Here is a 141,604-nt window from a genome sequence, read left to right as displayed (position 1 = left end):
ATTTTGGCCTTGTTTATTTTAGATGTTCTTTCAGGAATGTTCAAGGTACAAAGGATTTTGACATACTTCCTAGACAAATAATTTATTTCAGTGGAAAGCAAAGATAATTTGTCAAAAAGTAGAACATCATTTATCCAAACTAGTTTAGGCCCTGTTTGGAACTGCTTATACAGCAGCTTCTCGGTGGAAAAAAGCTGTTGAGCAGCCAAACACGAAGTTTCTCCGCAGCTTGCTGAGGAAGTGCTTCTCGAAAAACAACTGCGGGACGACATCTCCAGTAAGCAGGGGCCAAGCTGCTTCTCAAGGCTTATCCCTGCGCCCGCACTGTCCTCCCCGCCCACGCTTCCCTCTCCGGCCGCACGGAGCTGCGGATGGGCCTGCACGGCTGCACCTCCCTTCCCTACCTGTGCCTTACTCCCCGCCGACGGCTGTGCCTCCCTCCTCACCGAACACCGGCGCCTTCCTCCGCGCCACCCTCCGCCGCCGACGCCGGCGACCCCCTCCGCCTCGAGCTAGGCGCTGCGGCTGAGATTCCTCCGCCCGACCTCCCTCCGCCTCAACATCGGGCCACCATCAGCTGCCCCCTTCCCCAAGATCCCTTCGCCGGATGATGCAGGCTGGCCCTCAAGCTCCGGCTGGCCCAACCTTCAGCTCACGATGGCTGTCCTCCGCTCGGCACCACCCCCAAGCTCCTCCGCCCGCGTCAGCCGTCCTCCACCCGACCCCGGCGCCCTCCGCTCGCCCCTGCAGGTACCGTCCCCCTGACCGCCGGCGCTGCCTCGAGCTCCTCCGCCGGCGCCGACACCCCGAGCACCTGATATCCAGTTGCCCTCAGGTCCAAGATGCGTCCATAGGTGGAGGCTGACAAGCGGGGCCCACACGTCAGTGCCCATGGAAAAGCCCAAAAAAGCTATACTGCCAAACACTTAGCTTTTTCCTTCCGAAGCTTTTTCAAAAAGTAACTTATGTGGCCAGCTGAGGAAAAACTGACTTAAAAATAAGTTTAAGCTGTGCCAAATAGGGTCTTAGTTATCCTACCTTAACTGTTAGTTTCTATGCTTCTTGATTGTGCGAGACCAATTGTGTCATGACTCATGAGGAACATTTTTAAATCCCATAAGCTCCATCAACCTATCCTATTGTTTAAGTGTCTTATATTCATTCATTTGTTTCTTTTTCTTGGCAGGAAAAAGACATGCAGAAGCTCCAGGATGCTAAGATTCGGCAAGATATGCTTGATCGTGAAGCTTCCATTTTACGTGCAAAAACTCAAGTGGCTTTAGCTGAGGGAATCTCATGGGGTATGACAGAGGATGCAATCGAAGAATCTGCGGAGGTTAGTTGTTTGTTTCTAGAGGCTAGTGATGTTTTGTAGTCTTGGATAGAAGCTTTTGATGGAGCTATTCTCAAGTCCTGGCCACATCATATCATATTTTGCAGCATTTTCCTAATTGGTCTTCATATATTGCTTTGTGTTTTTACTGATCATGTTCTTGTATCTTAGGATGATGCGGATGAAATCACTTGGCAAACCTACAAAGGTCAGCTTACTGATAGACAGGAGAAAACACGTAGCAAGATAGTAAAACGAATGGAAAAGGTAAGCACTTGTTGTACAGAAATGCCATATTCTGATATTCCTTTAAATCATTGCACATTCTCATTTAGCCTAATACTAGGATGAAACATCTGATTTGATTTCATGTGAAATTGCCATTAGTTGTTAGGATTCATATGCAACTGTGTCCAGTTCAACTACTCTTTCAAGTGCCTTGTTGATATGTGATGACTGATGACCAGATCTTGGGAATATTATTGCCTTATTTCCAATTTTTTGTTTTGGTTTCCAATTAAACAAATGGGACTATTGGAGCAGCAATTTCCTTTTCAACTGCTTGTAGAGTATATTAATACTTAATATCAGTTCTATCATCAGTGGAGCTAAGCTTGCATTCTGTAATGTTAGGCTCTTCAAAAGTGCGAAAATTAATTCTGAACTTATTACATGGATCCAGATGACATATATTCGGGTGTAGGCCCTATAGTTGACATATGGGGATGTGGTGTTGGAATACATGTAATTTACAATTGGCACCAATTATTGTTTCACTAGTTAGTTTGTTCCTCCTCCTTGTTGGTACAATAACCATGCCTGCTTATGGGGCGTGAGTAAATGAAATCCTCCACATAGAGTGCAATCAACCAATCTACAAGATCTTAAATGAAGCCCTATCTTTAATATACCAGAGTGATGCAACTTGAAAGAAACAAACCAGTAGACACAGTAAGCAACTAGTAGCGCTAGCAAGTGATGCTGCATGAACAGTGCCGACGCTGTAGTGCCATTGCGCTTCATGCCAGCTGTACACCCCCTTGCCATAAGGTAATCAAAGGCTTCAGGAATTAATGATTAAGAATTTCAGATGTTAGGAACTAAACTGGAAGCTAATTGTGGTTTTGTCAGTACCATGCTAGCTAGTTGGACTACAAATTTGGATTCACCTGCCACTTTATTTTTGTACAAGACTACAGTAAGAATAACGTTGAGATAGTGGTGGTTGTCCATTGTTGTATTGGGAAATGCTTAGTTTATGTATGAACAACTGTTAAGTCCTAATAAGCGACATGTTCCCCAAAACTAGTGTCTAATTTTTTTTAAAAAATAAAGTATAATAAATAAAAACATGTTTATGTTTCCTCTGTGGTATGTCTTCTATAGTGAGGTTCCAGTTATAGATACGATTGTATCTCTGCTCATTATGAAGCTTTACCCTTTTTCTTTCGTCTTAATATAAAGATACACAGCTCTCCTGCGTGTATGAGAAAAATCATGAAGCTTTTACCTGCTATTTTGTTTCAGATTGCCAACATGAAGAAAGAGATCGATGCAATAAGGGTTAAGGACATTTCTCAAGGTGGGCTAACCCAAGGTCAGCAAACACAAATAGCACGAAATGAACAACGGATATCTCAGGTTAGTGGTGGACATATGCATTACATTTATTAATACGCTATCACCATCCATTTCTCATCTGGTGAGCAGGACTAAACCTATTCTTCTTCAGATTATGGAGGAGCTGGATAATCTAGAAGAAACTTTAAATGACAGCATACGGGAAAGTGTTGGTGCTCGTTCTGGAAAGGCAAATCGTGGTAGCCATAAAGCAAGTCTGGAGGAAGAAGATGACATCCTTAGGTATGTTGAGATCTGAAATGTGTTTACTATTGTTCAGTATGCTTAAAGGTAGATCATTATATGGTTGATCTCATGTGCTGACTAATAAATTGTTAAATAATTCAGCGATGATGATGAATTTTTCGATCGGACAAAGAAGAAATCTAGTCAGAAATCCAATGAGCAACAGTCAGTTGAGACTGCTGATAGTCTTCTTGAGAAAAAAGATTCCATCACCAGTGATATTGAAAATAAAAGAAAGTTACTTGAAGAAGAGAAGCATAAGCTGGCTCAGGGCAGTACTGCAGATCTCGGGGATGACCTTGATGCTTACATGAGTGGCTTGTCATCTCAATTGGGTATGCTAGTATGCTCCAGTTACTTCAATTAATCATTCATTAGCCTTAGCATTTCAAAATATTTTATTTTTCATTAAAAACATGACATTTGAATCATTGAAAAGTACTGTATAGTAATTTTCTATGCTAAGAAAAACATTGAAAGAGGTAAACATATGGATGCTACTAACAAGTTATGAGCATATGGATGCTACATGAGCATAGGTTTGGCCTTTTTACATTGATGAACTAACAAGTTATGCATTTACTTATGCACAATTATTCCAGCATTTTTCCAGTTCAGATGCATTTCACTGTCTTAGAATCTTCTGACTGGTTTGAGATATTCTGCAGTGCATGATAAGATTGCCCAAATTCAGAAGGAACTATCTGATCTTCAGGCTGAGCTGGACAGAGTAGTTTACCTACTAAAAATAGCTGATCCTATGGGGGAAGCAGCTCGCAAGAGGGATCTAAAGCCTCGAGAAGCAGGACCCCCAGCATCTAATGATAATCCAATACCAGAAGCCAAGAAACAAAATAAAGTTGTGAAGGCTACTTCAGCTGTGGAGAAGCCAAAGGATTCTTCTAATGAGACATCAACGAATAAGCCTGCTAAAGTAGAGACTGATACCTCCAAAAACCAAGAAAACGGGAGCAAACCTGCATTTTCCTTACCAAAACCTCAGTGGCTTGGTGATAAGAGGATTATAGAACCTGAAGAAAACTTCATAAATGAAGAAAAGGCGGATGCAGAGGAACCTGACAATTTTGTGGACTACAAAGATCGGAAAGCAATTCTTTCTAATTCATGCAGTGGAAAGGAGCTTGAAGAGGCTGCTCCTGGGCTTATTTTACGGAAGAGAAAGTCCACTGACCAGTCAGCTTCCAGCGAGGCAAATTCATCTTCAGTTGAAAGTGAAGCATCAGTTGCTGATGCTGTGGCCCTTCTGCTTAAGCATAAACGGGGTCTACAAACTTCAGAAGAAATGGAGAATGAGGATGAACCACATGCTAGCAGGAAAGAAGGGAAGAAGTCAAAACAAAAACGGGTATTGGGTCCAGTGAGACCAGATTTCCTCGAATCAGGACCAGATTCTGAAACATGGGTGCCACCTGAAGGTACGGAAATTGAATTAATGTGCTATCACTCAATAGCATATGCGCTGATTTGTTCCTTACTAATAATATTACTGTATCTTATGTAGGTCAAACTGGTGATGGGCGCACTGCATTGAATGACCGTTTGGGTTATTGAAGCACCTCCATCAACTACACACGCCCTGTGGAGAAGAGGTCCCGTGCCTACAGTATTGCAAGCCTGTTTGGTGCCGTATTATGTGAAGGCAGTGCAATAGAAGCTGAGATTGCTCATTCTGTTGATTATGAGCTTAGAAAGGAAATTAGGTTTTGTTGAGCTTCTAGTGGAATTGTAAGTTGCTGATCCTCTCAATTTTTGCAGAGAAGATACATTATCTCTAGGTTGCAGAGATTCAATGTATATCAGCATAGAATGTAGATTATGTATGTTATGATGACTTCTTGTATTTACTGTTATTTCATACTGGCACGCCATAGTTCAACGGAAGTCAGCCTAAACCGTGAAAACGGGGTTGGCATGTCGCATATGGGGCTGAGAGTTATCTTGTCGCACATTCCAAACATCTCTTGTTTCTCTTCTGCTTGCACATCATAAGAAAAGTTGCTCTAGTTTGGGAAATGATTCCAAGAGAAGTGAACAGAAAAAAAAATTCACAACATAATGTTACAAAAAAAAAAAGAGTTCGGATGGCACCAAGAGTATGGGACAAGGTTACTTTTTAGCCACATATGCGAAGTCGATCACCCAATCTTTTCGGGCTCAAAACCTGGTGTTTATTGTGACTTCAGTTGAGGTTGACTGGTTGCGGGGTTTGATAATCAAGCAAATTTGAGATTTCAGATCCCAGGGTCTCCAGTCCAGACAACCATGGTGAAATTGCCATCTGCATCTATACCATCATATGTTTGGACCGTGGATGAAACAATTAAATTGCACTATTAAGTTGTGATTATATACCTCAAGCGATTTACAGTGATGGCACGAATACGTACGATACGCTGTTTTTCAAAAAAAAAAAGTCTACGATACGCTAGGATGTCATGTCAATCCTGGAGATGTAACATTTATTTCTGCAGTCATCGCCTCCTTTTTCTAGGGCCGTCATCACTAATTTAACCACTGTTCGAACAAAGCATGGCAAAATGACCACTCCAGAGAATCATTCGCAAGCGATTTGCTATCCACCACCAGCCGACAGGTTAAATTAGTAAAAAAGAAAGGCCAATCACAGTGAAAAGAAATATTAAAACAAACAAAAACAGTGCAAGGACAAGTAATTTTTCAGCTGCGAATTGACGAATGGGTGTTTTGTTTGAGTCGCAATGCAGTTCAAGTAAACCCACACCACCCAGCACTACAAATGGGTGTGTTTTCTGAATCAAGAGAGTTATCTTCAGTACAAAATTGCAAGCATAGCTGGTAGCCTGGGACTTGCAAGCATGTATAAATTCAGCCTATTTCCTTCCATCATAGCAAGTCCTTCAAATTGAATAAGAAAAACATTTATTTTCTAAAAAAAGAAAAGAAAAGAAAATCGCATCATTCACCTGAAAAGAACCAGGGATGCTGCAAACAAAAAACGAGGTGACGATCTCTGTGAAGCACATTTGAACTGCAAGTTGCTGAAAACCTATGGGTGTATAATCTGGTTGGTTGTGTACGTGCCTTCTATACAACTGATGACGACTAAGGTAAAAAAAATGAAATGAAAAGATATGACCTGAATTTGGCTAGTTATGTATCACCCCAGCCCCCAGGGCCCAGGCCAGTGTGGAGAAATCCAGCATTAGTTATCGAATGTAAGGAAGCTTGTGAAGTTGCAGTTCATGTTCATGTTGATCGGCTTAATTGTCATAAAGAGCCTTGTGCCGACCATGCTGAAGGCCGAACCAATTTATGCCATGAACAGGGGCATCTCATGCTTTATGCTGACTGTCTCTGAATTTGCTGCACGGATACAACTCTGACCAACTATCAATCACACATTTCGGATTTTGCAATGAGTTTAGGCTCCATTAATGCCATTCAAGGGGTTCCTTTTTTTTAGCTTTCCCCTTTGGCCGACCAATCTGTCTGACACTTTTACCACTCAGAAGCTTCAGTGCATGCTCAAGCGTGATCTCCTTCGGGTCCATATTCTGTTATCAAACATTTTCAAGATATTATCAGTCTTGCAAGGAAAGTCTCCAAATTCACCAACCACGATAAAAAATAAATGCACATGAACCAATAAAAAGGTATCGAACTTTGAATATAAACATCTTTTATATTGCTCCAACACAAGGAATCGGACAATTATAGCTGATATGTTAATACATATATTAATGTTAGTTTGGTTTCTGAAATGAAAAAACTAAAATGTTATGATGGTAGCATTAGCATGTACCTTTGGAACTGCAGCAAGAGATCTCCTATGCTTGATGTTGTATCCAACTTTAGAATGTGTTATAAGTACAGGATGATCATCATCAGGATGTTTTCCCTGTAGGAAAATACAATATCATGGGACCCAACTCAACAAATAGCACCAACAGCTACAGTTCAGAGAAATGCATACCAGAATTTTGGGATATTGCAACAGCTCAATTGCATCTTCTAGAGTGACAGTGTCTATATCTTTGACCTGAAACAAGAGTTCAATAATAATTGTTTTGAGTTCCTGAAAAGGATGGAAAATTGTTGATTATGGGCTTCCTTTTCATTTAGAAAAAAATAAGGTAATAATTACCTCAGAAAGGGAAGCCCTTTTTGGATAGAGTCCCTTTTTATCCTCTCCAATCTGGACATAGTGACCATACGGACCTTGTTTCAAAAACACCTGTAGATTGAGCAATAAAGTTGTTACACACTTAATACACATTACAGATTTGCAAATAACAAACCTGAATGTCATAAATTGAGAATACCTTTTCATCGGAATCAGGCATGACACCTAGTAACCTGGGTTCAAAAGACTTAGGACTTTCCTCTGTGGGTTCAGTATCATCTTCTTGCTGTGACAATGAACGAGCTATGTACCTACAGTAATTAGACCAGTGCCAATGATCATCAACAATCAAGAAATAAACCTGGAACTCAAAAAATACATAGAAAGTGACAATGAGGAATATATGTATTCAATTTATAGAAAGGAAGAACAGGGTCATACTTGCATTTCGGATGTCGATCACAGCCTATAAAGTAGCCTTCACCATACCTACTTACTTTAAATCTCAGGGTTCCCTCAGAACAGCTGCAGGCATTGGAAACACACACACAAAAAGGATGTTGATAATTACAAACGTGAATGCATCACATAGTACAATGACATTGAAGGTTAGCCATAACAGAAACCTGAATGAATATTGCAAATATCTCGATTTCCAGTATTCAATATGTACGATCTATGGAAGATACCTTAAAAGTACATGTGACATGCATTACCTAGGGCAAATTCTACTATCCTTGTCATCATCAGGAAAGAGGATAGGACCAAATTTTTCTTCGAACATTCTCTCTACCTGCAATAATGTCAAATTTGGTTTTGAAAGTTTAGTGCTTGCAGGTACATCAATAGTATTAAATGTTCATGTTGAGCTCAGCAATTCCATGCTCCAAAGAAGCTAAAGCAACCTAATGCTACGCTAGACCATTGTGAAACTATCTGGCCTCAGCCAGTTGACCATGTTCCCTTTTGCCCCCAAGAAGTGTTCAGTCCTCTCCCAAAAATATTTTGGAGCTCCCTCTGCACATATGTAGGGTTCAACCAGAACTGTGTTGTGTTGGGTGATACAAGTGGACAGTTTTATATATCCACTTAACCAATATGCTTCAGCAGAGACACAGAGAAATATTATAGCTTGCCATTTCTCATGTCTTTTCCTTCAAAGCAAATGCAGACGCAACCAGTTTCAGGCAATACAGGACTAGGGATAAAATCCTACCAAAGCAAAAACCCTAATCTATGAACCACTACTTCATAATTGAGAAATGAACCTGAGATAGTTGACTTCAGTTGACGTGTCATTAAAAAGATTGATTTGATTGTCACCCAAAACCAAAACTAAGAGAACTTGCATCATCAAAGCACCAGCATACTCAGAAATTAAAATAAATCTTACCTTTCTGCCATCCAGTTTACTAGCATCTGCACAATATTTACTGAATCGTTCCCAGTAATCTTTCAGAAGACCCTTCCATTCAGTTGAACCACCAGATACATTGTCTAGCTATTAATGTCAAAGAAAAGGAACTTCAATACGATTTAATAACCGATTAATTTTGCATATTACTGAAAGGTGTTTTGTAAAGAATAAATTAAACGCTATTGGTAGCAATATAAAGTTCATTTTCTGATTGCAATAGTTTTGCAGATACCAGAGCTACTAGAAAAATCTTCAGAAATATATAATCATGAGGTAGTTTCTGATTGCCTTGCTTTAGTCCCATGCTTTTTATGGCTTCAGCTCATTACAGAAGTAGTGTGATTAAGAAATCATCAACTATACTGTTTTTTCCCAGGCATATCACACTGCAGTGTGAGCGCATTATGAGGGAAAAACAGGCCCAAATTTCCGTGTACTAGATATGTTTATACTGTGAACTTGTGACGAGCATTGTTTTCCTCATTACACTCACTAAAGTTTGTAGTTACCGTATTTTAATTCACATAGGGAAGCACAGAAAATAACAATGTGTACTGAAAATTTGACAGTCTAGGGCTAGGGCTAGTTTCAAGTTGCTGACGTGTCCTAAACAGTGCTGTGGATTCTCTGCAACCCTCAGCTCTCTGAATATGCCCCTCTCAACTGCCGCTCACACTTTAAATTGTATTGGGTTGCCACACCAAACTACTACAATATTTATTTATCTTCTATTATCACTCTGAGAAACCTGGTACTTGTAATCAAAGTAATTAGACTTATGGTAACAGTCCTCTTCATCTTGGAAAATTAGATTAATTTGCAAAATAACGTTTTCCTGATGTAACTTTTAATTTGGTTCCATTCTAGATTTATAATCGAATTATGACATATGAGGCATATAGAAGCAATGCTATCTTAGTATAGTCTTCATCATCTAACTGATATCTAAGTGCTCCTGGCATCCCAGGGTTGCCGGCCAGAGCAGCATGAGTTCATGACTTATGTCTTGAGTCATTTCCACAGTTATAATAACAATGTTGCTAATGTCTTGAATACAAGAATAATCATGAGCACAGTTAGAACCGTTCCAGTGCCCATTAGGATGTGCTGATTTCCTGAATTCTCATATTGGTTTAGTTAATATTTAATAGCAGTAGCCACCAACCAGCCAGCTTAAGCAGGTTTCTAGAACTATGGTATAAATCATATAAACTATAAAATGAGAAATGTTTACTACCTCTGTCTCCATGTTAGCTGTAAAGCTGTAATCAGCAACCTCGGAGAAATGGTGCAAAAGGAATGCTGAAACCTGAAAAATGAGATGACATTGAACACCAAAATTAGAAGGGAAAAAAAAAAGCAAACTCAGATAAATTGAAACAGGGCTGAGACAACGAGGCCTATAAATAACTGGCCTTGATATGGGAAACATGTAATTAAGCTGGGAAAGGGAAAGGGGGAGTGCCCCGTGCTAAAACTTGCGGAGTCTAGGGAAGGAATTTCTAAGCAACGGTAAACGCCACAAAACGCACAAGAATGTAATGGCAAGATGTAATCAGGCATTTTGCTAGCAAAACCATACAATGTACACTCAGAGATCATTAGAGATAAAGGTGAACTTAGATGTTTTGGTGAAAACTTGCATTGTTTACAAATAATAATAAGAGACAAATGAAATAGTCAAACAAAGACACATTGTACAAAAGGGTATACAAAATGATATACATAGGCAGAATAGATTATCTAATACAACATGATGCATTTAGCTGGAAGTATTGTTCGAGGAAAAAAAAAGCTAGAAGTATCGTCTGTCTTAGACTAGATGTACAAAAATTTGAGATGCTAACAGAGCTAAAGATATTTTGATCATATAGGATCATTCCAAAGGCAAATCAGGAAAAAAAAAACAAACCATTCGACCACGGAATTCAGGGTGCAGAACTCGACTTTTTATTGTCACGTATTTCCGGTCCTGAACAAAACAAGTATAGAAAATACCATTATCCTTGTGGAACAAGTCAGCACTAATGACAACGAACGAAGATAAGATTTAGTGCATAGTAATTTTCTAAAAATTTGCAATTGTTTTTTACCCATATGTTGTTGCTATCCAAACTCAAAGGCATAAGAGCGCTAGTTCTGAATGTGATCTTTTGGCATTGCTAAAAAGAAGTAATCGTGCTGCACTACACAAGTAGATATCCGTTTGGGGGAAAAAAATAAGTGTGCCTTTTTTATTGCTTTGTCCTGTCATGGTATTAGCACCAAATGCCAGGGAAATGCCCTATAATCAGAACTTTAAACTTATAATATAAACTTCAGCTTTAAGAAACTGTTAGTGATCAGGGATATAGAAAAGGAAGAGCATAAGGGAATGCGAAGGAGGATAGTATTAGCAGAGGGAATATGGATCTGTCCCTTGAAAAGGGCTCTACTACCAGATCGCCAGTCCATATACTCTGGTCCACGATGATTGGAACCAAAAGACTATGCTTATCCTAGCTCAACATCAACCTTAACCAACTTACATACCAACTTGAGACCCATGTTCATAGGCACTAGGCAATAGCACCACCCTCCCACCCCGCTATGTCCTGTCCCAGCCTAGTGCCTAGCGCCTAGCACCTTTTAGAACAATGCTTGATACAGCATGCCCTAAAAAAGAACTCAAACAACCTAGAAGGAACTAGGTGGCATTGTAAATAAGAAATAGGCACCCAAATTTGAGTTGAAGACAACCCGGACATGGGTGGTGGGAGTGTACACCCACAAACCCACCAACTGAGCTAGGCTCAGTACTCTACAGTCTACACCCAGACCCATATGCAGACCAACATCATTCAATTTCAACTGCAAACCCAAATGTCAAGTGTGACATGCACCCATGACAGGACACTATGAGACAGTATGGTGTGTGCTACATTTTGTGGTGTGTGCATGTAGTCTTTCCTAGAGCACACCTATAGGTGCGAAAGCAATCATGCAGCCATTGTTGTATCAGCTCAGGACATGTCTCGGTGCAATAAGTTCAAGACATCAGGGGTAATTTTTTTAAGTTAGGGAAGTAAGGTATATGATTCTATTAGTTGCGCCTTCGCTGGAAGAGATGTGCGCAGATCCTCTGCTGTGTCCAGGAAGGAACAGCACTGTGCGCAAGAAGGCAATATAGCCCTTCACTAGCCCCTTGAAATAGACCAGTAACTCATGCCTCAATGTATATTCACGCCTATATTCCCACAAAATCCAAGACAATAATAGTGCACCACTCTGACGGCAACTACATGAGCCACCCAGCACAAACTTGGCGTCGGATACATATTAGCGATTAAATATCCAGCACAAAAATCAACAGAATATGTGTAAATTAAGAAAGGTTATCAGATATACTTTAGGCATACCTAAATAGCCTTCCAATACCATGGTAAAAATAGTAGGGAAGTAGAATGTTATATCACCTGTAACACTTTCATTATAGATGCATAAGTAGATGGCCTTCCAATTCCAAGTTCTTCTAGCTTTTTAATCTGGAGATAACAGGCATAATATGAAAATCTTGTAGTAGTAGAAGCCAGTAGAAAGAACATTATTTTATTGCAGAAATGGACAATCCTCAGAGCAAAGAAGTGAAAAATAAAACATAATAGATTATTGCTTACCAATGCACCCTCAGAATAACGTGATGGTGGCTTAGTAAAGTGTTGCCCAAGATGCACATTAACTGGAGACACCAAGTCCTTAACCTGGAAGAAAGAGATGCGTTAATAAGATACTGCAATAGTTGAATGATTGCCAATAGCTCAGTAGCTTGAGAAGTAAAAGGAAGGGAATCGTCAAGCGATAATTCAGCAGCTGCTAACCTTTAATTTGGACAAGGCCTCAAAATTAGCCTCATGCACAGCATCTCCCTCGGAGTTGTCGCTGGATGGACTTGCCTCACTGTCCTAAAAGTAGAGAAGTTTCTTGTTATTGAGTTTTAAATTCGTAGACTGAAAAGTTGGCACATTTCTTCATAAAGTGCAATTGACAACCATGCTTCTGTTCAAGCCAAGTCCTACTCCTAACCATCAGCACCAAAAGGAGCTCAGTCCAGAACATAAAAAGCCAAAGACACTGATAAATCAGAACAAACTCATGCATTTCAGTACACAAAACTTACATGGCTACAAAATAACACAAATTATGTACTATGCAACAATTCGTGAATTCGATATAAAAATGTATTTTTGTGCACATCTGAGGCCATGAAGTGACCTAAAATTTGTCTTTCCATGTCCTAACCCACATTAAGAAATAATGAATTGATACTGATTGAGTGCAAATAGATTACATCTAGATAAGTGAGTTCGTCAAGCAAAGCATCAACCCAATAGCTAAGTAGAAAAATAAACGGTCATCTGGTGATACGTTTGCAATAGTGCATATCATACATAACAAATTCATGATATGAATGCCAACGACTAAAAGTTGCTTTCGAGGACATGTGTGCTTATCTTTTTTTACTTTGTAAAAGCTAAACACATTAGAGAAAACCAGCTCAAACTAGCAGAAAACCTTTCAAAACAAGGCTGGTTCATACCATTAACAGTGCATTTGGCAGCTGAGGGGAAGGGGCATGGGAATTAGTGGCGAGAGTTGTTTTGGAGGGAATTCCCTGAGAGTTTGATTTTTAGTCCTATTCCCTTGTTTGGCTTTTGGAGAGAATTAAGAGTGGGAGTTTAAGAGAGACTTCATATCCTTTCTTTGGTAGAAGTACATGATTAACAGTGTAGCTTAAGACAAATACCCACCCAATTACCACCCCTCCCCCAGGGAAGTGATTGATGGGAGTTTACCCCCTAAACTCATATTTCCCATCCCACTAAAACTCCCATGCCCACGAAACAAACAAGAGATTTTTAACCTCTAACATCTAAACTCCCATTCCCTCCCACTAATTACCTCCAACCTGTAAGCACACACTATTCCCTTTTATGGGCAGAAACATGTATTTTCCTTTGAGTATTGAAATCAGGTTTTAAACCACTAAAAGGAAACCATTTTCTGAAAGAAAGAACAAAATCTTGAGACACCATCCAAAGTGCCAGTAGAAATGAACCACCCTCTGGTATATAGTTCTCCAACAATGAAAACTTTGATTCATAGTGAAAAGGGGTCCTTTAAAAAATAGAGGTACTACTGTTTCAAATAACGACACAGAGAATCACTTAACCTCATTTTCTAACCCTTATAACAAAAGAAAAAACAGAAAGAATAAAAAAAGGGGATGGGCTAGTCCAATATCCAATGTCATATTGGCCTAGGCATACTGATCCATATCTATATATCCCGTCAGAATCAGATATATATTTTCCATATTATATAAATGTCTGGGCAAAAATAGCAGCAGATCAGACAGATAGTATGTTATTTTTCTCAAACATGCAAGTGAGCTGTGTATCATTATATTAAGAAGGAAAAAGGGTGTAGAAACCATACAACACTACATACTCTCACCATATAATAAGCTTGCACATACTTGCCTTTTGATACATACAAAAACCGACCTCGACCAGAACTTTAGCTATCATTTGGCATGGGGGCAAGGAGGTGAGATACACCTCGAGTCCCGGCCAAACCCCAGAAGTGCAATTCATCTTAAAGAGTAGCAACACTCCATTTAGGTTAGGCAGATAGTATCTGATCCGGTTATACTTGTACCCCGAAGTAAATAGCAAGCGATGTATATGATAAACGCTATACCAGAAAAGTAATTGGCCCCTGAACCATCAAACTTTATCATTGATACATTCCATAGATCAAAAATGTCATCAGGCAACTCGTAGGCTGAAAGAAGTAGCATAAGCTACGGTTGTAAGGCCACCTTAAGAGCCAACCAATGCATTTTCTTAAGAAATTCAAGTACAGCAAAGGAAGGACTGCAACGGTAACTGCACCATAGAGGATTTCTAAAATCCATAGAAGATGCAGAAAGCGAAATCCATAGAAGATGCGGAAAGCAAGTGTACAATAATTATACTTTTAGAACTTACCCCATAGACGGCTTGGTATCCCTTGAAGTCCAGTCTTGATGCAGACGAATGAAAACTCATGTCTCCTTCAGGAGTTCCAATATCCACTTGAATCTACAAGCATGTAGTTTGATGGAACGCTTTAAAAATTAAAATTTACACATACCACAGTACAAAGTTCCATGCTAGAGAATGAGGATGTCACATTTGTTATGAATGCAAAGGAAAAGCGGCAGCGCAGCAGTTATTTTTTTAACCCTTGCGTGCTGCTGGTACCCGGAAACCTGCCCGCGTGCTGAAGAACAGAGCACACAGAGAGGGTGCAAAGAACCAGAAAATACAAAGCAGCACGAGGGTTTTTTTTTTACAGATGCCTTATCTCTTCACGTGAGGACCAGGCAACGGAGGCAACCACGAGCAGAACAGCACGAGCGAGTCCTCCTTCACGTGAGGACCAGGCAACGGAGGCAACCACGAGCGGAACACACGAGCGAGTCCTCCATGGTTCCGCACAGCACGCCCGCCGAGTAGCAGATTGAGTTGATGGGCTGGCGGCTGAATCAGCGAACGAATCGACGGGCTGGCGGACGAATCGGCACGGGGTGGCAGTCCAGCGGAAGTCGATTGGTCGGCGGCAGTTGATGAAACCGGCAAAATCGAACCGATTGAGAGGCTGCAAGATGAGGCAACGCGGAATTGACGATGTGCTCAAAAACAAAGAGCAAAGCCAATTCAATGGGATGATTGTAGAAGGCACGTAAATGCTACGTGCTGAAAAGAAAATCGCCTAGAGCAGATTCTAAGAAAATCTAAACACTAGTTTGGCTCTGTACCATGTTATGAATAGCACTTGTATTCAATATGGGGGCTCTAGGCCCAAATATATGCATGTGCAGGTATTAGGAAATATGCACAAAACCCCTTATACAATGGGGAAAATACAAGAATACATATACATCTTACTACACCATATGTGTTTAAGCAAATGTTTTTATTGAAGACAACAGCTGAAATGAAGTTTCTCAGCTGTGCTCGTACTGGTAGATGGCAACAATTGTAATCAGGGTCTTAGTTACACAAAACATATAAACTATGCAAAGAAACATGGCTAAATTAAGTTTCACAAACCAACCAGTTAGCTGAAATCTCATGGTGAAATCTCCAGCATGTTGCCTCAATTAGTGTTAGACAATCCGTGTACGTGGTGTATGCATGTGTGTATTGGGATGGGCCCAGGCGTCTAGCGCCGGCCACCCCTGGTTGGTTAGAGGGATATGAGATCTTGATTGGTGTTGTTTCAATAAATCTCAAGATCTCCTCACCCCTATATATATGTACACCTATTCCTCTATCAATCCAATCTACTATTACAAGCATCTTCATTGCTTTCATGGTATCACGAGTCCGGGTTCTTCCTGATTCACCTTCCGCACCCTAATGAGCTGCCTCCGGCGCCGCACCTAGCGCGCAGCCACCAAGCGCCGCTCCCTCCTTCTGCCGCGTTTGCCGCGTCCACGCCATCCGCGCGTTGCCGCTCCAGCCCCATGTGCCCGTTCTTCGGCGCCACACCCATGGCTGGCACCAAGCCCGGCGCCTCCGTCCCCACCCCTGGCGCCACCTTCAACCTCAACGACGCTGCTCCCCTTGATCCCGCCGCCGCCAAGCGCGCCGAGGAGGAGCGCGCCAGCCAGGAGTGACTCGCCCAGGAGGCTCGCGACGCCGCGATTGCTCGAGCCGAGGCTTCCGAGTGCGAGACAGAGGCTGCTAACAAGGAGCGTGACACGGCCATCGCTCGCGCCGCCACTACCCGGGATCTCACCGCCCGCGAACGCGCCGAGGCGAATCCACCCCCACCCATGCCCGAGGGGAATCCCGACGATGACGGCAATGACATTGACTCCGTTGCCTCGGACATCCCCGTCCGCGAGGCTCTCCTCCAACACGAAGCTGCTGCGATCATCAACCTCCACGCTCAGGTCGTGGCGGTGCAGAACATCCGCGCGCTCGTTCCCCTCGTCCTCGACGTCACGTCAACATTTTTCCCCAACTAGCGCGAGTCCTTCCTCATGACAATCGGGAAGTACTCCCTTCAAGGACACGTTCTCTCCGACGTGGTCACGCCCGAGTCTCCGGATTGGGTTCGCATGGACTGTGTCGTGCGCTCGTGGCTCATGGGCACGCTCTCCAGTGAGCTCGCCGACACCATCATGGAACGCGACGCCATCGCTCGCATGACTTGGCTCGCCCTTGAGTTCCAGTTTCTCAGCAATCGAGAGACGCGGGCTCTCTTCCTCGACGCCGAGTTCTGCAACTTCTCCTAGGGGGAGCTCTCTATCACCGACTACTGCCGCCGCTTCAAGGCCATGGCTGACTCCCTTCGTGACCTTGGTGAGCACATCACGGACCGAACCATTGTCCTGAACGTGATTCGGGGCCTCAATGAGCGCTACAAGGATGTTGGCCGACACCTCTGGCGCAGTTGTCCCTTCCCCATTTTCCTTCAAGCGCGCAACGACCTGCTTTTGGAGGAGCTCACCATGGCCAAGACGGCGTCTGCAGGTGCCTTCATCGCCTCTTCCGGAACCGGTGGCTCCGCCTCTAGCTCTTCCTCGTCCGCGCAGCCACCCAAGCAGCAGAAGCAGCAACCCGCCTCCGGTTCTGACTGCGGCAAGCGCGGCAAGATGGGAGGCAAGCGCGGCGGCAAGGGCAACACCGGTGGCTCCAACAACAACGGTGGTGGCGGCGCCGGCGGTTCTTCCCCAGACGCAGCCGCCCCTGGTGCGGCCCAGACCGCCACCTAGCCCAACTACCATGTTCCGGTTCAGATGTGGCCTGGCACTAAGGCCCCTCCCAGGCCGGCGTGCCCCCCCCCCCCCCGGGCCACCTCCGTAGCACCAGGCATTGCTAGTCCAGCAACACCAACAGCAAGCCCTCGCCACCCATCAGCAGTAGCTCCTGGCAACCCAGCAACAGACGATGATGACCCAGCAGCAACCCCACGCCCAGCTGGCCGACTCCCACGGCCAGTGCGCCATCCCGCTGTCGGGCTACTACAGCCTCATGGCCAATCTTCCCGACTGGGACCAGCAGATGCTCGCCTCCAACTTCAGCACCATGTCGCTTCAGCAGCCACCGCAGCAGGATTGGTACTTCGACTCCAGCGCCACCAACCACGTGACATTCGATGCCGGTATCCTTTCGCATCCCTTCACCTCCAGTTCGGTTTCTCCATCTTCCATTATTGTTGAAAACGGCAACCTGCCCGTCACTTCTACTGGCACCACCACCATCTCACATAAGCTCCGCCTTAATAATGTTTTTGTCTCACCGAATCTTATTAAGAATCTTATTTCCATTCGCCAGTTTACTTCCTATAATAACTGTTCTGTGGAGTTTGACCCTCTTGGCTGTTCTGTGAAGGATCCGCCCTCTCGGAGAGATATCATCCGATGTGATAGCTCCGGTCCCCTGTACCCGCTCCGTCTGCCGGCGTCTTCCTTCCCCACCTCCTCGCTTTGGCACCGGCGTCTCAACCATCCGGAACATGAAGTTTTGTCTACATTTGCGCGCTTGTCTGCTATCCCTTGTAATAAAGGCACCGGTGACTCTATCTGTCATGCCTATCAGTTAGGCCGCCACACTCGTCTCCCGTTTCATGTGTCATCATCTCGAGCTACTCATAATTTTCAGTTAATTCATTGCGAACTTTGGACCTCACCTATTGTTAGTGTCTTAGGTTTCAAATATTATTGGTTATTTTGGATGATTGCTCACATTATTTGTGGGCGTTTCCTCTATGGCTAAAATCTGACACTTTCACCACCCTCGCAAAAATTTTTTTGCCTATGTTGCTATACAGTTCGGCGCTTCACCACCCTCGCAAATTTTTTTTTGCCTATGTTGCTATACAGTTCGGCGCCACCATGAAGGGAGTCCAATGCGACAACGACCGCGAGTTCGATAACTCCAGCGCCCGCACGTTCTCCTCACCCACGGCACTCACCTCCGTATGTCATGCCCTTACACCTCTCCACAAAACAGTGTTGTCTACGTGTCTTCGAACCCCGTCCAACATCAGCGCACCAAACATGTGGAGATTGATCTGCATTTTGTTTGGGAGCGCATCGGTCTTGGTCATGTCCACGTCCTGCATGTTCCTACCACTTCTCAGTTCGCTGATGTCTTCACCAAAGGACTGCCATCTTCGGTGTTCACGGAGTTCCGGTCCAGTCTGAATGTTCGACGCATCGACAATTCGGCTGCGGGGGCGTGTTAGACAATCTGTGTACGTGGTGTATGCGTGTGTATTGGGCTGGGCCCAGGCGTCTAGCGCCGGCTGCCCCTGGTTGGTTAGAGGGATATGAGATCTTGATTGGTGTTGTTTCCATAAACCTCAAGATCTCCTCACCCCTATATATATGTACACTTATCCCTCTATCAATCCAATCTACTATTCCATGCATCTTCATTGCTTTCAATTAGGTCTGTGAGAAGGACACATACTGGGCTGCGATTGCTTTTCTTATGATATATCAATGCGCCAGTAGGACCGCTTGACTAGATGGCTTTAATACCACACTGAATTTTATACATCATATTCACCCAAAAGCCTAGTGCTAATGATATTGGAAATGTAGGCAACATGAGAACAGAGGTGCCTCGTTAATCTACCAGAAATTAAGGGGAAAAAAGAATAAACTTCCTAAAACTGAAATATGTTTCCTCAGCTAGAAGCACTTGCTGGCTGCTGCAAATTTCTCATATGTTTCAACTTATTAAGGTTTTCCGTAGCCAATAGAACTTTGTTTACCATAACTTATAACCATCATAAAGAACAAAATCAACCATAGGGAAAAATGAAGTGCAAGAGTAACCAACCAGATCAGTCCTGGAAGCTTCCATTTGGCAAGCCATTGTCCTTTTCCATATCAGAGTGTACAGTTTTAGAGAATCATCATCAAGTACTCCAACCAAAGATGCTACAAGATATATAGTGTTGCAAACATATATTAAAAACAGACATAATAATGAGTGATATCATTTTCGAAATAAATTAGAAAACTATATATATGTAAGGTGCTCATGCAATCCATTGTCTTTTCCATATTAGAGTGTACAGTTTTCGAGAATCATTATCAAGTACTCCAACCAAAGATGCTATAAGAGATATAGTGTCGCAACCATATATTAAAAAACAGACATAATAATGAGTGATATCACTTCAAAATAAATTAAAAAAACTATATATATTTAAGGTGCTCATGCAATCGAATAGAAGATGCTGATTGGAGCACAGATATTGCCATTATCAAGTGGGGATGGTCATTTATAAAGCATGTTCACTACAGATTGCACAACACAGCAACCTCAATAATACAAACAAATTCCGAAGTGCAATTTTCATACAAGTGTTATTCAAATCTCTGTTATATAATAAAGGAGTGTACAAGGCAGAATTACGAGGCATGAATTGTACAACATATTGTTCATTATGAAATGTGGACCACAAGAAACCAACCTATCATAGCACATCATGTACATTACTAACAACATTTTGGTGATGATTCTTGAATATGAGATAATAGAATTATAACCTTCAAAGGGCAATATGCATGTACCAAAGCTTACTCAAAATTGTTTGCTAGGAAATAGTTAGCAGTTGTAACTGAGAAAATGCAATAAATCAACAAAACTACAGGGTAACTCATTACATGGCAACCTCCTTATACTGGTGGGCCTAATGGCTTCATGGGCTTCTTGAGCATTCTTCACCTTCTTTAAATACTTCCTGATGTCCTCTGAAGCATACTCTTGACCATATCTGAAGAAAATTCTAATTAACAAGAAGAATGCTGGCCACAAACCATATTCAGATACACATCATTACATCAGGTGCTAGAATCTCAAAACTAGAGCGGAATACCACCAATCAACAACTTGAAATGAATCAATCAACATCTTGAACCCTCTTATCATGTCATCAAAGATCTTCAGAGTCCAGACCAATTAAAGATTTTTAAATTACTCGGCTATTTTTTGAATAATGTGTCTTACATTTGTAGGTTTCATCTAATAAGTCTTAAACAAATATGAGCGACTCTAAAAATTTCCACTAGTATAAACTAAATCCCATAGGAACTCAACCAAATTATTGGATTAAGCATTAATTACAAGTTAAAATGGAACAAGAGAAATTAGCACCCGTTAAAATTAGAAAGAGACTTAGCAGCTACTTTAGAGAGAAAGTTGTGGACCTTTCTTTGACTAATGAACGGATGTCTTCTGCAGCTCCATCAGAAATCTTCAAGGGGTGAAAGGAGAACAAACAAGTCAACACACTATTTAAACAAACAAACATCAAGTATACTGGACTTCAATAATCTCTTATTGACAACTTTTTGGAAAATCTCACATCAAAGGATAGACAGAAGCATCCGTCATGTAGCATTGCATCATATATTTAGACCTTAGTTATCTAACTTCAGTTAATTTGGCATGCCAGTCATGAAATGTTTCATACAAGAATTTTACTGAATTAAAGTTTCAGTGTAGTTATCATCTTTTACTCCTTCCATCACAGATAAGTGGCATTTTAGAAATTTACATGCTCTCTGATCTCCATAACGTAAATTTGAGCAGTATATCGTAAGATGTTAGGAAAAGTGCATGCTAGTAACATGAACTCTTTAGGCAGTCTAGTTTTGACTATGAACTCTGAAACTATCAACTTTGCAGGCTTAAACTACTTGAAGCCTATTAATAACACCTAAGTGCCAACAAATGCGTGGTTATGCAGTAATCATGCAAAAGAAGTGTTTTGCTCAAGTGAATGCATCATTTAAAGTTCCTACTGTCCAGCTTCCTACCCACTGATTTAATCAGAAGGCTTACACATGCACCTGAATGCTGCAGAATAGTTTTGATCATTTTAAAGTAAACGCACTAACTTTAGACTATGACCAAACTAGATGATCAATTTGAGATTTTCAAATAGAAAGTAAAGCAGAGGGAACAAAGACTTGTGGAACATACGCACACACCAATAAACAAGGTAAAACTACTTGAGTCAACAAAATGTTGGGTGTTACTTACATGGAACCCATCAGTTCTCATATATGTTATTAACCCAGTCGCTTCTTCCGAGGAAAGGTTGATACCCTCATAAAGCTTTTGGGCAACCTGCAGTCATATAATGAGTTGCGTCAGCCAACTGATCACTACATATAAATGCGCTATATAATGAGTCTAGCAGAAACAACCTTCATGGTATACCCTGCAGTAAAATGTAGTTTGTTTGCTGCATCCTGCTGGAGGCTGGATGTAATATATGGCATCGGGGGATTCTTGTGAATTTTACTTCTTTTAACACCTAGAACTTCAAACTGAGAAGAATGAATCCTCTTTTCTATAGCTCGCGCTTCTTCTTGAGAACATATGGAAAGTTGATCCAACTTTTTTGAATTCAGAAGCTTTATACGGGATGGAATGAATGTTCCATTTGAAGGATCTGCAAAGTGGGTTTTGAAGTCTGTCTGTACTGTCCAATACTCTTGTGGCTTAAACTGTTCTATTTCAGCTTCCCGATCACACACAAGGGCCAAAGCAGAAGATTGGACCCGTCCAGCTGACTGGCAACCAGGCAACTTCCTCCACAGAAGTGGCGATATGCCAAACCCAATCAGATAATCAAGAGAACGGCGTGCAAGGTAAGCATTAACCAAGTCCATGTCAATATATCTCGGGGCCATTAAAGCCTTTTTTATTGCATCCTCAGTTATTTCTTGGAAAGCAACTCTTGCAACAGTCACATTGCAGCTTAGTGCGCCTTGCTGTTCAAGCATTTCTTTGATGTGCCAAGCAATTGCTTCACCTTCACGATCAGGATCAGATGCAAGAATTAAATTTTCTGCTCTGGAGAAAAGAGAAGGGCATTGGTAAAAAAAAAACAGCCATTACTCGCAACACAAGGGGGAAAATCAATCAGCAATATGTGTGCAGAAATATCGAGCTTTCATACTACTAAATTAGTTGAATTCAGATTAATATAACTACCATTAGTACAAGCAGAAGTCGGGTCTTAAGGAAAAGTGTTAAATTACATAGTTCAGGTGGGCAAAAGATATGTTCAGATACAGTTCAAGCTACGGCTGAGGCCATTCTTTTACCATCCTAATGGAAGATATAAGTAAAAGATTAAAAATAAACACAACCAGATGAACCACCATCACAGAAAATTTTTACATTCCGCAACCACAGAACGTTATTCATACAGAATTTAGTTGATTTACTTTCACGACATGTATACTCATAAACATCAGACCAACAAGTAACACTCAAGTATATTGCGTCAACATACACATGATGACAGTGATAATCCAATAGTCCAATCACAAGAATAATGTAAGCATACAAAACTGGCGACAGTGATACTTACATATAAGAACATAAAAATAAGAAACCAGAGCACAAACTATCTGCAGGGAGTACTTAGCTATAGAAACTATATTACCAAATGAACAAACAACTAATTTTTTTCATATTTTTCTAGCAGCTGCCATCAAAAAGTCATAAAGTTGGGATGCAGCATAATAATCAGGAGATTTACTACAAATTAATTGTTGGTCCACAGAAATATATACGGCATTTGTAATTTGCAAATCTAGTTTATGCTAAGGTAAATAGTCTCCGTTAGGGTCTAGGCTCAGCGTTAAAAATAATACTTTCAAGAACCAGTAACCTTAATTCAATAAAGTTAAGAACCACATAATGCAAAAGGTTATTCTTTGTTGCCACTTGAACTGCAAAAATTATGGATTGGACATTGGAGCCATGAAAATGTGGCTTTGAATACAATAAAAGATTTTGGAGGCAAACATCCATGCAAACTGGAACATATCAAGCATTACAGCAAACTTCTACGAAAGGCCTATGTGATATTGTTTTTGTCTATAACTCTCTATGATTGGAAACACAGTAACTAATGTGTGTAAACCTTTGAGGAAAACAAATGTGGCAGTGTTTCGACAGAGAGAATGAATATCAAATAACCAAAGAGTATCTATGTTTTATGTAAACAGAAAACATGTGAAATGATGCATCCATACTACACACTTTAAGAAACATACCCTTTTAGTGCTACTTTAATGCTCTTAAGGTGTGTCCAGGCAGCAGCAGGCACCTCCCAGACCATGCTGAAGTCATCATCAGGGCGGACGGATTTTGACCTACCTGCTAAATCTCTCACATGACCATAGCTTGGTACCACTTCATACATGTCCCCAAGGTAATTCTGAATAACTTTTGCTTTCGTGGCTGATTCCACAACCACAACTGATTTGGCCGTGGGAGGATACAGTGGTACAAGTGGCTTTGCCTCACTATGAGAACCATCATTAGAGGTTTTCATGCAAATCTCAGCTTCAGATGACACAGTAGAAGCAGCAGACACCTTTGCTTTTGACTTTGACCTATTATTCACTTTTTTCTCTTTAGAACTATCTGCACCCTTTTTGGATTTAGAATTATCAGCCTTCTTGTCTTCTTGCTTCACACTATTACTCTCAGTCGTCTTTGTTGCAGCGTTACGAGTTCTAGCAAATATCCTCTTTTTCTTGGTATGTACTTTCTTTTCTTTCATATCTCCATCAACTTCCTTTTTGCTTCCTCTAGAACTCTTCTTCTTGACAGTGTCAGCCTTAGCATCAGTAACACTCTTGCTGCTGTTACTAGTAGATCTTGAAGCTTCGTCAGCAATGGTACTACATGCAGCTAATGTGCTTTGTCGTTTCTCAGATCTGTGAAACAAACTGTGTGCAACGCTTCCATCTTCCCTTCTCATATTTAGGTTTCCGAATGAACTCTTATTTTTAATGAGAAACCTTAGCTTTTTAATGCATGCTGTTGAGAATGGTCTTGAATTACCAATATTATTAGCCTTCAAAGCAATTCCACAGTTGTCTGTGGCTCTGAAACATATAGAACTATGCTTGCCAAGAAGTCCAGTAGTAAAAAAGGCACTACTCTTGGGCCGCAGGAAAACCCTGGAACTATTTCTTGAAAATATTTGCCCTGCTGAATTGCCCCTGAATGCAACCCCGCACATTTCACAAGGACGGAAAGGTGAAAAGGGCCGGGGGGCAGAAGAATATCTCTGAAATGCCCCGAATTGAAGCTGTAAAGGCAACAAATAGACAACACATAAGGAACAAGCAAAGCACAAATTAAACAATTAAACAAAGTATAACACTGTAGAGCCATTGTATCATTCCCTCTCATCTTCAGCCGTGTTCTTAGTTGAGCACCTGAGCTTAATCTTATATCAATGAATTGATGCAAACGAAAGAAAAAACTGGTGACTGAAACAGTTGCGCCACGTTTCTGTTTCTTGCCCGTCAGGATTTTGCACATTTGGTTGCGCAAGGGCATGAGATGTCATTATTTGACATAGTTCCCGCAGAACTCAGCAGCTTGACAGAGCTATCCCATCAAAGGGAGAGAGAAAAACGAGAAAGCTTTGCATGTGCCTCACGGGCAATACAACGAACAAGTGGCGTTCACGCCTCACCATCCAACGCCGCACCACCACGCACCACATAAAATTGCGCATTGGATAAATTCTCGGCAGGGTGGGAGTCGCTTACCATTGCGGGGGTCGGCGGCGGCAAGAGCGCGTGGGTGACGGCGCGGTGGCGCTGGGCGCAGCCGTGCGGGAGGAGGCGGCGGAGCTGGAGCGCCATGGCCAGCGAGGCCGTGGACGGGGCGGGCGGGGGCGCGCTCAGGCGAGGAGGGCCATTGGTTTCGGGTGGGGTTTAGCTAGGGTTTTAGGCGAGGTGGGAGTGATTGCTAGGTGGATTGGAGGTGTGGAAGGGAAGGAAGGGGGGAGCATGCGGCGGAGGCGGAGCTGTGGCAGGGGCAGCAGATTAGCGGAAGCGGCGGCCGGTAGCGGAGAGGCGGCGGAGGCCGACTATGGCCCTGTTTGGGGGAGCGGAGGGGAGGGACGTCGGCGGCCGGCGAGGAGGGGAGGGGCGGCGGCGGCCCGAGCGGATGGGATAGGGGAGGGAGTCGGCGCGGCGGGAGAAATTTGTTATTCCGCCATTATCATTATCAGTAGTGGGCCTCGCCCCAAATACGGTACTGCAAATGGGTTTCGTTAAATTGCCACTACGAAATGCTTCATCTTTTTTCTGGAGACAGCTGAAGAGGAGTTAGAGGCTCATAGACGGACTGGTCGAATTGGAAATCGAAGAGGGGATTGTGATCCTTGACATCGGAGAGGGCATCGGAAGAGGAGGGCGCAGCAGGAAGAATTGCGCTAGCTGATACCGTGAAACATATAGAGAGCCAACGAATCTGGGCGCCTGAAGACTCGGTGCAGTCCGCGGGAGCCGGACTTTGAGGTAAAGCAAAAGAAAGAAAAACGATAGAAAACGAATTGTTCGAAGCAATCACTTTGTGCCAAAATCCACCAGGCAGGGCTTTCCCCAGCGGCCCGGCCCAAACCAACCTAGTGCTGCATGAGTTTCAGGGTGCGCTTGGAATTTTGGATGGGCCTAATAAGACAGTAAGCCAGGTCTTTTTTTCGCTGGCCCACAATAAATAAGCTCCATCATGACGTCCTTCCAAATTCCCGTCTGCCGTTTTGGTCGTTTTGTTGAGTCAGGTTGTTTCGGCTCCCCTGCTTAAAATTTGAAAACGGTCCACTTGATCCTCTCAACTTTTGTGATAGACCGTTTTTAGCTTCCTTGATTTAGAAAATCGGATTTTTAACATCCCTCAACTTTTCAAACCGTTCAAATACCCTCAACGTGATGCCATGTCTGCTGCAAGGGAGTAAATTGGACTGCATTTACTGTTTATGGGTAAAATTGATATATTTTTTAGAAAAAAGGTATCTAAATATTTTTTGAAAGAATATATAATGGGTCCATAGACCCGGGTCCCCAACAGGACTACTTTCCCACGACACTTGGTCCAATAAAAAGCACAATAACAATGTGTACCTGGGCCTGCCCAACTACGCACAGCCAGGCCGGGACCACGATTCGGTCACCGACCGGCTCCTCCGACCAAGAGGCCTGGTTGGCGCCGCAATCAAAGGGAGCCAGCCGAGGGTGGGACCATAGTCCGACCCCGACTGAGTACTTCCAACCAAGCACTCCCGGCTGAGAGCTCTCGACCTAATCCTCCGACTGGGGGACTTGTCGTACCACTTGCGCTGACCTCCCCGACCGAGGACGCCCGCCCGAAGTAGGCCCAGGGTGCACGTCTGCGCAGTGTGTCGTAAACCTACCCGCTATGACGTGGTGGCCTAATGAGGAGAACAGGGACCGAGAACGGAGGCTATACCGTATTGTGGCGGAACCGTCCAACTTAAACTAGTTTAAGTGCGCCTAATCGCTGTCGGAACAGCAATTATCCGAAACGCACTTAAAACAGTATAAGTTCGGTAGTCCGTCGAGTGTCCCTATGACTCCTCGGGATATCCACGACGTGTCCCATAGCCATACATCAGGATCGCTTCCACGATGGAAAGATATCAACAAATATTACATTTTTACACATAAACCGAGGTGCGAATTATTACAGACCATAGTTTGAAACAAACTTAATAATGCAGGTCAGAGCAGTTCTAAGAGTTTAAAAACATAAACCAGTCCAGGTGAAAGATAACCATCTGAGTTTTATTTCTAGGGTATTGTGATACTCGTAAAAATACCCTAGTTCCTCGGGGCTTCTTCCTCGGCGGACTCCTGTTGCGGCTCTGAAATAGCAACGAAGGATTCCCCTGAGGGGTACTCAACAAGTAATAGTTTTTCCGAAACTGAATGATAGTTGTTTAGTGTACTGGCTGACTCACATTTTGCTAAAAGAGCTTACTAAAAATGAAACCTTAACTTTATCTTTTATTTCAGATTGAGTTGTTACCTAACCAGTCTAGATGGCGGAAAAGAAATATTTTTGCAATCAATAGGAATTAAGTCATACAACATATTAATTTCGGAAAAACATTACATTCACTAGATTACACTACGATGCTTAACGGTGATCAAGTGCATTCATAACCGAGAATTGCGGCGATACGGATCAATTTACATCCTGCAAGAGAGCACCCTGACCACCAGCTATGTACAACTGTCCAGGTTGTACATAACGACCTTTCGATTAGCGTACCCAAGGATTGGGAATAAGACTACCCGAACCTAGGGACGCACCCCCACATGGGACCCCACGTCTGGCCCGGTCTCCATGTGAGTTTCAGGCTATGCCCCTGCCATTCTCCAGCACGTCAAGCACGGGTATGAAATATTCCCGATCAGAGAGTCAACTAACCTACCGGGCTTTACTGGTCCCATACCCAGTAAGCAACCAGGTGATATTCACTTGATCAAAGGTTAAGACAACGATCGGGCCTTAACCAAATTAACTTAGCAGACAGAACTAACATCTCTAGCTTCTGTCGGCCTTTCAAATTCCAAGTTAACTTTCCTTAACTAATATGTATGACCCAACAATTTACCTTAGAGCTAAGTAATCAAGTTGTTTGAAGTATCTAAGCATTGCTAAGCATGGGTTAATTACTAATTATTAAACAAGTGGCAAAGATGTCCTCTAAACAAGGTAGGATCATGCACAAGAATAGGTTTCAATCAACTCCTAGACTTAATGCATTCATATGGAAAATAACCAATAATTGGACACATAAAATAATAACTCCAAAGTAGATAAGTATGAATGCACCGGGGCTTGCCTTGATCTGTAAAAATGTTAGTGTTGTCCGACGGACTGGCTTCACAGAGGACCAATTCAACAATCTCCTCAAACTCTGAAGGTCCTTCAGATAATTCCAAGAATTCCCCTTCTGGAGCTTCGGCGTCTACGATATAGTACATGCAGGGGTTAGTGATGCAACTTTTTGAATACAAGACTATACAACTTTCCTTCATGATAAAGTTGCAAGCCAACAGGTGACCACACAACCTATCATGATAAAGTTGCAAGCCAACACTACACTACCCAAAAAGATTAACCCACCCTTTTTATTTTCTTCACTAATCCTACCTTAGGCCTTTTCTTTTATTTTTAGAAAGTATTAAAATTATTTTCTAATCTAAAAACTTAATTCCTATGGGTTAATAATAATTTGTGAATATGAAAACATTATTCAATATTTTATGCATTTAATAAAGGTTAAGTATTTATTTAAATACCTTAATGAAAAGGCATTAAATAAATACCTAAATTTTATTATTTTTCCTAAGGTGTAAGAATTTTAATGCATAAAGGAAAATAAAATAATCCTAACAAAATTGGTTTTACTAATTTTGGACTTCTAGACATTTCCTGTGATTTAAATGGTGAAAACCAAATTTACACTAATTATCTATAAAAGGAAAAACCTAAGATTATCCAAATACCCCCAACCCAACTCTTCTCACTCACATCCTCCCTACCCTCTCTCTCTTGCGCTGGGCCCGCTGAACCGGCCCAACTTCCCCCTCCCTATTCTACCCGCCGGCCCACCTCCCCTTCTTCTCTCCCTGGCGCGTGGGCCCCCCAGCGCCAGGCCTTCTTCTTCCCCGCGCCAAAAGCAGGACGCGACAGGGGCGGCGCGGCTCAATAGCCGGCGCCCCTCCGGCGATGGGGCCGGGCTGGTGAGGCATCCCCAGGCCACGACGCACCCGTGGGTAGCAGCGGCCCCCCGGGAGACGGCCGGAGCTGGCCTCTCCACGGCGGTGGGCGGCTTGACCGATGGCCGGCCGTGGCCAAGCACGTCAACGACACCTACATGACCTTTGACTCCTCCTAAGGCTTCCTAGCAACCTACGGACTTACCCAAGACTTACCACAAGGAGGGAAAGTGGCGGCAAGGAGGAGCTCACCGTGAGTAGGAAGTTGGCGGCGGCGGACGAAAATGGCGGCTGCTAAGAGCTCGCCGGTGGGAAAACTGGAAAACGGGTAGGCTCGGTTGTTGGCAAGGTGTTGGTGGGGATGTGGGTGAAAGGAATTGGTGCGAGAGGCAGTGGAACGGCGAAAATCGCCCGACGGCAGTAGCTCGGCCGTGTTCTGCTTGCGGGAGTAAAACCGGTAACGCGGTAAACGGATGAGAGCGGCGGCGGGAGCAGTAAATATACGAACTTTTCACTGCTTGCATGAGTGCCATCGTGGCCTAGCTGTAGGCTTGCGTGGGTGAGGAGGTGGCCCTATGCACCGCGCTGGACAACGGGCGAAGACGCCGGCGGCGACACGTCTCTGTTCTGCTCGCTTCCCTTCCCTTCTCTTACTCCAAAAGTTCAGACCTTCAAAACGGTTGATTTTGAATCCTACGGTCCGAGAGTTCTTTAAGCAAACCTGTAGATAAACTTGAGTACTTCAATTGATATATTAACTTTCACCCGAGATAAACACTCTAGGGTTGAGATCTTTAAGCTCTAAGTTCAGGCAGAACCGAACTGTTCTGAAATTGATTCAGTTCGACAATTACTGTAACAGGGCCATTTGCCCTCCTTTTGACTCGATTTGAGTAGCTCAATCTTACTCCATAGAGTTCAACCATCAACCATTCATGCTCTACAACTAACAAGAATTCCATTGCACATGAACTCATATACCTTTTGCACTACATTTCTTTGAAATTTGCCCCAAACATAGTCAATCACTGCTGTTTCAGACTTAGCAAAAATCCATTTCAGTGGCTAGGCCAAAACTGCCAGAGTGCTGATTTTGAGTCTCATTTTAAATTTGATCCCTCCACTTTCTCTGATCAACAACATTCTACTAAACTTGTCTAAAGATCATACTTCAGTGCTGTTTAGACACCTTTGCTCACTTACTTAGAAAATTAGGCAGAAACTAATTTCAAAGTTAGGTACTTATTATGTTTTTCTGAATTGCATATTTTCGGACGGGGAATAGTAACTTGATTGATTTCCTTTTTCAGCTGCATTCTTGAGGAGCTTAAGGCTTGATTTAGTTTCCAACTTCACTCCCTTGAGTTCTAAACATCCTCAAGCCTTAACTTCATATTTTTGCTAAATTTTTCCAAATTTAAAATTCCAAATTGCAATTTCGGTCAAATTCGGCTCGAATTGACTTTGAGTCAATTATTATCCTTTTACTCCAAAGGTCATTATTGACTTCTCAATGACACCTTTAGGTCGTCATTAACATGAGGTGTTACACGTATCCACCGACATGGGATTCAACAAGACTAGACAGCGCCCATACATCCACTCTCTTATCCTTCCCCGACCTGTAAGGACCGTCCCCTTGTACTATAAAAGGGCACGGACCTCCCGCTTCTACACTTACGTGCTCTCAAACTCTTCAAACACTCTCTCTCACCGAAAGCTCTAAGACTCTCGGACGAACATTCCCACACGCACTCTCACACACTTAGCGCACATCTGAGCTCCTGCCACTATCTTCCACTAAGACGAGAACAAGGCAAGGACTTAGGCATCCCCCCTCATACTCCTCTCGTTTGTACCTCACTGCAATCTTTGAGCACCTGGGCTCAGGAATAAAGTCGTCCGACTGACCCGACTGGACGTAGGGCGCGTTGCCCGAACCAGTATACATCCTGTATCATTGTGTGCTAGGCCATATCCAATCTAACGCACTGCAAAACTATAAATATTTACTTGTTGGCTAGATTTCACACCGACAATATCTAAATGTTTTTAAAAAGTTTTTGTAAAAGGTGGAAATTCTACGCATGAAGCCTCAAACACACCTCACAGCTAACGTGGCGCCACGTAGGGGCTGACGTGACACCACGTCGAACAAAACTGCTATATAGACTGTTGGGATGAAATTAGACGGGTTTGAAAAAAATAGCGTTTTTCTAAATCATTTTCAATCAAGGATCACTCAACGCACTGCAGTATTGATACGAAGAGCTGACTGAGGCAACCTAGATGCAAGTCGGACTATCAGCAAGTGAAAAGAGTCAAATTGACATTTTCTTTAAAATTTGAGTGAATGGCTATATGTGCCACCATTGCCACTCAACACAATTTATCATCTCCCGCAGCTCTACGTGTGAATCTGACATCACTTGTGTATTCTTTCTATTGAATTTCTTTTGGTGTTGTAACGTACGGATATTTAGGTAATTTATGATTGTAATGTTAATGCATTATTTTTTGCCGCACATAACAAAAATACAAACACCAATACAAACACCTCAGATTATGCAAAAGTAGGGTTGCATTGGACGTCGTCTTTACACGGGACAGTTTATATACTAACAAAATCATACATCCAAGAAATGCTATGTCTCGATGATTAGTCCTCTTCTTGCACCGTGAAGTCCGGCTCCATGGGTTTCTTGATGAGCGCCTTGCCGTCGATGCTATGCCGGCGGGACCGCCTCAAGCTCCCCCCGGCCCGCACGCCCCCGCCCTCGCGCACCCTGATCTCCATGGACGCGCGGCGGCGCTTGTGCCTCCGCCACGCGGCCTGGATGAAGCACGCGGCCCACGTGCGCCACTGGTGCGAGTAGAACCGGAACCTGTGGCGGATCTGCGCGCTGTGCAGCCGCCGGAACTGCGACGCCACGAAGCGGAGGTCGTCGGCCACGAGCGCGAACGCCTCGACCTCGGACACGGCGCGCACGGTGCGGGTGGAGAGCGGCAGCGACGCCGCGGGGCGCGGGTCCAGCGCCCACGTCAGGAGCTCCTCCCCGCAGAACTCCCCGGCGCCGATGCGGCACGAATTGAAGAAGCCCGACCGGCCGCCCTGCGTCGTGTAGGAGTCGAGGTAGCCCCGGATGATGAAGAGCATCGAGTCCACGGTGTCCAGCTCCCGCACCAGCCGCGTGCCCCGGGTGTAGAGCGCCGGGCGCAGCCGCTCGCAGATGGCCTCCAGCATCCGCTCGTCCATCTCGTCGAACAGGGGCACCCGGCGGACGAGGTCGAGGCAGAGGTGGCGCTTGATGTCGCGGCGGATGTCCATGGGCAGGTCCTTGAGGAGGGCCTCCTCGTCGACGCCGCGGGTGGCCACCCACTTGTACTGGTGGTAACGCCTCACGCACTGCTTCAGCGGCTGCGGGATCTGCCGGTGGTGCATCCACCGCTCCATGTCCGTCCGCTTCGACCGCCACTCCTCCAGACGCACCATCGTTGCCTGGAGATAAGACTGTGGAGATAGAGGAGACACACGGAACAAGACATGTCAGATCATCACCAAGTTCCTTCACCAGATGACTGTAGAAATTGTCACGGATTTTAGCCCCTGCATGCAGTCTCTGCATGCCCAACAGAGTTACTAGTAATAGCTTACTTGCATGTTCCCGATGAGCAGGCCAAACAACACCAACCCGAGAACGCCGATGACGATGGCGAAGGCTATTTCACCGATGAACAAGCTCGTCGACAGATTCTGGCCTAAGCAACTGTCCATGTTTTTTTGTACCGTAAGTTAAGAATTGACCTCAATCAAACTTCAAAAATTGCAGCCCCTTATATTACCTCAGGTTCTTGAGCCCCCACCAGAAGCAGTAGAAGTACTTCTGGGTGAAGGAGGAGGACGTGAGCTTGGCGTCCAGCGCCTCCGCGTAGATCCCGAACGGGTAGAACCCGCTGCCCGTGGTGCACAGGCTCGTGATGTTGCTCAGCTCGTACCAGATGGTCCTGTTGCTGCTCACCGCCTTGCAGTCGAAGAACATGGTCTGGCACGCCGGGCTCTCCAGCAGGCACGCCTCCCTCCAGCACGATTCCTGCCGCTGCACCGAGAAGAGATACCACAGCGCTCCCAGCACCTGCAATATGCATTCGTCCGGTGTCCGTGTCCATCCAAAAACGAAGAATTTCATCAAGGTAAAAGAAGAAGTTTGTGTTGCGACGAGGAAATTAAGGGTGAACCCAGATAGAGGCGATCGACGGCGTACGTGGCTTGCGAGCATGTAGAGGATCAGGTTGTACGCGGCGCCGGCCCACGCCGTCTCCGTCATGACCCCGGTCGCCATGACGATCTGCCGCGACAGCGGGAAGATCTGGAACAGCCGCGGGAGGTACTGGAAGATGATGCTGAATCGGAGGATGTTCTTCCGGTTCCCCGTCGGCGAGTCGTTCAGCCTCGGTACGACGATCCAGATGACGAACTGCGGCAGCGGCAGCGCGGTGACGAGGTCGAACCAGAACGTCCGGCCGAGGTACCTCCTTGCGATCTTGTAGGGCTGGATGACGAGCTCCCCCCGCCCGAACACCCGCGACGACGGCGCGATGAAGGCGGTGCGGAAGCGGAACAGGATGTGCGCGGCGTAGAAGAGGTCCAGCAGCGACCGGATCATGGACAGCGTCAGCGCCAGCGGGTACTTGAACTCGATGCAGGTGTTCCGCTGCGTGCCCGTCAGGTACAGGAACAGCGGGTCCACGAACAGCGACAGCAGGCAGGCGGCCAGGAAGATCTTGTTCCACAGGTGGATCAGGTGCCCGCGCGGGTCGAAGAAGAGGCGGCTCCCGGCGTGCACCAGCGACTCCAGCTCCTCCGAGAAGGCGCGCGACAGCACCCGATCCTTGAGGGTCGGGTTCCGGCAGGCCTTGTCCAGGCACCCGCCGCGGAAGCCCAGACGGCATTTCTTGGGGTCGTGGCCTTTGCCGTGCTTCCTGCTGCTGAGGTTTTCCCGGGGGCTTGTTCTGAAGTGCTGAACCTCGATGTCATTCTGAAACCTGAAATCAATTTCGCAGAGAAGAACCATGGCTTTCATTATTATAAAACACTGATCCTGCTGAAACCTCTATATGTTCAGTAATGTGGCATTTCAACCATCTGAAAGTGGATGGCTGAGATCAAACCCCTAACTTATTGAAGTGTTAAACTATAGATTGATGAAATTTCAACCTGATGAGAAGAGATGTGGAATTTGGTCTCGCGGGGTGGCGCTCACCTGACATTTCGTGAAGCACCGGATGCCATGGCGATCTCACACAGCTTCTGGAGACAAACATTAAGGTATTCATCGATACTACAACTTATAAGCAAACGCTGGTGCTAGGATGGATTGATGTGTAGACTGGCGCGCCAATAGATCTTCAACTATGGGACAGAAAGTGACTACAACATTGTGCTCAGCCATAAGAACCAAAAAGGCTATTTGCAACTAATTGAGACAGGGATCCTGTGATTACACTTAAAGGCCCCGAAGCAAATTGTAGTGAGAAGTTCCATTTGGTGACTTGGACGAGCAAACACCAGCCACATGATGATCTTCAAATGTATTGTTAGTTCTGCACTTCTGCTCCTCTCTGTTTATGCATGCAATAAAACCTCTCCGTCCATTCATGTTTTACTGACTGATTCCTAAATAAAGTTCAAAAGTTATAGTTAAACCAGAAAAATGAACATTATATTTACTATGGCAGAATAGAAAATATAATCATTTTGCCAGGGCAACTTAAGATGAGGAGTTGACTGAAGACCTCAAATAAGCGAATGTGTGTTGCCATGTTTCGCTTTCCACGGTGCCCTGAATCATGTGACCTGCAGGTTCTAGACTTCTAGTCGTTTCTTTGTAGTGACAAGATGGAACTTGAGAGAGCGCAGAATGATCTGAAGATCTTCCTTCAGTCATGCCTTCCTGGCATTCTTGGGGGTTGCAGCGTTTAAGTTCCGATGGTAAATATTCTAAGCTGATGGTAAGTACAGCATGGGATGGGAATTTCTTAGCTTAATCTCGGGAAGCTACCAATTCAGTTGAAACAATTTTGTGCTTGTGTCCTAACAGTTTGGCTCCTTTTGCCGTGCGTGGTTTTGGGGCTCCTATCTATGTTGTGGAAGATTGTGGAAGATAGATAGGAGTTGAAACTTATAGCCCACCAAGACCCATCTCAACCTTATTTTCTTCTTCCTCAACCCTCCCATTTGATGATGGCCCACTGAATAAATGTTGGATAAAAAATGTTATCCAACATTCTTTTCAAAAAGTTGAACCAACATTTCTTCAGAAAAAAAGTTGAACCAACATTTATTCGAAAAAAGTTAAGCCAACATTTCTTTATAAAAAGTTGAATCCAACATTTTTCGAAAAAAGTTGCACCAACATTTTTTTCAAAAAAAAGTTGATCCAACCTTCTTCTTCGGCTTTGGCGACGGCCGGCAGGGTGGCGGCATGCGGTGGGGTGGCTGCAATGGGGCTCGCGCGGGGGGTGGCGGTGCAGGTAAGGGAGGAAGGAAAGGGAGCTAGGGTTTAGGTTTGATGTAGATCTGATGGATCTCGTTACTCACACGAATCTCAAACGCTAGAAGGTTCATGTCTTCGTACTATAGGCTTTCCGGTGATTTTGCTTTGCTCACGGGCTACATTCTCAAGGGAAAAAGAAAACCCGGCCCAAAATGTAGCCCGTCAGAAGGATTTCGGACCTTCATTGGGCATAGCCAAGTTAACTGGGCTTCGCAACGGCACGCATCACCTGGGCCCCAGCATATCCCATCATCAAGCTCATCGCCTCCCCGTCGGCCGGTCTGTCCCCGTCCGCCGTCGACGGGCAGCCTCGCAATCCAACTCCAGCTCCCACCCCACTGTCTCCCTCTCCTATTCCTGAATCGAACAAGAGTAGAGGACAATGCCAGCGACATTGGCCTTTGGTGTGGCGGGATGAACTGGATCGAGCGCGAGGTCCTCTGACCTCATCTACCGTGTCGCCTTCGGCCTCCACGCGCTCGATTAGCAGGAGCACTACCTCTGCAGCTTCCTTCTGCCGCTTCTTCGCCGTTTTCCGGTCCTTCGTCGGGTACCTTTTTGTCGTCGCACTTTCTGTTGCTGTGCTGCTATTACCTCGTAATCTTGACTGACCTAGGCAGTTAGGGTTCCCCCTCTTCCCAACTGTGTTCCTATGTTTTGCTTTGCTTTCTCTTGGGGTCGAACGAAATTGGGAACGTGTCACATTGTTGGTCTATGAGGTTTTCACTATGTTGCCCTTATAGCTTTTTCTTGGGAAGGCGTCTGCTGAAAAGATAAACAACTATTTAAGCAATCTGGTTGTTTTACATCGGTTCACTATAGATATATGTTACACAATCTTTTTTGAAAGCAATTCGCCTTTGCATAGTTATCCAAAAGCTTAGAGTAATACAGGATATGTGTTGCACAAGCCTTTTGTTCCAACCAAATCTGGGTAGGCTAAAGGAATACTGGCAGGAGCTAAAAAGTGGCTATAATATGTATGTGAGAGTAAAATAGTATTTGTAGTAGGAAATAATAGTAAATGAAATATCAATTTTATAGTTCATGGTTCTGGCGCATGGATTGCTACTTTTCATGTACTCTTTTGCTATTGTCAATTATCTTGGATACATCCCATTCCTTCAAGTCCCTCTTTCGTTCTCCCTCCCATCTCAGATTGGCTGACCTTGCCATCTGAGTTCCTTGGATCATATTTAATTCCATCTGAATTTGTTTTTGATAAAATGGTATTCATATCTGCTCTTTTTTTAGACAAAAATGTAGATAGGATATTGAAAGAGCACTATGCATCCAGATTTTGATTTGTTTGCGTTCCTTAAGTTATGTATGGTATGTGAAAAGTCTTCCTAGCTTCCTTTTTTGTTTAATACTTTTGTCATGTAGTTGTCAACCCATAATCTGAAGCCAAGGTTAAATGTATCCGTACGTTTTCATGTGGGTAATATAGTTAACTTTCACACGCATCTATATTACTTACATGTTATTTCCATATATTCTTGGGTTTTCTGCGGAATGTATGGTTGCCCGGGGGTTTTTGGTTGAAAAACCTTGTGCCGCTTTCTCGGATGGCGTCTGTGGCATGTGCAGACATCGTATCTCGCCATGGACAATCGCTCCCTCTTGGTGGTTGTTTTGGTGTGCAGGGTGGCTCTTGGTTGCCAGTGCCGTGGTGGTCTCGCTGGCGGTTTCTTCGTTGTGGTGGTTGTATGGTCACTTGGTCGTGTGGGTCAGTGGTTTGGTTGTAGTTATTTGTTGTAATTGTGGTTTTTTTTGTATTTCACCTTCTGTATACACAGACCAGCAGTTAGCCTGTCGGCTTCTCCTAAAAAAGATGTATGGAAAAGTAATATAGTATTTGTATTAGGAAATAATAGTAAAGGAAATATCGGTTTCATAGGTCATGGTTCTGGCACGCGGATTGCTACTTTCCATGTGCTTATTTTTTTTAACGTCAATTATCTTTGGATACACTCCATTCTTTTAAGTTCCTTTTTGTTTCTTCCTTCCATGTCAGATTTGGCAGACCTTGCCATCTGAATTCCTTGGATTCATATTCTATACTGTCTGAATTTTGTATAATGAAATGGTATTAATATCTGCTCTTGTTTAGGAAAAAATGTGGATAGTATAGAAATAGTAGTATGCATCCAGATTTTGATTTGTTTGCATTCCTTTTGTTAACAGATGTGTGGTATGTGAAAAATATGTTTCTAGCTTCCCTTTTATTTACTGCCATTGACATGTAGTCAATGGTAAATGTAGCGCTACGTTTTCATGTGGGGACATATATTTAACTTCTACATGCACCTTTGTTATTCACATATTATTTCCATATATTTTTGGGCTTTTTTGCAAAATATTGTGTCGCTGTCCATGGATTTATATGCAAGGGAAAGATTACTCCAAAGGAAAGTTCCCCAATCGCCCCACCGCCCCATGACACACCACCTCCGATACCATCGAAGAAAAGAGCGGTGGAATCGAGAAGATCGAAGCACTCCTTTGAGCCTGATCCCAAGACGGTTTTAGATTTGGTAGGTAAACTTCTCCCTATATTTGATTCGTACAAAATTGGTTGAATCCCTACTGATTCCGATCGGATTTATTTTTCATGGCATCTGCGCTACCGATTTCTTATTCATGTATTCGGAGTTCTGGATCGATCTAAATTTTTTGCACTCTTGTCACGGGGCGTTTGTTGGGGGAGTATTTCGGAGGTTGTAGCCAAAGTTGGTGTGAGGGTTAGGGATGGGATGTCGCCAGTCCCCTTGTCACCAGCGAGGAGGGTGGCGATGGCGTGCACAGGAGGTGGGGCTGAGGCGGCCGGTACACGGAGTGGGGAGCGGTGGGGGAAGGCATGTCATACTCTTCAGTTTGCAGTTTTAGAAATTTCAGAACTCAACTACTCAAGTCACCAAGTGAAGTCGTTGTCTTCAGCAACTTGACGCTGAAGTCAAGTCACAAACAGATCAAGCACGGAATACTGTTCATCATCCTTCCTACAGCTTTGTTTAGCTCACTTTGTTTGCTGCTTAAGTTGTATTGCGCGCTCGGAGCCCATTTTCAGACTGTAAACTGTGTTTGGTTTCCATTTAGCTTGAGTATATTTAAGCCTCTATATATTTGATGAACCCTAGTTCAATTGTAGTAGAGTAGGATAGGATGGCAGAAGGGATTCTGGGAACTGTGGAGATATTTGATAAACCCTACTTCAGTAGTAGTGGAGTAAAATAGTTTCGTTGTATCCTGAAATTCCTCTAGCCATCCAATCCTAACTCGATTTAGGCAACAATTTATTGTTGTCCTTCAGTTCTTGTTCTAAATTTCTTTGTCAGGCACCTCTGTTCCTGACAAGGCAGGGGGCAACAGATGAGGGACAAAAGGAAAGGGGTGCTGCACTCCTGTTGGTGGCATTGGCAGGGTAGCAGCAGCCCTGGCGTGGCTAGCTGCCACCTATGTGTCGTCTGGGCCAAGCCGCCCAGGCTCATAACAACACACACACACATATAACCCATAAAAGATGCAAGGCTTCTCTACGATTGATTATATTCATGTTACCCATTGAGTTTCTACTAACCATCACAGTCAAAAGAGTTATAGAACTCATGTACGCACGCTTACTAGATCATCATGGGTGATTGACATATATGTCATAATGGATGTCCATTCGTGAATCAAATGGGTTCACAGAAGACTAGCCTATTCATATTAGGGTTATATTTTGCTCTAGCTTTCTAGCTGAGTGTATATGGATACTGCTACAGTCATGTTGTAATTTTCTACTATTCTACTGTCAATCTGAAAATGGCTGATGGGCTATTTCAGAACAATGATCGAGTTTGGTTTCAGTTCATGCGTATGAAATAACCTGTGTCTCTTTACTACTTTGCAGATATTGACCAGTGTGGATTCATCCTTTCTGACCTGTTTGCAGTACTTGGGACCAGCTTCATCTTGGCTTATCACCCAGGTAGCACCCACCGTTTCATAGTTCTGTCCTTGTAAAGAGTTCCAGCATGGTTTTTTGTGCTCTGATGAGATCTACTTATTGCTTCTCTTTTGTCATATTCTCATTGCAGCACTGTTGCCGCACTCATACAACCCACTTCATTGTGTACGGTCCTTGCTGTTTCTCATGGGTACCTCAAAACGTTACCTGCTTATGACGGCCCTTATCTTGATTATCATGGTCATATCAGTTGCCATGAACGCTGCACTCATTGTGGCACTGGTAATTAAGGACTGCGGGTTAGCTGAGTTCGTGAGAATCCCTAACACATCTTTTGTGCAAATTGTGCTGGTTGCTCTTCTATCCTTTAACTTTACAATCTGTTTGGTATTCAAACTACTATGGTCTGTAAGAACTTCAGTAGATGAGAAAATAGACCCACAGGTCTTGTTGGAAAATGGTCATAATCACAGAGTTGGTCAAAAAAAGAACCCCTCTACTGATGCAACAGATATCAATGATCATGTACTTGGAGAATTAGAGGACACCATCAAGGCTCCGGGGGCTGGACTTGACCCAGTTTTGGGCTCTGAATGTGAAACTACACCAGAGCAAATCATGATCTTCAACGAGAATGATGAAACATTTGACGTTGGAGAGACACCCTTGTCCAAGATATCCCAAGAGCATTTGGGTCAAACCGTCGGTAAAGAAATTCCCATTTCTAAGGATTTATGTGTTAAGCCTACTGATCCAGTTTCATGCCACAATTCATTTCCCCCCTCTGAGCATGAAGGTATTGCAAGGAGTCTGATTCTTCCCTCTGGGCAACCTTCAACTTCTAAGGTCCATTCAACAAAGAATATGCTTGACATGATAGATTATCTTGCTGTTGAAGGTTTTGCTAATGGAGAAATTGTAAGAAATGCTGTTTCTGATGCCTTAAGTCAACAAGTTGCTGAATTGATATCCACAAGACGTAAGGAGAAAAATGAAACCTTGAGATTCTGTAATGAATATGCTAGCAGTGTGAATTTTAGACAATTTCGAGAGCCTTTTTCTGCACACCTCCAGTTTGCTGACTTCCTTGATGTCTTCTGGCGAAATTTGTTTGACCTGCATGGTAAATTGACAGAAAAAGGAAAGATCATAAGGTTGGACCTTCTTATTGGGCTGGATATTGAGGAGAAAATCAAAAGCTGCCCGTGTTGTTTTGATGGAACACCTGAAGGACTATGTGGTCCTTTCAATCCAGTAAATTTAAGTATCATGAAGACACCACCTTTGTTTAAAATCAATAATAGCATATGCCCTGAACAGGGAAATTGCACATTGCCTGCTGTTGTGCATCTCAGAAAGTGCATCATGGACTCATTCCTTCAGGAAGATCGTAGTCTATTGGAGTCTGATGAAGTATCATATTTTGTTATGGAAAATGATCACATACAATATGAAGTTCCCATATACAAAAAGCTTCACAGGATTGCTAAATCCATTGGCATGGGAAGCAACTCTACATCTTACCGGGCCCCTTGTCCATTGGAGGAGCTGAGTGCAATGACAGTTTTGGTTAAAAAATGTTCATCACAGCAAGTAGCTCAACAGGCTTCCAAGACAAATGTTTATTTCTCCTACAATGAACTGAAAGGGCTACTCTTGAATTCTTTTCGGGCTTGTATTCTGAATTTATCGAATCTTGAGAAGGCTGATTGGCTGTTCCAGCATAGAGGTGGGCATGATGAGAAGCTTGTTGGCTTGGCTGCTGAAATGGTGATATTTAGAGATATATGTCCAATCGGGGCATTCAGTCCGAATGCAGTAGTTGATTCTGATGGTAAAATGTTCAACGTTTGCACCTCGGTCCTGGGTTGTGGAGATGCATGCATATGGCTACCTAGTCTCATTATTAGCTTTGGTGTTTGGTGCATTTCGCGAATATTTGAAGTTCTGCTTTTAGAGAAGCAACCTGTGCTTCTGGGGGAGTATAGTAGGGTTCTCAATCGCCTTCAGGTAAAATTCATCTTTTGTTTACACCTGTTCTTTCTAAAAAAAACACTTTCAAACGCTTCAATTCTGCTTGTATTTATGCATCACAAAAAACGGGCCTGTAACCTAGTGGTTGCAGTGCCTTAGTAGCACCCAGCAGGCCCAGGTTTGACTCTCCATGGGACTAGATTTTCGGGGTTGGGTTAAAAAAAGTCCCTCTTGCCTCTATGCAGTGGCATACGTGGTTGACTGCCTGTAACAGAGAAACACGCGGCCGCAGGCATGTCCTGGCGCCTGGCAGTCAGTAGCATGTCCTGGACTCCGGTAGCTGGCCCCGCGGACGAGTTGTTTCGCCTTAGATTCGTAGGCCCTGTTTGTATCTCTTGTCATGCATACAACCAGTTTAGAAATTAGTGCTGTTATGGTCAAGTAAACAAGCGAATCAAGAAAAACAAAATGAAAATGAAAACAAATCAAAATCCTAACTGTAACAACTGTTAATGGTTACCAATTCCTTTAGCAATGATTAGGATTTTTGAAATTCTGGCAAATTAACATTCATTCAGGCAATCGCTATTGTTTTCTGCTTCCAAAGTCAAGATCTCAGCATAGCTTGCATTTGTAACATTTTAAAGTTGGTTTGACACTAAATATACAAAGATTGATCTGAGCATTTTTTTAATTAGATGATTCTGGTATTGAAATAATTTTCAGCGGTCTCACTTTTTCATTCTAGAACGATGTTTCCTGTTACTGGCGCAATCAGCAGAACATTAAGTCACTCAATTACCAGGTCACCATTATGATATACTGTAAAAAGAGAAATACAGTGTAGGGTGACTGCTACCTCCTCCAAGCTGTCTAGATATTGGCAAACACCAGGAACAATAAGCAGAGGTCCTTGACCTCTCCCTAAGCTAGAAACTTAGCTAGATGCACACTAGGCCTAAACTACCACGTCTTTAATATTGTGCTAATTGCCTTGATCCTCAATCAACTCATCAAAATCCAAGTGCTTCTGAACCTATCTAATATTTAATGTGTTTATGCATTCAAATGGTTCAGAACACCCTCAAATGGTAGGACTTAGGGATACCTATAGCCTTAAACCTTCGAAAGTAGCTGTTGGGAGAACATGCTGAAAAGTTTAGCCATTTAGTAATTAGTAAACTTTTCCACCAGTTGAAAAAGTTAGCATTTACAGCCTTCAGGGCATTGGACCATTCAGTGATTGGAAACATTGAAAAATATGTCCACGGCATTTGTCCTGTGCAACAGACCATCCTGCTGACCCTACTTGACCACCTGCTCACAGAAGCTGCAGTCTGTAAAATAGTTATAACCTTTTGCTCCAGACTCCAATTTGAGGAAGCTTGTGCTCTACACTTGAGCTCAAATTTGATTTGATCAAATTTAAATTTCATGGTACAAGTCCAATTCAGTCCTCCCTCTTGGGGCCCTTGGTTTAATAGAGCTGGAATCATGCTAATAAGATTCCTAGTGCAAGGCCAAGTCAATACTACACCCAAACTGCACTATTTACACTTTGCCCCCCTAAACTTTGCATTGTTTACCCACCTTGCCCCTATCTTGATTATTGGATTTTCTCACCATCTTATTGTATTTGCACACGGTAGTAATTATCTACATGTTTTGCCATTTGTATTCTCTATGCATGTACATATAATTGTTTGACTTGTGCCATTGCAATGCACAGGCAATTTTGCTAGTGAAAACTGAAATTTACTCACTGCTGTCCTGTTGGAAGGACTAATATCAGCTTGATAATGGTTATTCTTAAGAGCTTCAATAAGGGAAAAATTGCATTTGTAACTGACAGACAGAGTGCTGAACAATCTAGTTGACTTTCCCTGATGATAGCCATCGTCAATGGGGAAAATTAGTTCACTGGCACTACATATGTTACACATTTATCAATAACATTCAACATGAGGCTGAACTGTTGGCAAACGTCATAGTACTGTTCTGCTGACACACACATAGAATTTGTAATTTCACAAGTATTTCTGTCCTTCCATTTGATTTCTTTTTTCTTCCCTATGGACCCATTTTCAGCTAAACAGTAATTACCACTGTGTTGCTGGGCCACCTTACTGATTTCTACCGCTCTTGTTGTACATTGTGCAGGGTATTCTGGTTCCAGCATTCCTAAACCCAGTTCCACCTGTTTCCATATGTCCATGCGCCAAAGCTGTGGAAAATTCGAGGCTCCTTGATGGAAGCCAACGTATCAGTGCAGGAGCTGTGTTGGAGAAGCTGATCGAAGTTGAGGCCAGGGCTGCCATCTTTGGTCCAGAGCACGCTGGAGTCCATGACAAAGAGAAGGAAAACCTGGAGCTCGTGCTGAACCGCTACAGAGCCTGGTTATCCAAGGTGGTGTTTGGGGAGTAGATCTCCTTTCTATAATATCAATAGTAATGAATAAAATCTGGACTCTTCCAGCTGTGAACTGTGATGACAGGTTTGTGTTTTCCTCTATCGTCTAGTACCTGTAATGGGTACAACTAGGACAAAAGCTATGTGATGCAAACTGTGGCGTCGTTGGTTGTGAACTGAACCTTGTAATAATGTGGCAACTCCTGGACCTCTGGTTAATACTTGTGCTTCCTGAGCCGTGTAGATTCAGAGCCGAGCCGCCTGGCCTGATGTCGCGTGTTGCATCTTGCATGCCGGGGGGCTCTGGGGCTGTCGATGTTTTCCTGCAGGATTGTTCCATGCGCTGCGAGTCTGCGGCAGCATTGTTTGCTGTTGGAGCGCGAGACCACTCGTCGCTGCCTTATCAGTGCCGAATTCCTCATCATTCAGGTGGGACTCTGGAATCAGGATCTTGTGACTCGTGTAGTGGGCACGCACTGTTGTGTACTTGGTTGGAATGTAGGGCGGACGCCTTCTTTGTTGAACCAGTTGAGGTCCGTCGAGCCCTGCTGGAAACCCGCGAGCTGAAGAGGATTCGGGGCAACAAGATTTCAGTCTGCCGTGAAAAAGGAGCGGGTTAGTATCACTCCTGCAGTCTGGTCGCTCGATCCCCGATGGAATCCAGAGTTGAGACTTAGGGGGTGTTTAGTTCTTCGGATCTCCTAAAATTCCTGCCCCATTGGATGTTTGATACTAATTAGGAGTATTAAACATAGATTAATTATAAAACCAATTTCACATATGGAGACTAATTTGTGAGACGAATCTATTAAGCCTAATTAGTCCATGATTTGACAATATGGTGCTACAGTAAACATGTGCTAATGATGGATTAATTAGACTTAATAGATTCGTCTCGTGAATTAGCCTCCATCTATGTAATTGGTTTTATAATTAGCTCATATTAGTTCTTATAATTAGTATCTAAATATTTGAGGTGACAGGAATTTTAGGAGTGACTAAGAAATAAACACCCCCTAGCATTAGGGCAAATATTCGGAGGCTAATTAGGAAGACTAAATATGAGGTAATTGTAAAACTAATTATACAGATGGAGGCTAATTGACGAGATGAATCTATTAAGTCTAATTAATCCATCATTGGCATATGTTTACTGTAGCATCACATTGTCAAATCATGGATTAATTAGGTTTAATAGATTCATCTTGCAAATTAGTCTCCATCTGTGCAATTGGTTTTGTAATTAGTCTATATTTAATACTTATAATTAGTATCTAAATATTTGAGGTGACAGGAATTTTAGGAGTGACTAAGAAATAAACACCCCCTAGCATTAGGGCTAATATTTCTCCTTGTTGAGTGAAGCTCTTAATTGTTGGAGATAATTCCCTATTTGACATCAGAAAAATGACCCGTTCCTTTCTTAGCTCTGAAAATTTCTTCCTTCCTTATTTGACACTCACTTCACCTTTCATCCCTAATATGACACCGCCGTCCATTCCGTTAGCCACCGCCGTGAGAGGCTCCTTTGAGACCTGTCAGTTATTTTGTCGGTGGATAAAATTGCCCCTAGCTCAGACAAATCAATACCCGCTCACGGTTCTTCCCCTCCGTCGGCGGATGCGGCGGGCGCGCTCCGGATCCGACCGCGAGCCCCGTCGGGCGGGTTGCGCAGGCGGTCACGAGCCCCGCCGGGTGGGCCGCGAAGGCGGCCACGAGCCCCCCTCCCCGGCGGGCCGCGCTGGCGGCCACGAGCCCCGTCGGGCGGGCTACGCTGGCGGCCGCGAGCATCGTCGGGCAGGCTGCGAGTCCTCAGCCTCACCCACGTCCTCCCGGACCGAGATTGAGCCGCCGCCACCGCCGCTACTAGACGACGGCCTCGTCGAGCTCTCATTCGGAGGCCCTGTTTGTCGACAGGGCCATGCTGATGCGGCGCCTCTTCTTCTACGAGGGTCCCGACGTCCCGTCCTTCCCGCACCTTGTCCGCTCCCAGCGGTCCTCCCTCGCCGTCATGCTGGCCCTCTTCCCTTCCCTCTCGGGGAAGCTCTCCCACCGCCCGTCCGCCGACGCCGGCGATGTCGTCGTGGACTGCTCCCCCGCCGCGGTGTCATCAGGCGTGAAGTTCGTTGAGGCTGAGTACGGCAGGCGGCAGGCCAGTGCGGCGTGCCAGCATCATAGCCTCAGACGGACCGAACCCTCTCATGAGTGACGAGGGGCAAAAGCGTCTTTTCAACTGTGCTTAATGCTGCTAGCTAACGGAATGGACTGTGGTGTCATGTTAGGGATGAAAGTTGAAGTTAATGTCAAATAAGGAAGGAAGAAATTTTCAAGACCAATTTTCCTGGTATCAAATAGGGAATTATCCCTTAATTGTTATGTGCAGTTTGAGAAATTTCCGTCCAATATTACTGTTACGAGTTAATATCACTCTGGTTAGTATGCTGGCTAGCTGCTTCGGAGCAGATGCAGCATGGTGGGACACAACAAGTGCTAGTGCGCCACAACCTGAAAACGAAGCCCCATCGCAAGTGAGTTTGGTATGTTACTTGTCGATGCCCATGCCATGTTGAGATCTGAGAAGGCTCGCTGACTGCTTGTGCGATAAAGTCAAACCCCAGGAGAACATAACGAGTGCCACAACCTTAAAATGCAACCTCGTTGCAAACTTGCAAATGCCGGTTGGCTGGTTCTCGCTGCTATGTCGAGAAAACTTATCGCACCCAAGAAGAAGCTGAGTTTATCTATTTTGTCAGCTCTCAGCTACGCCTAGCAAATTTAAAAATCAGGCTCAATATAGGTCAGACCATAACAATATATGATTTTGAGCTAATAATAGATAGAGCTGAGTTGAATTGTGAAGGAAGTATGAGGATCCTGAGCCATGACCACCCTAGCTACGCCTGTTTTAGTAAGCAAGAGGCTCATCAGAACGCTAAAAGGACTGAGCAGGATTGCTATGACGCTGCAGATGAGCATTCGAAGGAGGAGCCTGATGGAATCAGTTTACGAGCATAGCGAGAGGTTCAGAACCCAGGACATTCTCCTCCTACATGCTTTGGCCACCGAAGAAAACCTGGCATCGGATACATGTAGAGTGGATAACAGAGAACCATGCTCTTGCTCTATCTTGCTCATCTACGAGCTTGAGCCTCTCATCACGAAAGGAGGCTCTCGCCGCATTCAGTTCGGGCAAGAACTCTCATGCCCAACACGGAAACACCTAATGGTATATATTCAAGGTTGTGAGTTGAGACTTAACTGTCCGATGTAGTTTGAGAAATTTCCGTCCACTAGTACTGCTAGATTTCAGTTTCAGTTTCTGGGTGCTGGCTAGTTAATATCTCCAGTGGAACGCAAGTGGCGGTCTGCCACAGCAGAAAACGAAACCGCACAGCAACCGAGTTGTGCCAGCATGACACGACGTGTTGAGAAGACTTGTTGCTGATCACTTGTGAGATCAGCTCAAAGCGAAATCCCCAACACTTGTTTTCCCAACACTCTATCTGGTAACAAACCTACACTTGCTGCTGCAGCTGGATTTTTTTTAAAAGGAATAGTCTCTAGTGTCTGCGGCCCTACCCAGCCATGCTGCTGCTGGATGGAGGATACTGATGATATTTTTTTCTGCAATGGAAGCAGCCGGTCGGCTAGAAAACTCCTCTTTTGACAAATCTTCGATCCAAAAGGAAAGGCCGAGGAGCTACTTGGGCCGACATTGTGCTGCGGCCACTCAACTCACACTTATCGCAGTCACTGTTACGGACCTTACGGCCTGACGTTCACATCGAGCTTGTTGTCCTCGGCGGCCCAGTGCACGTGACGAACACTGTAAGTGGCGGTCTGCCACAGCCTGAAAACGAAACCGCACTGCAACCGAGTTGTACCAGCATGACACGACGTGTTGAGAAGACTTGTTGCTGATCACTTGTGAGATCAGCTCAAAGCGAAATCCCCACGGGATATCCCATCGAATTTGTTATCCCAACACTCTCTATCTGGTAACAAACCTGCACTTGCTGCTCCTGCTGGATTTTTTGTAAAAGGAATAGTCTCTGGTGTCTTCGGCCGTACCCAGCAATGGAAGCAACCGGTCGGCCAGAAAACTCCTCTTTTGACAAATCTTCGGTCCAAAAGGAAAGGCCGAGGAGCTACTTAGGCCAACATTGTGCTGCAGCCACTCAACTCACACTCATCGCAGTCACTGTTACGGCCCTTACAACCTGACGTTCACGTCGAGCTTGTTGTCCTCGGCGGCCCAGTGCACGAAATTATCGGCCTACCGGTCCTCCCGAACGCCGCAGCACGCGACGGCACTTATAACAACAACGCGGTGACGGCAGTGGGCGACAGGATGCGGGGACGCGACACCACGAGTGGCCACAGCGTGAGAGGTGAGTGAGACGAGCAGAGAGAGCCTCACGGTTCTGACTCCTGAGCCCATGAACGGGCGCCACGAACACGAAGGGAACGTGACGCGACGAGCAAACAAAACCCCCTGGAGCCGGCGCCTCCCACGCCGAGCGCACCAGCGCGGCCGCCCTTCTCGACGCTCTCTCGCCGTGACCGGGCGTCCGAGTGAACGGAAATCCGCTCGGTTCCCCACGCTCCGCTCGCGGAGGCCAGACAGGCCGTCGCGCCGACGACGCGGGCTCCGGGCCGATCGAGCGTGCGTGCCGCCGGGGCGCGGGGGCTACTAGAACATGTGGGCGATGCCCGATGCGGCATCCGTGTTCCGTGGCCCGTGCCATGCCGCTACAGTGAGTTACAGCAGGCCAGCAAAGCCAGCAGCGGTAGCTTTCCGGCGGTTGGGGGCCGCGGCTGCCGTGCCTGAGACTCCGGGTCCGGGGTGACGTTCTCTGGCAGCGCTGCGCGCGCGGTTGCCCAACTTGCCCGTGTTTGGTAGGGCATGTGGTGGATGGCTGATGTGTCACGCCTCCACGTGGTCTGTGCGGGTGCAGAGCCTGGCGTCCGGCCGGGCGGGGCCGCGTGCGTTGGCCCTTGGCGTGAGCCACTCAAGTCTCTCGCTCTCCAGCGATCCGCCATGAATATGGATGATCAGCGCTAGAAATTTGACACTGAACAGATTCAAGTTTCAATAAAAATGATACTCTAATTAGAAAAAACTGATCTCTCTTTACAATGGGATAGAGCTTCCCTTTTATAGTGATCAATGACCTACTTTTTACATTCAAGAATGTCCTTACTCAACCACTACATTCCTAGAATATGCCGTACATAAAGGTCATTGAAGAAAATGTGTACAAATTGAACTCTTCCACGTGGTCACGTTTCTCATGCCTTCCGCCCTCTAACCTCGTGACTTCATCTTCATTCAAAGTCGATCGTCCAACCTCGAGGTTTTGCTTCATTGAGTCTTGTCAAGAGGTCTTAACCTCGCATAGTTCTTCTCCGAGCATCATTTCTGAGTAAAGAGAAAAAAAGAAGATTTCTAGAGTTAAGCTCTCTGTAGCTCAAAAGAACAGATGGGACGATGATTGGCTTGCTTACTGGTTTTATGTCAAGGTTGACATGTCCAAGGCTAAAGGTTTTGGTCAGCCAATTTATCCGTTCTATAGCTTGATATCTCCGCTTAATATTACATCGGTTCCCACTTTCGGGAGGACGAAAGCTTTCCAAACTTGCGAGGATGCTTTTGTTCTTGCATGTTCGGCTGTTGCCGGACGGGATTTGGTTGAAGAATTTCTTGCTGCGGACATTTGGCCCCTTTCTCATGGGTGGACGTCGAAGGAAATGATGATGAAAACTATAATGTGGTACCACAAATCGATTCTGTTTCCTCTCTTTGGTTTGAGCTTGCCGGAGGGGGCGAATGCTGGTCTTTTTGTTGATGAGGTTGAGAGGCGTGCTGTTGATATCCTGGGGCCTTGTCACCAGAGCGAATATCTGTCGGCTGCAAGATTGTTACACATGGTGTTCAAGTGAATCGTGTATTTTCTGAGATCGGAATAGAAGTAGAGCCTCGAGTCAAGCCTCGCAAACCCTCGAAGCAGATGCGCGAGGCTGGTGCTACTGGTTCTATTGATATTGGTGGAAATGGAGGGAAGGGGAAGAAGAGGAAGAAGACAATTGAAGATTCAGCTGCTTTGCCCGTGGTCGAGATTGTTAAAAAAATCCAAAACTCCTGGCCTCGAGGCTCTCAAGAAAAAGAGCCTACTTGGTGGTCGAGATTGTTAAAAAATCCAAAACTCCTAGTGTCGAGGCTCTCAAGAAAAAGAGCATACTTAGTCAGGGTTCTTCTAGTGATCAGCTGTTGAGTTCTTCCAGCAAAAGGCTCAAGGTTATCAAAAGTTCTGAACCTACGATACAGGAGGTGGTTAAGATTGTTAAAAAGAATCTAAAACTCCTGGCCTCGAGGCTCTCAAGAAAAAGGGCCTACTTGGTCAGGGTTCTTCTAGTGATCAACTGTTGAGTTCTTCCAGCAAAAGGCTCAAGGTTGTCAAAAGTTCTGAACCTACGATACAGTAGCCCGAGGTTAAGTTAGATGCCTCAAACTTAGAGCTCGAAGCTGCTGGAGTTTTAGCCGGGCTGAAATTAAAAAAGGCTGGCAAGAAAACTTGGATGAGAATTGTGAGTGTCTTAGATGATGATGATGACTTTTTGGATGAGGATTCATCTTTGGTTTCCCCTCTGCGGGGTTTGCTTGATGCCGAGTCTCTTGATCTTGTACTCAAAAGGAGCTGCACCCCGAAGCTGTCGTCGCTGCCAAGAAGGCTAATCCTGACTCGGTGCCTATTCAGCTAGGTAAAAATGTCGTCGAATTCCCACCTAAATGCTTCGTGGATGCTAGCAGTGCTTCCACTAAATTTTTTGATGGAATTGCAAAATACTGTTTGCGCAGCTGGAGAGCCATATAGTGAACCCTCGTTGCTTCTAAGGGTGGACCCTCTGCCCGAGGGTCTTGCTCCGCCCCAGTCTGTGCTGGATTACAACAAGGCTTTCAGGACAGATCTTAAGGAAAAGTTACTGGCTGTGCATGTGCCCAGGTCAGGTGAGGATGGCGATCCTTTCAATCCTCCACTACTATGGGGATCGAGGGACTCACTTCGGGTTGTAGGTGAGACGGCAGAGGCAGCTTTAGGGACGTCAAAAATCAATGTTTCTTCCGAGGTTCTTGAGGAAGGTGACCTTGCCAAGGAAGAAGAGAAAAACACTCAAGCTCCTACAAGGGTTAAGTTTTCTTTTCAAAGCAATACTCGAGGAAGTTCTTTTGATCCCGAGGGTTAGTATTTTGGTAGTGTTTTTTTTTGTTTTGTTTGATTTTTATTTACTAGCTTGCTTATAGGGTGCTCATTATTTTGATAGAGTATGAGAAGTCGTTGCGCTGCTATGACCCTGATCACTTGGCGAGGATAACGGCTACCCTCGGCTATAAGGTATTGTTTCTGCGACTATTAAGGTTTTGGTTGTTTGGTATTGCAGGCTTTTTCTCAGTTTTGACTTGTTTTTCATTTTCTTTAGGCTGTAATTGCTGGCAAGGTTACCATTGATAGGCTTCAGGAGAAGGAGAGGGCTGCGCTTAGCCGCAGCGCTAGGATTCTTGAGCTTGAGGCTGAGGTTGTGAGGTTAAAAAAGGAGAACTCGGTTTTAGATGATCTCAAAGCCTCGCTTTTTAAGGAAAATATTGAGTTGAAGAAGAACAAGGAACTTCTTGTGAAAACGTGCAATGAACTCGTTCAGAAGGTGGAAACCTTGGAGCAGAACTCTCAAAACAACCTTGAGGTTTTGGAGAAGTTGCGCAGCAGCATTGAGAAAGATTCAATGACCATTGTGTCTTTGAAAAAAGCTTGTGCTGAGAAAGATACAAGGATCCACGTAGCTCAGAATGCAACTCACAGCTACCACCAAGCTTCGATTTAAAAAGAAAAAAAAAGGAAAAAATAACTTCAACAGGCAAAGAGCCACAACAAGCCGTGTGAGCATCTCCACACACAAGTTTACGATCTAAGCATGCTCAGCATTTTTCAGCTACTATCGAAGCTGCATCCTATACACAGTCAAGCATCACTTTAGATCGCTTAGCTGATCGAAGCTGCCTGAGAGCAAGACACTAATCAAAGCAAAGCAACATGCCATTTCAGAGTCACTTGGACGATACGGCTCCGAGGGCATCCGCGCTGCCAAGCACCACATACTTTGCATACTTTGTCTAGAGTCCTAAAGGGGCTACATTTAGAAACCTTTTCCTTAGAAATTTTTCTCACTAACTTGCGGGACTTTACCAATGTAAGTATCCCTATGCCAATATGGCCTAACTCCGACAATCACGTGATTATCCTTGCACTACACATATATCCAACTACTTGACCCTTTCCAACATGTCACTAACATATTAGACTATGGCTCATTTTCAATGAAATGTTTTATCCCCCATGAGACTAAGTTCAAATTGATCGTCGAAGCAACCAAGAGTTGCAGTATCGACTAGAGCTTGACGCTTGAAAAGTAAGTCCACAAAAGCTTGAGCACGAGCAAACTTTTGTCGACTTATCTATCTATTTGTATTGTTACTATATCACGGTCAGACGAGGCATGCAAACTCTGATCGAAACTTAAAACAACGCAAGTTACAACTTATATATTGAAATTTCCTTGTAGGTTTTCACCACCGTAAGTACCTCTCCACCCGCTTAAAGCTAACCCTTTTATATTAGCCCCTTGCACTGATTTTTCAGGTACATTGGTTTTCACCTCGTAACCAAGTCAAGAATTGGGGCATGATATATTGGTTTTAATGGCATGTTGGTTTTGATCAAGCGATATATCTTATGGACCTTTGGCTCCCTTCAACTATTGGAATTATCTCTATTGGCTTTCATCAGTCATTGGCCTTCCACTATAATGGTTCTCAAAGCAACAAGTCACAACCTTCGGAGGTTGATTAAGGCAATTCAGAGCACTACTCTATTACGTGCTCAAGTTTCAATCGAAACTACGTTCTCTTACAGGGTTGATGATATAACAACTATAAGATATATCTTTGCATATGCAAGCATTTCATTCATATGCATCAAAGCATGCATCAAATCATCGCATTGCATGGACGCATTACTTCCGTGCATGAATCAGAAAAGCCTGAGAGGCTAGGAGGTTCGATTTCGTAAAAGAGAAATTGGGTGACGACCCACAAGTTTACCTTTTCTGCAATATTACTGTGGCGTATCCACTTTGGATCTACTGGGTTAAACATGATTTAGCCGCCTGATATGCGACGCTCATGCCTAAGCCGAGTAAACACGAAGTGCCGTCGGATTTTCCTCCGATTTAACCACTTGAACAGGACCGATTTAGCAAACTCACACGAAGGTGAGCGGTTCCAGAGAGTACAACAAGTCCACCAATGTTAACAAATTAACCACTGGATTTAGTTGCGAAAAGAACATCAGAGTTTTACAAGATTTCGGAAAAACAACCGAAGATAAAACACTAGCGGAAGCAATCGTCGGGGTCGGATGTCCTAGTGAGGCCAGCCGGGACATCACCGATCCCTCTCCTCGCCGTCCGAGGAGGGATCCCACTCGACCGTCCAGCCCGGCGGGAGCTGGGGCGGCCAAGCGCCAGCAAGAGAAGGGTCGGGAGCAGCAACTTCACCTGAAAAACAGGAGCCACAACAAGGCTGAGCTACTAAGCTCAACAAGACTTAACCGATAGGAGTAAAACTACTCCACACTTCTAGACATGCAGGGCTTTTTGGCTGAGGGGTTTGTTTGCCAAAAGCACTAAGTGAACCCTATTTTCAAGTTTTAGCTCCGATTCTAAGTTCTTTAACCATTCTAGGTTTTGCTTCCTATTCTAAGCAATCATAGAACCCAAGCAAGGTGTGTATACATCAACAAACCATGTCATCATCAGATTCTTCATTTACTCAGGGTGACAGAGTGATCAAGCAATCTCAAACTGTGAGAGGCAGACGAATCGATTCGAATTCTTTAACCATGCATGGTGAACCTAACCTCACGACATCCGCGCACCCGGAGGTCGCTTCCTGTGTCGGCCTTCCCCATTAATCCCCTAACCCGTGTCGGGCCCATTTCCTTTGGTGCAAGGTTCCACAGACCCGGCCTCTGCCGTTCTGTGACCATGCTTGCCACCACGTGCGACAACCAGCAGGGGAAACTCCGTTCCAAGAACAATGGGGTGACCGCTCACGTCTAGGTTCAATCCGGTACTAGGCTTCCTCATCCCATACTAAGTATGAGGCTAGTACTTTCAAACACTTGATCACGAACACCACCACTGTCGGGCCTTAGCAAGTTTTCATAGACAGACAGGGCAACCATCCGTCCACCAAAGAGTTACCCATACCCTGCCCCGTCCATCGTCCTTATAGTTGTAACAGAAAGTAGACATCCAACTCCTACAACTCGCGAGTGACAGGGAATCACTCGGCTTTTACCGTCTTCTAGTTAAGCAAGGCAACTATCAGGTCCAACAGCTAGTGTTCAAACATGGGGAGCTAAGCCATGCATCTATGGTTCCAAACAACTCCTATACGTAAATGCACAAGCATGTTACAGAAGGCATGCGCAAGTTTGGAACACAACGCAGGGTTCTTATGCAACCGGGGCTTGCCTTCGAGCAAGGAGGAAGAGAACTGCTCGACTTCTGGGGCGGCTTCGGCTTCAGAGGGCAGGAGCTCAGTTACACCGTCATCTTCTGGCGCCGGGTGTAGCTCGTAGAAGCCGTCGGCGAGGTGCAGCTCTACACGAATGCAATGCAAGAGTTAGCATAGACGGTTATTTCAACAGCAACACTTGCTCGCCTGAGCCCAGAAACTCGCGACAAAGAGCAGGAGGGTGGGGAGGTTCAAGAAAGCTGGTGAAGATCAAGAGGTGAGGGTTGGAAAGGAACTTGTGATCTGATCCTTGAACTAGAGGATGTGGTATACTAGGGATCCTCAGACGCAAGCGCTGAAGGGTTCCTAAGTTTTACACATACACCCTCGGGTTGAAGAAAAAGATCACAGCCGAGCCCTCGGGTGAGGCGGATAAGGGTCGGCGGAACAGATAGGGTCGGGCGAGATGGAACCGGGGTCGGACGGATAAGAGGGGTCGGGCGAAGCGGACTGGGGTCGGCAGCTTACCTTCTTCCTACAAGGAAAGCTTGGGGTCGGGAAGGAACAGACTTGGGCGGAGGGACTAAGGCTTTGAACCACGGCTAAAACTGGCAGTGCTCCGGCAGCGGCGGTGCTTCTTGTGGATCACAAGTGAGCTTTTACGCAGCACGGAGGAGCAAGCGGCTGGGTGGCTTGGAGAAAACGGAGGGAAGCTGAGAGGAGAGTTCCTCAAGAGCTTTAGGGTGTGGTGCTAGGAGCTTGAGCAGGGGCAAGAGAATGGCTGAAGGCAACAATGGCGGAGGGAACTCCGGCGGGCTGGTGCATTCCCTTTTATAGCTGCTGGAACGGGGAAGGGAAGCGGCATGGGAGAGAGAAGGGGAGCGGCGCAAAGGCTGGGGAGAAGCAATGGAGTGCTCTGCCGGGGTGGCGATTGAGCGACGAGGGCGGTGGTGCAGGACTCGGGGATGACGCCAGCGGTCATTGGGTTCTGGCGTCAGGGCGGCGCAGGAGCGGGTATGCCAGTGGTTGAGATTTGGCGGAGGCGGGCGTCGCCGTGCGGAAGATTTGATAGAAGCGACCGGCTTAACGGCGCTAGAATCGAGGGCGCACAGGTGAAAAGACATGCAGCCGTGGGCGCGCGGGCGAGCGCGGAGCAACAGATTGTCGGGCGGCTTCTGGCAGGGCGGGGGAAAAGGAGCTGTCGCTGCCGTGGTCGTGGTTGGTGATGGAGGAATCGTCGTGTAGCGGAGACCAGGCGACGTGACTGTGTTCGAAGTGACGGAAAAGACGGGCGACACCGGGCACTGTGGCCGGGATCTGGCGGTGTGATGATGGGCGCGGGAGGTGAGGCGCTGCAGAAAGGTTGCAGAGGGGCTTCCGCCGCCATTGGGGAAGGGGGCGCGAGAATCCATTCGGTCGCGAGCCGGAGACAAAACTGAGCGGCGGGCGTTGGAGAAGATGAGCCACGCGGCGGGGAGACTCTGAAGCGGACATGCAACTCAAGTGCGCCTGTCGCGGAAGATCTGGGGAAAAAGATCTCAAGGGTCCACTGGTCGGATAGAACGGCGTTTGGGAAAGACTTAGAAGGATCTGACGGTGAGCTGGGTTTGGCGGGGTCGGGATTGGAGCGAAGCGGGGAGGGGTCGGGTCTCAGGGGTCGGGACTGATCGGAAGATTGAACTTTCAGGCGCGGCAAAACAAGACAGATGACTATGATCAAGGGCTAGGATACGATTTACTAGGATGATTAGGGACCGGTCGTCACAATTACTAAGCCTCAAAAGGCCACTACATTGCATTTCTGCGCAATTGAGACTTGCATTTCTGTGCAAGCAGAGGTTTGCTTATCCCGATAGTGGATGCGAGCACTCAAACCTTGCATTTCTACGCAAGTAAAACCTTGCATTTCTGTGCAAGCAGAGGTTTGCTTATCCCAACAGTGGATGCAAACACTCGAACCTTGCGTTTCTGCGCAAGTAAAGCCTTGCATTTCTGTGCAAGCTCTGAGCCAAAAGCAACAAGTTGCGGCATCAGTTTTACTTTTTGTTCAAGTATTCAGAGCCAAAGGCAACAACAAGTTGCGGCATCAACTTTACATTTCAATGTACACTTGTTTTTCCGCTAACCTCGCAGGGTTTAAAGTTTCACGATCGAAGCAACCAAGAGTTGCGATCTCGACCATACGCACCAAGCCACGGAACCTCGCAACTCAAGCTGCCTTCCTTGACTTTTAAACCTCATAAGCACGTAGAAGGAACCCTTGAGGCAAGCACAAACATCGCACGTTCCATGGGTACTCTATAACAAAACCTAAATACCCTCGAGCATCGTACGGGAAAAAACCCCTTTAACCTCGCAAGTTTCAAGTCAAGAGACAGAACTTAGCTAACCTCGCTAGTTCGGAGCAAACGAACAAAACCCGGCTAACCTCGTACCTTCACCAACCTCCACTCGATGTCATCGAAGCTCATAGGCACCACAGTTGCAAGCTAGAGCACAGCTCGTTACAAGTGAATGCACGCTCAAGACCCTGAGGCTATGAACCAAATAATGTAACTGTTTTTGCTCAACTATTTTAATTAACGTACGATCCCAAGCATTTAAACCATCGAGGGTCATGTCCCTTTTCTTTGGGCAAGACTCCTTAATCACGTCACCCTCGGTGATCCGAGTCAAGGTTTCAAAAATGAAATGCACCCTAGCTTTCTAATCACCTTGCTCCTGTGGTTTGTCCCTGGGCACTTCGCGAGGTTGTCTGGCAAGCGCGTCAGTGGCCATCGTGGGTGCATGCAAGGAAAGAAATTGGGCTGTCACTTCCACGAGGAAGTCGACGGCACCAGGGCAAAGGCGCTCGGCAGCTACTGATTATAGCGAGGCTCATCACCCTCGGCTTGTTACCCTCGCATGCAAGCGCCTCACATGCACTACCCTCGCATGCAGGCACCTCGCATGCATTACCCTCGCAGCTAGCACCAATCTTCGTGGCAAGCTCTGCCCTTGCGGCCAATGCCGACCCTCGCATGCAACCAGGTAGTTGGTCACCGCACGCATGTGCTAAACATGCACCAGCAAGTAGGCATGCATGCATGCGTTACCCTCGCATGCATTAACCTCGCATGCAGGCGTTACCCTCGCATGCAGGCGCAAGTATCGTTACCCCCGCATGCATTACCCTCGCATGCAGGCACAAGGAAGCTAGGCGTTAGGGATCGAAGCTATTCCTTGGCTTCTCAATCCCATAGAGCAGGAAGCTAGCACATCCGAGGGTAATGCAAGTGAAACAAGTAACAGAGAGGTTAACCTTGAGGCTCTTAACCTTTGCATACTTTGCACTTTTGCGTTTCTGTAAAGCACTTTAGTTACTACTCATCCTTACCATATTTGCATCATGTCAATTTACCTCCGTGTATTGCAGGATGTATCCTTTCAAACCATTTCACTTAATATTTTTCTTCACCATTTTTTGCACATTTTCAATTTCATTGGTTATTTTCCAGCCAAGTTATTGTGGCAGAATGAAATTATATTGGCCAAACCTGATTGAGATTACTCTACTCACAAAAATGATGACAGTTATTTGAGAATAGAGTGTGCAACTACTACACTTAGTATCCAAAAAGGTTAATGATCAAGAACAAGCAGTTTAGCTTCGATGCTTCCATATAAATTCTCTCTACGCCAGGAAAACATAAACATGTAGCTTACCACAAGTAGTCTACATGCACGCATCAGCCAGCAGAGAAGTCATCTAATCTACCAAGATGAGCATCTACTGCTATATCATGTCATCGAGGTTGCCGGCATGCTTCTCCGATCCTCGGCGACAAGCTAGGCGACGAACTCCCGCGACAAACACGATCCTCTGCGACGTGTCAGGCTTGAACCTCGACTTCGTGTCTCCCGCTCCATCGGCTCGTGGGGCTCAACCTCGGCATCACCCTCGACTTTGCCTTCGCTACATCAGCTTTAGGGGCTCACTTTCGGCATCGCCATCCACCTCGCCATCACTACTTTGCCTCAAGGGACTCGCCGTCAACTTCAACGTCATCACCGAGTTCATGTGCGATTCAACCTCGGCCACCGCTACTACATCGACTACTTCAACTACTTCCACTACATGCGGAGCTTCTCTCACGAACACCAGCCAAGAGGGGCTGGGGGGTGTACTAGAAGACCAGTCCATCCTAGTTGCCTGGTGCTTGTGAGAGAAGGCTTGAAGGTGTTGGAGCTACCTTCGCTCACGACTACATTAGTTCTTGAAGTGAGGCCCGCTGATCGAGGCTTAGGAGTAAAGCCCTATGTAGATCGAAGCTCATCGTTCCAGGCACTTGTAGGCGTAGTGTCTAGAGTTGGCACATGTAAACCCAAGAGTGTGCGTGCTCTTTTCTCCATGCTCTTTTTTTCCATTGGGTTTTTGGGATGGAGTTTTTAGCGAGGCGCACACGGGTTGGTTGCAAAGGGCATTCCTCGCAACCGGAGTTTGAGTTGTCAGCCTCTTTTAACAGGAGAAACTATTAGGTCTTGTTGGGCCGGCCAAGACCGAATAGTTGAGGGGCTACTGTTGGGGGTGCGCCTTAGGAGGCCTAAGGCTAAGGACCCCCTTTGTGTAAAAGAGCACCGAAATGGGGTCTAGGGACTTGTTTGTGAGGGTTAGGGACTGAGTTGTAACATCTAGGGACCTCTTTGTAAAGTCCAGGGACCTATCTGTAATATTTGACCCCACCAATGGAATTAATATAAACAACCACCTCCTCCTGCCCATAAATAGAGCCATAGGGCTTGAAGGAGAGCTCTCTTAGCCATTTGTTCATTTGGTTCACTTATTCACTTGACTTGTTTCCACCCTTCTCTCTCTCCAACATCTGTTCGGGGTGCCAAATCCCAACAGTGTGCTTAGGACTAATGCTATCATTCTTGAGAAAGTTGACCCCGCATTCTTGAGCCCCTCGGGCATTCTTACGAAGCAGTATGTCCCGAATGGCGTGATGAAACTCATCTTTTCCTCATCTTCTTTTTTTCATGCGTACTTGGTGATAGCCTGAGAACATATCTACTAGTGACAGCATTTCACTATTTGCGGCATCATCTACCACCTTGTCAACCCTTTCTAGTGGGAAGTCATCTTTTAGGCATGCCTGGTTGAGGTCAGTAAAATCTATACACATTCTCCATTTGCTATTTTTCTTCTTGACTGGAACTGTGTTTGCCAGCCATTCAGGATACATAACCGCACGTATTACATTGGCATCAGCTAGCCTTTGAACCTCACATTAGCATCAGCTAGCATTTGAACCTCTGCTTTAATAGCTTGTATCTTGTCTTCTAACATTTTTCGAAACTTTTGCTTTTTGGGGCTCACACCTTTGTTTATTTCTAACTTGTGTTCTATTATATCTCTCTATCAATTCCTTGTAGGTCACCTGTGGACCATACGAAGACATCCTTGTTCTTGTTCAAGAATTCAATTAGCTGCTTTCCTTCATCTGGTTCGAGGTTGGCCCCGATGATTACAGCTCTATCTAGAATATGTTCATCTAGCAGCACTCTTTTGATTTCGCCGTTGGCACTTATTTTCAACTGTTCTTTATCTCTTTTAGGCTCGATGTATGGCTTTTTCTTTTTTGATGGCTCAGCCTCGTTGGGGCTTGCTAGTGGTGTACATTTTTCTGCCTTGGGGTTGCACCTTTTTCAATGTTCCTAGCTGTTTGCTAATCGCCGTAAACTGTGATGACTCCTTTCATGCCTGGGATCTTCATACACAAGAATAGCTGCCTTATCACTGCATCGAACTTGTTGATGAATCCCCTACCAAAGATAGCGAAGTATGGATAGTACATTTCCACAACGTCAAACGTTATGTGTTCTGTTCTAGCATTGTCTAAGTTTCCAAATGATGCTGGTAGTGTGATTTTCCCCAAAGCTCGTACTGGCTTTCCACCGAAGCCTAGTAGTGGCACTTCTGCTGGTTGTAGCAGGTGAGGATCAATTTTCATTTCTCTGAATGTGCTTGCGAAAATGATGTCTGCTGAGCTTCCATTGTCAACTAGCACTTTTCCGATTGTCCATCCTACAAGGATAGCTTCCGTAGTCTTCTTCCATGAAAGAGACGGACATGTGTGCCCATTCTGACTTGGTTGGTGGTCCGTCAGGGATGATTGAATGGACTTGTCTGAAGTAATTTTGCCTTTGCCTTTTGTTCTTAAACTCTAGTGAGGATCCACCTGCTATTGGCATGATCATGCCGTAGGTGGGCAAGACGTTTGAATTAGTTTTTGGATTTTCAAGTTCTTGCGAGGATCCCCCTGCTATTGGCATTATCATGCCGTAGGTAGGTAGGACTTTGGGGTTGCTGTTTTGGGCATTGTTAGGCTTGGCTTTGGGTATTTGATTGGGTAGGTATGGTGGAGGTAGTGGTATCTCTTCTGAGGCTGAGGTGGTGCGAAGCTTGCAGTTTGTGAGGCTTGCTGACTTTGAGATTGAAACTGTGGTGATGGTTTCCACATCATAGTGGGTTGGTAGTTGAAGGAAGGATTGGTAAATGAATTTGCGAGGTTAGGTGTATAGGCGGTATTGAGGTTCATTTATGGATAAACTTGGCAGTATGGCTGTTGTGGACAAAAAGAGGTGTGGTGGATGGTTTTTGGCTCATTGGCTGCTCTTTTTTCTTCAGCTATTCTTTCAAAAATCTTTTTTGTTTCTGGGCAGAAGTCAGTCGCGTGATCTAGTTGCTTGCCATGAAATGTGCAATAGAACATTTGAGGTTGGTTGTTCTGATTGTGCCGCCTTGGAGGTTCTCTTCCTCGGCTCCTCCCCCTACCAAAGTGACTGCCTCTTTGCCCATTGCTATAACTTGTTCGCTGTTACTGTTGGGGTTATCTATTGTGATTTTGACTTTGTTGCTGTGAGAGTTCAACACCCTTGATCGGTAGCACATGCTGAGCTGGATATCGCTGTTGATGTTGTGCGAAATTATATTTTGGGGTTTGTCAATTTTGATCTTATTGAGGTTGCCTTTGGCGGTTTCTCTCCATTACTCTTTTTCTGTAGTCCTCATTTGACCTGCAATATTTTTCCAACTCGACGAACAAGGCTTCCATAGTTTTGGGCTTTTCTCTTATTAGGTACAAAGCTATCGGGCCTGGTGTTAACCCTTTGATGCAAGCTGCTATGGCTACGCTTTCGTCCACATCTAAAGTTTGTGACTTCAATTGTACGAATCTTTTGACATAATTGGCTAGGGGTTCTTTGTCTCTTTGGATGCAGTGAAACAAGTCACCCGAGTCTGTTGTTGCACGATGGAAGCCTTGGAAGTTTTGTATTAGCTTTGTTTTGAGACCTATTGCAGCTTCGTAGTTCACAAGGAACTGACGAGGGTCAGTTTGCCCATTAAACTTTGGTAGTGAAACTGTCTTGTAGGTTGGAGACCATAGAGCTGTTTGCAGGCCTATGGACAATGGAGAGCTTTAGTCAATTGCTGCGTAGGCACCTGTCATCATTGGTATGTTGTGCCCAGTGAGGTTAGGATTTGCCTGCAGGATGTTTGCGTTGTTGCGACATATTGCTGCCTCGAGGGTGGTGGTTGTGTTTGCGGTTGTGGTGGCGTGTTATGTAAGTATTGCAGTTCATCCAATTCCTCTTGCAGTTCTGCCAATTGTTGTTTTGCTTGATTCATGCCTTCCGCCCTCTAACTGTGGCGGAACCGTCGAAATTAACTTGGCTAAAGCACACTTAAGCCGCTTAACACGCGATCATGTACTTTAAACAAATCAACTTGGTCGTCCGTCGGATTTCATCCGATAAACCACTTAACTCAGGATCGAGAAAGCAAGACTCGCACGAAGGCGAGTGGTTACAGAGATTACAATAGTCCATCTCAATTAAACAAGTGCATCAACTTATTACAACCTCAAGTTCAAAATTCAAGCAAAGTTCGCAGAGTTCTCAAATAACAGAAATAACTGAGTGGAAGCTAAACGTCGTTGCAGGATATCATGATGAAGCCGATCATGACATCAATGATTCCGGTCCTCGCCGTCCGAGGAGGGATCCCACTCAACCGTCCAAGCAGGAGAAAGTTGGGGAGGCCAAGTTCCACTTGCAGCGAGCTCAGGGGTATCAACATCACATGAAAAGATATGCCACAACAAGGCTGAGCGACTATACTCAACAAGACTTAACCGACCGGTGGTACTACTCCAGCAACACCTAGACATGCAAGCTTTTTAACTTTGAGGTTCGTTTTTGCTATAAGTGACTAGTGTAGGTCCTTACTTTTAATATTTTAGCCACAAGTTCTACTATTGTTTTACCATTCTAAGTTAGCAACTATACTAAACCAAGCATAGTTTCCAATCAAATAATATAGGTAACAAAATTAGATCCTTATCATCTTTCATTCTTACTCAGTGTAGCATAGCGATCAAGCATTCCCAAACTGTGAGAGGCAGACGAATCGATTCGAACTTCTTAACCATGCATAGCAAACCTAATTCCACGACATCTGCGCACCGTGAAGGGTCGCTTCATCTGTCAACCGTTCTCATCGATTCCTAGACCCGTGTCGAGCCCGCTTCCCTTGGTACAAGGCTCCATAGACCCGGTCTATGCCGTACTATGACCGCACTTGTCACCACATGCAGCCGCAAGGGAACTCTGTTCTAGAGACAGTGGAATGATCCGCTCACATTCCAATTCAATCAGGTATTAGGCTTCCCCATCCCATACTAGGTATGAGATTAGTACTTTCAACACTTGATCACGAACACTATCACATCTCGACCTTAGTCCAATTTCATGTAGACAGACGGGGCAATCCACCGACCACCAAAATAGTTCACAGAGCCTTACCTCGTCCATCATCCTTATAGTTGTAACAAAAGGAAAGCAAACAACTCCTATAACTCGCGAATGACAGTCAATCACTCGACTTTTACTGAGTCCTATTAAGCATTGCAACTACTCATCCTATCATACTAGTGTTCAGATCAAAAGGGTACTAAGTTCATGCATCTACGGTTTCAATGAACTCCTAGAAACGTAAATGCGCAATCAAAGTAGTCAATCATACTACATGTATTTAAAAATAGGAAATTCATGTTCTGGGGCTTGCCTTCACACGGGGAGTTAGCAAACTGGTCTTCAGCTTGCTCCCGTACGGGCTCGGCTCCGACTTGATGCAGATCCGCTACGGCTCCTTCTTCTGGCGCCGGGTGAAGCTCGTATGTTCGGTCAGCGAGGTTCAACTCTACATAAAATGCAAATGCATCAAGTTCAACTTCTATGCTTTCTCATATAGGATGCAAAACACAAATTAGCATTGAAGTATAAATTACATTATGACCACATTCACCTAAAGAAGGTTCTACACGTTCTTTATCTGCATAAGGTAAGGTGTGTTATGGTGTAAACCCGGGGTTGACTTGATGGTGATTGTGTACATATATACAACTCAACTTTATTAAACTTTAGATCAGAAAGTTATCCTATTTCTGAATGTTCTTTTGTACCTCTTCCGAAAAAGACTATTACCTTTACTTAAGGTTATTTCTTCCATTTAATTTGGTTCATCTCCCAAATTTTATTTCAAACTTCCATTTAATTTGGTTCATCTCCCAAATTTTATTTCAAACTTCAAAAAGTAAGCTATGAAGTTGAAACTTCATCAACAACTTAACCTTGTCATGATTAAGCTACTGCACAAATTTGAGGCTTATTAGAATTGCACAAAAATAATAAAAATTGTTTCATTATGATAAGGTAGTGTGTGCTCAACTATTTTTAAGACATAAAACACAATGAATCTAGGTATGAAATTTTAACAGTTGGTTACCGAGGTGAAATAGAGCCTTTGGTGAATTTTTCATAATTTTTAGTGAAGGCATGTTTGTGTCATACATTACTCCTATTTATTTTTCCCCAAAAATAAAAGTGGTTTTTCTTCTGCTTCTGATTAGGTTCTATATTTTTCCTACAAACTATACTATACCACTGACTTATTCCAATTTGTTTCACATTTTTCTCATCTCTGGTTTAATTGTTATGCAAAAAGAAAAAAGCAACCTTAGATTTCCATGACAAAACTAAAATAGAGATTTAAACATCTGAGCTAGGCTCCACATCATTTTTATAAGCTTCCATTCTCTGAAACAAACACTTGAGAGTTGGATTTACCATTTTACCATTTTTCTACAATTTATAATGATTTAAATGGCTTAAACAAGGATTAAAACATATAACATTAATTCTAGCAGAGAAATGTGTCAACAACATTTTTATTCGAAACTACACATTATACTGAGTCTAGCAAAATTGGTTTGACATTTTTCCTATTTTTGTACAATTTATGGTGCATTTTTAAAGTTTGGATCATTTTCTGCTGAAATTAAAAGAAAACCGCGGCAAACTTACGGTCTAACCACTAGGTCTATAGGTTAAACGCGTAGAGGTCCTTGACTTTTAGTGCTAAGGTCCCTGGAAGAAAGGAAAAGACACAAGTGTGTCCTTGGCGGCGCGCACGGCGACAGTCCGGCCAAATTCTGGCGGTGCGCCAGCCAATCCAGGGCAAGAAGTCACGGGAAAGGCGCGGGAGCTCACCGGGAGTTGATTGGTGGCGGTTGGGGCGCAGAGGGGGCTCGGTGGAGGCGGAACGATGAAAGGCTGCGCTGCGACTGCGGCGGAGCTGGGCGGCGACGTTCCGGCGGCGTCGAAGCTTGGTGACAGCAACGGTCAGCGGCTTGAGCTGCGCGAGGTGGTGGCGGAGCGATTTGCGACGTCGCCAGAGAGCGAGGCTGCATGGAAGTGGGCTCTCCATGGAAGGACCGAGCGGCGGCGCTTGGATGTGGAGCAGGGGAGCTTGGTTGGTGGCAAGGGCGAGCGGGGAAGGGGGCTCATGCGGCGTAGGGGCTCCATTTATAGGGCTGGGACTAACAGCTAGGGGTCGGAGGGGAGCCGGGGCACTGCTACGGCCATTAATGGCGGCAACGCCATTGGCGGACAGGGGGGGGGTTGACCGGCGAGGTGAGGCAGGCAAGGTGACAGGCTCGGGCGAAATGAGCGTCCGCGCGAGGAACGGCTTTGCTGGGGTGTCGGGTTGGCGAGGCTAGCGCTCGAGGCGTCGTGGCCGGGGCGGCGGTTGGCGGAGGCGGTGGTGTCGAGCAGGCGTCCGCGGGGTGCGCGCGGGTAGAGCAGCGACAGGAGGCGGGCGTGCCCTCGGGCGAGGCGGGGTTGACGAGAGCAGGGGGGACCACGACGCTCACTAGCGGCGGGGCGCGTGAGGCGGCATCTTGCCAGGGCCGGAGACCGGGCGCAACGGCTTCGCCGATGAAGCCGTGCCATGCGGCGGCGGCGCTCCGAAGCGCGGCGTGCGTGCTCTGGCACGCTCTGGCTGAGGGATTGTAGGATCGCGTCGTCGGGCCGATCTTCAAACGCTATTAACTCCCAATTCTTGAACTGTGCAGCATTTACTCCCTTTGCAAAAGTTGTAGTTGTCAGATGTAAGTTCAACTTTCGTAATTGAACCGAGTTCAAATTCATAGTAGATTTGAAGATACAAAGCTTCAAAGTTTGGAGGAACGTCGGATTTCCAGACCCAGGCAAAAACGGCAACTTGGCTGATTTCAAGGTGTTTCACTGACTTGAGCCCCAATTTTGAAAAGCTTCTGATGTGAATTTGATCAGAGTCCAATTGAGGAAGTTGTTGTATAAATTTATTTGTTAAACTCTTATAAAGGGTTTTGTTGGGTTCTGTTCAAGTTTTGTGCGATAAGCGTCAAGATGCTTGGTTGAACTGATTTCAGACTTAGCTTAGATTGCTGATTGGGGGCTGGGTTGACCAAACTAACTGACTTTGACTAGGGTTTTGGAAGCCTTCTGTGTGGATTTAGACCTTACTCCGTTATTCAAAGTTGTTAAGGGCTTCAAGCTCTAAAACTTTTGTATAGAGTTCAGCTTGAGTTTATTTTGTAAATTTTAGATAAAGAGCTCCAAAGTTGGAGCTTTATTTGTTTTTCTTAAATTGACACAATTTTGAACTTCGAATTTTTTAAGGTCTTCTGCTCAGATTCAAGTAAAAAGACAAATAAAAGTTGTCAGGAAAGTTGAGTTCTACAACTCTTAGTTGGACATATTTTTAAGTTCTTAAGCAAAAATTTGAGTTATGGTTTAAACAGTTGTTTATCTTGTGAGGGAAAAAGTGCCTTTTTACTTGTCTTCACAACTGCCAAATGTTCTTCTTTAAGCTCTAATGACTTTACTTAGGATTAAACATGATTTAATTGGGCTAGGTTGTTACACTAACCTCGTGACTTCATCTTCATTCAAAGTCGATCGTCTAGCCTCGAGGCTTTTTGTTCATTGAGTCTTGTCGAAAGGTCTTAACCTCGCATAGTTCTTCTTCGAGCATCGTTCCTGAGTAAAGAGAAAAAAGATAAAAGCTCGGTGTTCGGAACCGACCCCAAACACTCGAGGATTAGTCTAGTGGGAATTAGCTATTATTGTTGTCAATCACTGCCTTCAAGTCCTCCTAGGAGCAGAGGTGATGCAAGGATACAAGATTTACTATTAGAAGTGCCTCCGTATGGCGTGCGAGGTTAAAGGAGTTCCGCTTTCCTTGTTGTCGACGCGTAACTTGCGAGGACCTACCAACGACGTTTTTGAGGATAACTGAGTTTTACTTCTAGCTCCACACCTCTTTATACTTGATGTAGAACTTGCGAGGTCAAATGATTTCTTAGGTTGTGGACGGCACTCCAGGGTGTTTAGGTAACAAGCGGCGCAGCACTGGTTGGTAACTGACTAGGCTGCTGCTGGCCTGCTGCTGCCAAGGGCGTCCCGCGGCGCACGCGATCCTCGCGCGGGGAGATAACGACAGCTCCCGGACGGCGGTCCTAGCTGTTTCCATGGCTCAACAGTGTCCTGGTCAGGTGATCTCCGCTCTCCGGCGCAGCAAAACTGATTCTACCTGTTCGCCGCGGCGCACGCGATCCTCCTGCGGGGAGATAACAACAGCCCCGCTGCGCCCTCACGTGTCGGGGGCATGGGCAGGAACAGACGATGGGATGAGAGGAGTAGAGGACGGTCGGAGAGGATCAAGGCAATTCTGGTGATCCGGATCACTCGACTACTCGAGCGTCGAGCCAGGAGCACGGGTGAAACTGGAAATGTGTGGTTGATGCATGGCATCTACCTCTACCTTTGGTGACGCGACTCGAACCCGATTGATCCGCGGACGATGCCAACCGGTCGCGCGCGCGATATGATCGGCCAGCATGGGACATTGCGGTTTCAGTGTTTGGTGAGGATAGAAATGTGAGCAGCTACCTGCTCTCCCTACCATCATCTAGATCGGAGCACACTCCATTGGACTGGACCTTACTATGGACTTCCTTCCTTGCAAGCTGGCTTGCAAGGGTGTGGTGCTGGACAACACGCTGCATTCCAGTTTCCAGACCAGGCAGCGATGACTGGCCATGCGTTCGCCTTCACCTACCGCGAAGCACTATCACGACACGAGCAGCAGCCATCGGAAGGTTGCTTTCGACGCGTGTACGTATTACCAGGCCACTTGGCCAACGACTCGCAGCCTAAGGTGCTCAATGTTTTTGCTGATTTCTTTTATTACTACCCTTTTTTATGTTTGAAACATGAACGTGGACCATGTTCAAAACAAATTTCGAGTGCTCCTCCAAGTTAATCTAAGAAAAGGTGGGTTGGTGACAATTGCCGTCAAAGATGGATGCGGGAGTTATAAAAAGAACGCAGCAACACGAGTGAACGATAAGGTCTTTGGATTGACTCCTGCACTGGGGCCAACCAAGCCTTTTCATAATCTACAAAGTTGTTGGCCGACCTCCAAACTGGGTATAGGATATTCTCACTGGTGTGACGGTAGGTGATGCGACTGAAAAAGGGCAAAGGATAGCGCAGCCTTCTTTTATAACTCTAATAACGCGCGTGGCCATAGGGTAAGATAAGGGCTATACGTTGGCATGGTTAAAAGTGGACGCGTTACAAATCACAAATGAAAAAGGTGTCAAAGTGGCCGAATGACACTAGAAATATAGCAGAAAAGTTGTTGGATAGGAGATCATGCATTTCTGAATATTTCATGGTACACGATGGATGGTGTCAGACCCACTACAGTGATCGACATAAAATAAAAAGAAACCTGTAAAGACATCAGGGTAATTATACAACCATCAATCACAATCCCCTTGTGGGGATGATCCATGTTGTACTTTTCTTTGCAGGGGGCTGCTCGTCTTGAAGAATTCATATCCCAAATACGAAAATACCCCAAAAGATATTTCCACACAAACACTTTCTAAACGTGAGAGGCGTATCGTGTATGTTATATTCTCTTTCTTGGCAGAGTCTTCAAGATTCAAAAACCAAATGGGTGCGTTTAGTGGTCAAAGCATGTGCTCGTGTTACATGACATTCTTATCTTGTTTAGAAATGGACGCAGCCACTTGGATAGTTGCTCGTGCATCTGACCTTATTTAAGGAAAAAAAGGCGTTAGGATTCATCAGAAAAAAAGTTCCTTGCAGAATTAGAAGTATTTATGGTAAGTGCAGATATCTCCTGAGCTACTGCTCTACAGCGTTGAAAGTCTCAAAATGGAGCATGCATTGGAACGGACGTTGGTCAAAATGGGTTTGTTGGTGAGCAAATTTTGTTGACCCATAACTTGGAGAAGAGACGATTTTGTAGCCACTTTATGATGGGTTGGTGTCTTGCCGTCTCGGTGAAGAGCTTAGAAACTAGCCATACTAGAACCGGGAGGATTTTGTAGTCCACTTCATGATGGGTTGGTGAAGAGCTTAGAAACTAGCCATACTATAAACTTTTTTTTAAGGAACTGCACAAGATAGTACGAGTTCCTATTGATATAGCAGAAAAAATACAAGACTACAACCTTGGGAGGTAATGGGCAGGAAAAAGAAAAGAAAAGGAAAAAAATAGCTCGACTCGCCTAGTTGGATTGGGACGTCAACGCGGGTAACCACTCAACTCGAAAAAAACCGCTAAAACCGACCGGTTGGATTGGGACATCAACGCAGTCGTACCACTCCACTCAAGACAGCAGCAGCAGAGCACGAAACATCACTGGACTCACAACAACGTAGAGCCGAAGCTCTTAACGCGGCACCCCCAACCATCTCACCCTCGTGCAGTCGCCGAACTCCAAGCGTGACTCCGCGTCAACGTGGAACCGAGAAAACAGACCACACCTCACCGAGAAGGCCACCGTCATGTGGGATCCTTCGCTGTAGTGCCGATGCAACACCACACTCCACCCGACAGAGTGATACCACCACATCCATACCTCTCGCAGGCTGCCTCGCAGTCACCACCACGAAAAACACAACGCACATGGGCCTCACCACATCCATCGTTGGACTCCACCTCACTCTCGTTGCCTCTGAGAGACACTGTGCGCGGGGCTTCACCACGCTGCCACAGTACTCCATGTCTCAGATCTACTTCTTTTGTCGCCATCCGAATGGTTAGCGATGTTGCCCCGCTTCCCAAGGTCACCATCAATCCGCCAAGCCGCCGCCGCAGGTCGACTTTGCCTCATTGCTCAACCCACGCACGTAGCCTCCGTCGTCGCGCCAACAAGCCAAAGAAGTCACTTGCACCGTCTTCCGATGATGTACCACACTGGAGTAGCCCAGCAAAGCTGAGCAACCCGCCGCAGTCCGCTGCATGCCTAGTCGCCCCACGACGTCGTTGCTGCAAGCGCCATCCTCCGACGCAGTCCCACGCCGCACTGACAGTTGCCAAGCAACGCCAGCCGCTACAGTCTACTGCAGCCAACCCGATAAACATGCGGCAACCCTTAGCCACCACCAAAAGTACAGCCGCCTCCACATGAGGTCAGCAACCCCTGTCAAGCTCGCCATCTTGCACCATGTCCTCTTGCCACGCCTCAAGCTCGTCACGGCAGGATCGCCACCACCGGTGGTAGCCTCCTCTGACCATCGGCATCACCAGCATTGCCAGAAGCCGAGTTGGGTCTCTTGAAACGACAAGGAGGGTATGACACCAATGGCGCCGCCATCTGTCGTCCTGAAAATGGATAGGGTTTTCACCCAGAGAACCCCGTGCAACAGGGATAGAGCTACAACATGATGCCCCCAACAGGAAGAGCGATGCCCTAGAGCGCCGTTGCCATTGCCACCAACAAGATTGCTAGCAAAGGCTCACCCCTCGCTAGGCCGCGGACCTGCAGCCACATCATCCCTTGCTGGGCTGCCTCCTCGCGGCCTCCTCACCGTGCAAGGCAAGGTCGAGCCGCCATCCTTGCCTCTGCGCCCGGTGCACCACCCCCATGGAGCCGTTGTCGTTGCTTCGCGCCCGGCGTGCCGCAGGTCGAGCCGTTGTCACGCGCCCGGCGTGCCCACATGGCCGCCGCCTCCTCGGCTCCACGCCGGCACGCCGCAAGGCCGAGCTGCCGTCGCTGCCTCCATGCCTTGGCGCGCGGCAGGGATAAGCCGCCATCACCCTCCACGCCCGGCACCCATGCGGCCGCGTTGTCTCCCGCGCACCTCCGTGGCCCCATGCCAGCCTCCGCCCTCGCTCCACCGCACCCCGTGCCCCTCCGTCCAGGCACTGCCTCCCACATCCCCAATCCTAGATCCAACCTCAAAGGGTCTAGATCAGGCTAGGGGATGGAGGATCTAGCACCGGCAAGCCGGAACTGGCTGGCCGGCCGCCGAGCCCGCAGACGCGCCGAAAGGAAGGAAGAGGACCTCGCCACCACTGGGGGAGAGGACCTCGCCGTCGCCTTCATTGCAGCCGGACAGGCTTCCACTGGCCTGCTCAGGTAGCGGCAAGGGAGAGGTGCCGTGGAGGGGGTGGCAGCGCGGGGTGCTCGTCATCCACCCGATGCTTCAGTTGAGTCTTATCCGTATCTCACGGAAGTATGATGACGTTATTGAGCCGATAAGGGCGTATGCGAGACCTTGCTGCTGCAAGTCTATCTGTTAAGATTAACGGGTCGAAGTTAATGCCCTCTCACCGTGTTACCTTATCTAAATTCAATTACACGATCATGACATTGATTAGATTTTGTTACCTTCATAGGCTTGTAAGCGGTAGGCAAGAGGTCCTTGGTGATTGAGTTCTAGTCTTTTATGTTGCCAGATCGAGGTTGATATCCTCTCATTCGTGTTACCTTATCTCAGTTCAATACACTTATCAAGACATTAATTAAGATTTGATAATGTAGCTGGCTTGCATACAGTCAGCATCGACTGGTGGTCCTTGTTGCTATGTTAGATTGATGCCAATGCCCTCTCATTCATGTTACCTTGTTTGAGTTCAATACACTTATCAAGACATTGGCTAAGACATTGGCTAGATCTGTTAGCTTATCTAAGTGCGTGGTTAACAAGGGCTCTCCTTTTATGGCTATTGTGTTACAATGGTTTATCTTAGGCCGTTGGCTGACATAGCCAATGGCACATGTCGTTAATGTTTCATTCATTTACACCGCATGCTTACATTAAAATATCTATCTATTGTGGTGTTTATTCCAAAAACACCTACCAAGAGGCTTCGCCGCTGATCGGCTCAAGAATTTAATATTTACCTTATCAATTTTCAGGTCAAATTGACTGGCACGACTTGCACCACTCGCGAGCCAATTTGGAGCCAAAACTGGATCTTCCAGGTCCTCCGTGTTGTTCCAAATTTTGCGTTAACAAATACGCATGGATCCATGGACCAACTCTTGGTCTGTTTCCTCTACTTTTCCTTCTTGTTACGTATGTTGTGACAATGCGGCCACTGATTATGAAAAAAGCTAAAAGAAAATCACAATATTATCCTGTGTTTTGTTGTTCTAAAATATGCAAGAGATTAGTGTCTCTTTTCAGTACGAAAAGAATTCTGCTTGAAGACAATGACACGACTTTGTACAATATAATCACGTGCAAGACCAACCATGACCGATACAACCCCTTCTCTCGTTTTGAAGCATCTAACTAAAGTTATGGAATGTAAATGTGACAATAACGGAGTATATTCATGATGTCGACAAACATTGTTAGACATACTTCTCCTGATGAGGCTATGGACAAACATACTAGTTAATATTAAAATTCACGTTACGAGTCGTTGAGCTTTCTATGTTCATCGTTTATGTCTTATTACCCTTTTCCTGAATGTGAACCATGTCTGCGGTCCTTGATCGATCGATTGTACCTTGGCTGTTAGGTTGTTGAGGCCTTTTGTCAATTTATAGAACAGTGAACTTCGTAACAAACGTTTGTCCAGTCTCAAAATATGAGAAAAATTGTTATGTTGCATGTAGGGCGCATGTTTGGTCGTTTGCATGAACACTTGAACTAAATTAAACTGCAAATATGATTCAAATTCACAGTACTCCAAAACTTACAAAATGCTGCTTGCAATAACAACTCTTTCAAAGCATCGCAGCTGCACAACAAGAGTCCGTAGCATAACAACGAACATAAATAGGAATAAACCGCATTAACTAAAAATACAGTCTCGAGACACTCCCTTCACTGTTCAGGAGATGGGCAGGGGCTCGCCGTTCCACTCCTTGAGACATTCCAGCAGCGGGTCGATGTGCTTGCCCTGGTTGATGGCAACGAGCACCTTGTTCAGCTCCTCGCCAGGCGACCGGGTCTTCTCGCCGGTCAGGTACACCGCACCCAGCTCCTCGCGAACGAACCGGTAGAGCGGGTACGAGCGGCACTCGGTAATCCTGTTGGGTATCGCCGCCGTGCCGTTCTCGACGGCCGCCCGTGCGGCCTCCACAGCCTTGGGCAGCGCCGCGCGCAGCTCCTCCTCGAACTGGGCGACCTTGGCGAGCACGGATGTCTCGGCGTTGAACTCGGCCGTGCCGTTGGCGAGGGCGCGTTCCACGAGCACGTTGCGCAGCTTCTTCATGAGCGGGTAGTTGGCGCTGCACGGGTCGTCGGCGTAGGCGAACACCGCCTCGCGCTCGATCTCCTGGAGCAGGTCCTTCTCGCAGAAGCGGGCGACGTGGAGGCCACCGGCGGAGTTGGTGCTCAAGGTCTTCTTCGCCACCGTCATCACGCAGCCCTTGACGGCGCTCTTGACGTTCTCCTCGATGTGGCGCAGGTCGACGGCCTGGCACAGCGCGATCAGGAACGTGGAGGTCATGAGCTTCAGGATCTCGATGGCCTCGGCCGTCTTCCTGGAGGAGATGAGTCCCAGCGAGTTCACGTCCTGGTTGTGCTGCTCCGCGCTCTGGACATGGTTGGTCACCGGGTTGCCCAGGAATTGCAGCTCAGAGCAGTACGACGCCATGGCGATTTCGGCACCCTTGAACCCGTAGTCCAAGCTTGGGTTGCGCCCACCCGACAGGTTGGATGGCAAGCCGTTGTTGTAGTAGTCGTTGACGAGCTCGGAGAACTGCGCGAACATGAGCTTGCCGATGGCGGCGAGGGCGAGACGGGTGTTGTCCATGGAGACACCAATAGGAGTGCCCTGGAAGTTGCCGCCGTGGAGCGCCTTGCTTCGGGCGACATCGATGAGCGGGTTGTCGTTGACGGAGTTGATCTCGCGCTCAATTGACTTGGTCGCAGCACGGATGACCTCAATTTGGGGGCCAAGCCATTGCGGCGACGTGCGGAGCGCGTACCTGTCCTGCTTCGGCTTCATCAACGGGTCGAGCTCGCCGAGCTTCTTGGCAAGCTTCATGTAGGAGCTGCCCTCCAAGATGTGCTCCATGATGGCAGCGGCCTCGATCTGTCCCGGGTGGTGCTTCAGCTTGTGGGTCAGGTGGTCGGTGTATTCCGGCTTGCCGTTCATGACCTCACAGAACACCGCGGAGAGGACCTCGGCAAGAACAGCAAGAACGTTCGCCTCAAAGAGCACGGTCGATGCAAGACCAGAGCCTACGGCCGTGCCGTTGACCATGGCGAGGCCTTCCTTGGGCTGCAACTCGAAGAAGCCGCCCTGGATACCGGCAATCTTGAACGCCTCCGCAGCGTTCACCTTGGTGCCATCTGGGGCGACTGCCACAGAGTTCTCGCGCCCGGTGACGAGGCCGGCAATGTAGGATAGAGGGACGAGGTCGCCGGACGCGGTGACCGTGCCCCGGAGCGGCAGGCACGGCGTGACGTTGGCGTTGAGCAGCTTGACAATTGCCTCGAGGATCTCGAAGCGGATGCCGGAGTACCCCTGGAGCAGGGTGTTGATGCGCACGAGCATGGCCGCACGCGTTGCCTCGGCCGGCAGGACGTGGCCGTCGGTGCCGGTGCCAAAGGCGCCGGCGTTGAGGAACCGGATGAGCTCCCGCTGGAGCGCGCCGCCCTCCTTGGTGCGGCGGTGGGAGGTGGCGCCGAAGCCGGTGGTGACGCCGTAGCTGTCGGTGCCGTTCATCATGCTGTTCATGACCCAGTCGCTGCTGGCCTTGACGCGCTCGCGAGCCGACTCGTCGAGCTCGACCCGGGCCTCGCCGGCGCCGTTGGCTACGGCGGCCACCTGCGCGATATTGAGGCTGGCGCCCTCGATCTTCACCAACGGCTGGCGGTAATCCGCCACCATCCTCTTCACCTCGTCGAGGTGGCTGCCCATGAGCTCCTCCGCGGCCTTCCCCCAGTTAAGCGGGTCGGCGCGCGGCGTCGCCATGCACAGGCCATCGCCGTTGGCGGCGGCAACGCGGCCGTTCTCGCACTCCATCGCAATGGGCAAGGGGGATAGAACTGAAAGCACTAAGACTTAAACGATCAAAGATGAGGAGGAGGCGGTGGCCTATTAATTTGGAAGTAGCTTTGTGTTGGAGAAGAGCTTGTGATGATGCACTGGATGGTGCTGCTCTTCCTGGAGCGAAATGGAGTGGGAGGCCGCGTTTAAATAGGGGGACGGGGCGGGCTGCGCGGCACGGGGGTTGGTCGAAGGGAAAAGCGGCGGAGGGTGCCGGCCAGTCAGTAGCTGCCTGGCTGGCTCGCCCTTCCTATGATCGCCACTAGTGCCGCGTCGCAAGTACGAAATTTTGGGGGTCGGTGGCGTGGAAAGCGTCGAAATTTTTCTGGTCGCCGGCTCGGCCGTGGGGGCAGAGAGCGGCTCGGTCGCGCGGGCTGTGGTTGGTGCGCGGCGGCGTGGCACGGGGGGTTGGTGAGGGCAGGGCAGGGCTCTCCGTCGACCGTGCTCGCTTCTGGGGGCCCTGGCCCCTGGCTACAAAGCTATGCGTCTCTGCTCTCTGTTTGATCATGCTTTTGCACTGATTAGGGACAGGACGAGCCAGGACAGTTAGGCACACTGAACTGTCGTATTGTGGATCAGTGGATGCAATCAAGCTTTTGCATACAAGTAGGACACAGTGTTTCGAGGGACCATGGATCATCCATTTTTTTTAAAAAAAATCATTTTCATTTGTCACGGACAAGGCACACCATTTTTTTAAGGGCAGTTGGAAGAAATTTTCGACTGAGTACCTGGTTGTCAGCAAGCATGGTTATCCAAAACACATTCGTTTGAACACATGCCTGGTCTCTGAAATTCGGTTCAAAGAAAATCTTCAGTCAACGCCGACGCAGTTCTCCATTTGTTTGAACAGATCAGATGCTTATTGCAATTACGTACTCCATTGTTGCTTCTTGACGCTTCATAATTTCTGGACCTTCTTGACGCTTCAGTGACCACTGAGAACAAGATTGTGCCCCTCACCGTCAGGTGAAGTTCTAATTGTCAGACAACAACTTACTCGTCAGGCTTGTGATTTACAATTCCCTTGAAATAGACATGGATCCATCCCAAACTTCTGTATACATCGTCACATGATCCCCTGCACGTGATATGCATGATGTGAAAATAGCATGAACTTGGTCCAGTCATCGGTCTAGTCCTCCTGACCCCAGCCGTTTGGTGTTCGGTCAGCTGCATCCACACTTCCCTGAACTGAAGAGTGGACGGAATTCTCACTTGTTTCTTTCATGTAGTAGCAACCAGCATTTTGGATCCATTTGTTTGAACAGATCTTGAAATTTCATAGGATTGAAAGATCTTCAGTCAACGTCGCTGCAATTCTCCATTTTGTTTGAACAGATCAGATACTTGATTGCAATTACGTAGCTTACTGACTCTATCATAATTTTTCTTAGCTCAGCCTCATAATTTCCGGATCTTCCTGACGCTTCAATGACCACTGAGAACATGATTGTGCACCCCAAGCATCATGCGAGGTTCTAATCATCAGACAACTTATGTATTCGTCAGACTAGTCTGATTTACTATTTCCCTTGAAAAAAGACATGGATTAAGTACTTCTATATACAGCGTCGCAGGCTCGCCTACCCCCGTGTAATATGCATGATGTGAAAGAACACCTCGCACTCGCTCCAGTCTTCGGTCTAGTCCTCCTGGCTCTGAGTCGTCGTTTGGTGTTCTTATATCTGTTCGGTCACCTGCATCTACACTGACTGAACTGAAGAGAAATGGATGGAACTATCACTTGTTTCTTTCACGAAGTAGTAGCAACCAGCATTTGGATCCACCAGACTGACCTGACCATACCACAGAGCAGTGCCAAAAGCCCAAAACTGTAAGCGTGCAACCACCACCACAAAGCACAACTGACAAACCCGCAACAAACATAACAGTTGCAGCCACAATATTTCAAGCTTCAACTGACACTGATACCAGCCATGCTCAATAATGCAGGTTAGGCAATGCTGCTGCCGAATGAATAATCCTTAGCATAACTATGAACATGTAAAAGTGTTATGAATCTCATCAGCTAAAACCGAGAACAGATGGAATGCTTATTGCAATTACTTAGCTCACTGGCTCCATCATAATTTCTCTTTGGGAACATGACTGTGCACCTCAAGCATCAGGCAAAGTTCTAATTCAGATAACAACTAATGTATTCGTCAGACTAGTTGATTTACTATTGCCCTTGAAATAGACATGGATCAAAACTTCTGTATATATCATCACATTCTCGCCTCCACGTGACATGCATGATGTGGGAACACCAGGAACTTGGTCCGGTCTTCGGTCTAGACCTCCTGACCTCGAGTCGTCGTTTGGTGTTCTTATATCTGCTCGGTCACCTGCATCTACACTGAATGAACTGAAGAGAAATGGATGGAACTCTTACTTCAGTCACTTGTTTCTTCCATGAAGTAGTAGCATTTGCCATTTGGATCCATAAGACTGACCATACCACAGCACAGCGCAGTCCCAAAACTGTGAAGACCTCGCGGCCGGTGGTAAGCGTTCATCATCATCACAAATGCACAACTAACGAACCTGCAACTGAATATTCTTCCCCTGTCCCTTTTTTCCATTTGGCCATTACACACACATCATATCCACAGAAACTGATCCGACAATGGCCTGCAACGGCCATATCGTCGAGCCTGCCCCCTCCCCATCCATGTAAACCAGACCACAGATCCGGTGCGACCAATGCAATGGTCCACAGCCTGAGTCGTGTTCTTCGTAAGGACGTTGCCCCTTCACGTGAGGCCACGACGCGGCCAAGTCTCCGCCCAATCTGGCGAGCTGAGGCCATGAAAAAAGACCTCGCATGCATGATGCATCTACGCATATACCTGGACTGGTTACATGGATATACATTTTTATCGATCCATCATCCATCTATGCATGGTCCTATTATGCACACGAAGGTGACACGAACTAGTTTGGGACCAGCATTTATGTAGGGTCTTGTGGCTGGTGCAAGGGCACGGCACTCATTCTTGGTGTCCTAGCAAGTGATGGTGGGAGGCAGTGTGAGTTTGAGGAAAATGCAGCGTCGGGGCTCCTTACCACATCATACATGTGAAGTGCTAAGGCATGCAACGTATGCTAAGTTGTTGAGGAAGCTGGGGTGTATGGCTCCTATCTCTGCCGCCACTAGCTCCCGGTGTTAGGTACCCAACGAACTACTGTGTAGCGATCGTCTTCAAGGGGAGCTAGGGAAGCTAGTGTAGCCTGGCAGAGATAGCGATCCTGCAGGTGACTGATGAGGCGAGAGGCGTACGTTGAGCCATGTCAACGAACTGCCAGGTTGGATTTTATCTCCTGGCCATTAGCCAGCAGGGAGCCACATCACAAACTTCGCCAGCTAGCCAGCATGGCTACGCATCATTCGTCGTGCGCATGCAGCATGTAAGCTTCAATGTTCCCCCCCCAAAAAAAAGCTTCAATCTTACTATCACTAATTGGAGGCTCCTTTTGGAGCTTCGAGGTGAAACCACCTAAGATCTGAGACGAACACCCTAAAAAAGAGAGAAATTCTAAAAATTTTTTAAAAAAAAGAAAAATATCATGATCTAGTTAACGTATCACTTTATTTCAATTAACTTGTTTTTTATTTGAAGTAACTAAATTTTGCTTTTTCAAATATTTTTTGGAAGTAACTAATTCTGTATTATATTACGTAGGAAGTAACTTACCATATATTCAGTGACACAAGACAAGAAGTAACTAGTTCTGAATTTTTATTTCGTAGGATGTAACACATGTTGATATTGTCATCTTTATGCAAGCATATTCAACATATGCTTATAGCACAACGCAGTTCTATGTGTTACATTACTGTGTTCATATTGTCAATAGAGCCAACATGAATTCTTTTGTCAGTAGCTTTTATTCTTTTCATCTGGCTCTCCATTTTTTAACTGTGTAGAAGATGTAACTCATTGCTTTTACATGTATCATATGTCTGCACATTATCAAAGCAACTCATAATTTTTTACTGTGAATTTTGTTCATTTTGCGTTATTATTTTAGTCCATATCAGCAATTGCCCCTGATCCTCAACATTCAGGAAGTAACTAGGCATGCATTTCAACCATATCCGAAGTAACTTTACATTAATTTGAATGTTGCAGAAAGTAACTAAGTATTGCTGTAGATTATATATCATTAGCCTTTTATGTTTTTTGAATCTTTACATGCACCTTCATATGTTTTTTAGTGTCAGAGTCAATAAGAAGGAAACCACTCTTTTTTGCTAACACTATGAAGTCTTCCCACAACAGAGATGGCACACTCCAATGCTAAGATGAAGGCCTAGCTCAGACCCAACGCCACCAGGATAAAAAAGCAAAGCGAGGGCCGAGGGGACATCCACTATTGGAGATGTTCATCAAAGTAAAAGAGTAACATGAATCTCAAAGTTTGTTGTGTGTTATCACTTAGTAGTTTCCCTATTTGCTAACACTATGAAGTCTTTTTGCTGCTTTTTTTCTCATTGCTGCACTGTATTCTTTTTGTTTCATGTTAGCAAAACAATAATCGCGGGTCCCCAATGACACTTGTCAAGATATACCCAGACATGACGGTGCTGGTTTTGGTGGCCTGCTCAATTGCCGTTGTTCTCAAGTATTTCCATATTTGTTCTAGTGGCTATTGGAGTGTTATGACCTTGAGTACAGACTTGGTGTTACCTGGAATAGGAAGCATACCTATCACAGAGGCAATTGTCCACAGGGTCATGGGCGTTCCAATGGGTACTGCCATCATCAAGTGTAAGATTGATGCTGCTGCTAGCTCCTTCATGATTGGAGGATTTGGACATTCGAAAGGGTAGTCAACCAAAGATTTCATGCCAGTCGGAGTTGCAAGGAAAGTACCTCAGGAACTGGACTCTAATTACTCTCTGCTCGGTTATCACTCCAACCTTTAGCTTTTAAGTGTTAAATAAATTCACCTCAACTTTTTATTTCCTTCAGTTTAGTTACTGAATGAACTCTAAATATTTTAAAACTCTAATTAGACTACATCACAAGATATATATTTATTTTATTTTAACTATATTCATTCCATCAATCATTATACAATTGACCTTATTCAATTTTGAATTAGGCTATAGATATGACTAAGACGTGACTTTCTATTCTGCTAACAAAGACCATGTGATCCTGCATATCTTTATATTTGTTTAATTTCTAAATATGCTACCTGGCACATGCCCATCACGTGAGGTGTTGTTTAGATATCAAGTAATGATTTCTTCTAGGTTAAGCTACTTTGGCAGAAATTTCAATACCGAGTAGATGCACAGCCAGACGAAGCTTATGTTTACACCGATCTACCATCTCATTACAGATTATACACACACACCTTTTTTCTCAAACCACGCAGGAGAATTGCGGGTCATTTTATTAAGGTAGAAATAAAAGTACACGAGTCTAGAAAGACCCAACCCGAGTACACTTACAGAAAACCCAAAACTCACGGTCACACCACGGAATAGCAAAACAGACGACCAGCAGCCTTCAGAGCTTAAGCTCCAAGAGGCAGCGACCTGGACAACCTGGACATGAGTTTCTGGATCTTGGAGGCTCCCGCCATGCACCAGAGGCCACCCTCCGTGCTCACAGAACTGACAACCTTCAGATGTTTGGTCTCGAATTGTCAAACACACAATCATTACGGTGTTTCCAAACTTCCCAAGCTATCAGGATAATCAAGGAATTGAAACCCTTTCGCACTTCCTTAGGAACAGAAGAAATTATTCTTCTCCACCAGCTTGGGAAGTGACTCACTGATGGGTCTGGTATCGTTCTTCTCCACCAGCTTGGGAAGTAACTCACTGGGTCTGGTGTCAAATTCAACAGGCCTAACTGTTGAAAAATCAAGGCCCAAACTTGGCGAGTGAAGATGCAGCCAACCAACAAAAGGGATAGGACTTCGGATGGGGAAGTCCCCTTTTCACCAACCGATCAGCCGTCCAAACCTGGTTAAGAAACACCAGCCAGATGAAGAACTTGCAACGCAGGGGAGCCTAGCTTTTCCAAATTCTTCTCCACGGACCAAACTTGATGGTGCCTACAAAGAAGGCTGCATAGGCCGACTTACTGCTATAAGAGTCTGTATGTGTCAATTTCCATTTGTACTGATCTAGCACCTCCTGTTGTAGAACAAGGCTATCCACCATATCCCAAATATGAAGATATTCAAACAAAACATCAACTGTAAGCACACCTTTTATGTCACCAACCCATCTTCTGTTTTGGATCACTTGGGCCACAGTCCGTCGCTTGGCTGTTCTTTTTTGACTGTTTTGAATAGGTTGGGAGCTATCTCAACCATAGTGTGGCCATCCAGCCACCTATCTGTCCAGAACAAGATTTTCTCCCCATTTCTAACTATGGCATCCACTGCTACATCAAACAAAGCTTGGGCCTTGCAAGGGACTGAAATAAAAAGTTATCTCCTGAACATGCATGCTTGTTCATAGATGTGTCTATCCACTAACATGTGTCTCTCTATGAAGGGATACAAACAAATTGATCACTAATGTAATCTTAATTCTAACATCCATCCATTTGTGCATGCACAATATAATATACTATGATGTACTTCAAAGAACACATGGTTTCTAGCTCATTCATGTTTAATTCACTCACAGATCAAGTATTTCATGTTCTTGCAAAATATGTCTAGTTTGGTGGCAAAGTAGATAGTGTATCGCGTGATCGAGAAGCTTCTCGACTTAATCAAACTTTGTTGCATGGATGTTTCTAGCTATTATTAGACTAAACTACAATGTGTAGTATTATAGTGTTATTTCTTAGACACCATAAATTGTGGATTTCTAACATTTGGATTTACAACTTAGTTATATCCATTAGCCTAATTCAAAATTGAATAAGGTTAATTGTATAATGATGGATGGAATGAATATAGTTAAAATGAAATAAATATATTTATGATGTGGTCTTATTAAGTAATTAAACTGAAAAAAGAAAAAATCGAAGTGAATTTATTTAACACTTACAAGCTGTCCTAAGAGTTAGAGAGGGATTAAAATATGTAGTTAACCATTTAACTAGAGCCCTAAGCGGTACATAGGGTAATACATAGCCTACTTTAAAATTAAAATTTTTAAATTTTTTAAAATATGTAGCATTTGACCTTATTCATGTTACTAAAATGGAATGTTCACGCCTTATAGACATGCCGAGTTTCGTCACACTCATTGGCGTGATAAGAGGAGTCCATGTCATCTCCCAGCTAGCATGGCAGGCTTATCACACCAATACAAGTGGCATGACAACATTACCCTGTCACGCCATGCGGACCGGCGCGACTAAAAGGGTCATGAGAATTAAATATTTATTTGAAGAGGTTATTTTTAAAATATTATTTAAAAAGGGTTAAAGTTAAAAAAATCGGTGGTCAGGAGATCATTTTCCTTTGGTTGCATGAACACATGGTACTCCAGCCCGTAAAAGTGACTGAAAAAGGCCAAATGTTTTTTGCACTGTCTTGATATGTTCCACCTATTTTCTCCTATAATAGATTTATGACTTCCAATCAATTTTTATCATTTTTATATGATATTAGGAATGCACTTTAGCAAGATAAATCTACACCATGCACTGCATATGCAAAGTGCTAACAGTCTGATTCACATGCTAAATATAAAAAGAGAAGGGGAAATTTTTTTTATGCGAGCCCTGCTCCACGATGCCTACTTCCACGTCCATTTTCTTTTCTCAGTGCTTGTCCGTGCGTCACTTCTCCAAATCGGAGTTGCTAATTGGAACTCCGGTGATCTGTACGTAGCCTGCATGTGCCTAACAAGCTGACTAAGAAAGCACGCAGGCGATGAACAGCACAGCACGCTTGATATTTTTCTGTTACTAAGGAGCCAGTGCCCAATGTGTCATGGCATACTTAACACGTGGAAGGAAAAACAGTGCGAGGGTTAGGTGATACCCGTCCCAATTATCAGAACCTGTATGGTTAATTTCCTTCTTTAATCAAAAGTGTAGATGATTTCAAAGGTTTTGAGAACAAAGGTCTTTGACTGAGTTGACTCCCTCTTTAAATTCGTACTAAGTAGTTTTTTTAGGGATAAATTCGGGGAGTGACTTTTATTGCGGTCATTGAGCTACATCCCGTCAACCCCACTGTATGTATGAGTCTGAACGTAAAACATAGCATTTGAACATTGCTCCAATTGTGAAAGCTGAAGTGATAATGGTCTGGCAAGTGGAATCCTCTCGTCTATTAATCACATAATCATTTATGTCGAGAGGCCCTAACGACCAGCTGAAAAGGTAGACGTTTCACTAACATCCGAAAAGTTCGAATTAGCTGCGGTTCTTTGATAATACTAGCATTCTAAAGAAACAAATTAATTTTGCTTTCGTAAAAGAGCAAGCATGACAAAACAGATCACAAGATGATTATCAGCAAAGAAGTAACAAAATAGGACATAAAATTCCATATTTCCTACAAGCATCCATTAGATTTTGATCAGCAAATACTGCTTCCACTGAAACCATGGGCAGCACTGTTCATCAGACCAACTCACCAAAGTGCAGCAGCCAACAAAGGCAGGTCCAAAGCAAAAGCATACAGCAAGAGACGAGATCGCAAACGCAGGCACGCAGCCCATTCTCAGAGCGAGAACGTTCAACCAATGCCAAGCAATGCGCATGCGTCCCGGCGGCCGCTTCTTCACCAACTCTTCGGCGGACTTGGGGGGCCTTGACGAGGACCAACCACACCCCGGCGACCAAGCTTCCTGCTCCAGCGGCCACCACGAACTTTCCACGCCGCTGCCTGGCTTCGCAAGATCAACACATGTTTGTGTTCTCGGCCAAATAATTCGCGCACTGTCTTGGTCGTCTTGGACCAGTCTCCACACTCCACACCGCCTTCTCGGGAGAGCCTATTTAAACATCGCCACTCCCACCTGTTATCTTCAGGAAGAGCAGCACTACCAAATCCTAGCGCAACACTAGCTCTCCTGTGGACAGCTTCCCAAGAATCCAGTAACATCCATTTCCTCCCTGACAGAAACTCCTTAGCTTCTCTGTGCTTTTCCAGTTCTCTGTGCTAGCATAGCAATGGCGTGCGAGAAGAGCAACGTTGCTGCCAACGGCGATGGCCTGTGCATGGCGACGCCGCGCGCCGACCCGCTTAACTGGGGGAAGGCCGCGGAGGAGCTCATGGGCAGCCACCTCGACGAGGTGAAGAGGATGGTGGCGGATTACCGCCAGCCGTTGGTGAAGATCGAGGGCGCCAGCCTCAATATCGCGCAGGTGGCCGCCGTAGCCAACGGCGCCGGCGAGGCCCGGGTCGAGCTCGACGAGTCGGCCCGCGAGCGCGTCAAGGCCAGCAGCGACTGGGTCATGAACAGCATGATGAACGGCACCGACAGCTACGGCGTCACCACCGGCTTCGGCGCCACCTCGCACCGCCGCACCAAGGAGGGCGGCGCGCTCCAGAGGGAGCTCATCCGGTTCCTCAACGCCGGCGCCTTCGGCACCGGCACTGACGGCCACGTCCTGCCGGCCGAGGCGACGCGCGCAGCCATGCTCGTGCGCATCAACACCCTGCTCCAGGGGTACTCCGGCATCCGCTTCGAGATCCTCGAGGCGATTGTCAAGCTGCTCAACGCCAACGTCACGCCGTGCCTGCCGCTCCGGGGCACAGTCACCGCGTCCGGCGACCTCGTCCCGCTGTCCTACATCGCCGGCCTCGTCACCGGCCGCGAGAACTCTGTGGCAGTGGCCCCAGATGGAACCAAGGTGAACGCTGCAGAGGCGTTCAAGATTGCCGGCATCCAGGGCGGCTTCTTCGAGTTGCAGCCGAAGGAAGGCCTCGCCATGGTCAACGGCACGGCCGTGGGCTCTGGTCTTGCATCGACCGTGCTCTTCGAGGCGAACGTTCTTGCTGTTCTTGCCGAGGTCCTCTCCGCGGTGTTCTGCGAGGTCATGAACGGCAAGCCTGAGTACACCGACCACCTGACCCACAAGCTGAAGCACCACCCGGGACAGATCGAGGCCGCTGCCATCATGGAGCACATCTTGGAGGGCAGCTCCTACATGAAGCTTGCCAAGAAGCTCGGCGAGCTCGACCCGTTGATGAAGCCGAAGCAGGACAGGTACGCGCTCCGCACGTCGCCGCAGTGGCTTGGCCCCCAAATTGAGGTCATCCGTGCCGCGACCAAGTCCATTGAGCGAGAGATTAACTCCGTCAACGACAACCCGCTCATCGACGTCGCCCGCAGCAAGGCGCTTCACGGTGGCAACTTCCAGGGCACGCCCATCGGCGTGTCCATGGACAACACCCGCCTCGCCATCGCCGCCATCGGCAAGCTCATGTTTGCTCAGTTCTCAGAGCTCGTCAACGACTACTACAACAACGGCCTGCCATCCAACTTGTCCGGCGGCCGCAACCCGAGCTTGGACTACGGGTTCAAGGGCGCCGAGATCGCCATGGCATCGTACTGCTCCGAGCTGCAGTTCCTGGGCAACCCGGTGACCAACCACGTCCAGAGCGCGGAGCAGCACAACCAGGACGTGAACTCCCTCGGACTCATCTCCTCTAGGAAGACCGCCGAGGCCATCGAGATCCTGAAGATCATGTCCTCGACGTTCTTGATCGCGCTGTGCCAGGCCGTCGACCTGCGCCACATCGAGGAGAACGTCAAGAGCGCCGTCAAGAGCTGCGTGATGACGGTGGCGAAGAAGACCCTGAGCACCAACTCCACCGGTGGCCTCCACGTCGCCCGCTTCTGCGAGAAGGACCTGCTCCAGGAGATCGAGCGCGAGGCAGTGTTCGCCTACGCCGACGACCCGTGCAGCGCCAACTACCCGCTCATGAAGAAGCTGCGCAATGTGCTCGTGGAGCGCGCCCTCGCCAACGGCACGGCCGAGTTCAACGCCGAGACATCCGTGCTCGCCAAGGTCGCCCAGTTCGAGGAGGAGCTGCGCGCGGCGCTGCCCAAGGCGGTGGAGGCAGCACGGGCGGCCGTCGAGAACGGCACGGCGGCGATACCCATCAGGATCACCGAGTGCCGCTCGTACCCGCTCTACCGGTTCGTTCGCGAGGAGCTCGGAGCGGTGTACCTGACCGGCGAGAAGACGCGTTCTCCCGGCGAGGAACTGAACAAGGTGCTCGTTGCCATCAACCAGGGAAAGCACATCGACCCGCTGCTCGAGTGCCTCAAGGAGTGGAACGGCGAGCCCCTGCCCATCTGCTGAGCAGAGAACAGATAGGGAGAAGAACATAGCCGCTCTTGCTGACGAGATTTTTTTTTCCCGTTTTTACATGTTCGTTGTTATGCTAAAAGGGTTGTTCGTTGGACAGCTTCAATGCCTAACCTGCATTAAGCATGGCTTGTGGCAGTTGAAAAGAGTTTTTCTGCAACTGTTTTCATGGATAAATTTAGATTGCAAGTTAATTAAAAATGATTATCTTTGTGCTTTATAATTTATTCGTATTCTATGATAGAACGCAGATACATAATTTCTTATCTTTTTATCTGATTACGATATATTTATTCGTTTATGATAGATTTTAGTTGACAGTTACTCTTTAGTCTATATCTGTTCATATCACCATTTCATAGTTTTTCTGTTTGAGCTAAAAAAAAAGTCTTCGAAGTTATTGAAACCTTAACTTGAGCTATATGTTTGATGTGGAAATCATTGTGTTCATTGCTTCATTCAAATATTCATATACGGTCTGGTAGCCATGATCAACGTCATGTATACCTTGAGTTAATTTTTCTATATATCAATATTGGCAGTGGTGTGAATGATAAAGCATATACACATAGCATTTTGGGATAATTGTTAATAATTTCATAGTTAGATAATTAAAATACATATTTTGGGTTACTTTAAGCTTTTTTTTATAATGGCACTTGAGATATGTCAGATTATTTTAGGAGCTTCTAACAAGCAGTCACATGCTAGGAGGGTCATCAGCCAACGCTCAATCTCTGGCAGCCTAGAAAGTTTCTTATCTTTACAACTATTTTCATCAATTAATAACTTTTTTTCAACAATTTCTTAGGATGACTTTTCAGATTAATTTGTTGGCACAACTTTCACCAGAATGTTGTTAGGAGAGTTTCTCACATAACTTATACACATGACTTCTCTAGACAACTTACAAAGACAACTTCTCTATATTACATTTTTTTCAACATAAGTTTAAGGGAATGCTGTCATGTGAACTTCTTGGTTGAAGGTTTCTATTTTTGGAAGCTTTTCTAAACAACTTATATACATCAGTTTTCATTGTCTAACTTCTCTAAGAAAGACTTATTCAAAAAGAAATTCTAAAGCAACTCGTTCAACTAAGTTTTGTGTAAAACTTTTTGAGAACAAATCATTCAAGTTAGTTTTGTGCAAAAATTGCTCAGAACAGCTCGATCTTCTAATGTTTTTACAAGAAAATATTAGAATAAATTTAGATGTAGATTTCATCCATAAAAAACAGAAAAGGAAGAGAGAGGAAAAAATAGAAAAACAACCATTGCACGCCAGCAACCTAGCCGGCGCATGAAGGTTAAACTAGATTATTTGATACAATGTTTATTCCCTTTCTTGTTCTTTGATAGGTTTTGCTGCTGAATCTGGCATCAAAGAAATCTAGAACCCTACTTGTATTGATTCATGTCATATGCAATATGCAACTATGAGTTATAATAAGTGATATCAACAGAACCTACAAATGTGAAGATGCCATCAACTGCACGGACTAAAGTTTAGTCCCTATCACATCGAATGTTTAGATACTAATTAGGAGTATTAAACATAGACTAATTACAAAACCAATTGCATAGATGGAGGCTAATTCACGAGACGAATCTATTAAGCCTAATTAATTCATGATTAGCACATATTTACTGTAGCATCACATTATCAAATCATGGACTAATTAGACTTAATAGATTTGTCTCGCGAATTAGCCTCCATCTGTGTAATTGATTTTATAATTAGCTCATATTTAGTCCTCCTAATTAGTATCTAAATATTCGATGTAACAGGGACTAAACTTCAGTCCGTGGAACCAAACACCTCTAAGGCATTTAAACGATGTTGGTACCTTGATTCATGTGCTTCAGCATCAGATGGTCTAAGCTAGCTAATGTCCACCCTATCAGACAGACTAAGCCCCCGACATGCTACAATTACAAGGCATCATATGGGGGGTTAGCATCTACAGAACTAAGCTTTGATAGCCGCTGATAGACGATCTTCATCGAAGTTGTGCGCCTTATTTAGGTCTTCCTCTGTCCACAATTCCACGAATTCCCTCCATAATCAGCATGGCCGCTCGCATCAATGGTGGGTTGTCCAAGGAGAGCCCTGCGAGGATAAAGATGGAAAGGATTCTCAAACCTTCGAATTAGAGGGTGTTTGGATACGAGGTGCTAAACTTTAATAGGATCACATCGAAGGCTCGGATGCTAATTAGGAGGACTAAATATGAGCTAATTACAAAACTAATTGCACAGATGGAGTCTAATTCACCAGACAAATCTATTAAGGCTAACTAATCCATCATTAGCAAATGGTTACTGTAGCACCATATTATCAAATCATGGACTAATTAGTCTTAATAGATTCGTCTCGTGAATTAGACTCCATCTGTGCAATTAGTTTTATAATTAAACTATATTTAATACTCCTAATTAGTATCCAAATGTGACAGGTGCTAAAGTTTAGCACGGGTTATCAAACACCCCTTGTAAAGTATCAACAATTTCAAGAGAAAGGGTACAAGTCCTCCGTCCGCTCACTGTTATTTAATTTCCTAGAAGAGGGTCCCACGTAATAAAACATGTGGTAAATATGGTTGACAATCTCGTCTGAAGTCTAAGGGAGTAAAAATAAAAACCCTTCACATGTAGCAGAGAACGCGTGAGTTAGATGTTAGAATCTTAGCTAGGAATTTTCTTCCAGGTTCTTTATGGGTAGAAATGCAAAACAAAACCTCCCCACTGTTTACATGTTACACTGACACGACTTCACTGGGAGAAAGTGACAAAAAGTCTAGAAGGGTACTCGAGTATAGTTTTGCAGGAGAACCCGGAGATCAAGATATGTTTCTAACTTAGGGTGTTGAGGTATATTCCTGACTAAGGAAGTAGAGGTACACTTCCGACTAAGATGTCGCGGTACAATACTAACAAGAAGGAATATCAATACCAATCTTCAAATTTTGTGAGAACCCACATCCCAACAACCTACGAGTATGAACGTAAAACTGAGCATTTCTACATTGGTCCAATCGTCAAAGTTGAACCAACTATGATCTGTGGAGTGGAGCTCTCTTTCTACCAACCACAGAACCTTTTTAACCCTGAAAAGGTGGATTTTCTTACAAATTTGAAAAGTTTGAGTTAGCTGTGTGGTTTATATAGAGAAATATTCTTTTATGTCCCAACATTTTCCTAGAAAAAGATTGCACTTAGAGAACGGAGGACAAGTACGACAAACTATGATGATTATGAGTGGCGTAGTAACAAACCAAAGCTCTTTATTCCCCCATGCATTGCTTTGATCAGTAAACATTGGATCCTCATAAAGCATGGACATACCAAATTGCATCACTACGATCCCATTGTAGCACACCACCACCAAAGCAAACGACGACGGTACGCAGATGATGGAGAAAGGAAATCGGACGGCCCGACTCCGTACTGGCAGACGGACGATGAAGAAGCGGGAGGCCTACTGTCGCACAAGAAATTTGTCCCTCTCTTTCTTTTTCTATTTGTATAGAGATATCAATACCAATCCTCAATGTTCGTGAGAAACCACATCCCAACAACCCATGGGTATGAACATAAAGATGAGCATTTCTACATTGGTCCAATTATAAAGTTCAACCGCTATGATCTGTGAAGTGGAACTCTCTTTCCTACCGACCATACAATCATTCTACCCAGAAAAAGGTAGAAAAAGTTTCTTAAAAACTGAAAAGTTTGAGTTAGCTGTGTGGGCTATACAGAGAAAAATATTTTTTATATCTCAACTAGTAAAGAGCACGTGAGCACGTGTGGCACGCACGTGTTTTCAGAAAAAAAATATTTAGTAAAAATAACATAATTTTATTTCATCCACTTTAGGAAGCTTAATTTGAAAAAGGTCATCCAAATAGAAAGTATAAGGTTCATTTAATGGCTTTTCAAAGGCTTCTGTATTAGTTTTTTAAAACGAATTATAACTTCCATTAAGCAAGAACCGATCCAGGCATATCATCAGGTACTGATTCGTATATAAACTCCAGGGCTTTGTTCAATACCATCTCAAAACCAGAGTATCTATTGCCACAAAACCCCAACGCTATTCATCTCCTTGGGAGAGAAAAAGCTGCATCAATATTGATTTGTTATGTTCCCTCATCCAGTGGACTCCGTTTAGTTTGGGTCTGAGTCCGTTTTCTCTCGATCTCGATGAGACTTCAGTTTTCCAAATTCTAGTAGGTGATATGTTATTGAGGAACTCCACAAATTCTCTCCCCAATATTGCTTTATTTCTTGCCGATCACCATCTCTAAAGGAAGATACTTACTTTCAGTTGCAGATCCCACCACGCCACGGAGCACATGTTAATATTCAGTTAATGTCAAGATAGTGTCTGAAACAGAACTACATTTCCTAGATCTTGAAATCTTCAAATTTCTCTATTTATTAGCTCTGCATTATTTGCTTATCAGCTACAATGATGACTTCCAAACCTGAAACGAAAAATTTTAGTATCTAAATCACCAAGCCGATCCACATCACCACATGGAAAAATTTGCTCGTACAAGCCTCATGCAAGTCTCTACATGGCTATACGCTCATACATCGCTAAGCTAGTTGTTCAAATACCACACAAAGTAGCAATCAGTTGGCAAGTATTTTTTTTAATGCAATTTCACAGTAGTATGAATCTGGAAGTGCTTCGCAACAAATAATCACTATATTTATTTATTTTCTTTGCCTCAACTGCGTTGCAGAATAATCATCTAGAATAATGCGTGTCCTAACTTTACTGGAGAAATAGAAAAATAGACTGACATGATCTTACCAGATTGACAATTCACACAGTCTCAAAGAAGTATTACAGTACATCATGCATGTAAAACCAATTGCAAGGTCATACTTACTCTGGTGTGGGCATGCACCGAGCGCATAAAGAGGAGCTGCAATAAACCCTATAATAAATCAAACAAGGAGAGCCCTGGCTATAGTTGGAAGAAAAGGTTCACCGACGAGGAGGCTGATGTGCCTGCAACCTTCAGGAAGTATAATCAAGAACATAGGAAGGACAACCAATAGCACCAATACAATTACATTGTACAAGCTCATAAATGAATTATCAAGTCATTGGTCAATTACAGCAGGCATAGAAATATATAAGGAAAAATATTTATAAGGATTATTCTGATGTAAAGTATTGTCACAGTTTGCCAAACCACAGTCATATATATTTCTGCAGGAGTATATAGCCTAATTCTTCTATATCCCTCTCAGGTAAAATCATAGAACGAAAGGGGAACTTTCAGATGCTCACATGCGTTTAACTGAAAAAACAAATTGTAGAGCAAGGGTGTGGACGCATGCAGTGTGTCTTGTTATCAGTAGAGCTGTGATACTCAAAATTTAGCTCACCGCGTTTTGAAAAAAAAATACAAATTTTCAGAGAAGGAAAACAAAAAATAGGAATGGTGGCTCAACTGTCCTCTCCTTGCAAGACGAGAGGGATGAGATCATGAGACTTAATCGATCTAATGGTGGTTTATTACACTAATCATCTGTGGTAGTGAGGAGACACAAAATATTATTTGGGTGTCAAACTAAGCATGTGCTCATCAGAGGAACTGGGTACCGATCTTTTCGTGATTTCGTCCATGCCGCCTCATACACACGACCCGAGCTCATCATAGCAACCATGAACGCCGCAGCCAGAAGCCAGCTGCGATCGTAGAAAGTTAGCATGGCGATGGCCAATGGTGTTAAAAAGGTGCTGAAAATAAAAAACATTTGAATTGTAAACTCTAGAAAGGCTAAACAAAAGGACATCAATTAGTTAAATTAGTTAATATTGATCCATTACTTAAATTTACTTTTAGTCTTAGAGTATTGTTACGAAAATAGCGTGGGGGGCCTTTTTTCCAATTTCTTGCGATGTCGGCCTACCCTTTGCCGATGTGCCGGCAAGGCGAACTTGGAGGCATCTGTGTGCATTGGGGTAGGATTGGCAAGCCGGATGTGGAGGTCTATGTCTTGGAGGCGTCAATCAGCAATGGCTTCCAATTACCACCGAATACGGCTTGGAGGCGCACAGCAATAGCTGCCCAAAAGGAGATGTCGTTCTCGATGTGATTCAAGTAGAAGAAAACAATATTATGACGTGATTCATCAACCAGAAGGAAAAGGAAACAACGTGACAGGATTTCAAGCAAAAGGAAACAACGTGAATAAGCTTCCTTTTCTAGTCATGGTAATTAACATGCATAGATGTGGAGCGTAGGACGATCTCGCGGAGGAAAATTCATGAACAAAAAATCTCGATGCAAAATTAGGGGGCCGGACGACCATGTAAGCACCACCAAACATGGCAAGCGAAGGGGGTACGGTGATCTGGATGCAAAATTAACAGGGTGGGACGAGGTGGGTACGATGAAAAAAGAAATGGCAAAAAGGCAGAAGCATTTTGGAAAGTGTTGTTTTTACCCCTCCACAAAACTTTGCTACCCCTCCAGACCTGTCAAGTGGGTTCTCTGTGAGGGGTACGGGGGTGTAACACGGAGTGAGAAGTGTTTTCAATTGTTTTGGATCTTTATGGTATATATATGCTTTTTTAAAAATGTTGCACGTAAAGAAGGAGCATGGTAAAAAAATCGTAAGAGATGATCATGAGTAATAAGAATATAGCACCAAAGGGTATACAGTTCTTTCTCAAAGCATTGCTTTAATTTGATCAGCAAATAAACCTGGATCTTCGTAAAGCATGGATTTATCAAAGTGCATCCTTTATAGCATCACCACCAAACCAAAAGCATGCGGCTAGAAGAGAACATAAAGACAGCCTACAATATAGCGAGCGTGCTCAGCCGAAGCCAAGCAATGCGCATGCGTCCCGGCGGCCGCTTCTTCACCAACTCTTCGGGGGACTTGGGGGTCTTGACGAGGACCAACCACACCCCGGCGACCAAGCTTCCTGCTCCAGCGGCCACCACGAACTTTCCACGCCGCTGCCTGGCTTCGCAAGATCAACACATGTTTGTGTTCTCGGCCAAATAATTCGCGCACTGTCTTGGTCGTCTTGGACCAGTCTCCACACTCCACACCGCCTTCTCGGGAGAGCCTATTTAAACATCGCCACTCCCACCTGTTATCTTCAGGAAGAGCAGCACTACCAAATCCTAGCGCAACACTAGCTCTCCTGTGGACAGCTTCCCAAGAATCCAGTAACATCCATTTCCTCCCTGACAGAAACTCCTTAGCTTCTCTGTGCTTTTCCAGTTCTCTGTGCTAGCATAGCAATGGCGTGCGAGAAGAGCAACGTTGCTGCCAACGGCGATGGCCTGTGCATGGCGACGCCGCGCGCCGACCCGCTTAACTGGGGGAAGGCCGCGGAGGAGCTCATGGGCAGCCACCTCGACGAGGTGAAGAGGATGGTGGCGGATTACCGCCAGCCGTTGGTGAAGATCGAGGGCGCCAGCCTCAATATCGCGCAGGTGGCCGCCGTAGCCAACGGCGCCGGCGAGGCCCGGGTCGAGCTCGACGAGTCGGCCCGCGAGCGCGTCAAGGCCAGCAGCGACTGGGTCATGAACAGCATGATGAACGGCACCGACAGCTACGGCGTCACCACCGGCTTCGGCGCCACCTCGCACCGCCGCACCAAGGAGGGCGGCGCGCTCCAGAGGGAGCTCATCCGGTTCCTCAACGCCGGCGCCTTCGGCACCGGCACTGACGGCCACGTCCTGCCGGCCGAGGCGACGCGCGCAGCCATGCTCGTGCGCATCAACACCCTGCTCCAGGGGTACTCCGGCATCCGCTTCGAGATCCTCGAGGCGATTGTCAAGCTGCTCAACGCCAACGTCACGCCGTGCCTGCCGCTCCGGGGCACAGTCACCGCGTCCGGCGACCTCGTCCCGCTGTCCTACATCGCCGGCCTCGTCACCGGCCGCGAGAACTCTGTGGCAGTGGCCCCAGATGGAACCAAGGTGAACGCTGCAGAGGCGTTCAAGATTGCCGGCATCCAGGGCGGCTTCTTCGAGTTGCAGCCGAAGGAAGGCCTCGCCATGGTCAACGGCACGGCCGTGGGCTCTGGTCTTGCATCGACCGTGCTCTTCGAGGCGAACGTTCTTGCTGTTCTTGCCGAGGTCCTCTCCGCGGTGTTCTGCGAGGTCATGAACGGCAAGCCTGAGTACACCGACCACCTGACCCACAAGCTGAAGCACCACCCGGGACAGATCGAGGCCGCTGCCATCATGGAGCACATCTTGGAGGGCAGCTCCTACATGAAGCTTGCCAAGAAGCTCGGCGAGCTCGACCCGTTGATGAAGCCGAAGCAGGACAGGTACGCGCTCCGCACGTCGCCGCAGTGGCTTGGCCCCCAAATTGAGGTCATCCGTGCCGCGACCAAGTCCATTGAGCGAGAGATTAACTCCGTCAACGACAACCCGCTCATCGACGTCGCCCGCAGCAAGGCGCTTCACGGTGGCAACTTCCAGGGCACGCCCATCGGCGTGTCCATGGACAACACCCGCCTCGCCATCGCCGCCATCGGCAAGCTCATGTTTGCTCAGTTCTCAGAGCTCGTCAACGACTACTACAACAACGGCCTGCCATCCAACTTGTCCGGCGGCCGCAACCCGAGCTTGGACTACGGGTTCAAGGGCGCCGAGATCGCCATGGCATCGTACTGCTCCGAGCTGCAGTTCCTGGGCAACCCGGTGACCAACCACGTCCAGAGCGCGGAGCAGCACAACCAGGACGTGAACTCCCTCGGACTCATCTCCTCTAGGAAGACCGCCGAGGCCATCGAGATCCTGAAGATCATGTCCTCGACGTTCTTGATCGCGCTGTGCCAGGCCGTCGACCTGCGCCACATCGAGGAGAACGTCAAGAGCGCCGTCAAGAGCTGCGTGATGACGGTGGCGAAGAAGACCCTGAGCACCAACTCCACCGGTGGCCTCCACGTCGCCCGCTTCTGCGAGAAGGACCTGCTCCAGGAGATCGAGCGCGAGGCAGTGTTCGCCTACGCCGACGACCCGTGCAGCGCCAACTACCCGCTCATGAAGAAGCTGCGCAATGTGCTCGTGGAGCGCGCCCTCGCCAACGGCACGGCCGAGTTCAACGCCGAGACATCCGTGCTCGCCAAGGTCGCCCAGTTCGAGGAGGAGCTGCGCGCGGCGCTGCCCAAGGCGGTGGAGGCAGCACGGGCGGCCGTCGAGAACGGCACGGCGGCGATACCCATCAGGATCACCGAGTGCCGCTCGTACCCGCTCTACCGGTTCGTTCGCGAGGAGCTCGGAGCGGTGTACCTGACCGGCGAGAAGACGCGTTCTCCCGGCGAGGAACTGAACAAGGTGCTCGTTGCCATCAACCTGGGAAAGCACATCGACCCGCTGCTCGAGTGCCTCAAGGAGTGGAACGGCGAGCCCCTGCCCATCTGCTGAACAGAGAAAACAGAGCAGAATAAAAAAAGGGTTCAACTGTTCAAAGCCTGTGTTTTTTCTTTTTGCGTGAGTAGCAAAGGCTAATGATTGGTTAGGTGATTATAACAATTTTTATATTTATGTTATCTTTTGCAAAAGAAACTCAAATTTCATTTTTCATGTGTGAATGTGTCCATTGCATTCCCATCTTGGCGGATTGCCTACAACCGAATGAGAAAGATGTTTGTTTTCCCCCTTTATAGAGGCAGACATGTTTGTTTACTTGGATGCATACCTTTTAGGAACAGTGGCTATATGCCACGGCACAGACTGGGCTTTAGTTGTTCATCTTAATCTCTTTCTTTTGGAGTGTTGGTTTGTAAGTGGTGAGCAAGTGGTCGCATCAGTCCTTGAAATCTAGTGAGCTTGAATAAGGTTAGGCATCTACTGTACTTCACCATATTTCTATTTCTCTCTTGTACCAAACGCTGGGTATTTCCTGTTTTATGAAAAGAAAATGGATGTTGAGCGTCGTCTGGAAAAAAAGATAGGCTCAGCATGATCCAAATATACAATCTTGGTTTCACAAAGTTTGCCGGACAAACATATATAGGAGATAGTACAAAGGGTGGATAATAACATTTTATTTGTGGAGAAATTCTCAAGACAATTTTCAAAGAACTTTTTTAGGGGAATTTCTCAAGCAAACTTCATAAACCTTTTTTTTTAACGGACGGTAAAAGATTTGCTGAATTTTTATTAGAAGGAAAGCGAACAAAGATCATAAAAAGAAACGGAAAAAATTAAAAAAAAATTAAAAATGACTGTACAAAAGCCACTGTCTACTGAAAAAACTGACTACTGAAACAGCACAACTCTTTACGGAAAAATCGTCGAGGGGGGGAACCCCAGCTTGTGTGGCCAAATGGAATTGTTGGGCATCTTCATTGATTAGGTAGGCTATGTCGTCGACTGCTTTGGTTTCCTAGTTAAACGTCCGTCTGTTGCGCTCCTTCCAAATATTCCACCAAAAGTAAATCATGAGACCATCGAGTATTGCTCAGTTTTGTTTATCAATTAAGGCCCTACATTTCTTCCACCGTCTATGGACTGAGGATGTTGCATTGGTTGGCGGCAAGTGTTGCAAATTAAGCCACACCCTGAGGCGGTCCCAGACTGCAACAGTCTTTACAGAGATGTGTAGGTGTTTCAGGCTCAACGTTGCACAACTTGCACTAATGGTCGTTAGGCCAGCCTCGTCTTGCCAAATTATCGGATATTAAAATCTTTCGGTGTAGTAAAATCTAGGCAAAGATCCGGCATTTAGGTTCCGTCTTGGCTTTCTAGATCGGTGTAATACTCCACTTTTTCATGCGACCTTGGAATTGGATACGATAAGCACTCTTTATCGTATATTCCCCGTCTCTTGTCCATCGCCAAAAAATCTCGTCCTCTACCTCAAGGTTGCTGTGCTGCAGGTGGATTTCCTCCCATAAACACACGTATTCTCTAATCTCCTTCCCTGAAATGAGCGGTTGGATTTGCTCAATCCAGTAGTTGTCTTGTAGGGCTCTGCACTGATAAGTTTTTCGTTTTGGACGATGGAAGAGGAGGGGTGCCAGATTTCTTAGTGGGTGTCCGTTGAGCCATGTCAAGTGCCAAAAAATTGCCTTTTTTCCATTGCCCATTGTCACTATCGTTGAAGCGTAGAATAGGTCCATGTCATTTTTGTCACACGGAATTTCCATTCCTACCCATGGTCGGTCATTGTGCTTCCACTTGAACCAACACCATCGCATTCGGAGAGCTCTTGCAAGGCGCTCAAGGTCTAGAATGCAACAACCTAGATTAATTAAGCTATGTTTTGATCTTAAAATAAGTCATTAGTGCTTAAAGAAGAACTTTGGCAACAATAAGCCAAGTGAAAGTACCCTTTTGCCCTCACAAGGTTAAAATGCTACCCAAACCATAACTCCAATTTTTGCTTAAGAACTTAAAAATATGTCCAACTAAGAGTTGTAGAACTAAACCTTCCTAACAACTTTTATTTTTGGTGTTTTGCTTGGATCTGAGAAGAAGCCCTCCAAAACCCCGAAATAACAATCTATGTTGTTTTGTTTTAAAACAGTCAAGGTCCCAACTTTGGGGCTCTCTATTTCAAAATTTCTAATATGAACTCAAACTGAGCTCTATACCAAAGTTTTATAACTTCAAAACCTTAATAATTTTTCTTTAAGAATCAAGTTTGAAATCTACCCCGAAAGAAAGACTTCAAAACCTAGGTCAAAGTCCCCTAGTTTGGTCAACTCAGCCTCTTCGACAATCTCGGCTAAGTCTGGAAACCAGCCCGACCTGGCACCTTAGGGCGGGTTTATCTCTTAAAAGTTGAACATAACATCAGAAAATATCTTTATAAAAGTTGGAGAACTAAGTTTCTACAACAACTTTGTTAATTGGACCTTGGTCCAATTCACCTCTGAAGCTTCCCAAAACTGCAGCTCAAGTCAGCCCAGAACCCTAAAAACCAGTCAAAGCCGCCGTTTTTCTCTTAAGTCTTGAAAACCAGCGTTCCTTCAAACTTTGAAGTTTTGAATCTCCAAATCCACCATGATTTTGAACTCGATCAAATTACAAACGTTAAACTTTGGTATGCGTACTACAACTTTTGTAAAGGTAGTCAACGTGGTGCAGTTTGAGAATCGGGAGATCAAGAGGCTCAAAGACAGGCTCGGCAAAAGATCCCGCGAATCCATCGGTCAGAGCATGCCCGAGCGCGCGTGCGTCGCGCTCCAGAGCGCCGCCGCCGTGTGGCGCGGCCTCACCGGCAAGCGCTGCCTCGCCCAGTCGTTGGCCACGACAAGATGGGTCGACGCGCCTCGCTCCCAAGACGCGCGCGACGACGACTTGCAGCCCTCTGCTCCGTCCTGTCTCGCCCGCCCGAGGCCTCGCCGGCCGCGCCAAGCGCGCTGTCTGCGGCTCCGCCACCGCCCCGGCCACTCCACGACCGAAGATCGGCCGCTGCCGTGCCGGTGCCGCCTCGCCTCCCATGTGCAATCCGCCCACAAAGGATCTCCGGCCGCGCCCCAACGCCTTCCGACCCTCCCGTCAAGACCCCCGCCGTTGTCGAGCGCGCACCCCCACACCTGCCTGCCAGTGTGCCGCCGCCTCCGCCAACTGCCACCCCGGCAGTGACGCTTCAGGCCTAGCCTCGCCAACCCGCTGCCCCGACAAAGCCATAACTCCCGCGCACGCCCGCTCTACCCGCGCGTGCCACCTTACCTGCAGCGCCCTCACCTGTCGTGCTCCTTCCCTCTCCCCTGTCCACCAATGGCGCCGCCACCATTAATGGCCACAGCAGCACCCCGGATTCCCTCCGGTCCCGCCCGCCAGAGCCACAACCCCACCTCATTCGCTGCTTCGCACTGGTCCTATAAAAGGGGAGCCTAGCGTCGTCGGTGCCCCCTTCTCCGCTCGCCCTAACCTCGCCGCGCCTCCCCTGCTTCCACTCCCCGCTCCGCCGCACACCCTCTTCGTGGAGCTCCCCCTTCCGCCCGACCCCGCACCTTGCCAACACTACCAACCGCTTCGCCAACCTCTCGCGCAGCTCTGGAGCTTGCTTGTTGCCCGTGAGAAGCACCACCGCCGCCGGACCCCGCCCCCACCCGAAGCTTTCCGCCTTCCACCGCTCCGCCCCGGCCAAGCCTCCCCATCGCCCCCAACCACTTCAAACCGGACCAAGGTGAGCCCGTAAGCCCTCCCAGCCACTCACTGTCCCAAGGTCGCCAGCGCATCGCCGGGATTTTTCCCGCTGCCGCCGCCGCCCGCGCGCCTGAGGACCCAATTGCTTTTGGGAAAGGTGAACCAGGGGCCTTAGTGTTAAAACCCAGGACCTTTACGCGTTTAAACCCTAGACCTAGGGGCTAGTCCACAAGTTTACCTCGGTTTAAATGATTTAATCGGTAGAAATTGTGTTTAACTTTGGAAATTCACCAAAATTCGTAGAAAACTCATAAAAATGCCAAACCAATTTTGCTAGGCTCAGAATAAAAATTAGTTTTTAATAAAAATACTTTTGGCATATGTCACTATTGGAATTAATGTGGTATGTTTTAATTCTTTTTTAATACATTTAAATCATAACAAATCATAGAAATATGATAAAAAGATGAAACCAACTCTCACATGTTTGTTTCAAGCAGTAGAAACTAGGAAAAATATTTTAGAGCCCAGCTCAGAAGTTTAATCATCTGTTTAAGTTTTGCCATGGAAATCTAAGAGTGTTTCCACCTTTTTGCATAACAATTAATAGGGAGCTGAGAAAAATATGAAGCCTTCTGATTTAAATCAGTGATGTAATTCAATTTATGGGAAAAATATGGAAACCACCAGAATTTCATAGGTGAACATCCTTTCCTGTTTAGAGAAGAATAAATAGGGTAAATGCATAGAAAAACGACACCTTTTCGCAAAAAATTGTTAAATACCAGCTACCTTAAGGTAATAAAGGCTATATTGGAAGAAGTACAAAAGAACATTCAGGAATATGATAACTTTCCGATCTAAAGCTTAACAAAGTGATATTACATATATGTACACAATCGCTATCAAACAAACCCCTGGCCTATACCACACCCCACCTTCTTTATGTAAGTAAAGAAAGTTCAGAATCTTGTTTAGGTGAATGTGGCCTATATAACTTCTTCTTCTTCTTCAGCACTAATTTGTGTTTGCATTCTATGAAAAGTTGAGAATTTAACTTGATGCATTGCATTTCGTGTAGAGCTAAACCTCGCAGACGGAACCTACGAGCTTCACCCGGCGCCGGAAGACAGAGCCGTAGCTGAGCCGCCGCCTACAGGAGCCGAGCCCGAGCACACCGAAGACCAATTTGCTACCGCCCCACTTGAAGGCAAGCCCCGGAGCATAAATTCCTATCTTTAACTACTTACAATATATTGATTGTTTGATTGTGCATTTACGTTGTTAGGAATTGCATGAAACCGTAGATGCATGAATTAGTGTCCTTGATCTGAACACTAGTATGATAGGCCGAGTAGTTGCAATGCTTAATAGGAATTGGTAAAAGTTGAGTGATCGCCTGTCACTCATGAGTTATAGGAGTTGTTGCTCTCCTTTTTGTTACAACTATAAGGACGATTGATGGGGTAGGGCTTGTGAGCTGTTTTGGTGGTCGATGGATTGCTCCATCTGTCTAAATGAAATTGGACTAAGGTCGAGATGTGATAGTGTTCGTGATCAAGTGTTTGAAAGTACTAATCTCATACCTAGTATGGGATGGGGAAGCCTAGTACCTGATTGAACCAGGATGTGAGCGGATCGTTCCACTGTCTCTGGAAACTGAGTTTTCCCCTGGTGCATCATGTGGTGACAAGTGCAGTCATAGAACGGTAGAGGCCGGGTCTATGGAGCCTTGTACCAAGAGAAGTGGGCCTGACACGGGTCTGGGAATTGATGGGGACGGCAGACAAGTGAAGCGACCCTTCGTGGTGCACGGATGTCGTGAGATTAGGTTTGCCATGCATGGTTAAGAAATTTGAATCAATTCATCTGCCTCTCACAGTTTGGGACTACTTGATCGCTATGCTACATCGAGTAAGAATGAAAGATTATGACGATCTAATATGGTTATTTGCACTAATTGTTTGGAAACTATGTTTGTTTAGTATAGTTGCTAACTTAGACTGATAAATGAACGTAGAATTTGTGGCTAAAATATTGAAAGTAAGGACCTACACTAGTCGTTTTTGGCAAAAATAAACCCCTCTAGCCAAAAAGCTTGCATGTCTAGGTGTTGGTGGATTAGTACCACCGGTCGATTAAGTCTTGTTGAGCGTAGTCGCTCAACCTTGTTGTGGCTCATCTTTTCAGGTGATGTTGATGCCCCCGAGTTTGCTGCAAGTGGCACTTGGCCTCCCCAACTTCCTCCTGGTTGGACAGTTGAGTGGGATCCCTCCTCGGACGGCGAGGATCGGGATCATTGATGTCATGATCGGCTTCATCATGATATCCTGCAACGACATTTAGCTTCCGCTCAGTTATTTCGATTATTTGAGAACTCTGCAAACTTTGCTTGAATTTCGAACTTGAGGCTGTAATAAATTAATGCACTTGGTTAATTTGGATGATCTATTGTATTCTTTGGAACCACTCACCTTCGTGTGAGCTATGCTTTCTCGGTCCTGTGAAGTGGTTTATCGGATGGAATCCGATGGACGGCCGAGTTAACTTGATTAAGGTACATGATCGCGTGTTAGGTGACTTAATTGTGCTTTAGCTAAGTTAATTTGAGCGGTTCTGCCACATAGAATCCCTAATCCTCCTAACTCCTTTGGTGTGTGCACCGTTGGCCAGTTGACTAAATAGTGCCCTTCGTTAACATTTTTCGGTTCCTCCCCTTTCCATAAGAAACTTCATCTTAGGCGGTCGATTTGCTTGATAAGACATTTTTGCGCTAGGAATACCATGTGGTATATTGGTTGTGATGTTAGGGTGCTTTTTACTAATGTCTCTCGGCTGGCCAATGATAACATCTTCCCTTTCCAGCTCGGGAGTCAACTGCCGACCTTGTCGATGAGGGGCTGGACGTCCACCCTTCTTAGCTTGCGAGTGTGGAGATGTAAACCTAGGAATTTGCCGAGGAATGATGATAGCTTCCCAGGGAAGTCCGCTAAGGCATCCGTGATGAGTTCATCTGTGCAGCGAATGGGGAAGATCTCTATTTTATCCATGTTGACCTTGAGGCTTGAGCATTGGCCAAAAACCTGCAGTAGTTGGTCGAGGTGGTGCAATTCCATTTTGTCTGGGTTGGCAAAGATTGCCGCGTCATCTGCATAGAGGGAGCATTGAAGTTTCGCTGCTCTTGGGAGGATCGGCTTTAGAATGTTCTTATTCACTACCATGTCAATTATTTTGTGGAGTGGGTCAATATTAAGGGTGAACAACATAGGTGACAGTGGTCGCCTTGACGAAGGCCTCTCGCATGCTTGAATTTTCTCCCTAGTATTCCATTGAGCAGTACTCTGGAAGATGATGTGGCAAGTAAGGTTGAGATCCAATCTCTCCATTTTTAGCTGAAGCCCAGTGCTTGCAGGGTCTCTAGCAGGAACACCCAGCTAATTGAGTCGAAAGCTTTTGAAATGTCTAGTTTCACAAAGAGTGCCGATCTTTTTGCCTTGTGCAAAGCCTTGATAACGCTCTGTACGTATCGAAGTTGTCATGGATACACCTCTTTTTAATGAAGGTATTCTGGCATCCGGAGATCATCTCATTTAGTCGTGGTGCTAGTCTATCCGCTAGCACTTTGGTTATGATTTTCGAAGTTGTCATGGATACACCTCTTTTTAATGAAGGTATTCTGGCATCCGGAGATCATCTCATTTAGTCGTGGTGCTAGTCTATCCGCTAGCACTTTGGTTATGATTTTTGCTAGGCTGTTGATGAGGCTAATTGGCCTGAAGTTCGTCACACTATTTGCTCCATCTTTCTTGGGCAGTAATATGATATTAGCTTCATTAATTAGGTCCATGCGTCTGGTTCAAAGGGAATGGAATGCTTGCAGGACCGCAATTAGATCACTACCTATTATTGCCCAACATTTCTTAAAGAAGAGCCCAATAAATCCATCAGGGCCGGGGGCTTTTTCAGCCGGCACGTGCATGACAACTTTTTTAATTTCTTCCACCTCAAAAGGTTCTTCTAGCTCACTTAGATCATGTTGTTGGTATTTTATATTGCTCCAATTTAAGCAGAGGGACCTTTCCTACGTCTTTCCTAGCAACTCAACAAAATGTTCAAATATTGCTTCTTCCTTCTGTTGATGGTTGGTCGTTGGACCATTGACTGTTGTTAATAACGGGACGTGTAATTTTTGCTTTTTGTTGTTAGTGTGTAACATAAACAAACGTGTGTGTGCGTCCCCTTTGAGGATCCATGTTAGTCTAGAGTGTTGTCTTGCTCGTGCTCTCTGGATTGTTGCTAGGCTTACTGATTTTGCCTTTAGGTATTTACGGAATTCTAACTCCTCTAGCGTGAGCGCTCTTTGTTGTTGGGTAGTGTCAAGGAAGAGCAGCACCTCATTTGCTATCGCCAAATGGAGGGACAAGTTGCCCAGGTTCTATCACTTCCACAGTTTGAGCACTTTGGCCGCGCGGATGAGTTTTACGTGCATGCGTAGTATAGGATCTTATGTATTTACTGGTTGGCTCCATACTGCATGAATGACCTCAGTAAAACCAGGCATGGTCACCCAATAAGACTCAAAGCAAAAGCCTTCATAACTTTGCCTTGTTATGTCGCCTGTTAGGAATAGGGGACAATGATCGGATCCCATTGTTGATAGAGCTTGTAAATCCGAGTTTAGGAAGAGGAGGTGCCATTCCGGTAAACCAAAGAATATGTAAATCCTAGTAAAAGTTGGATTGTCCTGCTTGTTGCTCCATGTGAACCTTCTTCCGTGCAAGTCAATTTCCATCAATTGTGTCTCGTCTAGGGCCTCTCTAAACCAGCGCATCAAGTTTCTGTTACGTCTGTTATTGCTCTTGTCCTCCGCCTTGTATATGAGGTTAAAATCTCCGACTATGAGCCATTCTGGTAGCACCTGGTCTTTCAGACTCTTCAGTTCATCAAGGAAAATCAGTTTGTCATGGTCATTTTGAGGGCCGTAGACACCCATGAGTGTCCAGGCATTATCTTCCGCTTTCATGGTGATTTTTTGTAGTTATTGTGTACTCAGCGGTAGAGACAACTTGTAAGTTGAAATGATTTTCTGCCGCTGCTAGGACTATGCCTCCTCTTGTGCCGGATGCTAGTAATGCCACAAAGTTTTTCGCAAAATTTTTCCCTAAGGTACCCGCTACAAGCCTTGTTGTCCACTGCGCAATGTTTGTTTCCTGAAGGCAAACTATCATTGCTCCTGAAGAGTGCACAGCATTGCGTACACTAGCCCAATTGGATACTGCGTTAAGTCCATGAACATTCCAACACAACATATTACAATTCTCTTGCAACATGGGGATTTTGCTTACAACTTGAACTAAAAACACAACGAAAAATCACTTGCAACTTAAAAGGCTGGGTGCTATGGCTAAATACAAAGCCTACTGGTCCCTGGAGACGTGCGTTCTCGCTGGGGCGTTGCAACGAGGACGGATTGGCAAACTTCATGGACGTTGGTGCTGGTCCTTTTGGCCATTACAAAGCACCGCTAAAGCTGCAGGACCAAATTGCCAGCCTATTACAGATTACAGGCCCAAACGAGTTCAAATTCTGGTTCAAACATGACCGAATTAAAAATGATTAAATGCAGACAGATAGGCCCAAAAAGCAGTGGGCCTCCTTCTAGGCCCTCTGGGCCTCCATCTCACCGCACGGCACCAGATTGACCTTGGCTCTCTTCTTGTTCTTGGGCTGGTTCCCTTTCTCGACTAGTGTCTTGATTGCCTCCATCTTCAAACCATTCAGTGGCTTTGGAAGGTGCTGCGCCAGATGATTAAAATCAGGATTAGACTTCCCTTTTGCCTTAGGGGATAACTCACCAAGTTTGTTGCTAAGCACAATTTAGGCTAACTGGATGCTATCTTTTTCTGGATTAAGCTTGTCAGCTAGTCTGTTGCTTTTTCCTCTGTGTAGTGCTTGGTTCAGACTGGGCCTCAACAGCTTGTATATAATTGGTTCTTGGGGTGGGTTCAGGAAAAGTGGATTTGGTTTGCATGCTATAAAATCAATAAACGCTGCCAAATCATTAAAATTTCCATTGTTAGTGTTGGTGTTGTTGTTGTTGTTATCCTCATTGCTACTAATGTTCAGACCATTATTTTTTCATCTCAAAACATTAATGTTGAAGTCAGCATTAGCTTGATTAAGGTTCTCCTGGGGGTGCAAAAGTGTCACTCTGTTGTATAGGCGGTGGTGTGCTAGGCAAAATAGTTTCATTGCAAATTGTGTTCCTAGAGATTGATCCCTTCTTGGGATGCTTGTGTTCCTAGATTTATCAATATTAAAATCTCCCTACTACAAATGTCAACTTGAGGGATCTCATGGGCGATTTCATGATAGACCTACGGTGGTGTGGTGAGGCTGCTCGGCAGGTGCACATTGTCTTCCTCTGGTTTAGGCAGTTCTCCTTGTTCTAGCTCCACATCTTCTACAGTAGCTCTACCTGGTGAAGCAACTGGAGTCCATCCTACCGCAGAGTTCAGCATGCTCAGGATATGGCTCTCCTTGGATGTTAAGCCTATAAAAGATTGAGGAATGTCTCTTCCTTCATGGGATCAACCCACTCACTTCTCAGATCAGACAACGAAAGAGGCACACAAGCATGTTGAGGGAAAAGACAACTAAGTTCCAAGGCAGCTGGTTTCGACTCACCCAGGATCTGCTCTAGTGGATTGGCAAAGGAGACCCTCTTGCCTCCCTTGTTCTTCTTGCGTCATGCCATTCCTGGACACTCTCTAGAGGTCTAGCCTGGTGAAGCGTCCATGGCTCTGTTGCGATAACCAGAGTGTCCCTGGTTACCACCATGGTGGTGGTTGCTGCTGTAGCAATCTTCCACTGGTCCCCGGCATCTTGTCGCCCTTCCCCAGGAAGAGAGACTGTGGTGGTGACGTGTGCCGCGATGGTAGTTGTCGTCGTGGTCATCTCTATCCCTGCGGGGATGGTAGTCGTGGTTGCCTGTGTTTTCATGGTTCTAGCCGTTGCGCCACTCACCCAAGGAGTCCAAGGCCCCGTAGTTCCACAGGAACTCATGCCTCGGCTTCCAGTTGTACAGTCCATCTCCTCCACCTCTGCCCCGAAGGAAGGAGAGGTCCTCCACCACATCCAGGTGGATGTGCAACTTGTAGTCGTAGGCTCCCTTGAAGTCCTCCGGTGGGTCGTGGTTGAGCTCGGCGAGGTGCCGCGGGATGTTAGTGGCTGGTTGCTCTCTGTCGAGGTCGGCGATGGTGAGCAGCACCTTCTTCGGTATCTTGCTGGGGTTGGAGGACCATGCCCAAAGATCATAGGTCCTGGTACACTCCTAATAGCGTGCGGCCTCCTCGACGTAGTGGATAGCGCAGTGCTGCCCAATGACTTGGGTCGCCACCTCCTCTGACCAGGCATGCACCAGCAAGCCCTAGATGCGCAGCCTGGTCCTGAACTTCAGCTTGCTCTCCACCACGTTCTGGCGCTCATTCCATAGCTCGAAGTTGAACACTCATCCACGGTTGCAGACACCGTAGTGGTTGAGGACGCGGTGGTAGGCGCAGCTGTCGGAGAAGAACACGAGGTACTGCTCAGGGAAGTGCTTGACGACGCGCACCTCGTGGCGGCTGATGTGGAGCTGTTCATCGAGGGCGTCGATGATGTATCGTGGCTGTGTGTCGTGGCTATTGCCATTGAGCCAGCTTGCCAATCAAAGCCTCCCTCTTGCGCTTGATTGCCCCAGTCACAGAGATCGCGCAGACCGCGAAGTTCGGCCGGGCGCGCGAGCTGCCCGGGTACGTCGCCATGGTGGCAAACTCGCCTCTTGCTGCTTGCAGGTAGTTGTGAATGGCGCAGCCAGTAGCGGCTTGGTGGATGTTGGTGTTGTGCTGTTGAGCTTCAAGTGAGGGCTGCTTAAATCGACTCCTCTTGGATGGGCAGGTGAAGGCTTTGTGCCCCGATTGAAGACACATCTAGCATTTAGTGGTGTGTCTACATTATGCAACACTGTGTTTTGTGGAGAAACAGTTAAGGTATTTTTCCCTAACATGCTCAATGTACCTTTTCCTCCTCTGTTCTGCCATGTCCGGTTGGTGGGGCGGTGCTTCCTCTCTTGAATGCTCTCCGATATTGTGCCACCAGTATGCTGGCTTGACAATCTGAAAGCCATGTTCATCGACCTGCACTGCTGATCTGCTGGGTTTGTCATGTTGTGTCCTTGAGGATTTGCTGGAGGATGGATCTTTGTGCTACTGCTGACTGCGCCATGAGCTGGAACGAGGGGGGAATTGATGGCCATATGCCTCCTTTGAGCTTGAGCATTCACCCTGCTACAAGTTCCAATTTCTGGGGGAGTTACTCCTCTCAACGGTATTGGGTGGAGCTTACCGTCATCCTTGCCCGTCATCCTTGCCCCTGCTCTGCCTCAATCTTTTTCCCCTTCTCTGCTCGGGTGAATCTTGGTTTCTCTTGCTCCATAACTAATGCAGTTGGCGGAGTTGGGTGGATCTCTTGGTTGGCTTGTCGTTGAATGATGTCCAGGGCCAATGGATCCGCTTCACCGCCCTCGAGCCCCATCCCCCGTGGCGCCGCTGAGGATTTGACCTATGGCATCTCTTCTTGATGAGCCTTGTCGTCTGCACTGCCTGCTCCCAGACGCGTCAACTTGAATCTATCCTGTCTTCGCAAATCTTGAACGAGATCCGGGAGGATGATGGCCTCAGGCTTGAGCTCTTGCTTCTGGGGTTGCGCGTCCTCGATGTGATGCGATTCCATCGGTGGTGACTCCTCCAGAACATTTGCTCCACTGCTAGGATTCGGATCTTGCTTTTGGTCTTCGCTCCGCTTGATTTCTCTCGCCGCGGGCCCATCCCCGACAAGACTTGGATGCGCTTGTAGATCCTCTTCTGGGCATTCGGATCTGTAGTGGGATGGTTGGTGGAGGTTGCTATGGTGGCGGATCTGGGCAGGTTTTGGTGTTTCGGCGGGGAGTCGCCATGGGCATCGCCTCTCCAGGGAGGGGGAGGGGTGGGACGGGCATCGTTTTGTGAGTTCCCGCACTACGCTAGGAATGGCATAAACTTCACAAATCTGGAGACAGTTAGTGGTAGGTTTGCAAAAACTAAATATGTAGGTTGAACGAAGAGGGACGAAACAACACATGATGGTTCCATCTTAGTAAATTAGATTATGAGCCATAAGAAGTGAGACATCCATCGAGGCAGGCATACAGAAATGAGACATCGATAGAGGCAGGTGAACGAGGTCATTGACAATGCTAACCCGACCTTGGCAACGGCAACCACATTAAGAACGCGGCAACACCACCAAGAGAGGGAAAATCTTTACTGTAAAATCTGGACCAATTGTTGGGAAATATCATAAATCTGGACCATATGGTCGTCTTTGTGCCTTTCCTTTCAAACAGCAGTCATGTCACATGTGCCTGCTTAGTCGCCGCGCACTATGAGTTCATCTGGCTAATGCTCCCCATGACTTCGTTGTTACCAACCGTGTGATAATAGTGTCATCGCTACAGAAAAAAAAATACAAAATCGAAAAGAGTTGCAGTTCGTGCACTACATGGATGTTGCCTTGCAGCACCTGCCCTCTACCGGCCCAAACAGTATAATAATCCGCCCTGCGCGTGGCTGCATCGTCCAAAGAGGGGTAAAGCGTGGAATCTCCATGATGCATTTCTCTGAACTTCTGAAGATCATATCGATCAATGATTGTTTTATCTCAAGTTGGTGCCCTGCCCACATCGCGAGGCGCCTCCTCAAGTGGCAAATCACCGGGGAAGCTAACAGGTTGCTGCGCCAGATCTGGAGCGCCTTCTTGCTTTCCTTGGAAGTTCTCATGTTGGTGCGGAATCGGACATGGAACGACTGCCTTGACCTTGCGAAACTTTTGAGTCCAGTCTCTGCATTTTTTTCTGCAGAGGCATGTCTGCTCCAATCCGCTGCCTGCTCTCAGCGGAATCGGACAAAAATTGCAATCAGAGGAACCGCGCTGCGGTTTCTGAGTAGTTGATCTCCACTTAAGACACTATCACCGATCGAGACTAGTGATCGAATGCTAATGTGACGAAGTGAACTCGTCATTTCGTGCCGTTTTCTTGCGACACTTCGCAACGCTTGCAGCGTCTCCAATGTCGAAGTGTTTGCGTGTGTAAGGTCCGGGCGGGGGACGGAAGGGACCAAACCAACGGACCCACCCGACTGACCGAGACCGTAAGACTTTGGCAAGAGCTCGCGTCCACACACCGGCTCCCCCACCAACCCCGTCGCACTCAGTCGCCAACTCGCCACCCACCACCGCAACCGTAGCTGCTGGTGCGGTGCGCCCGTCGTCCGGCCGGCTCCAGCCCCAACCCAACCAGAGCCCGATCGAGCCGAGACCGGCGCCGGGTCGGTGTCCTATTTCCCAGGCGCCCCGGGTGCGCGGACGGCCGGCAGGCGGCCACGCGCTCGGCCGGGCCGGCTGCGCCCAGGCCAGCTGCCGCGCTGGCCACTGGCGTGGCGCGCATCGGCGGATGGTTGGCCGGCCCATCCAAGGGCCGGGGCGGGGTCAGCTCGGCTCGCCAACAACCTACCACCCCATGCCATGCCAGTCTCTGACCCCAACAACCTCCCCCACCCGTGGCCACGCTATTTAAGCGCCCCCGGCCCCCTCCCTCCCTCCTCAGGAAGAGCCTGGGTTTCCACAAGCTCTTCTTCTACAACACAGTCACGCAATTAGCTATACTAATAATACGCTAGTAGCATTACTCCTCTTGTTGTGTTCCCCCAACTACTAGTCTCTACTGCTTTTGTTCGAGTTCACCTTCTGTGCCGCTGCAATGGAGTGCGAGACCGGCCTCGTCCGCTCCCTTCACGGCGACGGCCTGTGCATGTCGGCTCAGGCGGCGGCGCCGCGCGCCGACCCCCTGAACTGGGGCAAGGCCGCGGAGGACCTGTCCGGGAGCCACCTGGACGAGGTGAAGCGGATGGTGGCGGAGTTCCGGGAGCCGCTGGTGAAGATCCAGGGCGCGAGCCTGAGCATCGCGCAGGTGGCCGCCGTGGCCGCGGGCGCCGGTGAGGCCCGCGTCGAGCTCGACGAGTCCGCCCGCGAGCGCGTCAAGGCCAGCAGCGACTGGGTCATGAACAGCATGATGAACGGCACCGACAGCTACGGCGTCACCACCGGCTTCGGCGCCACCTCACACCGCCGCACCAAGGAGGGCGGCGCGCTCCAGAGGGAGCTCATCAGGTGACTTTGCGGTTCTTGCTCGCTTTTACTATTGGCTACTAGTAATGTCCTTTTTTTCGGCAGTTTAATTCTGAGCTTATTAGTACGTAGTACTATTCAGTTTGAACTTTAGAGTGGTAGTAGTTCGTGGTTAGATTAGATGATCCACGGAAACTAGTTTTGCGAGGTGGTTTGTTCACGAGATCCTGCGCTCGCGCCAGCCGCGCGGCTGCATGTGCTCCGGCTAGTAGTTTACTGTTGCCGCACGGGATTCCATCAGTTTCCAAGCAAGAAAAGACGGGTGTAGTTAGCTAGGTCGTTGGTGGGGTTGGCTATAAACATAAACTAGGCTAGCTAGCTCAAACTTTTCATAATCGATCGAGTTACTGGTCTACATCATAAAAACTGAACAAGCACCGTAAATCAGTCTCCTATCATGCATGCATCCAAATTAAAGCAGAGATACAGCAGTCCACAGATCATCCAGGCTCTAGCTGGCGAGCAGTTTTCATTTCACATGCAAACCGAGTAGTAGGATGCACCGTACCTGCACGGGCTACCGACACGGGCTGATGGACGCAATCACTGGCCCACGGTGCTTGCAGACCCCCAATCTTTAGGTGTACTGCTACTGTTCGGTGGGGCATCTTTGTCCCCACCCACCGATCATACACAACACAAAAAGCGGCCGCCGGCCTGGCTCGACAGCTCGGCAGGCGGCGGGAGCCCCGCCGCTCGCGCGGGGTTGGCCGGTCGCGTCGGCGTCCGCGCCCGGTTTAGCTCACTAGTCACCGGTCACCGCCAGCTCGGCCAGCCAAGGCTCCCTGATTTCGCAATTTATTCCCATTTTCCCCCGGGGATTGTGGGATCTCGAGGGAAGAAGATGCCCTGCTGCCGCCGACGCTGGGCTGTTTCAAAAAGTTTTGACGCGAGCGAACCCGACCGATGACGCCGCGGCCGCGCCGAGCCAGCCAGCTTTTTTGCTCGGCGATCGGGTTGGGTGCTGGTGGGGTGGCGCCATCGCGCGCCTCGTGCTCGGCGGGGGCAACGTGGACGTGCAAAGTCTTCAGCACCGCGTAGTCTTTCTCGCGCACATGGCGACGACGTGGTTGGGTGGGTGGGGTTGGCTGGCTGGTTTGCCGCTTGCCGGATAGGGATGGGGCGGTGTGCTCGCGTCACGACGCCGCTGAAAATTAGGTGAGCCGCCGCTGCTGTTGCGCGTTGCGAGAGCTCTCACGGTCACCCACGCCGTCTAACGAGTTGGTAGGGCAAGGGCACGGTGCTTGCTGGACAGCGGCCGGAAGCCCGGAATGGGTCAGCAGAACAGGGGCTCCGTCAGAGCTGGAACACGTTAGCAGCCGAGCAACATGAGTGGTAGTAGCATTTTTCTTTCCGCCTTTTTATACCAAACAAAAAGGCTAATCATACGTTTCTGCAAAATTTTCCTTTTTGATAGAGCCAAAGAACTATATAGAACTTGGACGTGTCATCAATGGAACATCTATGATGCAACAATAAAAAATTAGAAAATTTGTTAAGCAGTCAACTAATCACAGCATGTGGACTTGTTCCACTTCTCATATCCGGGAAGCTTCTTTGAGACTTTTGGCAGATAAGGTCCAAAGGCCCTCTTTTTTCCGTTACCCAAGCTGGCAAAATGGACGCATACAATACTTTACTTGCACCGACAACTCTGCATATCTGTCGGTGTAGCAACACAAAATGCCATTAGCTGTTACACTGTCTCGAACAAAAAGACGTGTCTAACTAGTGACTAGGTAGTACTAATCCACTTTGTGTCAAGATCAAGACTTGATAGCATATTTCCTTGTTATGTGAAGTATAAATTAAGTGGTAGGCCTATTCCAATTTCATAACCTAAACTCACAAGTCGGCACAGTATTAAATAATTCAATATGGACTGTAAATCCTGACCAAGTTATTGTTCAATTTTTTTACGGATGCCGGTCGCAGCTCTGAACTGACCTCTCTTTTGTCCGTTTCCGTATGACAGATTCCTCAACGCCGGCGCCTTCGGCACCGGCGCCGACGGCCACGTGCTGCCGGCCGAGGCCACCCGCGCGGCGATGCTCGTGCGCATCAACACCCTCCTCCAGGGCTACTCCGGCATCCGCTTCGAGATCCTCGAGACCATCGCCAAGCTGCTTAACGCCAACGTCACCCCATGCCTGCCGCTCCGGGGCACCATCACCGCGTCGGGCGATCTCGTCCCGCTCTCCTACATCGCCGGCCTCATCACGGGCCGCCAGAACTCCGTCGCGGTGGCCCCCGACGGCAGGAAAGTGGACGCCGCCGAGGCGTTCAAGATCGCCGGCATCGAGCATGGGTTCTTTGAGCTGCAGCCCAAGGAAGGGCTCGCCATGGTCAACGGTACGGCCGTGGGCTCTGGTCTTGCGTCGACCGTCCTCTTTGAGGCCAACGTGCTCGCCATCATGGCCGAGGTCATCTCCGCTGTGTTCTGCGAGGTCATGACCGGCAAGCCAGAGTTCACCGACCACCTGACCCACAAGCTGAAGCACCACCCGGGACAGATTGAGGCTGCCGCTATCATGGAGCACATTTTGGAAGGCAGCTCCTACATGAAGCTTGCTAAGAAGCTCGGCGAGCTCGACCCACTGATGAAGCCGAAGCAGGACAGATACGCGCTCCGCACCTCGCCGCAGTGGCTCGGCCCACAGATCGAAGTCATCCGCTTCGCCACCAAGTCCATTGAGCGCGAGATCAACTCCGTCAACGACAACCCGCTCATCGATGTCTCCCGTGGCAAGGCGCTCCACGGCGGCAACTTCCAGGGCACTCCCATTGGTGTGTCCATGGACAACACCCGTCTCGCCCTTGCCGCCATCGGCAAGCTCATGTTCGCGCAGTTCTCCGAGCTGGTGAACGACTTCTACAACAACGGCCTGCCCTCCAACCTGTCTGGTGGGCGCAACCCCAGCCTGGACTACGGTTTCAAGGGCGCTGAGATCGCCATGGCCTCCTACTGCTCTGAGCTGCAGTTCCTGGGCAACCCGGTGACCAACCACGTCCAGAGCGCGGAGCAGCACAACCAGGACGTGAACTCGCTGGGCCTCATCTCTTCCAGGAAGACCGCCGAGGCCATCGAGATCCTGAAGCTCATGACCTCCACGTTCCTGATCGCCCTGTGCCAGGCCATCGACCTGCGCCACCTCGAGGAGAACATGAAGGCCGCGGTGAAGAACTGCGTGACTCAGGTGGCCAAGAAGACCCTGAGCATGAACGCCATGGGCGGCCTCCACATCGCGCGCTTCTGCGAGAAGGACCTGCAGACGGCGATCGACCGGGAGGCGGTGTTCGCGTACGCGGACGACCCGTGCAGCCCCAACTACCCACTGATGCAGAAGCTCCGCGCGGTGCTGATCGAGCACGCGCTGGCCAACGGTGACGCCGAGCGTGTCGTGGAGACCTCCATCTTTGCCAAGGTGGCCGAGTTCGAGCAGCAGGTCCGCGCCGCGCTGCCCAAGGAGGTGGAGGCCGCGCGCGCGGCCGTGGAGAGCGGCAGACCCATGGTCCCCAACAGGATCAAGGAGTGCCGCTCCTACCCGCTGTACCGGTTCGTCCGCGAGGAGCTCGGCGCCGAGTACCTCACCGGCGAGAAGACGCGGTCGCCCGGCGAGGAGCTGAACAAGGTGCTGGTGGCCATCAACGAGCGCAAGCACATCGACCCGCTGCTCGAGTGCCTCAAGGAGTGGAACGGCGAGCCCCTGCCGCTCTGCTGAACTGCCCACAGGAGGAGAGAACACCTCCATACACAAGAAAAACAAAAGTATAGCATTTCAAGACCATTGTGAAGTTTTACGATCAGTCTAGCTGATGATACTCTCTATATTTTACCGTTCCCTTGTAGCTAAAAGTTCATGTGAATGTTGTTGTGTTCCCGGTGCTGAGACGCCATGGCCTGCGATGTGCATTGCCTGGGCATCTGCAGCTTCTGAAACTTTTACTGTTCTTAACTTGTAAGTTGGGGGTAAAGTAAATTATTTTGTTCTACAATGAAGCACGCTTGGCATGTCTCTCACATTGAGTTGGATAATGCTCATCGTTTTGGCCTGGTTCATGGCTTGGCTGCTTCTGAAACTGGGACAGCATGATGGATTGATGCCGTGGAGTGCAAGGGACAGGCATGTTTTGAGCGTTGGGCTGCGCCTGGCGGGTGCCTTTCCTACCCTTTTGCTGGTGGCCAACCACTGTTCGTTGAATCGAGCTACTCCCAAGGATGATTGAACTGTTTGCAGTTCGTTATCCTATACCTACCACGTCGGAAATATGATCGGCACTTGCCTACGTCAAGCAATCAGATTTCTGGCTTTGTCAGGAAATTAGATTCCTGGCACCGTCAAGATTCGGTGGCAGGAGGAACTCCTCCACATGCTACTAAGGTGGGTACCACCAAGGTTAACATGTTCCACCACACAACACTCTATCGTAAGGCTGACAGGTGGGTACCACCAAGGTTAACATGTCCATGAAACACTTGTGGCATGTGGTAGATAAATTGAAACTATTATGTGCCGTTTTGTTAGGCACCTTCGGATATCTCCCCCGAAAATCTGTGTTTTATTTTTCTCGCAGATCGGTTCAGCTCTCCTTAAATAAATTATATATATCCTGAAAATGTCGAGTTTGTGTTTGAGATGTTAACCAGCTAGATGATAATGCAAAAGAAACTTGCAGCACCAAACTTCTCTGCATGGCATGTCGGCTCATCCTATCCAGGGCACAAACGCTGTGTCGGCTGCAAAAAATATTAGGGCCCTTTTGGCAGGGCTTTCGGCTCCTCCAAAAACGGCTCCGGCTCTAACTCCTTTGGTGAAGTAGCTTCTGTGGTGGAGCTGAAGCCGTTTTAGAAAACCGTTTGGCAAAATGGCTTCTCCTGTTTTTCATAAATGAATGAAAGATGTCAAATGTCCAATGTACCCCTAGCTATTTCACTTGTTGTACAAATGAATTTGTACTTTTCTTCAATTTATATTTGTAATTTCATATGAAATAGAAAAGGATTAACACATATAATTATAGATTAAACTAATAATTTATCTTTCTTTTTCCTTTTTTCCCTCCATTTTTCTCCCTTCTTTTTTTTATCCTTTTCTCCCTTCTTTATTGCTCCTTATTCTTTGACTCTTCCTTATCCTTTCTCACGGCGGTGCACTCCAGCTCCATCCTCTTTTACTCTACGCCACAACGCGTCGCTCCCTCCATCCATCCACATGCGTGCTGGCGTGCTGCTGCCGCATCGTCTCTGGTGCTGCTGGCCCGGGCTGCACGAGGCATCCGTTGATGTCAGTCGAGGCTAGGCCGCAGAGCCAGGTGCCTGCGCCCACGCCGAGCGGCGCGGTCGTGCTAGCGCCAGCTAGGGTAGGAACAGGGCGTGAAGCACCTAGACCAGCTGTCAGTGGTCATCTGGCCGACTGCACGCTGCCACGCTGCCGGTAAGAGGGGGTGAGGGATGGAGAGGCACGGTGGCATTCCTGTTGTAATAGCAAAAGTTGAGGGGCAATTTTGTACTCGTGCTTGTGGAGATGAGGAGGACCTGAGCGGAGCTGCTATTTTCGGCTCCGTCACCTCAGTTCATTTGTGTGAACGGCTCCTTCAGTGCTCCACCACTGAAGCCATTTTAGATTTAGACGTTTGGTATAGCTCCTCCTGAAGCTGTTGAAAGAGCCCTACCAAAGGGGCCCTTATTAAGGTTCCCAGGTTGTAGTTCAGACGTCAACGTTCCTTATGCGTGACTGCACCTCAAGCTTTTTGCTGTACGCCATGAGGTCATGACCAGTCCTCCTCACTGATAGCATCTCCCCTGTGATAGCTAACACCTCAATGCAGCCAACTTGACGCCCTTGCAATGCGGGAAAATATTCGATGCAAACCACCCTCTTGGTGGAAACGTGAAAATTCCTTCAAAAATCATATTCGAAAAATATGAAACGACACACACCCATAGTGCATCCATAGATGTACTTTGTGATAAAAGTTGGGATGCAAACTCAAATTAGAAAAATTCAAATGAAAACGACAAATCCCATGTGCATAAGCAATGAAGGATAAAATTCTTGGAAATTGGTCTTCTAATGCATATGCACTTGAAATTGTCATTTTTGTATGAATTTTTGCAAAACGGTTTTGCATCCTATCTTTTTACCACACAGTGTGTCTATGGATGTGCATCATTTCAATTTTTTTAAGTATGATTTTTTTAGGAGTTTTTACATTTCCACCGAGGAGGTGGTTTGCACCGAATATTTTCCCAATGCGGTTCCTAGTTAAGTGACATTGTGTGGCGATCACATTCAGAAGACTCCTTCATGCCGCCTCCAATCATTTTATATGAAGCGTGATCATGATTCATATGGGCGCCATGGATGATGAACAGTACAGGTTGCTCATTAGCACCAGACTGGCCATTTTTCTGCATGATTTCGCCGAACATGGCGTCATCTTGCCGCAAGGTCCAAGGCTCCATTGAATTCGCCAACTGCACGTACAGGCACAAGGACAACATTATCTAGTTCTGAATTGGTTGGTGCCGTGCAGTCTGCACCTGCCTAGTGCCAGCATGGTACTCGCTAGCACAAGGAAGGCTTAGTTCCCGATTTAGGAGTGGCAAAGTTTGCATTTTGTTATAAATGCGCAACTGTAGTATTTCGTTTGTATTTGTGAATTATTATCCAAACATTGACTAATTAGGCTCAAAAGATTCGTCTCGCAAAGTACAACAAAATTGTGCAATTAGTTTTAATTTCGTCTACATTTAGTACTCTATACATGTACCGTAAGTTTGATGTGATGGGAAATCTTCTTTTTGCATAGTGTCAAAGTTGAAAATTTGGGGGAAACTAAACAGGGCCGAAATCAAACATACCCTACCTAGCATTTGGTAGATTCTTGAATTCTTAGCTCAACGGCGACAAGAGATCAGAGACTAGCAATAACCGTGAGCCATTTTGGTGTCGCCGTCTCGACCACCTTCTCTGAAGCGTGAGCCAAACCAAGACGCATGCTCACAGCTCACCCACTCCTACCATTTTTCTTCAGAGAGGACTGTTCAGACTGTACATCTCAATCCGAAACGCATCGTTACGTTCTAGCTGGTGACCGAGGACATCTAGCTGATTGACCTAAACCTTGGAGTGACGTGGCTCCTCTCACCAGTCACCAGCAATGTTTGTTCCAACCACTGGAGGCGGGGTCCAACCAACCTTCTATCTCAAAAAAGCATGCAACCAAGTCAAAAAAGCTCCTTTTTTTGGCTCGCTAGGTAGTGCCATTGGACTTGCATGTTTAGTTTCGCCCTCCCTAAAGTCGAAATGTCCAAATCAGCACAGTTTGTCGTGGATTGACTTCAGAAGGAAAATCTGTAGCAGTATCAGATTTCAGAGCGAACAATTGACCACGTGTACCAACTACCAACAACGAAGAGTGTACGTTCACGGGTTTATGTGTGCAGGCCATGGATCGACTGGGACACTGGATAGGGTTATGATGCTGAAAGGAGCGAGGGATATACAAGCAGGTCAGGTGCATTTAACGGTTAACGCTGAGAAGCCTGTCAGAGAAACCTTTGCTCTGTTCGCTTCAGCTTATCAGCCACCAAACAGTATTTTTTTCTCACAACAAATCAGCTGAACAAGCTGCCGATGCGTTTATTGGGAAAGAGATAAGAACCAGAAGTGTGCAAGGTCCATCAAGACATGGCCGAGAACATATTTACCAATTGGGCTCAAATATTTGTGTGGCCCAAGATAATTCGGGAATAGGTGCAAAATCTGCAACAGCTATTTTTTGAAAAGTGAAAATCTGCAACAGCTGGGCATACCGATCAATTTTATTCTGGAGTGAGTCTTCCAACAGAAATATATACTATATTCAATTCAAGTGAGTTTGAAGATTTTCACGTGCCTCTCTTTTGGAACTAGAAACTGATGAGGATTCGTTCTGGATCCAATGTGATGCAACACAATACTCACTCCATTCTAAATCGCAAATTATTTTAACTTTTCTAGATATATAATCTTTTTCTATGTATGAAAAAAATCAAAATGACTTGTCAAATTCTTATTTCTTCATTATATATCATATTTGAAACACCAGTTAGTGTCGCCTTTTAAAATATCATATTTGAAACACTAGTTAGTGTCTTTTTTTAAAAAAAAAAGGGACAAAGATAAGAAAAAGAATGATCACCACAGCTGAATGCTGACCAGAATTTTGTCTGGATAGCGTTGTTGTCTCGCAGCATTCTGGTGCCTGGTGGTGATCATCAGAGCTGTATCTGTCTCTGTTCGCGTTCTCCCATAAAGGACGACCTCACGAGCGGAAGGACGGCGCCCGTGCGCGGCCTGTCTGGCTGACACGATGACGGTCAGCACTCAGTGGATCATAAAACAAAATCGCGCTGCCTGCTGTCGCCCTGTCATCAGCGCGGTCAGCAGACAACCCAACTGCCGGAACGGATTAACATATCCCACGCCACGCCGGCTGGAGTTGCCAGCCCAGCAACAGCTACAGGGAGAGGGGACAGGAAGCTGAGCCGGAGACCGAGCGTCGAGCGCCTGAGCCTGACGGTCCGCGCACGTAGTAAACAACCGGCGCACACAGAGACGGGGACGACGAAGAGGAGAAGTGGGGCGCCTGAACTGGACTGGAACGGGTGATTTCTTACGAGTGGCACACGCAATAATTGGCCGCGGCCAACCACCCCGGTTTCTCCACGGGCGAGCGGCCCTGTTTTCGTTTTCAGGGTTGGTGGCGTTTGTTTGTCCGGCCTCCACCTTCCGGCCCGGTCCAGTGCCCATCAAATAAACCTTTCCCAAGAGAGGAGAGATCATTGGTAGTAGTAGGAGGAGAGGTAGAAATCCAAGAGAAAGGCACTGGAATATTATATAAAAAAATATGATTAAGATTGAAATTAGAAAGCTTTTTTTTTACTTTGAGATCCACCCCATCATTCACCAACCATGCCACGAGGAAAGAAGAGCAGAGGGAGGGAGGGAGGAGAGCTGGGCTCCGCTCGGCTCACCTAAACCCGCCCACCCGGCGTGCCCGGCCCCCTATTTAAGCGCGGCCTCCCCGCCGTTTCCCTCCAAGAAGAGCTCGCCACCTCCTCCGGCTCTTCTTCTCCACCAGGCACCAGCACCACCCCCCTCCCTCCTCCTCCACCGCACCACCACTAGCTAGCAATGGCGGGCAACGGCCTGATCGTGGAGAACGACCCGCTCAACTGGGGCGCGGCGGCGGCGGAGCTGGCCGGGAGCCACCTGGACGAGGTGAAGCGGATGGTGGCGCAGGCCCGGCAGCCCGTGGTCAAGATCGAGGGCTCCACCCTCCGCGTGGGCCAGGTGGCCGCCGTCGCCTCCGCCAGGGACGCGTCCGGCGTCGCCGTCGAGCTCGACGAGGAGGCCCGCCCCCGCGTCAAGGCCAGCAGCGAGTGGATCCTCGACTGCATCGCCCACGGTGGCGACATCTACGGCGTCACCACGGGGTTCGGCGGCACCTCCCACCGCCGCACCAAGGACGGGCCGGCCCTCCAGGTCGAGCTGCTCAGGTAAACAAACGAACAAACCGTCGTTAGCTCTAGCTCGCGCTCCCGTGGTTTTGTGTTTACCCTGAATCAAATCACCATGGCCAATTATTTAACTCGATCATGGCTGCTGGCTGGAGTAGATCAGATCTGTTGGTAATGATCTGATCCCGGTTCCTTGCCTCCCCTCCACGCTGGGACTGGCAGGCAGCTACGATTACGACTCACGAACGGCCCCTGACTCCACCGGGGGCCCACACGCCTGTTAAAGTACTAGGATTCTTTTTTTGTCACGGTGCTTTTTCGTTTTCTTCCTGAGATTCATGTGCTGCGAGGCTGCAGCTATCCATGCAAAAACGGGAGCAAATCAATGCACGCTCATCCACTGACCACCAGCAATCCTTGCTGTCAGTACTGGAGCAGACACCTCATGAGTCATGACCTCATGCAGTGTAGCACTGAAGTAGCAGTGTACTCACAATCTGTAGTGGCAAGTTGGCAACAGATCAGCACCTCACCGTAGATAGCAATAAGATAGGCTTCACCACCATAACAAAACTAAAAACGATCGTGCCGCCGAGGAAAACGGTGACGAAGGGTTCCAAATCTGGACAAATCCTACTGGTTGGGTGCGATGCGAGTGCGACAAGGCAGAGCGGAATCTGGACAGCACCCTCCTTTCCCCGAACCTTTTCATTTTAAAAAAAAATAAATCCTGCAACTTTTCATTTTAAGAATATCATAACTTCATAACTTTATAATATAATTTTTTATGAGATAATTTTTTAGCACAATTTCAATAATTTGTAAGAATAACTTCGTATTTTATTTTTTGAAAGGTGTAACCTACGTGCACAATTTGTGCGCATAACTTTTTTCCTAACAACAATTTAGGTGATAAATTTTATAATACAACTTTCATGATATACATAACTTATACGCATAATATTTATCATAACTTTTGAGATAATATTGTTAAAAAAATCTATACACATAACTTGTACATATATACAATATTTACTTGGTATAGAAAAAATAATTGAAAAGAGAGAAAAAAACACGCGCGGGCCAGCGCATGGCGGGGCCGCGTGGGATCCGCCCTCCGCCTCGCGCGCCCGCAGACTCAACATTGCGGAGTGCGACCTCCTCTTTCCCAACTTTGTCCCAGCTCCCAAAACCCCAACTGGCGCGCAGGCCTTGCGTGCCCTGCACTCACCCGGACGGAACCCAACCGACGACAGGGGCGCGGCGCACGCATGCATGCATGCCGCTGGCATGCACCCCCGGGAAAGCGTGGCCGCCGGCCACGGCTCTGCAGGGAGTTGTTCATAGAAATGCGTGGGACAAGTCAAGTCAGCAGGGAGTTTGGAATTGTCCGGCCGGGTTTTTGTGGGTTGTGGGAGGAAGTGTGGGGGGAAGTCAGAATTTTGAATAAGTTTTCTTTTCTCAGCCCATGGATACCGATACAAAAAAAGAAAGAGCACTAGAACAGGCCGTGTTCATTGTTCGACCGGATTCTTTCTTTTTTATAAAAAAATGTCAGCCGGACTCTTTTGGTGTCCTGCAACTTGGCAATTGGCTAATTAACGGATTTTCGTCGCGATCGGTGCGCGCGCGGCGCCCGCGGTGGCCGGAACTGAATCTGAGACGACGACTGACCATGTGCGCTCCGGTCCCCCATGCAGGCATCTCAACGCCGGGATCTTCGGCACCGGCAGCGACGGCCACACGCTGCCGTCGGAGGTCACCCGCGCGGCGATGCTGGTGCGCATCAACACCCTCCTCCAGGGCTACTCCGGCATCCGCTTCGAGATCCTCGAGGCCATCACCAAGCTGCTCAACTCCGGCGTCAGCCCGTGCCTGCCGCTCCGGGGCACCATCACCGCGTCGGGCGACCTCGTCCCTCTCTCATACATCGCCGGCCTCATCACGGGCCGCCCCAACGCGCAGGCCGTCACCGCCGACGGGAGGAAGGTGGACGCCGCCGAGGCGTTCAAGATCGCGGGCATCGAGGGGGGCTTCTTCAAGCTCAACCCCAAGGAGGGCCTCGCCATCGTCAACGGCACCTCCGTCGGCTCCGCGCTCGCGGCCACCGTGCTGTACGACGCCAACGTCCTCGCCGTCCTCTCTGAGGTCCTGTCCGCCGTGTTCTGCGAGGTCATGAACGGCAAGCCCGAGTACACCGACCACCTCACCCACAAGCTCAAGCACCACCCGGGCTCCATCGAGGCCGCCGCCATCATGGAGCACATCCTGGAGGGCAGCGAGTTCATGAAGCACGCCAAGAAGGTCAACGAGCTGGACCCGCTGCTCAAGCCCAAGCAGGACAGGTACGCGCTCCGCACGTCGCCGCAGTGGCTCGGCCCGCAGATCGAGGTCATCCGCGCCGCCACCAAGTCCATCGAGCGCGAGGTCAACTCGGTCAACGACAATCCGGTCATCGACGTCCACCGTGGCAAGGCGCTTCACGGAGGCAACTTCCAGGGCACCCCCATCGGCGTGTCCATGGACAACGCCCGCCTCGCCATCGCCAACATCGGGAAGCTCATGTTCGCGCAGTTCTCCGAGCTCGTGAACGAGTTCTACAACAACGGCCTCACCTCCAACCTGGCCGGCAGCCGCAACCCCAGCCTTGACTACGGCTTCAAGGGCACCGAGATCGCCATGGCCTCCTACTGCTCCGAGCTCCAGTACCTCGGCAACCCCATCACCAACCACGTGCAGAGCGCGGAGCAGCACAACCAGGACGTGAACTCCCTCGGCCTCGTCTCGGCCAGGAAGACCGCCGAGGCCATCGACATCCTCAAGCTCATGTCCTCCACCTACATGGTCGCGCTCTGCCAGGCCATCGACCTGCGCCACCTCGAGGAGAACATCAAGACCTCCGTGAAGAACACCGTGACCCAGGTGGCCAAGAAGGTGCTGACCATGAACCCCACCGGCGACCTCTCCAGCGCGCGCTTCAGCGAGAAGGACCTCATCACCGCCATCGACCGCGAGGGCGTGTTCACCTACGCCGAGGACGCGGCCAGCGCCAGCCTCCCGCTGATGCAGAAGCTGCGTGCCGTGCTGGTGGACCACGCCTTCAGCAGCGGCGACGAGCCCTCCATGTTCTCCAAGATCACCAAGTTCGAGGAGGAGCTGCGCGCGGTGCTGCCCCAGGAGGTGGAGGCCGCCCGCGTCGCCGTCGCCGAGGGCACCGCCGCCGTGGAGAACCGGATCAAGGACAGCCGGTCGTTCCCGCTGTACCGCTTCGTCCGCGAGGAGCTCGGCTGCGTGTTCCTGACCGGCGAGAAGCTCAAGTCCCCGGGCGAGGAGTGCAACAAGGTCTTCATCGGCATCAGCCAGGGCAAGCTCATCGACCCCATGCTCGAGTGCCTCAAGGAGTGGGACGGCAAGCCCCTGCCCATCAACTAAGGACGCCAGGCGCCGCCGCCATCATCCATGCAGCCGTGCATGGCCGGAGGAGGTGAAGAGGAAGAGAGAAAAAGTACATGGAAAGAATAAAACTACACGTAAACCAACTCGTCCGTCAAAAAAAAGCATCGGACGACGTCGTCCGGAGCCACGCCGACCCGGACGGACTGGTCCGGCAAACCAAGCAGCATAATAGTGTGCGTGTGTGGCATTGTTCTTTTTGTGTAGCTGCTCTGCCACCAGCGGCGATGTGCATGCCATGGCGGACAGCGTTTTCTAAGGTCCTGTACGTTGTATTTTGGGGTAAACCAATGGTACTGTACTCAATTCCTTCTTCTGAATAACCTAATAGAATGTTTTGCTCCTATATAGTATATACTGTAACGGCTCATGTTTCTGCCGTTGATCGGTTGCTATAAGGTCTCATGTTTCTGTGTTGATCTTGTATAAGCTATTCAGAGGAGCCCCATTTTTATTTGTTTTACTTTTTGCTATCTCAGGTGAAGTAGGATGATACTTTTCAATAAACAAAATCAATGAGAAAAACTGCAAAAGTTCGATCTATATGGTGGCTATTATATTGTTGTTAACTTGCAAGAGCGGCAAAAGGTCCACACACTTAAAAGAAGTTGGCTTTGTGCTGATGATAGCTTACTAGTGGCCTAGTGGGGGAGCAGAGCGCACGGCCGATTGCTCTGCCCGTGGCGGCGTGACCGGCCACCACTCCCACCTACCGCATGGGACAAAAGTGGAGAGAAAGGATTAGGGCAATGTCCAAATCGCTCTGGAGTTGGCTCCTGGGCTGTAATCAATGCCAGCAACTTGACCGGGAAAATGATGCCCTGCCCTGTTCTGCTAATCATTTTAGTCACTGGGCATACTAAAATGATGGCATGGGAGATCAGGGCCCAGTGTGCTATTTTCTCTGAGCTTCTCATGAAATTATATTTCAATTAGGTTGCTGTTTAATTCATATCTGACCTGTCTTACAAAGTTTCATATTTTATATTAGTGGTGTGCTAATGTTGCAATCTATTCATTTGACGCTGCAGAAGAAACATAGTTCACCTAAACGCTCAACGTAAACAAGCACTCATCCATCATTTATAGTTAAATATTGGGCTAAACGGCTATTTAAAAGGAAACAACCATTTAGACGGTACTTAAACAGGCTAAACAGCCGTCTAAACAAAGACGACTAGGCCAGAAATGGCACTGTTTCTGATGTTCCATTGTCCCGGTCTGTCTGTTGTTGCAGTGGCCAGAACAAGTAGCTTTCTGAAGCCAAAAAATATATCCCAGAAAACTAGAACAGATGAGAGCTTCTACCTAACACAGCTCGACACCTTTCCGCTTACCTACCGCGGTGGCGAAGCGAATGCGAGGTGTCATCACGAGCAAATTTGATAAACATGGGAGTGAATCGTACAGCTGAATTCGTTCAACTCGGACCACGAACTCCATTCTACTCTGCAAGAAACACTCGGATAGCAACACAAACTGTAAACTACAGAGCCTACCAAACCCCCAGCAACTTTCCTTGCAGAGATGAAAAAAGGATCAGGTCAGTGAACGAACTCAGGCAAGCCGCCAAACAGCATACTGTTTGGCGATCAGTGTTGCCTTAGCCAGCATGGCTCTTTCTTCTGACCGGGCTTTGTTTGAGGTAGACACTTCCAGCTGGGCTTCAGTAACATAATAATACTCTGACCAGCTACGAACTGATTCGTTTGGACTTTGGAGGCTTCAACAGGTAAGGCAAATGCTAGTATTTAATCATGTGCAACAGACAAAGTGATTGGCATGTCAAAGTTCTCTCTGCAGATTGGTGCTAGTGAGAGTTGCTAATTGATGGAAGACAGCTAATGGTTTGATGCAGGACAGTAAGACGACCACCTGTTGATGTTCTTGAAACTCTGGAACAGGTGCAGGCTGAAGAGAAGCATGTGCATTTCTTTTTCTTTTTCAGGTCAACTAAGAGAAGCATGTGTAATTGTGGATCCATGATCCATCTGCAGGATCCCTACGACCAACTGTGGCTCCAAAATAAAAAATATTTTTGTCTGATTGAAAAGAAATTGAATTAGCTTTTACTAAGGAAAAGAAGGCTGGCGGAAGAATTATAGATTGTACGGTCCAAACAGGGTAATACAACATGTACGTGCGCTTTTGTTTATGTTTTGACTAACAAATTGTCAGTTCAATCATGTGAGCCGGCAAAGAAGGGGTATAACACTACCAACCTTGTGCGCGTATATCCCCTCTTTCTTTTCTTTCTAAGAGGAAGACAGATCTGACAGGATGTGAATATGTCTATGGAATTAAGTTTACTAGGACAACCATTATATTGTTGGTAATGTGAACAGACAGCAGAGTGCAGTGATATTAATACGCAATCATCCTACCTGTTTTTTTTTCTTTTTAAAAAGAACAGAACTATCAGTATCTGTACATAAAATAGCTATACCAGAATTTTTTATGTGAGAAGATATTTTCATGAGATCTGTGCAAATTGTATTATATGATTTTGCTATTTACCATTGAATCGTTGTTTGAAAAGAGGGAGGGAGAGAAATCCTCCATTTTCAAACAGGCTCTTCTTGTGATAGAGAGATGTGCATACAAAATACAAAGTGGTGGTTACTCGTGACTTCTATCATGCATATGTTCCTACATATGTTTGGTACACCAACACCATGCATGTGCCCTTGCCATATGAACTAACAATCGTGCTGGTAACATGCATCATTATGCCTTTGATCTCGCCGCAAGGCTGGATGATAATCCCCCATATGAACTAACAATCGATCAGATTGCTATCGCTGACCTGCTGTTGAAGGTTGGTTCCAACAACTCCACTACGACAGAGAGAGGAGTAGCCAGCCTACACATTATTGTCCGTCCCAACCGTGCGTGCGTGCGTACATGCTCCATTCCCTTCCCACAAAAAATTCAGATAGGATCACAAGAACAATTCCGCAGGAAGTCTTGACCCCATCTGCGTTGAATTGAACAGACCCAAAAATTCCAGCTAACTTCAACTTTGATTGTTTACAGTTTTAAGCAAGGAATGAAGTTTGACCAAGAACAACCCTTGATCTAGCCCTTTGAACCCTACTAAACTAGTTGGTCTAAAAATTGTACAAAATTATCTATGGTCTCATCTCAATTGTCTTCAGTTTCTTGGCTATCTGTCGTAATTGTTCAGCGATTGGTTGCATAAAAGGGGGGGAAAGAGTAGCTGCAGAACGGTTGGTGTGGAACTAACTTGGAAGTATCATCAAGTTGCAGAGAAACAGAAGCCCCTTTATTACAGATTTTGCGTGCAACCAGAGACGACAAAACACATACAATGATGAGTCGAGACATCAAGCAGCCTGCGCATCGCTTTCTGATGAGCGCCCATGAAAGTGAAGGCAATTGATGACGATGAACAGACCGAGCAACAGAATTCAGGGACCCCCTGCCAGCGTCAGTGAAGGCAATCGTACTACGCACCCACGCGGTGGAAGACTATGGGAGGAGATGGTTGTAGTTGTACAGTAGTACTGATCTGGTCATCTGGAGAGACAAAAAAAAAACACATGCAGGGATTGGACTACGTGCAGAGTAGCCAGAGAATTATCCTTTCGACTACGGCTTCGTCGTCCGGAAAAATTTCTGTACGCGTTTGGAGGAACTCGGTCGGGAGATGCAACTTGGCTATGGATTTACGCGTGCACGTTTACGTTGGTGATGCCATGCCAAGGAAAGTTGCCGAGGCGGAGCTTGGCCTCCTGATTAAGCAATGGAGCTGGGTCGTAAAGACGTAATTAAGCTCAGCATCTGCGGTTGACTGCTGCTGTGAGGTGTGAAGAAGTCTCGGTGGATGCCGTGCGAAATTTTGACCATCTTGAGGAGATTTGCCGATCGGGATAGCGATTCTTTCCGGCCTCCATTTTCAAAGCAACCTGTGGATCCTGCCCCTGTCCTACTTGTAACTACTATTAAGTACGTAGTGGTATAGTGTGGTACAGTAGAGTTTCCAGGCCAAGTGTACTCATTGCGTTGATGGCCACCAACCCAATCCCCATCGGCTGCCCGTGAAGTGGCATGGAAATACAATCCGAGATGACGAAGAGCCCCACTTTTAACATCAACACGTTTGTAATCGCTGGTCCTCGTGACGACGTCTGGAAAGCTGCCTTGAATTCCTGGGGGTTAGTTGGGGTCTGCGGAGCAGAACCTGATCAGGCTCTCAGCTACCTGCATGCCTTACGCCCTACCTACCCACTGAACTGCTCGCTGTCCGCGCTGGAGTAGTGGAGTGGCTCCGGGTAGTGGCGATGCAGCGGCAATTGATCGGGGCGCTGGCGGACGTCGCCCGTCGCCCGTCGGATCGACCTCGGCGTGCTGGAGGGTTTGTTCACCTTGGACGACGACGACGACGACGTGCGCCCTGCGCTCCCGGATAGCTGACAACGAAGAACGAAGCCGCCTGGCCTGGCCACTTCGCACGCTATGTATTTGCTTGCTGTTCGGCCTTGGGCTGAGTTTTGGCCCAAGAAGGAGATTAGTTAGTTAGCCTTCACAAGAGACTTCCGAGGTTTCTTCCCGTTTTGGCGCGCTAACCTGTGGGTGGATAGCTGACACTGAAAGGACAAAGCATTTGCAGGGTCTAGGATCCGATCCCATGGCAACAGTTCCAGGAATCACGTAGTGGCTGAACTCTTACCAGAAGGCACGACTGCACGAGCTTAAACGTCCCCTGGCTACGAATCAGGGGGATCGAAAGCATCTCCGTTTAGTAGGCTGCATGCCTGCATCAAGCATTCAAGTCGCGACTCGCCGTGGCAAATGGAAGCACCCCGGCACCGACGCGAACGCGACCGCTCCACCGCCTCCTCTGCCGCGACGCCCACGCACCACTGCTTCGGGTCGCCGTCCGCCCGTGATCTCTCGGAGCGTGCATCAGGAGCATTCAGTGCCGCCCGGGCCCGGCCGGCCACGGCCATCGGCCAACCAAGCTACCAAACCGCGGGGGGTGGAGTCGCAGAGATATATTCCCTGCAGCGGGTCGTTCCGGCAGATAAAGAAGCTTTGGCTCTCCAACCCACTATACCACAGCCCCTCTATACCAACTACATTGGACTTGGTATAAGCCTATGTACCGACACACCATCGGTTGGTATAGAGTTCGGTATAAGCCTATGTACCGACACACTATCATTTGGTATAGAGTTGTACCGACTCCTTGTATCGTTCCCTGTAAGTAGCGTCGGTAGAGTTATACCGACCGACATCACTATACCGACTGATTGCTGGAGATGTACCGACAGACACAGAAACAACGACAGACTGTTGGTTACAGGTTTGTACCGACTAACAGTTTTATGTACCAACTAACAATAAATGCTAATCATTCATATGAAACTAGAAAATCATATATATAATAACCTCACATTGACAGTCCGATATTAATCTTTTAAACATTACATGTCAAGCAATTGGCTAAACAAAGCACATAACTTTTAATTGAAGCCAACAGATATCAAACACACAAGTGAACATATATAACTTAGTTGTCATTGAAGACATCAACATTTGTCTTGTCACTGAACTCAGTTCAGTCAACCTAACAGTTCATATGTTTGGCTTGTCACAACTCACAGTTCAAGCAGACAACCATATACAAAAAGTAGGAGGTAGCCCAGCTAGACAAATCAGTCTCTAGTCTCTACACAGCCATAAGTTTGGCTTATCACAACACACATGATGTTTGGCTACACAAATTCACATGACACGTACAAAAGGTCTCAAATCTGTCCAAAACAAAATAGCATTAGCGAGCACTGGTCCTGCTGCCGACACGATCGAGCGTCACGCTACCTCTAGCTAGGACCTCCCACCTGAACAAAGTGAAAAGTGTAAATTGTTAAAAAAAAAGTATTTATCACTTTAGCAACATTATGGTTGTGATTAGTCAACTGCAGAACTATCAATTGTGGGCTGCAAGTTAAAAATAATGACAGCCAGGGCTGCAAGTTAAAATGGACTTGCAGTGTCCCTACTCTCAAGGAACTACCAAATGCGCAAGCACATTAACAGCACACAAGCAACCAAATCCAAGCCTAAAGTTACTAATCACAACTGTGCAGTTTATACAACAAAACCATCACTAACTGAAAGACAATCAGCTCAAACTGGGAGTTTACTGTTTTGTCACTAGCAAGCTCACTGTTTTGTCAGAAGTACTAGCAAGCTCACTGTTTTGTCACTAGGAAGTTTACTAATTCTTACAAAATGAATCAACAACTGGGTCTTCAAATCAAAAAGTGGTTCACAGCTTATATGGGCATTACAACAGAAACAGGTTGTAAAATGCTGCAGCAAATGAAACATACACAGACATCATCAATTTCAATAGATTTACGTTAAACAGAGGTATACTGTTAGCAAAAACAGCAAGGACTAGTACCCCAATGACTTCACTGATAGCAGCTCAATGACTTTTGAACATGTTGGAGATAAAAAATAAATTGGAGAAGACTAGGCTATTCGCTCAAAGTAAAATTCAAGACTTGACTGTTTGCTCAAAGTAAAATTCTGGGAAGATTGTGATGCCTTGGTAACCTTCAACTGTCAGAAATATAAATAATTCAGAAAATCCATGTTTTATCCATGAGGAGATCAAGTGGATTTCAGATTATGCCTTTTTCCACAGAGTGCAACCACACAACACATCAGAAGCTTAAGAGAAGGCAATGACAGTAAGGCATTGAGAAGCAGAACCATACCGTTGCACAAGCTCCTTCCCAGGATACTTCGTAGCTAGAAGGTAGTTGCTCCGAATATTGAAGTTAAACCTAAACATTTATATCATATAATCAACTCACAAACTCTATAGTTCACAGATTAAACAGCCAATTCTTATTACATGACTGAAGATACTGCATTTTTTTTTGCTTTCCAAAAGTTACCATGCAATGAACTCCAATCCTGAAGAATGGAAATGTCATTTAATTTTGTTTAGCAATACATCCATGTCTCCCTGGCTGATGGTTATATGAGAACAAGGACCTCATAAACTACCTGTGGTATTGAGTTATTCTTCTGTCAAAGAGAAGACACTTGATGTTTCTCTAAACTTTGCAAATGACAACTCCTGTTTCAGTACTGCAAGGTGAGAAAAAAAATCAGAACATAGTAGGAGATCAAAGACTTGCCTAGAAAGTAAGCACAACAATAAATAAGGATACTTAGGTGTGTCAGAAATGTTGTTGCTAAACATTTAATTATTGTTGTTTCCTACTGCTATTTCAGAATATCCCAAAATAAAACTGTCCATGAAACCCAAATATGGAACTTGTTGGATAATCAATTGAAAATTAAACTGTTTCCAAATCCAGTTATGGTGCCATAAAAGTATAACAAATAAATATTCTGCACCTTGCAATACTGTATATTAAAAAGACAAGGCACCTAATATATTTCTCAACTGTAGCATTCAAGCAAGAACATAAGCTCAAAAGTGAGAACTGGTGTGCCATATATCTGTGCAAGGAAACTTCCCAAGAACCTAAGCAACTAATCACCTTTAACAAGACAGTATCCCCACTTGAACCAACAAAGACATGGCAAAGGAGACTAATTATCATAATGTCACCATTAGTTTCAAAAAATTGAGTACATAAGCCTAGTGAGTACAATATCTGTGGATTTCATAAAATTAACTAATTTACATTTCAGATTGCTTAATGGAAATGCTCAATTCCAGTGATAAGATGGCGAATCCTACCATTGCACAAGGTCAGGTATTGTGAAATGTTGATGTTGTGGACGTTCAAAAATTTCCCAATTTCTTACGATATGGTCACCAGGTCCTTTACCCTAAGAAGAGCCAATTCAGTATGTAACAAAAGCCAATATTTGCATCATTAATAAGACAGTAGCTAAAGTAGGATATTTTACCTTGACCTTCAGTGAGCCAGCAAAGCGGCAAGGAGGCAGCTGTGCAAAGAAAAAAGTTAGGCAATCATCTCTAATGCATTTAGCAAGATGCAAATTAAATGAGCTTTTCGACAGAGAAAATGCAAGACTAGACAAAATGCTAGTGAGTTTAACCAGAAAATACGCACTTATGATATTAATCGTCGACAATATGCAGCAAGTAAAATCAACAAAATAGTTAAGCGCCCTCCACTTTTCAGTTCGTCCAATATGCAGCAAGTAAATCAACAAAATAGCTAAGCGCCCTCAACTTTTCAGTTCATCCATGTGAGACTAAAGATTGCATGGTTGAAATAGAAATACTACAATGGATGGCTCTGTACAACGAATCAACCAAAATATAAGTCTCGAGATTACCTGGTAGATATTGATGTAGAGCAGCAATAAATTGAAGTGCTGGTGGATGTGTCCAGGCGGTGGACTAGGTTGCTGGCAATTTTGGAGTCCTGGTCGGGGGCGCGTCGTAGAGGGCGAATCAGCGGCGTCTGCTCGGGGGCGTCCTTCTAGGGGTTGAATACGGGCGCGTTGATGCAGGGGCCGCAGCGTCGTCCTCCTCGGGGCGTGACTGCCGGCGGAGCAGCGGTGGCGGCGTCCTGCTGGTCGGGGCGGCGTCCTCCTTGGATGCCGCCGGAGCAGGGGTGGCGGCTTCCTGCAGGTTGGGGTGGCGTCCTCCTTGGGGCGTGGATGCCGCCGGAGCAGGGTGGCCGCGTCCTGCTCGGTGGATGGGCAGGCAGGTGAAGGCGGCTCAAGATTTGGCTGAGGAGGGACGCATGGTCAAGCTGGTGGAGGCGGCTCAAGATTTGGCAGAGGAGAGGCGTGAGGATTTCGGGGAGATGCGATGTGCCGGTGTGAGGTTTTGACAGCCCGCGTGCAGAGGCGATTGGGAGGGCGCGCGGAGGAGATTGGATTTTCGGAGCGCGCGGTGGCGATTTGGCGGAGAAGGGCGCGCTCGGGGTGGCGGCGGCCGGCGGGGAATGAAAACAGATAAGCGGAGCCTCTTACGAAATTTTTGCGCGCGACGAGCGATTTGGGCCTGGTCCATGTATACCGAGGACGGTTCGAGACATATATTAGGTAGTACCGACCGACCGTTCAACGATACGTCCAAACTGATATGCCGACGGATAGTTGCTTGGTATAACTTGCAATGCCGACTGATGGTCCGTTAGTTAACTATATCGACGAACGGCTATTCGGTACTTTCCTACTTATAACGACCAACATCCGACGGCTTATAACGACCAACATCTGACGGTACAGAGGGGCTGTGGTACAGTGACCGCGACGTGCCCGTGCAAGACCGCGATCCGAAGTGGACGGATACCATTTCATGCTTGTGTTGTGCCTTGTGCGTGCAGGACCACCCGATGGAAATGTACGTTATGAGTTTTTTTCCCCGAAGGGATGGACATATATATATTAAAGGATTGAAACATCCCAAGATACGACTGAGACCCCAAAAAACTAAGAATTACAAGGAAGTCCACCGGGATCTTTTCGTTCCCCAACTGTAGCTCCGTTCACCGCCGTCACGCAGGATAGCAAGCACCGGAGATTTCCCCACCGCAGCTCCGCAAAGAGGCTCCAAAGCACGTACGAAGCCGCAAGATCCAACACCTTGGCACCCACAAGACTTATCTAAACCACTGAAAGAACGTCTGTCACCACCTCGCCGGAGGCCACGAGGAGAGCAAGCTGGCGCCTCTGCCATCAACCAATAGCAAGGACCCAGCAGAAGATCCGCGTTGGGCAGCCAAGGAAGAACCAGCACACGCCAACCAGAAGACAATTCCGCTGCTTGCAACAAGGTCCCCTACGCAGAAAACAAACCCCAAGGGGATATACAATAGCTCCACCCCAAATGCAAGAAGATATAGCAATACTAACCTCCTCCTTCGAACTTCTCCAGAGCCAACGCCATCACCGCTGCTGCCACTGGAGAAAAGAAGAGGAATTCTAACCTTAGACGTCGATATAAAAGTCGCCGCCGGGAGATACAAGCGTGAAGACGTAGCCCTACATCTACTGCTACACACCGCCGTCCGACGATTCACTGGCTCCCCTCCCTCTCCGGTGCTGGAGCGGCCGCTGGAGAGGAAGAGAGCCAGCGAAATCGCCGGCGGAACTCTCAGTCGCCTTGGAGCCGCCCTTTTCTCCCCCGCTCTACCGTAAACAAAAGGAAAAGGACGAGCCGAGTGCGATCGTAAACAAAAGGAAAAGGACGAGCCGAGATCGCACTCCTGGTTGGTATATGATTTCTATGTTATGAGTTATGACCATGGTATGCCTGATAGTCTGATAGAGACGGGCTTTCAGGACACCTGCCTCCCTGGGAGCTGTTTGTTTCTGGAAGGAATCTGTGATGCAGAGTACTGTACTTCACTGGCGCAACGGAATTGTCAAAAAATCTGGAAGGTTTGGCCAATTCGTGCTTCCAGAGCTCGTGTAGTTATGGCACAACAGATTGTCAGATACTACCTTTGGTTCTCCATTTCCCCCCTCTTTTGCACTGCCCTTCCGCATCTCAAATTCTCAACGAATGGGCAATGGAGGTAGATCAATCTGCAATATTTGACGGCCAAAACTTCTAAGATGCTGTCTGTACCATGGCAGCAAGGGATGAGGATACTTCTGATAAGGATCTGCAAGTTTCAACCCAATGTTTCTTCTCCTGAGTCCGAACTATTATTAAGGTACATTTACAGACATGAGACATCTAGTTGCACGAGTTAAACTGAATTCCAGTCCGGAGAACAGGTAACCAGGGTCAGCTGCAAAATTGTGATTTCACAATGCAGAGTTTAACCAGAAACAGTCGCGAGTCGCAGCTACTAGCCAGGCAGCAACTAATGAAAAACAAAGTACTGAATCAACAGACATGTTAATCTGATGGGCAGGGAACAAACCTAACTACACAGTTAGACTGCTCTCTGGTCAAGATCCAAAAGGAAACACGACTTCTAGCTTTCTAAGTCAGCTGAAGTCCATGTAGACAGGCAGGTTGCATGCGCGATGGATGCTATCATAACTGCAGCTGCCTGTCGAAGCCTGCAGCACCACCACGAGAAGGTTGCAGCAGATTTACAAAGTTTCGGAGATGAGGTGGAGGTGCATTGTATGCAATTCCAGCACCCATGAGACGACTTGGAGCATGCGTTAAGTTAGTGGCAGGTCTGCCCAATGTGTTAGCTATAGCCTGCGGTGTGGTCATAACAGGCTGTCTAAGGAAGTTGTTTGTGGATGGTTGCGCAGAAGGTTGCGGTGACTGGTACATGGTTGCTGATGAAGGAAACAGCGAAACTTGTTGCCCTGATGGCTGATTAGGCTCTCTCGTGGTTCTCCTGGGTGCACCTAACACAAAGGGAGAGCACATCAATAGGAGTGGACAAAATTGATCTGTTACTGAAACCAGGCACTTCCTGAGTAGGATGAGAAACATGATATTATCATATGATGCATGCGTGAACAATCAGTGAAAAGAAGATATGATTCACAATATTATTTTGCTCTGCAGAGGAGTCTAATTCATGATCAAGAATATTTCAACCAAAACATCCTGTAATAGCTCTAAAGGAAGTTTCTAATCCATAAAAAAAACGTATACCAAAAGAATGACCAGAATCCCAACAACACCCTTTGGCTCCAAGTGGGTTTCCTGTGGTGCACTTCGCTAGTGCCATGAAGGTGCGACTATAAATTGCCCCCCCCCCCCCCCCCCCCCCGCCCCCTCCAAGATGATTCAATAGGTTTTTTTAAGAGCCACACTGCTAAAAGGAAAAGGTGCAAATTTCTGTTCTATTCTTTTGATTTGATAAAGAAAAATAGTGGTATGGAGAGGCATATAGAGTGGCTAGAGCAGTTCGGCAACAAATTCAAGCAATTGGAGGTGCTGAAGGTTGACTCCAAATTCAGGTTGGCTAAGTTTTGTTCGTGCAATAATCCAGCCAAGCACAAGACATGTGATTTACAGAAAGTATTTATATGCCATTGAACAAATTCAGATGTTTTATCTTATCCTTGCTACAAATGCCAAATTATAGAACAAAGATTTAAACGGTACGAGTTCTGGATTTCCCATAGTTCATAAGCAAAAAACAGCTTGAAATCCTCGAGTATCACTAAATTACTTTATTAAATGATAGCCCTATAATCATTAGCAAAACCAAACATAAACAACACAGCATCCTTAATATGCATAGCTCACATTAGAGGATAACAGATCCTCAGAGACTAATTTGTAATTTTAGTTTATCTGTAAAACATTTCATAGTAACCTTCTGGAGATACTTTAAGCTAATCATGTGTTGTGTATGCCTGTGTTACTCTGCAAAAGGTGTTTCGCTCCTCTAACTCTACCAATATGTGGTAGCAATAGCCAGATTTGATTATTTCACCGAGATGCAGGGTTGCCACCAAACCAATTGTATGTTCCCAAGCAAACGCACGTAAGCTTCCTCTAACTTTTGAGCATCCATCATTACTGATCATATCAATAAATCTTAGTGAAAAATACACTTGATCGTATTCCTCAATAGAATCCCGTGATTAAGACTTGGTTATAAAAAGATCAATTGATAAATCATAATTATATGTTTATGGGTGGATGGTGCAACTGCGAGGTTATGCAATCTCTGAAGGAATGTACAATTGAAGCAGATTAAGGCCCCAATTCATGTAAAATAGTATGCATGCTATTTTGTTATGTTAAGAAAAGGCTAATGATCAATAAATAATGTGTACCTCTCTGATTGCATGAAGCAACTCCAATAGAGACCTTATGTACAACCTGGAATGTCTCTGCTAATATCTGTTGCTTACGTATTTTGTCATGAAGTATCTCAATATCCTTCATTTTGTGCAGTGTTTCCATCTCTAAATTATGGGACATCTCCTCAAACTTCCTTTTGCATTCAGCAATCTCCATTTTGCAATCCGAGATAATTTTTTCCCGCTGAGCAAATCCAAGCAGAGACATTGATTAGATGATAACACCACAAAGAGTGAGATGTCAATGTGCCATTTGAGAGTTGAGAGCACAGGAGAAATGAGAAAAAAAATATAGGAGTTTAAGAAGGTAACCTCAGATAGATGCCTCTTGGTCATCAGATATTGCAAATTACGCAGTCGACTCATTTCAATTGTTAATGGATCTGATTGAATACGACTTTCAGGCATGTATTGTCCAGAAGTGGATCCTGTTGTTGTCTGGTGCTGAACATTTGGTGCCCTAGGGCTGTTTAACCTAGCTTGTTCTGAATAATTATTCCAGCCAGATGGTTGATACTGATGAGCAGAAGTTTGACACGTATGGTCACCATATTGTTGTGTTACATGTTGAGTCAATGAGAATGAATTAGAGGCAATTTGCTGCTCAGTAACTTGGGCAGAAGAAGAGGTGCGATTGCCAAGTGACATAAGCAGTTGACTAAACTCATTGGTAACTGAATCTGACTGGAGCCCACTTTCAGGTATATGCTCAACCATGGAGCTTGTCGTTGGCTGGTTGGCTGATTGTTGCTGAGCATTCAATGCCCCATGCCTGTCTAACCCAGTGCTTACGGAACAAGTATTCACAACAGATGGTTGATACGGATGAGTAGCACTTTGACAAGTTGGATCACAAAATTGCAGTTGTGTTGAAGGTTGAACTAATGTTGATAAAGTTGCAATGGTGTTTCGCTGTTCAGTGACTTGGCCAAAGGAAGAGGTGTCATCACTGGATACTTCCTTGCTACCTGCAATATCAGCTTGTTCCATTTGATTCACATTAACTGAAAGCAGCCTTTCCGCTTGAGGTTCCTGCAGAGAAATTATGTCCACGAATGTTAGATTATGATCTTCCATTGGTATTAAGCTGGAAAAGTTCATTTGCAATAATGACTGTAACAGTCAGACCCTACTAATAATTTGTGCCTTCACTGCAATACCATTTGGGGAAAAAAATCAAAATAGCATCGAGGTCTTTCCTGATGGCTTCTTAATACAGGACCCGAAATCAGCTTTGTAAGCATGACTTGTCAATCAAACTATAATGGACACATGACTATGGCTTCTCAATCAAGCTATAATCAAAACAAAATGTTTGCGCGCAAAACAAAAGGTTAAGCTCTTGCCCACAGATTTTCCATCTAACTGAAGAAATCGTCTAGCCCAAAAAACAACTCAATACTTAATTTTGATTTTTAATACATTAATAAAAATGAGTATTAGCTAAAATACCTCGTGACGCAATGATGTTTCATGAATATTAGAGTCAGACCCAGGTGGACTCTGGGATCTAGAACAAGAGCCTTCCAACGCATTATCACCAGGACTTATGCACCTTCGCTTCTCTCCGAAGGATGGAGGAGCATTTTCTGAATCAGCTCTCTTATCAAGTACCGATGCTTCATCGGTGACAAACCGAGAACAGGATCTTTCTACATTTTCCCTCTCGTTTTGTGGTGGTGACGAGAAGGCAACTTGTGTCCCATTTTTTTCACTGAACTCCATAGTGGGTGCATGGTTGGACTGAGAAGACATTCTATCTACAGTGGCAGTTTCTTCTGGTGCATCAACAGATAAACCATGCTCTGCGCCTCCATTTGTTTCTAGTGGTGATTGCAAGTTTTCTATAACTGGCTCTGGCTGAAACATATCATTTTCCTTAATTGTATGGCTTTCTTCAAGCTCTCTACTAGAGGCTATTGCTTCAATTTCAGTAGTTAGTGATTGCATGTCCAAAAATTTGAACTGTTGTTCACCTTCAGAATAAGCGTGCAAATGCCAATTTGATTTCTCCATCTCAAGTCCAGAATATGTCAAGGAAGTTTCATCAAAACATTTCTTAAGGTAGCCAGCTGTAGCCTCAAATATCCACCGTTCTTTTATTCTCTTCTCTTTGTTTCTATCATTTATTTGTCGTTTCACAAATTTTATAAGCTGGGACTGCATATATTTTCGGAAAACCTTACGTAAAATGCAGAAAGATGGCTTCGGTAGTTTCATCCTGTGACATCGTGCTGTTGGTATGACACGCTCATAATGGACTCTATAAGAGCAAACTTGTTCTTGGAAGAATTTGAACTCCTGTTTCTTTAGTAAAATATTGAATTCCTTGCGATCTTTATTCTGATGTAAGAATAGTTTATTGAGCCTTTCTGAACAAACTTCCTCAATCTTTTTCAGGGCATGGTGATAATCATGGTAACTAAAACAGTTCCGCATCCTTTGCTCATGCCTTTCTTTTGAGCTAATATGGAAAGATGGAGAATAACTCTGACGGTGTTTCTTAGAATATAGTCTATGAGAAGTTGACTGGCTCACATTAACAGGATGATCCCTTATTGAACTACACTTGGACTGCATAGCAGTAGTGTTTGCAATGCCTCCTTGATGGGAACCTCTTTCAGGTGAAGTTGATTGCCTTGTATTGACCTGCCCTTTTTTAACTGCCACTTGGGCAGATAAACTCAGCTTTATAACACTTGCAACCTTATCCTTGCAAACAAGGTTTTTCAATCCAGATGGTCCATCCTTCCTGAACTTACCTTCTTCTAGTTCAGGGTTATAAAATGCTTTATCTTCTCCTCTCCTGCCAATCTCAAGTTTCTCACCCTCATGTGATTTCTTGCAGGTTTCATTATTATCCATAATACCTCAGCCCAAAATAGCAGGTGGCACAATTGGAAACTATGCCGTTGCTATGAACAAGAGCCCCCCTTGGAACTGACCATAAGAAGGTGACAATATTAGTTCACAATATTAGTTCACTCTGTTTAGGTATGCATCTCACTTCAAAATATAAGCACTGGTAAACTGGCGCATAGTTAAACTAAACAGAAAATAAATGCACACAGCATAGATATCAACGGTAGAAGACACATTTCAGATCAAGTTACACTAATTAAGAAAATGTGCTAGCAATATTGCTTAACATGAAATGTCAGAAAGAATTTAATACACAAATAATTACAGAACTTTAATATTTAAGGCACTTAAAGAAAATAGCAGACCCTCGATTCCTTGACTGAAACTCATGAGAAAAGTAGAAAACTAACATTAGTGTTTATGCTAAACAAACTAACTACTTCAATCAATTCTGTACCACCTTACGGTCCGTGCAAATATAATTGCTTATTTATTTAAAAAAATGCTTTGCATGGAAAATTCCCTAGAGATTTCATGTGTAGATGGTGTTATTGCGGATCCATAGCTCCAGAGTACAGAAGAAAATTATAACACGCTGTTTCACAATTCAATACCCAAGGAGAGTAACCTCTGTGGTACAAATAAACAAAAAGAAAAATCATTTTGTTCTAACAAAGTAACAAGGCCAAAAAACTATGAACATAATAAAGCATATATTATCATAGTTGTAGACAAGGGGTAACAAGAATATAATAATCACAATTACATTTTGAGTACTTTAACACCAAAAGCATAACTATGACAACTTAATCAACAAATTGCCCCACAGAGATAACATTACATAACTAAAAATGATGTATCTTTAATTTGTCCATGCTCTTGATGTCAACGAAATAACAAAACATGGTAGAAACTAGAAATCAACCATGTGGCCAGTGAGTTGATGCAACATAAGATTGTTGATGCCAAAGCAAAGGCATGGAATGCACCAAAACAAACATTTGCAACACAAGGATCACATACAGAAACACAAAACAGAAGCCGTTTAGACTATAACATCTGACCAACTATATGAGCATTTTGACAATTGCGGGCCAACTTTCCGCAAACATTGATGTGAGGATGCCAATTGCCAAGTTCTACATGAAATTAGATACAGGTAATCAAAGAACATCGCAAGATCGAGCAATTTACATGAACTGGTGATGTGAAGGATCAAAATAGTTGAATTATATTTAATGTGAGAAGAAGGTGAATGAGACCGAAGTGTAATGCAGTTGCTACTCCGCAATATTGCAAATTCAATGGATCCTAGTAAACGATGTGCATAGCTTTTATTAACATGACAACTAGGATTAGTGCTCAGTTAAAGGGGGTTGAAACCGATACATTGAAGCAATGACATGCATACACTGATTGGGCACGAAATCTAATCAAGAAGCAATGAAAAATTTGCATTGCATGTATAAAAGTGTCCGTGGCATTAAACAGCGGCTTGTGTGAGAAGATCATTTATTGTTAGGGTCCACATGTATTTTCTACGTAATGGGCAGGTCATAGATACTCTTGTCCCTCCATTCAAAAATATTGAGTGTACATTTTTTGCAAAGGTAAGAGGTTGTATGGTTTTGGCCAATAATTTGTCAAATTATAAGTACGTTTAGTGTAAAAAAACTATACAACAAGATACATATTTTTCAAAAATGCTTTCAAACTAGCTACTTTGGTTCTGTACCTACAAATGATATATATGTCATTATGTTGCCAGAACATAAAGATCAAAGACCGGGTTAAAATAAAATACCTTTTGTATACTCCAACAGGGGAATATAAGACATACATGTGCAGCATCCACCACTGGCAATGCCT

General features: G+C 46.4%; 10 protein-coding genes and 1 long non-coding RNA gene across 12 annotated transcripts in view; 6 read left to right on the top strand and 5 right to left on the bottom strand.

Annotated features, from left to right (window-relative positions):
* Positions 1–5,141, top strand: part of LOC101784492 (kanadaptin) — a 9,263-nt gene extending 4,122 nt beyond the window's left edge. Inside the window, exons 6-12 of the mRNA XM_004953107.2 lie at positions 1,187–1,336; positions 1,505–1,600; positions 2,861–2,974; positions 3,066–3,196; positions 3,302–3,534; positions 3,868–4,635; positions 4,722–5,141. Coding sequence (XP_004953164.1) covers positions 1,187–1,336; positions 1,505–1,600; positions 2,861–2,974; positions 3,066–3,196; positions 3,302–3,534; positions 3,868–4,635; positions 4,722–4,771 — 1,542 coding nt within the window. The 3' untranslated portion in view covers positions 4,772–5,141. The remainder of the gene's footprint in view (positions 1–1,186; positions 1,337–1,504; positions 1,601–2,860; positions 2,975–3,065; positions 3,197–3,301; positions 3,535–3,867; positions 4,636–4,721) is intronic.
* Positions 5,142–5,883: 742 nt separating this feature from the next.
* Positions 5,884–26,027, bottom strand: LOC101783673 (DNA topoisomerase 1). The gene is made up of 21 exons (XM_004953105.3): positions 25,388–26,027; positions 23,873–24,918; positions 22,007–22,658; positions 21,840–21,926; positions 21,002–21,048; positions 20,459–20,568; positions 19,626–19,726; positions 14,769–14,861; positions 12,597–12,680; positions 12,396–12,479; positions 12,195–12,263; positions 10,652–10,711; positions 9,977–10,048; positions 8,716–8,823; positions 8,039–8,115; positions 7,764–7,847; positions 7,522–7,633; positions 7,344–7,433; positions 7,173–7,238; positions 7,002–7,097; positions 5,884–6,753 (listed from the first exon to the last, which is right to left on the bottom strand). Exons 1-21 carry the CDS (start codon positions 25,481–25,483, stop codon positions 6,631–6,633), a joined length of 3,357 nt encoding a protein of 1,118 aa, XP_004953162.1. The 5' UTR covers positions 25,484–26,027; the 3' UTR covers positions 5,884–6,630.
* A 5,908-nt stretch (positions 26,028–31,935) lies between these two features.
* LOC101783002 (protein CNGC15b) lies at positions 31,936–34,773 on the bottom strand. 2 transcript variants are annotated; one of them, XM_004953104.2, is made up of 5 exons: positions 34,636–34,773; positions 33,637–34,417; positions 33,218–33,507; positions 33,030–33,141; positions 31,936–32,885 (listed from the first exon to the last, which is right to left on the bottom strand). In XM_004953104.2, the coding sequence occupies exons 1-5, from the start codon at positions 34,662–34,664 to the stop codon at positions 32,034–32,036; spliced, it is 2,064 nt and encodes a 687-aa protein (XP_004953161.1). In that variant the 5' UTR covers positions 34,665–34,773; the 3' UTR covers positions 31,936–32,033. The 2 variants fall into 2 exon arrangements, with proteins under 2 accessions (XP_004953161.1, XP_022680127.1); XM_022824392.1 differs by having other exon boundaries at positions 33,218–34,417.
* Positions 34,774–36,171: 1,398 nt separating this feature from the next.
* Positions 36,172–44,498, top strand: LOC101782327. The gene is made up of 4 exons (XM_004953101.2): positions 36,172–38,465; positions 39,824–39,901; positions 40,011–41,890; positions 44,015–44,498. Exons 3-4 carry the CDS (start codon positions 40,067–40,069, stop codon positions 44,276–44,278), a joined length of 2,088 nt encoding a protein of 695 aa, XP_004953158.1. The 5' UTR covers positions 36,172–38,465; positions 39,824–39,901; positions 40,011–40,066; the 3' UTR covers positions 44,279–44,498.
* Positions 44,499–73,191: 28,693 nt separating this feature from the next.
* LOC101781925 (phenylalanine ammonia-lyase) lies at positions 73,192–75,656 on the bottom strand. Its single transcript, XM_004953100.2, has one exon. The coding sequence runs from the start codon at positions 75,517–75,519 to the stop codon at positions 73,375–73,377; it is 2,145 nt and encodes a 714-aa protein (XP_004953157.1). The 5' UTR covers positions 75,520–75,656; the 3' UTR covers positions 73,192–73,374.
* An 8,851-nt stretch (positions 75,657–84,507) lies between these two features.
* LOC101781518 (phenylalanine ammonia-lyase) lies at positions 84,508–87,030 on the top strand. Its single transcript, XM_004953099.3, has one exon. The coding sequence runs from the start codon at positions 84,660–84,662 to the stop codon at positions 86,799–86,801; it is 2,142 nt and encodes a 713-aa protein (XP_004953156.1). The 5' UTR covers positions 84,508–84,659; the 3' UTR covers positions 86,802–87,030.
* Positions 87,031–93,940: 6,910 nt separating this feature from the next.
* On the top strand, positions 93,941–96,559 carry LOC101781123 (phenylalanine ammonia-lyase). The gene has a single exon (XM_004953098.3). It carries the CDS (start codon positions 94,093–94,095, stop codon positions 96,232–96,234), a length of 2,142 nt encoding a protein of 713 aa, XP_004953155.1. The 5' UTR covers positions 93,941–94,092; the 3' UTR covers positions 96,235–96,559.
* Positions 96,560–110,585: 14,026 nt separating this feature from the next.
* LOC101780720 (phenylalanine ammonia-lyase) lies at positions 110,586–115,194 on the top strand. Its single transcript, XM_004953097.4, has 2 exons — positions 110,586–111,159; positions 113,153–115,194. Exons 1-2 carry the CDS (start codon positions 110,750–110,752, stop codon positions 114,897–114,899), a joined length of 2,157 nt encoding a protein of 718 aa, XP_004953154.1. The 5' UTR covers positions 110,586–110,749; the 3' UTR covers positions 114,900–115,194.
* A 5,063-nt stretch (positions 115,195–120,257) lies between these two features.
* Positions 120,258–124,501, top strand: LOC101780319 (phenylalanine/tyrosine ammonia-lyase). The gene is made up of 2 exons (XM_004953096.4): positions 120,258–120,724; positions 122,386–124,501. The coding sequence occupies exons 1-2, from the start codon at positions 120,360–120,362 to the stop codon at positions 124,115–124,117; spliced, it is 2,097 nt and encodes a 698-aa protein (XP_004953153.1). The 5' UTR covers positions 120,258–120,359; the 3' UTR covers positions 124,118–124,501.
* A 5,144-nt stretch (positions 124,502–129,645) lies between these two features.
* On the bottom strand, positions 129,646–133,123 carry LOC101780032. Its single transcript, XR_214528.2, has 6 exons — positions 132,464–133,123; positions 132,068–132,106; positions 131,895–131,986; positions 131,189–131,272; positions 130,894–130,962; positions 129,646–130,005 (listed from the first exon to the last, which is right to left on the bottom strand). It is a non-coding gene; the product is annotated as an uncharacterized LOC101780032 (long non-coding RNA).
* Positions 133,124–134,826: 1,703 nt separating this feature from the next.
* On the bottom strand, positions 134,827–137,882 carry LOC101767509. Its single transcript, XM_004955034.3, has 3 exons — positions 137,186–137,882; positions 136,847–137,057; positions 134,827–135,457 (listed from the first exon to the last, which is right to left on the bottom strand). The coding sequence occupies exons 1-3, from the start codon at positions 137,861–137,863 to the stop codon at positions 135,129–135,131; spliced, it is 1,218 nt and encodes a 405-aa protein (XP_004955091.2). The 5' UTR covers positions 137,864–137,882; the 3' UTR covers positions 134,827–135,128.
* Between the last annotated feature and the right edge of the window lie 3,722 nt (positions 137,883–141,604).

This window comes from Setaria italica, chromosome I (genome assembly GCF_000263155.2).
Source record: "Setaria italica strain Yugu1 chromosome I, Setaria_italica_v2.0, whole genome shotgun sequence".
Classification (NCBI taxonomy): Eukaryota; Viridiplantae; Streptophyta; class Magnoliopsida; order Poales; family Poaceae; genus Setaria; species Setaria italica.
The sequence above is the reverse complement of the archived record's forward strand: the minus strand, read 5'-3'. Positions and strand labels throughout refer to the sequence as shown.

Excerpts from the sequence above, each read along its gene's own strand:
- LOC101782327 (XM_004953101.2), top strand. The coding sequence starts at position 40,067 with ATGGGTACCTCAAAACGTTACCTGCTTATGACGGCCCTTATCTTGATT. Across the intron at positions 41,891-44,014 it reads GGGTTCTCAATCGCCTTCAG|GGTATTCTGGTTCCAGCATT; the intron begins GTAAAATTCATC and ends TACATTGTGCAG.
- LOC101783002 (XM_022824392.1), bottom strand. The coding sequence starts at position 34,664 with ATGGCATCCGGTGCTTCACGAAATGTCAG. Across the intron at positions 34,418-34,635 it reads GGTGCTTCACGAAATGTCAG|GTTTCAGAATGACATCGAGG; the intron begins GTGAGCGCCACC and ends AATTGATTTCAG. Across the intron at positions 32,886-33,029 it reads TGCTCATCGGGAACATGCAA|TCTTATCTCCAGGCAACGAT; the intron begins GTAAGCTATTAC and ends CTATCTCCACAG.
- LOC101781123 (XM_004953098.3), top strand. The coding sequence starts at position 94,093 with ATGGCGTGCGAGAAGAGCAACGTTGCTGCCAACGGCGATGGCCTGTGC.
- LOC101780319 (XM_004953096.4), top strand. The coding sequence starts at position 120,360 with ATGGCGGGCAACGGCCTGATCGTGGAGAACGACCCGCTCAACTGGGGC. Across the intron at positions 120,725-122,385 it reads CTCCAGGTCGAGCTGCTCAG|GCATCTCAACGCCGGGATCT; the intron begins GTAAACAAACGA and ends TCCCCCATGCAG.
- LOC101780720 (XM_004953097.4), top strand. The coding sequence starts at position 110,750 with ATGGAGTGCGAGACCGGCCTCGTCCGCTCCCTTCACGGCGACGGCCTG. Across the intron at positions 111,160-113,152 it reads CTCCAGAGGGAGCTCATCAG|ATTCCTCAACGCCGGCGCCT; the intron begins GTGACTTTGCGG and ends TCCGTATGACAG.
- LOC101781518 (XM_004953099.3), top strand. The coding sequence starts at position 84,660 with ATGGCGTGCGAGAAGAGCAACGTTGCTGCCAACGGCGATGGCCTGTGC.
- LOC101781925 (XM_004953100.2), bottom strand. The coding sequence starts at position 75,519 with ATGGAGTGCGAGAACGGCCGCGTTGCCGCCGCCAACGGCGATGGCCTG.
- LOC101767509 (XM_004955034.3), bottom strand. The coding sequence starts at position 137,863 with ATGGAACAAGCTGATATTGCAGGTAGCAAGGAAGTATCCAGTGATGAC. Across the intron at positions 137,058-137,185 it reads CCAAGAGGCATCTATCTGAG|CGGGAAAAAATTATCTCGGA; the intron begins GTTACCTTCTTA and ends GGATTTGCTCAG. Across the intron at positions 135,458-136,846 it reads TGCTTCATGCAATCAGAGAG|GTGCACCCAGGAGAACCACG; the intron begins GTACACATTATT and ends CCTTTGTGTTAG.
- LOC101783673 (XM_004953105.3), bottom strand. The coding sequence starts at position 25,483 with ATGGCGCTCCAGCTCCGCCGCCTCCTCCCGCACGGCTGCGCCCAGCGC. Across the intron at positions 19,727-20,458 it reads CAGTATAAGGAGGTTGCCAT|CATCTTTGGTTGGAGTACTT; the intron begins GTAATGAGTTAC and ends TATATCTTGTAG. Across the intron at positions 14,862-19,625 it reads AAGCTTCCAGGACTGATCTG|ATTCAAGTGGATATTGGAAC; the intron begins GTTGGTTACTCT and ends ACATGCTTGTAG.